This window comes from Bos javanicus, chromosome 19, assembly GCF_032452875.1.
Source record: "Bos javanicus breed banteng chromosome 19, ARS-OSU_banteng_1.0, whole genome shotgun sequence".
NCBI classification, from domain to species: Eukaryota; Metazoa; Chordata; class Mammalia; order Artiodactyla; family Bovidae; genus Bos; species Bos javanicus.
The window spans coordinates 25,209,473-25,322,917 of record NC_083886.1 but is presented as its reverse complement, the minus strand read 5'-3'; the positions used below and the strand labels follow the sequence as shown (position 1 = coordinate 25,322,917).

Sequence of the window (113,445 nt, the reverse complement as noted above, 5' to 3'; positions counted from 1 at the left end):
TGTAAAGCAAGTCTGAAGAGGATGGAATGTGTCAGCTTCTGTTGGTTAAAAAAGTCTTTCTCTCACATTTGTTTCTGAGGAACAACTTTTCTGAGTAAATTATTCTTGGTTGGCAGTTTTTTTCATTCAGGCCTTGGATATATTATCGTACTTCTGATGATCTGCAAGATCTCTGCTGAGAAATCTTCGATAGCCTTATAGGAGCTCTCTTTTACAAGATTTTTTTCCCCTCTTACTTTTCTTACTAATTTATTTTTCTGATGTTAATTTTGCCTAAAATGTCAGTTAAAATCTCTGTTTTTCGCCTTTTTCATTTCTGTCTGCTATCGGCAGAGCAGTCTCAATGTCTTCTAAATTTTTGTCTGACTTATGCTCTATCTTTTTAAAAATATCTTAAGTTCATGAAAAAATATTGTGAAGTTAAAAAAATAAAATAAAATTTAAAAAAAAAAAGAAAAAAAATATTCTCTTCACTTTCTTAAACTGTTAGCAAGGATAGTTTTTTCTTCCAAGCACTTAAACTGTTACTTCCTTCCTCTTATATATTTCCTTTCTCTTATATATTTCATATATCATTTCTACTTTTAAAGACATCTTTAAAGGAGAAGTGATTTAATCAAGCCTGGAATTTGCCCAACAAACAATTCAGTTTAGCTTCTTTCTCTATTCAGAGATTCATTTCTCTTTGGGAGGAAATGAATGGTCAGATATTCTTGATATGTTAATGAAGCTGTAATCACTGCCCACAGATAATATCTGCAAATGTTTGAGTGTTAAAACGTTATTTCCTTCATAGTTCTCTTATATGTTATTCCATAGTTCCTTGACCCTAATGGGTACCCCAGTAAATAAAGTTTGAAATCACAAGAGATTCTGAGAATGACACCAAGAGAAAAATGTTATTCCTAAGAAGAAAGAATACCACGGGAAGTCATGGTATGGACTAAAATGTGATCTGAACCCCCGGCAAGTAAAAACTGAGCAACAGGAAATACAACCCGAACCTTGTCTACAAGAAAATGTAATTAAACAAAGTTTCCAAGGACTCCCATGTGCAGCCTCTAATGAAAGATTTTGGAGAGTTATACAATTACATGAAGAAGGCAGAAAAACAAACAGTAAAATAACAGTTAATCTTTACTAACTGCTAACTATGTGCTTTCCAGCTGGCTCAACCATAAAGAGTCTACCTGCAATGCAAGTGATGTGGATTTGAACCCTGGGTTGGGAAGGTCCCCTGGAGAAGAAAATGGCAACCTACTCCAGTATTAGAGGAACCTGGCAGGCTACAGTCCATGGGGTAGCAAGTGTCAGACAAGACTTAGTGACTAAACAACAACTCTGTGCTAGGCTTTGCTTTATTAAAGACTTTTCAGATATTAATCCATTTGATCCTTATAACAACTTTATGAGGATGTAGTTGTTGTTGCTGCTGCATTGTTATTCCAGTTATAGAAATGAATCAGTATATTAATCCAAAGTCAGTCACAGCCAGGAAGAGGCATGCATGCATGCTCAGTCACTTCAGTCCTGTCTGACTCTTTGTGAATCTATGGAGTGCAGCCTGCCAGGCTCCTCTGTCCACGAGATTTTTCAGGTAAGAATACTGGAGTGGGTTGCCATTTCCTTCTCCAGGGGATTTTCCCGACCCAGGAATCGAACCTGCATCTCTTATGTCTCCTGCATTGGCAGGTGGGTTCGTTACCACTAGTAGCATCTGGGAAGCTCCAGTAAAAGGCAGAGCCAGGATTGAAACCCAGCCAGAGCTCACTGTCTTCACCACCCTCCCCTACAGAAACTCAGTGACTTCTCTGCCACAGACATTGGACACAGGATAACAACCATTAATCAAGGGTTGTCATAAAGGTAACACATACATAAAATGAATTAGATAACATCAGACCCTGTCCAGCTTTAAGAATCTAAAGAAGTAGGAGACCCACCATCAGCATGCTAGATAAAGTATAATTCCCACCAGGACTAATCAGCAGCCCCCAATCAAATAGTAGAGGAAAGATAAAATAGAATCATTTTTCTTCGCCACACTTCACACCAGAAAGACTTCAGGGTAGACTGGAAGCAAAACCAAGAGCTCAGTTGTATCACAGTCCTTGTTGCTCCCAAGGGGTAGCTCCAAGTTCGTGCTGAATAGGATAGAATAGGTCAGCCCAGTGCTTGGACGCTAGAGACACATTTACTGGGAAGCCATCTCGCTCATCCTTCCTTCAAGGACAACTCTAGAATAATTACTCTTATGGGCCACCCTGTCCCCTCAGGACATAGCTATAGGAGTACATCAACAGATCTCACCAATGGTCTGACTTCATTTGGCCTGAAGAGGACCCACAGGAGTCCTGTTTCAGGACTTTATAACGTGGTGAAAAAGTCACGATTTTCTCTATGCTATAACACACTCTGCTTCCATGAAGCCAGAGTTCTCATCTGGAGGCTCCATTCAGGACAGATTCATCTGTCTTTTCAGCTTTCAGGTTGGGAAACCTGAGGCTCTTCTTTCCAAACCACCATAGTCCTGTCTCCTTTTCATCGGGGACAGGGAGCTAAAAACCTGATCTCTAGGCTTATGACTGACTAGCACTTTCTCCAGCGTGCCTGCCCCCCAGAAGGAATGCTACCAGTGCTAAACCAGCTACTGCAAGCTTCCCATTCATGAGAGAGAAGGGCAGACCACGGGACTAGAACACTTTTTGGCAGCATCTGAGCTGATTGCCCAGTAGAAGCAGCAGATACTGGACAAGAGACTCTATGATAGACACAGCAAGGGATAGATAGCCAGCAACTGCACTGCATGCATGATCTCTTTTGACTCTTGCTAAACTTCCAAGAGGTAAGTGAAGGGAATATGCTATGCACAGGCCTGTACTATAATTATCAGGGCTTCTTTGAAAAAATAAGAATGATTTTCTCATTACCCCCAGGCGAAGGCCTGGGAGCAGTAAAAAGGACATCGTGGAAAGACATCTTGCAAACAAGATGTTGAAGTACTGATGTGACTGATGGAAAACCATCAGTGACTGTTCTCGTGACCAGAGCCTTGAGGGAGTTGCCGAGAAAGGTCTTCACTAGCTGAAGGGCTAAACAGAGTCATGAAAGGCCTGAAGGTTTGACATGGAGGGCTGTGCATTGTCTATCTTTATCCCCGATCTGAGATTGTAAAGAACAGGTATCTCTAGAGCACGAATAAGGAAGTAGAAGTTAACAATAAAAGGCATGCGAGAATCAGGATCTGAGTTTTTGCCTGTGAATGGCATCAGCCCCCTGATCCCCACTTTATTTCTGAGTCTTCTTTTTCTTTCTTCTTCTGCAGCACTGCTGCCTTGGGTCAGTTCGTTGTTGGGCTGGTCCCAACAAGTAGAATTATTGTCATTTTATCACATGGAAAAATGGTGAACTGAATTGCCTGGAATCCTGATGGCTTAGACAATAAAGAATCTAAACTTCCTTTCAGACTGATTTTCCCACTATTTCCTTTTGTGCCCCTATTAAAGATACATAATCTAGAACTTCCCTGGTGGTCCAGAGGTTAAGAATCCACCTTCCAATGCAGGGGTTCAATGTCTGGTTGGAGATCTAAGATACCACATGCCATGGGGCGACCCAGTCTGTGCACTCTAGAACCCAGGCACTGCAACAATCACCCAGAACAGTCAAAAAAGAGATACGTAATCCATTTCTGCCTAATGTATTTTTCCATTGTATGAATTCTTTGTCCTTGAGTTTTCTCCATGAAATTAAACTTGGACTTCATCTGTTAGGTGATAAGGAGACAGTGAGTGATTTAAAGAGACAGACACAATCACAAGCTGGCTAAAATATACTTTTGGATCCAGTAGGCTGATATCTCTATAAAGAAGCCTGCCTGAAAAAAGAAGAAGATAGGTTTCAAATGGGATAGTAGATAGAAAGAGTTGTAGGATCGAGGAACATTTGTTGAATGACGAAAGAGGATATGATATTTACCAGTCAATGGGAAAGAGCGGGTATAAAGGTAGAAACTGGAGAAAGAAAATACCACAGCTGAAAGAATGGTGGAGTTATATAGCTAAAGAAGCCAAAGAGAATAAAGGTGTGAATATATGGATGCATTTACACTTTTCTTCTAAGTTTTTGAAGAGAAAGAACAGAATGGAAGTATGTGTATGGAAATGATGTTCTGGGGCAAATACTGAGGGAATATTTCCTTAAGGGTTTAAGTTTCTCAGTGAAGAGGGATGTGACACCTATGTTTTATTGTTTTTGTTTAGCTACTCAGTCATGTCCGACACCTCTGTGACTCTATGGACTATAGCCCAGAAGCCTCCTCTGTCCATGGGATTCCCCAGGCAAGAATATTGGAGTGGGTTGCCATTTACTACTCCAGGGGATCTTCCTGACCCAGAGATGGAACCCACCTCTCCTGCATCTCCTGCATTGTCAGGCAGATTCTTTACCACTGAGCCACCTGGGAAGCTTGACACCTGTGTTGCTGGGAAGTAATGATGTAGGGAGCACGGTGGGCTTGAGGAGAATGGCAAAAGTTTGGGTAGACTGTCATTATTGATTTTATAATATTGATATGTCACACACATAGGCTGAAACCTGTTACTTCATCTAGAAACTCTTGGATTTTCTTGGGAAGCAATCACATTTTCAATGAATTCTATCCATTTTGTTTTTTCCTTTCCAGGTCTTATATGGCGATTTTTTTCCCCTAGTGCTCTTTTCATCAACAGGACAATGCTTAAGTGTTTTACACAGAGACTCAAATCAAATTTCCTGCTTCATGCAGGTCTGTGACCACATCTTGTATAAGGATCATTAACACCCCAGATCCCAGCCTTCAGACCTAACTCCTGGTTGAAACCTCAAGGGTCCATCACAGCATCAGCTTTGCTTACAACTCTTGTTCTGTTTCTCATGGCTACATGTTCCCATGTCTTTCTTTTAGCTTTGGGTATGCATTCTTAATTACTTATTGTGCATGTGTGCTCTGTCATTTTGCAACTCTCTGTAGCCCACCAGGCTATTCTGTCCATGAGATTTTCCAGGCAAGAATACTGGAGTGGGTTGCCCTCTTCCTGGGGATCTTCCTGACCAGGGATCGAAACTGAATCTCCTTCATCTCCTGCATTGCAGGTAGATACTTTACCACTTAGCCATCGAGGAAGCCCATGGCCCACCTCAAACACCACTAATTACTTATTAAACTTATTTATAATTTCTATGTGTTTTCATTGCAATGGTACTGGCTGACATTGGCTAAGTCTGCCATGTTGCCAAGATCCTCAACTCTAAGCACTACCCTTCTTTGCCAAATAAGCTAACTGTAGTCTCTGAACCTTCCAGTTTTACTAACCCTCTCAACTGTGAGATATTACGATTCCATGTGAATATAGGGAAAGGCATTCAAGAGAGAAAATCAAATTCACTTAGGTGCAGAGATGAAAGAGCACATCCTATTCGGGGGAAAGATAACTTTATCTGCATTCCCTGTGCCTATGTGTGTACTATAAACCTGATGTGTACCATAAGAGACATTCAGAATAGGAGCAAAAATTTATTACAGACTGAAGCAGTCATTGATTAGAAGTCCTTTTGTAAAAATTAGTGAATTACTTGGGATATTCCAGACTATGGTAACTACCGAGGTCCAGCCCCAGCAGGATCCAGGGATTCCCTCAGGAGAACGGTGTCGGTGTTTAGGGATAGATAAAAAAGAAGAGAAAGAGGCTTGATCTTCCTTGGTTTACACAGAAAGCCAATAAAGCCCCTGTGTTCCATGGAGTCATCCTGAAAGAACAGAGAGAGAAAAGGAAAAAAGAATGACACAGGGAGACCAAGCTCTGAGGAAGCCAGGTCTGCAGCTTTATTTTCAAAGGGAGCTTTTATACCCTGAGTTACATATTTCCAGAAGTGAAAGATACAGAGTTATGCAGAGTCAGCTCAACATTACATCAGTTGCACCTTCATCAAAACCAGGACATTTTCTGCATAGCTTTTCATAAACAAGGGTCTTACATTGTGCACATCATCTTCCGGCCCTGTGACCTGCTAACATTTTTTAACTCTTTCTTGATAAAGGTTGGTCACCCAGAAAACCTGCTTTCCCTTTATCTTTCCAGTCCTCAGTCCCCCTCAGGAAACAGAGCTACATTCTTATGGAGCAAAGGCGTAGTGGGTTACAATAAAAAAAGAACTTACTACCTCAAGGGTTTTATGTTGCTCATGCCAAGGCTATTGCTTGTTTTCCTTGCATACCAACTATTTTTGCTAATGTACTCCCAGGCGCACATTGGGCAAAGGACAAGGAAACTCGGTAGCAAACATTGGCTCAACAATGCAGTATTATTCTAATAAATCTTTTTTATCGCTCGAAGGTTATGCTTGGGGTGTTGTGAACAATCATGTGCGTTAGTTGCAAGAGTGTGGATAAACCTGCCAAGTAAGCTAAAATAGTAACAGAGGGGTTAAAGTAAAAATGCTCCTTTCAAGCCCAGGAGACTTAGTAACTAGAGCCCTAAGTTGATTTTCTTCAGAGAAAGGTGGTCGGGGATAGCCCCCTGTAAATGTCAGAAGAGTTGGTGAAAGGCATAATATAATAAACAGTAGACAGACAGATTTTAGTATCAGGGTAGATGCTCGAGCAGATCCAGGGAATCCCTCTGAGTCCTGTTCCGCCTTTGCCTGTCAGGTCCTCTCCGCATGACTTTTGTCATGGGTGGGATCTCCCGTGGTGGCTCCCAGCATCTCCCCCTTTTTTATTTTTTAAGACAGCCAGATGTAATTCAATCGTGAGCTTCTGAGTGCTCTGTCGAAGAGTTCTGACAATACAAGGAAGAGTAATTATGAGAAGCAGAATTAGAGCAGCCAGAGCGACATAACTAAAAATAGCAGACAGAATGCTTTTTCCAGTGCACCAGGCCCAGAGGGATGGTATGGGGAGGGAGGAGGGAGGAGGGTTCGGGATGGGGAACACATGTATACCTGTGGCGGATTCATTTTGATATTTGGCAAAACTAATACAATTATGTAAAGTTTAAAAATAAAATAAAATTGGAAGAATAAAAAAATAAATAAATAAATTAAAAAAAAAAAAAAAGAATGCTTTTTCCAGAAATAAAGTTTGAAAATGTGTGAAAAAGGTCATTTGCTGTTCTTGTGGCAGTAAAATCCAATCGGAAATGTTCCAAGGTCTTTATCTGATTGTGAAGTTTTCCTAAATCTAAAGTAATGCTGGAGCTATTCCATACCCCCAAAATGTGGTTTTTAATTCTCTCCCAGTTATAATCTGTCTCGTTTACTTTCAGAGGTGTTACACAAATCCACCGGTGGTCGGCATGACAAGACAGTGCCAACCTTACTTTTAATGTCTGTAATTCAGTTCCAATATGCATTACCACTTCTTCTGGTGCATCTACCTCCATTTCTAGTTTCCTATCTATAACTTCCTGCATTGCCAGAGCTAAAGAGACATTTTTAGACACAGTATAACATATTGAGCAGTATGCACTTGTTGAGTCAATGATAGTGCCATCACAGTGACAGAGATAATTGCAATTATTAAAGCTGATATTACCAAGACAAGCAAGCCCACAAACCGTTGCGATCGCATCAAATCTTGTTTTTGTTGCAACACAGCAAGACCATAGTTATCATACCAAAAAGTGGTTACAGTCACAGGCATCATAAGATAAGGTGTACGTTACAACACTACAAAGGAGCAAACGTTATATTGAGGGGTCAAACAAGATGCGAGTATACATTGTTCACAAGATATTATGTTAGGTCCACCTAAATAATTCATTTGTATATTACATCATCTGGAGTCTTTAATGAAAAGAAAAACATAGGGAAAGGGTTCAGTTCAGTTCAGTTCAATCACTCAGTCATGTCCAACTGTTTGCGACCCCATGAATCACAGCACGCCAGGCCTCCCTGTCCATCACCAACTCCCGGAGTTCACTCAGATTCATGTCCATCGAGTCAGTGATGCCATCCAGCCATCTCATCCTCTGACATCCCCTTCTCCTCCTGCCATCAATGCCTCCCAGCATCAGAGTCTTTTCCAATGAGTCAACTCTTCGCATGAGGTGGCCAAAGTACTGGAGTTTCAGCATCAGCATCATTCCCTTCAAAGAAATCCCAGGGCTGATCTCCTTCAGAATGGACTGGTTGGATCTCCTTGCAGTCCAAGGGACTCTCAAGAGTCTTCTCCAACACCACAGTTCAAAAGCATCAATTCTTCAGCGCTCAGCCTTCTTCACAGTCCAACTCTCACATCCATACATGACCACAGGAAAAACCATAGCCTTGACTAGATGGACCTTTGTTGACAAAGTAATGTCTCTGCTTTTGAATATGCTGTCTAGGTTGGTCATAACTTTCCTTCCAAGGAGTAAGCATCTTTTAATTTCATGGCTGCAGTCACCATCTGCAGTGATTTTGGAGCCCCCAAAAATAAAGTCTGACACTGTTTCCACTGTTTCCCCATCTATTTCCCATGAAGTGGTGGGACCGGATGCCATGATCTTCATTTTCTGAATGTTTAGCTTTAAGCCAACTTTTTCACTCTCCTCTTTCACTTTCATCAAGAGGCTTTTGAGTTCCTCTTCACTTTCTGCCATAAGGGTGGTGTCATCTGCATATCTGAGGTTATTGATATTTCTCCCGGCAATCTTGATTCCAGTTTGTGCTTCTTCCAGTCCAGCGTTTCTCATGATGTACTCTGCATATAAGTTAAATAAACAGGGTGACAGTATACAGCCTTGACATACTCCTTTTCCTATTTGGAACCAGTCTGTTGTTCCATGTCCAGTTCTGACTATTGCTTCCTTACCTGCGTACAAATTTCTCAAGAGGCAGATCAGGTGGTCTGGTATTCCCATCTCTTGAAGAATTTTCCACAGTTTATTGTGATCCACACAGTCAAAGGCTTTGGCATAGTCAATAAAGAAGAAATAGATGTTTTTCTGGAACTCTCTTGCTTTTTCCATCATTCAGCCGATGTTGGCAATTTGATCTCTGGTTCCTCTGCCTTTTCTAAAACAAGCTTGAACATCTTGAAGTTCACAGTTCACATATTGCTGAAGCCTGGTTTGGAGAATTTTGAGCATTACTTTACTAGCATGTGAGATGAGTGCAATTGTGCGGTAGTTTGAGCATTCTTTGGCATTGCCTTTCTTTGGGATTGGAATGAAAACTGACCTTTTCCAGTCCTGTGGCCACTGCTGACTTTTCCAAATTTGCTGGCATATTGAGTGCAGCACTTTCACAGCATCATCTTTCAGGATTCGAAAGAGGTCCACTGGAATTCCATCACCTCCACTAGTTTTGTTCATAGTGATGCTTTCTAAGGCCCACTTGACTTCACATTCCAGGATGTCTGGCTCTAGGTCAGTGATCACACCATCGTGATTATCTGGGTCATGAAGATCTTTTTTGTACAGTTCTTCTGTGTATTCTTGCCATCTCTTCTTAATATCTTCCACTTCTGTTAGATCCATACCATTTCTGTCCTTTATCGAGCCCATCTTGGCATGAAATGTCCCCTTGGCATCTCTAAATTTCTTGAAGAGATCTCTAGTCTTTCCTATTCTGTTGTTTTCCTCTATTTCTTTGCATTGATCGCTGAGGAAGGCTTTCTTTTATCTTCTTGCTAATCTTTGGAACTCTGCATTCAGATGCTTATATCTTTCCTTTTCTTCTTTGCTTTTCACTTCTCACAAATTGATTATGATGCCATCTATTGGTGGCCATGGAACAGAATTATCCTTCCAGTTGTCAAATTTAGTGATATAACCGGGAACGGATATCGGGTCCTGACCTGGATCTGGGTTGTTCCAGTCCTGAACTGTATAGTTTCCTCCTCCCGGTATTCTATCATCAGTTTTTGAATGGTAAGTACAAGATTTCCATACCGGTATCCGAGGCGGTTATCAATAGTTTTCCATATGACATCTGAGGGAGCAACATCATTACAATTTGGATATTTTGGTGGAGCGTTGAGAAACAAAGACTTATAGGGGTCAAGGACCCCACACATAAGAGCTCGTAATATCCAAACTGACCGGTCTCCTCCTTTTTTATATGTAAATTTTGATGTTGGGGAATCTGTCAGGATTGCCTTTTAGGAGGCTCCAAGAGTCCCTTGGACTGCAAGGAGATCCAACCAGTCCATTCTGAAGGAGATCAGCCCTGGGATTTCTTTGGAAGGAATGATGCTAAAGCTGAAACTCCAGTACTTTGGCCACCTCATGCGAAGAGTTGACTCATTGGAAAAGACTCTGATGCTGGGAGGCATTGATGGCAGGAGGAGAAGGGGATGTCAGAGGATGAGATGGCTGGATGGCATCACTGACTCGATGGACATGAGTCTGAGTGAACTCCGGGAGTTGGTGATGGACAGGGAGGCCTGGCGTGCTATGATTCATGGGGTCACAAAGAGCTGGACACGACTGAGTGACTGATCTGATCTGATCTGATCTGAATACATCCTTCCTTAGTGGGAGTGATAAAGTCTCCTGTACGGTTGGTTGGGAAGTTAAAGCAAACAGGAAGATCATCAGTTAACCCCTTAAAGGTACAATTAAAATTAATAGGGTAATGATCTCTATCATAGGAAGTGTAGGATCCTCCCAAGAGACGAGGCTGGTCTGTGTGGACCTGTATAGGGTCACTACTCCAAGTGACTGCCTGGAAAGTTGGAGGATCAGGGAAATATGCCCAATAATTTTCTGGAGTGGGAGAAGGGGCACTTACCTGGCAGGATAGCAATGCAAGCATAGCAATAAACACTCTCTCAGGGGAGGTTGAAGATCCCCGTGGAGAAGCTATCCCCTGCGCCTAGTGACAGAACATCTTAATTTGTCCCCAGGTAGGTATGGAGGCTTATTGAGTCGCCCACGTAGGACATCCTGGTGATTTCCTGCGACGCAAAAGAGCAGGGGGATCATGGTCTTTTATATGGAGCTGCGACATCTGTCTGGTGGGTGGATCCACTCGCTCTTCATCTGGGATCTCCGATGTCAGTTGTCTCCGGCTCTGCTGGATTTTCCATGCCAGCAGGGGAGGGTGGAGGTAGAGGCGTTCCCTTCCTTTTTTGTGGTCGAGGCAATGGGGGAACCGGGTGCCTGGGGGACTGAGACACGATGAATCAGTCTGTCCGGGATCCAAATCGGAGAATCTGCGTCCTGTGGAAAAATACAAGCATACCCTCGGCTGCTAGTTAACAAGGGATCAGGACCCTCCATTTTCTGCAAAAGAGGTCCTTCCATTTTACCAACAGCTTTGCATTTTGTTGTTCCATACTCCAATGGCGAAGCATTGCAGTAGTCCCTGATGAATCAGCATTCAAGTTATTTATTACAAAGAGAGCATGCTGTAAAATCTGATGGGGGGAACTATATTTAAATTCTCTTTTTTGCAATTTTTGGATTTGTATTTTTAATGTTTGATGTGTTCTTTCTACTATAGCTTGTCCCTGTGGATTATAAGGGATGCCAGTGTTATGTTTTATGTGAAATTTTAGACAGAATTCTTGAAAAAATTTAGAAGTGTAGGCGGGGGTGTGGTCAGTTTTTAAAGCTTTTGGCAGACCTAAATATGAGAAACAAGTAAAGAGATGTTGTACCACATCTTTATATGCCTCCCCCATGCGGGTGCTTGAAATGATAACATGAGAAAAGGTATCTAGGGTAACATGAACAAAAGACAATTTTCCAAATGAGGAAACATGAGTTACATCCTTCTGCCAGAGTATATTAGGTTTAAGACTGCGAGGGTTAACTCCCATAGGTAAGCTGTTTGCAGCAGTAGGACAAAGCGCACAAGTATGAACAATTTCTCGGGCAGACTCTCAAGGAATCTGAAGCTGATATCTTGATGCAGTAGCATTTTGGTGATGAAGTGAATGAGAGGCTCGGGCTTTCTCAAAGGCAGATGCTATAGTGATCTTGGTTAATGAATCTGCCAAATCATTTAGGGCATTTAAAGGTCCAGGCAATTTGGACATAACTTAACTATTTGTCTAGCTGTTTTCCTAGGGATATGAAATTCATACCTTAAACCAGCTGCATTTTGATGGGGAATTTTGTGAGAATTTTTGGCCTTATCAATCTTTTTATGTAAGTTTAAAGCAATTACTTTAGTCAATGCATCTGTCAAAGCATTTCCTTCATGTAAAGGGCCAGACAAGCCAGAATGGGCTCTATGTCCCACAAAATATTTTTTATCTGTGTTTAATCTCTTTTTGTAAATCAGATAACAAGGAGAAGATAGTAGTTTTATTTTTCAGAATATTAGCAGTCTCAATATGAGGAAACAACCCTACAATATATCGGGAGTCAGTCAAAAGATTGAAGGTGTGGTTTCTTAAATGTTGAAAAGCCTAAATAACTGTTCATAACTCAGCCCTGACATTTTATTTCCTTGAATTAAAAGATCTTTTAAAGGCCTTGGAGCTGTAATTTTCTGTACCCAAAAGGCTAGCTCACTAGATTTAAATGCTCTGTGGCCCCTCACTTGAGAAGTCAAGTTTTTTCCTGTCTGATAATAAGGTAAAAGCAAAAGCTGTGTTACTCTTTGACCTTTATTAATTTGCACAATTTTGGTAGGCGGCGAGATCAAAACTTTAATTTCTCCAATATAATCAGAATCTACTACACCAGGCACTACCGAAATTCCTTGAAAAGAAAGCGAGCTACACCCCAGCACAAATCTTACAATGCCTTCAGATAGGGGGCCGGCCACTCCCGTTAGAATTGGAGTAACCGGCAGGTCAGGGGTTAATATTGTGGCTAAATCCCTTTCTCGTTCTGCCTCTCTCCCAGCCTGGGTGAGGCCCCCCTGAGGGGGTTTTCTCCTAGGAGCACGCTCTGCATATTGTGCATGCGTCTGCTTTAAAAGCTCCTTTGTTCAAAAAACTTTTTATCTTTTTCAGGCTTAGGCAACGCTTTGGGAGGCTTTGGGGGCAAAGTGGGGAACTCCTGGGCCCTGGGAGGCGCAAAGGAGGCGGCGGCGATCGCCTTAAATCGGAAAGTGGTGGGTAAGTTTTTAAAGGTTTGCGTAGAGGGGAGGGGGCTCACCAGGGGGCTCACCAGGGCGCCCGGCCGCAGCGTCCTGCAAGCCCTTTCCTTCCTCTGGAGGTAGAGCACAGTCTCCCTCCTTTTTTTTCGTCAATGGCAGAAAATACGATCTGCGCAGAAAGTGGAGACCCACCAACATCTACCGCTATAGCCTCCCCCACAGGCTATCTAACAGCCTCATGACGAGGGTCCAGGACATTTCTAATCATATTTTACAGAGCAAAAGCATCTACGGGAACCCTTTTTGGCCCATGTTTCTCTTCCCCTGTTCCAGAGATTTTTTAACTGTTTGGTAACTGAATCTTAGGGATGGTCTGATTGGGGATGTTTCTCTTAAGCTCTTAGGAGCATCTTTAGCTAAAAAAGACCAATCTTCATTAGAATGGTATCGGGCTGCTGCCTCTTTTAAATCTCCGTCATCTTGAGGTGAAGTATATTACTTATAAAAAATTAACAAATTGTTTTTATTAATAATTTATACTTATTTATGAATTGTCATAAATACATATATTTATATAATTGTACATTTTAATTAGTTAAAGTAATATATTGTAAATATAAGCTAAGCTAAGCTAAGTCACTTTAGTCGTGTCCAACTCTGTATGACCCCATAGATGGAAGCCCACCAGGCTCCCCCGTCCCTGGGATTCTCCAGGCAAGAACACTGGAGTGGGTTGCCATTTTCTTCTCCAATGCATGAAAGTGAAAAGTCAAAGTGAAGTCGCTCAGTCGTGTCCAATTCCTAGCGACCCCATGGACTGCTGCCTACCAGGCTCCTCCGCCCATGGGATTTTCCAGGCAAGAGTACTGGAGTGGGGTGCCATTGCCTTCTCCTATTGTAAATATAAGTATTTACAATAAATTTTTGTAATATTATTTACATAATGTAAATAATTATAATGTAATTCATATCTAATATTAAATATTAATCATATATAATGTGTATGTATATACACAAGTATAATTAATATATATAATATTATGTTATAATAATGTAATAGCATTATTTAATAAATGCAATACATTTATATATTATTAGATTACATAAATATTTATTAATATTAAAATTTTTATTATTTAATTACAAAATAATATTAATGTATTTTAATAAATTAATATAAATTATTTACATATTTTACTACTAAGTCACGTTGGCAATTAATGTAGTGGATTAACCAGATTCATGAGCAGAATCTAAAGCATCTCTAATCATATTCCACAGAGAAAAGGTGTCAGTGGGGACTTTCTCTGGGCCATGCAAAGTGTAATAAGCTTTTAGCTGCTTCCCTACCTTTTCCCAGGTATCTAAGTTAACAGTGTCCTCTTTTGGAAACCAAGGACATTGTTCTTGTACAAATGTAAAAAACAGATTGAACATTAGCTTTCTTAACCTTAATTCCTCTTTTGTTTAACAGTTGCAAGATTACTCCTATTTGTTGTTCTTTTGACTCATTGTTACCCGTGTCAGAAAATTTCTATCTTTTCTACCTCTTCGTCAAAAAGATTCCTACTTCCCACTCCTTCTCACCCTACCTATCTTATGCAGGGGGGTCCGCGACACCCTGAGTGGGGTCCTAGCCATCCAAAAAACTGCACAATGGGGGAGACTTACCTTCAGATGTCCCTGTTCCGGGCGCCACTTACCAGGGTCCAGCCCCAGCAGGTTCCAGGGATTCCCTCAGGAGAACAGCGTCGGAGATTAGGGATAGATAAAAAAGAAGAGAAAGAGGCTTGATCTTCCTTGGTTTACACAGAAAGCCAATAAAGCCCCTGTGTTCCAAGGAGTCATCCTGAAAGAAGAACAGAGAGAGAAAAGGAGAGAAAAGGAAAAAAAGAATGACACGGGGAGACCAAGCTCTGAGGAAGCCAGGTCTGCAGCTTTATTTTCAAAGGGAGCTTTTATACTCTGAGTTATGCATTTCCAGAAGTGAAAGATACAGAGTTATGCAGAGTCAGCTCAACATTACATCAGTTGCACCTTCATCAAAACCAGGACATTTTCTGCATAGCTTTTCATAAACAAGGGTCTTACATTGTGCACATCATCTTCCGGCCCTGTGACCTGCTAACATTTTTTAACTCTTTCTTGATAAAGGTTGGTCACCCAGAAAACCTGCTTTCCCTTTATCTTTCCAGTCCTCAGTCCCCCTCAGGAAACAGAGCTACATTCTTATGGAGCAAAGGCGTAGTGGGTTACAATAAAAAAAGAACTTACTACCTCAAGGGTTTTATGTTGCTCATGCCAAGGCTATTGCTTGTTTTCCTTGCATACCAACTATTTTTGCTAATGTACTCCCAGGCGCACATTGGGCAAAGGACAAGGAAACTCGGTAGCAAACATTGGCTCAACAATGCAGTATTATTCTAATAAATCTTTTTTATCGCTCGAAGGTTATGCTTGGGGTGTTGTGAACAATCATGTGCGTTAGTTGCAAGAGTGTGGATAAACCTGCCAAGTAAGCTAAAATAGTAACAGAGGGGTTAAAGTAAAAATGCTCCTTTCAAGCCCAGGAGACTTAGTAACTAGAGCCCTAAGTTGATTTTCTTCAGAAAAGGTGGTCGGAGATAGCCCCCTGTAAATGTCAGAAGAGTTGGTGAAAGGTATAATATAATAAACAGTAGACAGACAGATTTTAGTATCAGGGTAGATGCTCGAGCACATCCAGGGAATCCCTCTGAGTCCTGTTCCGCCTTTGCCTGTCAGGTCCTCTCTGCATGACCTTTGTCATGGGTGGGATCTCCCGTGGTGGCTCCCGGCAGGTAACAAATACATGACAAATGCAATGGTTTAAACAGTATAAAGTTTTTTTCCTTATGTAACAGTCTCAGTGGGTGTCCTTGGTGGATGATGGTTCTCCTAGGGACACAGGCTCACTCCACCATGTCCCATGTCCCATTGATTCCATCATCCCATCCACCTCTTGGACATTTCCATCCAGCCAGCACAAGGAGAAATAGTGTGGAGGAAGCCTGATTTCATAAACATAATCTCTCTCTAAATTTTCTGAACTTTGCTTTCTTGAACTAATCCTTTACAAATTATTTTTCTGTATTTTCTTTTTTCAGGAAACAACTTTTTTATGTTGTAGTATACTTGATTCTGGGCTTCTTTGGTGGCTCAGCTGGTAAAGAATTCTGCAAAAGCAGGAGACCTGGGTTCAATCCCTGGGTTGGGAAGACCCCCTGGAGAAGCGAATAGGTACCCACTCCAGTATTCTGGCCTGGAGAACTCCATGGACTATTCCATGGGGTCACAAAGAGTTGGACACGACTGAGTGACTTTCACAGGTGACTGACAATGTTGTGTTAGTTTCAGATGTACAGCAAAGTGATTCAGTTATACATAGACATATTTATCTATTCTTTTTCAAATGCTTTTCCCATTTAGGTTGTTACATAACATTGCAGAGTTCCCTGTGCTATACAGTAAGTCCTTGTTGGTTATCCATTTTAAATACAGCAGTGCATACATGTCTTATAGATATCCAACTGTCCCAGCACTCTTTACCAAATGTTCGTTCTATCCTTTCCCTGCCTAGTACTAAACCAACTATGTTTAGTATCAACTTCTAATAAGTGTTGGATCTGTTTCTAACTCTCTAATATATTACATAGATCTGTTTGTCTATTTCTACGCCAGTTCCACTCCACTGTCTGAATTACCAGAGTAAATCATTTTGATAACTGACAGGTCAGTTTCTTTCTCCTTATTCTCATGCCTCAAACTCTCTTAGTTCTCTTGGCTCTTTATTCTCAGACTACATGAATTTTTGGATCAGTTTAGTAAATATCATCCTTTAAAGATACCTATGGTATTTTGATTGGGATTGTGATGAACTCATAAACTAATTAGAGGTAAACTGACATTTCAATTATACAACATTGAAACTTCTGTTAATAATATTATCTCCCTATTTTTTTTTTTTATTATTTGTTTCTTGTTGTTTGGTAAAGTTTTGTAGCTTTTCTCAGCCAGTCTGGACCTCCTCTTTTTTAAAGAATTATTTCTCTATTTCTTAAAATTTCTCTTGCTATCATGAATGGGAATAATTTTTAAAAATTATAACTCTGAATACATAAGACAAGTGTCCGGGTAAGTGCTGCTAAGGGGAATAGACTAGCGGTCCCTGGGTCAGGAAGGTCCCCTGGAGAAGGAAATGGCAACCCATTCCAATATTCTTGCCTGGAGAATTCCATGGATGGAGGAGCCTGGCAGGCTACAGTCCACAGGATCGCAAAGAATGGGACATGACTGGATAACAACAGAAACAGAAGACAATATCAGTATTTTAATATTGATTATTATGCAACTACCTTGCCTAAATCTTTTAGTATATCTAGAGTTTCTCTTGAATTTTCCTTGAAAACAACTCTGAATTCTATCTACTTTGTTCTTTCTATCCATTTCTACTAAGTAGTAGTTGAAAGTCACCATGAAATTGGATGAGTCACCAAAGGAGATAATAATAATAATAATAATAATAATAATAAAAAGGATAAGGAAGGTCAAAGAGAAAAACAAGATGATCACATATATTTGAGAGTTTGGAATATAGAATAAACATATAAAATGTGAATGTTTACTTTAAAAATGAGATGCCCAAGAAGTAAATTCGCTGATTTCACTTTGCTATGACCTAACCTAGATGGTCTTTATGCTCTGCAATTTTCTGATGCCAGTGTAGGCAGTTGTGATGTTCTAGACTCTGAGGCTCATTCTCAGTTTAGTCAGTGGACCACTTTCCAATTGTTCAGGGTTCTTCTTGTACTAGCCATCCTTGCACTGGAATGCTTTCTCAAAGACTCCAAAATATTATCCTTTGCTTTTCATCTGTGATAAGATTAGTGTAGGGTTCTGGCTTCTCCATTAAGTTCTAAAGTCCTTGAAGCAGACTTTGCCATATATGAATAAAAGTGGATAAGTTGTGCTTTTCCCATATTTATGCTTTTGCCTCAAGAACTAACAGTTTCTAGCACATCAAATATGAACTTAATTGCCTGTTAAATAATTAAACCCTAGGTGTTTGGGTATGGTGCTGGGACTGAGGAGGATAAGCACTTCATAGATGACTTACTTCTTAGAATGAGTGTCCAGGGCTAATTGTCAGCTAGCCCCATGGACCAACAGGAATGTTTTCCCTGCAATGCACTGCATATCTCTGGATTTGGTGAACCCAGGTATTGACACAGCAACTACAGGAGTCAAAAGTAGTGGTTTAAAAAGAACATTATACATAGCATTTCACCATTAATTCTGGATTCCTCTCCCCTTTCCTGCTGAAGGATCCATGAGAGAAGACAACCAGTCCTCTACCCTCGATTTCATCCTCCTGGGAGTTAGCGGTCAGCAGGAAGAGGAAGATGTCTTCTTCATCCTCTTTCTGTTCATTTACCCCATCACACTGATTGGAAACCTGCTCATCATCTTGGCCATTCGCTTCGATGTTCGCCTCCACAACCCCATGTATTTTCTCCTTGCCAACCTCTCCTTTGTTGACATCTTCTTCTCCTCTGTGACTATCCCTAAGGCATTGGCCAACCATCTCCTGGGCACCAAAGCCATCTCCTTTGGAGGATGCCTAACACAGATGTGTTTCATGTTAGCTCTGGGTAACACAGATAGTTATATCCTGGCTGCTATGGCCTTTGATCGAGCTGTGGCCATCACCCGCCCACTTCATTACACAACAATTATGAGCCCACGGACTTGTGTCCTGCTAGTCACTGGGTCTTGGGTGATTGGAAATGCTGATGCCTTCCCCCACACTCTGCTTACAGCTAGCCTGTCCTTCTGTGGAAACCAGGAAGTGGCCAACTTCTACTGTGACATTGCCTCTTTGCTCAAGCTGTCCTGTTCTGACATCCACTTTAATGTGAAGATGATGTACCTGGGGGCTGCTGTTTTCTCCGTGCCATTACTATGCATCATCATCTCTTATGTTCGAGTCTTTTCCACAGTCTTATGGGTTCCATCCACCAAAGGTGTGCTCAAAGCCTTCTCCACCTGTGGCTCCCACCTCACCGTTGTTTCTCTGTATTATGGGACAGTCATGGGCATGTACTTCCGCCCTCTGACTAGTTACAGCCTAAAGGATGCTGTGATAACTGTGATGTACATCGCAGTGACTCCAATGCTAAATCCTTTCATCTACAGTCTGAGGAATCGGGACATGAAGGCTGCCCTGGGGAAACTCTTCAGCAGGAGAATCTTTTCATAACCAATGTGAGATAATGTTAGAGACTGCATTAAACCAATTAAAATATACTTGAAAAGTCAGCTCCCCCTCCAAGAAGCCACCTTAATCTGTACAGACATTAAATTTCTTTTCTCAGAAATCTGGTAACAGTTTGATGAGACATCCTATTATCCATTTATACATATTATTGCTCCTTTGGCAGAGTGGCAGGAAGGTTATTAGATCCTGTTCCAATGAGGCTACTGACTGGCAGAGTAAAGTTGAGAATGTCTGTTGTTGTTGTTTTAATTGCTAAGTCCTGTCTAACTCTTTTGGGACCCCATGGACCACAGCCCTCCAGGCTCCTCTGTCCATGGGATTTCCCAGGCAAGCATACGGGAGTGAGTTGCCATTTCCTTCTCTAGGGGATCTTCCTGACCCAGAGATTGAACCTGCATCTCTTGCATGGCAGGTGGATTCTTTACCACTGAGCCACCTAGGAAGCCTTGAGAATGTCTCAATCATGGCTTAAGGTGTACATAATATAAATAGAAAAGGTCTGCCTTGTCTCTGTCTTAGAAGGTAAGTATCACAGTATTTCATGCTTTGGAGTCTACAAGTTATTATTTAAACATCAATTTGGAGAATTATTAGGCTATATCACCCCTACTTTGCTTGAAAACCTTGAGGACAAGAGTTGTCTCAACACTTTGCTCTATTTCTACAAATGTTGGTCATTGCAATCAATAATTGTTTGTGAAGGTAGAATGGATGAATGTAAGTGAATAAATTTACTCTGATAATGATTAGACATGAATAGATTTGACATTATATACCATCTATTCTATACTGGGTACATTATAAAGTAATTTTAGAACCATTCAGGAAGCAAAAATTATATAGACTTAACACAAGGAATTAGCTATATAGATGAATTCTGAACATGACTAAAACAAGATAAAAGATGAATACTGATATAATCCAAAAGTTCAGTTCAGTTCAGTTCTGTCGCTCAGTCGTGTCCAATTCTTTGCGACCCCATGAATGGCAGCACACCAGGCCTCCCTGTCCATCATCAACTCCCGGAGTACACTCAGACTCACGTCCATCAAGTCAGTGATGCCATCCAGCCATCTCATCCTTATCGTCCCCTTCTCCTCCTGCCCCCAATCCCTCCCAGCATCAGAGTAATCCAAAAGTTACTAAGTGCAAAAAGAAGCTGTTTTCATTAGAACTGGGGGAAAGGAATGGGATAGGTGGTGTTACCAGAACCTAGGAGTTCAGTAGAGGGATGACCACATGCCTGAAGCTCACATCTCTGAGAGGAGCTGCCAAGCTGCTTTTACTTGGTCCTCACCTGCGGACATGACGCAAATTTCATTCCTGGGGCTCTGAATCCTCATGAGTGTGTGCTAAGTTGTTTCAGTCATTCCAACTCTTTGCGATCCCATGGATTGTAGACACCAGGCTCCTCTTTCCATGGGGTTCTCCAGGCAAGAATACTGGAGTGAGTTGCCATGTCCTCCTCCAGGGGATCTTCCTGACCCAATGTGTCTCCTCAATTGCAGGCAGATTCTTTACCACTGAGTCACCTGGGAAGCCCCTAGAAAATGATGCTTTTATTGAAAATAATGAATAAGAGAATAATTTTAAGAAAACCAGGTTTATTTTGGGCAGACTTTTAAGATTCCTGAGGAACACACTAAGGGAAATGTTCAATAAATCATACAATGAAGATACGAAGCTTTGCAGCAAAATTAACAGAGCATGAATCAGAGTGGCACTGATAAGTAAAGTTTGGGAACAGATAAAATTATCTAAGAGCCTCTGTAGAATGACTAAATTTCGAGAAAAGGGGGGGTATAATGGAGAATGAGGATTCTGGTTGGAGGAAAAAGAAACTTGTACAAGTTTGACTTGATGTTCCTATGAGTCAAGCTATGTGTCTCTCAATTTTCTATTCATCAAACCACACGGCACAGTGTATTTTTATTGTGTTGTCATAATAACATTGAGTGGGCCTACAAATGCTTGTTTTAGAAAAAAGATGAAACAATAGCCAACACAAGGAAAACAGTGATGAGTGCTACAAAAGAAGCTCCAAATGCGCCATATAGTTTCAGAAAAAGTAGATCTTTCTTTTTTTTTAAATTTTATTTTATTTTTAAACTTTACAATATTGTATTAGCTCCGCCAAACATTGAAATGAGTCCGCCACAGGTACACCCATGCTCCCTATCCTGAACCCCCCTCCCTCCCTGCTCCCCACACCCTCCCCCTGGGTCATCCCAGTGCAGCAGCCCCAAGCATCCAATATTGTGCATCGAACCTGGACTGGTGACTCGTTTCATACATGATATACATATTTCAATGCCATTCTCCCAAATCTCCCCACCCTCTCCCTCTCCCGCAGAGTCCATAAGACTGTTCTATACATCAGTGTCTCTTTTGCTGTCTCATACACAGGGTTATTGTTACCATCTTTCTAAATTCCATATATATGTTAGTATACTGTATTGGTGTTTTTCTTTCTGGCTTACTTCACTCTGTATAATAGGCTCCAGTTTCATCCACCTCATTAGAACTGATTCAAATGTATTCTTTTTAATGGCTGAGTAATACTCCATTGTGTATATGTACCATAGCTTTCTTATCCATTCATCTGCTGATGGGCATCTAGGTTGCTTCCATGTCCTGGCTATTATAAACAGTGCTGCGATGAACATTGGGGTACATGTGTCTCTTTCCCTTCTGGTTTCCTCAGTGTGTATGCCCAGCAGTGGGATTGCTGGATCATAAGGCAGTTCTATTTCCAGTTTTTTAAGGACTCTCCAGACTGTTCTCCATAGTGGCTGTACTAGTTTGCATTCCCACCAACAGTGTAAGAGGGTTCCCTTTTCTCCACACCCTCTCCAGCATTTATTGCTTGTAGACTTTTGGATCGCAACCAATCTGACTGGCGTGAAATGGTACCTCATAGTGGTTTTGATTTGCATTTCTCTGATAATGAGTGATGTTGAGCATCTTTTCATGTGTTTGATAGCCATCTGTATGTCTTCTTTGGAGAAATGTCTATTTAGTTCTTTGGCCCATTTTTTGATTTGGTCATTTATTTTTCTGGAGTTGAGCTGTAGGATTTGCTTGTATATTTTTGAGATTAGTTGTTTGTCTGTTGCTTCATTTGCTATTATTTTCTCCCATTCTGAAGGCTGCCTTTTCACCTTGCTAATAGTTTCCTTTGATGTGCAGAAGCTTTTTAAGTTTAATTAGGTCCCATTTGTTTATTTTTGCTCTTATTTCCAATATTCTGGGAGGTGGGTCATAGAGGATCCTGCTGTGATGTATGTTGGAGAGTGTTTTGCCTATGTTCTCCTCTAAGAGTTTTATAGTTTCTGGTCTTACGTTTAGATCTTTAATCCATTTTGAGTTTATTTTTGTGTATGGTGTTAGAAAGTGTTCTAGTTTCATTCTTTTACAAGTGGTTGACCAGATTTCCCAGCACCACTTGTTAAAGAGATTGTCTTTAATCCATTGTATATTCTTGCCTCCTTTGTCAAAGATAAGCTGTCCATATGTGCGTGGATTTATCTCTGGGCTTTCTATTTTGTTCATTGATCTATATTTCTGTCTTTGTGCCAGTACCATACTGTCTTGATAACTGTGGCTTTGTAATAGAGCCTGAAGTCAGGTAGGTTGATTCCTCCAGTTCCATTCTTCTTTCGCAAGATAGCTTTGGCTATTCGAGGTTTTTTGTATTTCCATACAAATTGTGAAATTATTTGTTCTAGCTCTGTGAAGAATACCGTTGGTAGCTTGATAGGGATTGCATTGAATCTATAAATTGCTTTGGGTAGTGTACTCATTTTCACTATATTGATTCTTCCAATCCATGAACATGGTATATTTCTCCATCTATTTGTGTCCTCTTTGATTTCTTTCACCAGTGTTTTATAGTTTTCTATATATAGGTCTTTAGTTTCTTTAGGTAGATTTATTCCTAAGTATTTTATTCTTTCCTTTGCAATGGTGAATGGAATTGTTTCCTTAATTTCTCTTTCTGTTTTCTCATTATTAGTGTATAGGAATGCAAGGGATTTCTGTGTGTTGATTTTATATCCTGCAACTTTACTATATTCATTGATTAGTTCTAGTAATTTTCTGGTGGAGTCTTTAGGGTTTTCTATGTAGAGGATCATGTCATCCGCAAACAGTGAGAGTTTTACTTCTTCTTTTCCAATTTGGATTCCTTTTAATCTTTTTCTGCTCTCATTGCTGTAGCCAAAACTTCCAAAACTATGTTGAATAGTAGTGGTGAGAGTGGGCACCCTTGTCTTTTTCCTGACTTTAGAGGAAATGCTTTAAATTTTTCCCCATTGAGGATAATGTTTGCTGTGGGTTTGTCATATATAGCTTTTATTATGTTGAGGTATGTTCCTTCTATTCCTGCTTTCTGGAGAGTTTTTATCAAAAATGGATGTTGAATTTTGTCAAAGGCTTTCTCTGCATCTATTGAGATAATCATACGGTTTTTATTTTTCAATTTGTTAATGTGGTGTATTACGTTGATTGAATTGTGGATATTGGAGAATCCTTGCATCCCTGGGATAAAGCCCACTTGGTCCTGGTGTATGATCTTTTTAATGTGTTGTTGGATTCTGATTGCTAGAATTTTGTTAAGGATTTTAGCATCTTTGTTCATCAGTGATATTGGCCTGTAGTTTTCTTTTTTTGTGGGATCTTTGTCAGGTTTTGGTATTAGGGTGATGGTGGCCTCATAAAATGAGTTTGGAAGTTTACCTTCCTCTGCAATTTTCTGGAAGAGTTTGAACAGGATAAGTGTTAGCTCTTCTCTAAATTTTTGGTAGAATTCAGCTGTGAAGCCGTCTGGACCTGGGCTTTTGTTTGCTGGAAGATTTCTGATTACAGTTTCAATTTCCGTGCTTGTGATGGGTCTGTTAAGATTTTCTATTTCTTCCTGGTCCAGTTTTGGAAAGTTATACTTTTCTAAGAATTTGTCCATTTCTTCCACGTTGTCCATTTTATTGGCATATAATTGTTGATAGTAGTCTCTTATGATCCTTTGTATTTCTGTGTTGTCTGTTGTGATCTCTCCACTTTCATTTCTAATTTTATTGATTTGATTTTTCTCCCTTTGTTTCTTGATGAGTCTGGCTAATGGTTTGTCAATTTTATTTATCCTTTCAAAGAACCAGCTTTTGGCTTTGTTGATTTTTGCTATGGTCTCTTTTGTATCTTTTGCTTTTATTTCTGCCCTAATTTTTAAGATTTCTTTCCTTCTACTAACCCTGGGGTTCTTCATTCCTTCCTTTTCTAGTTGCTTTAGGTGTAGGGTTAGGTTATTTATTTGACTTTTTTCTTGTTTCTTGAGGTATGCCTGTATTGCTATGAACTTTCCCCTTAGGACTGCTTTTAAAGTGTCCTATAGGTTTTGGGTTGTTGTGTTTTCATTTTCGTTCGTTTCTATGCAAGTTTTGATTTCTTTTTTGATTTCTTCTGTGATTTGTTGGTTATTCAGCAGCGTGTTGTTCAGCCTCCATATGTTGGAATTTTTAATAGTTTTTCTCCTGTAATTGAGATCTAATCTTACTGCATTGTGGTCAGAAAAGATGCTTGGGATGATTTCTATTTTTTTGAATTTACCAAGGCTAGATTTATGGCCCAGGATGTGATCTATCCTGGAGAAGATTCCATGTGCGCTTGAGAAAAAGGTGAAATTCATTGTATTGGGATGAAATGTCCTATAGATATCAATTAGGTCTAACTGGTCTATTGTATCGTTTAAAGTTTGTGTTTCCTTGTTAATTTTCTGTTTAGTTGATCTATCCATAGGTGTGAGTGGGGTATTAAAGTCTCCCACTATTATTGTGTTATTGTTAATTTCTCCTTTCATACTTGTTAGCGTTTGTCTTATATATTGTGGCGCTCCCATGTTGGGTGCATATATATTTATAATTGTTATATCTTCTTCTTGGATTGATCCTTTGATCATTATGTAGTGATCATCTTTGTCTCTTTTCACAGCCTTTGTTTTAAAGTCTATTTTATCTGATATAAGTATTGCTACTCTTGCTTTCTTTTGGTCCCTATTTGCATGGAAAATCTTTTTCCAGCCCTTCACTTTCAGTCTGTATGTGTCCCCTGTTTTGAGGTGGGTCTCTTGTAGACAACATATGTAGGGGTCTTGTTTTTGTATCCATTCAGCCAGTCTTTGTCTTTGGGTTGGGGCATTCAACCCATTTACGTTTAAGGTAATTACTGATAAGTATGATCCCGTTGCCATTTACTTAATTCTTTTGGGTTCGATTTATGCACCGTTTTTGTGTTTCCTGTCTAGAGAATATCCTGTAGTATTTGTTGGAGAGCTGGTTTGGTGGTGCTGAATTCTCTCAGCTTTTGCTTGTCTGTAAAGCTTTTGATTTCTCCTTCATATTTGAATGAGATCCTTGCTGGGTACAATAATCTGGGCTGTAGGTTATTTTCTTTCATCACTTTAAGTATGTCTTGCCATTCCCTCCTGGCTTGAAGAGTTTCTATTGAAAGACCAGCTGTTATCCTTATGGGAATTCCCTTGTGTGTTATTTGTTGTTTTTCCCTTGCTGCTTTTAATATTTGTTCTTTGTGTTTGATCTTTGTTAATTTGATTAATATGTGTCTTGGGGTGTTTCGCCTTGGGTTTATCCTGTTTGGGACTCTCTGGGTTTCTTGGACTTGGGTGATTATTTCCTTCCCCATTTTAGGGAAGTTTTCAACTATTATCTCCTCAAGTATTTTCTCATGGTCTTTCTTTTTGTCTTCTTCTTCTGGGAGCCCTATGATTCGAATGTCACAGCGTTTAATATTGTCCTGGAGGTCTCTGAGATTGTCCTCATTTCTTTTAATTCATTTTTCTTTTATCCTCTCTGATTCATTTATTTCTACCATTCTATCTTCTAATTCACTAATCCTATCTTCTGCCTCTGTTATTCTACTATTTGTTGCCTCCAGAGTGTTTTTAATTTCATTTATTGCATTATTCATTATATATTGACTCTCTTTTATTTCTTCTAGGTCCTTGTTAAACCTTTCTTGCATCTTCTCAATCTTTGTCTCCAGGCTATTTATCTGTGATTCCATTTTGATTTCAAGATTTTGGATCAATTTCGCTATCATTATTCAGAATTCTTTATCAGGTAGATTCCCTATCTCTTCCTCTTTTGTTTGGTTTGGTGGGCATTTATCCTATTCCTTTATCTGCTGGGTATTCCTCTGTCTCTTCATCTTGTTTAAATTGCTGTTTGGGGTGTCCTTTCTGTATTCTGGCAGTTTGTGGAGTTCTCTTTATTGTGGCGTTTCCTCGCTCTGTGTGGGTTTGTACAGGTGGCTTATCAAGGTTTCTTGGTTAGGGAAGCTTGTGTCGGTGTTCTGGTGGGTGGAGCTGTATTTCTTCTCTCTGGAGTGCAATGAAATGTCCAGTAATGTCCAGTAATGAATGTAGACATCCAGAAGGGATGTTTACAGTTTTGGGGTGACTTTGGGCTGCCTGTATCTTGGAGCTCAAGGCTGTGTTCCTTGTTGCTGGAGAATTTGCTTGGTATGTCTTGCCCTGAAACTTGTTGGCCCTTGTGTGGTGCTTGGTTTCAGTGCAGGTATGGAGGCATTTGATGAGCTCCTGTCAATTAATGTTCCTTGGAGTCAGGAGCTCCCTGGAGTCAGGGTTTGGACTTAAGCCTCCTGCTTCCAGTTATTGGTCTTATTTTTACAGTAGTTTCAAAGCTTCTCCTTCTATACAGCACCATTAATAAAACACCTACGTTAAAGATGAAAAGTTTTTCTACTGTGAGGGTCACCCAGAGAGGTTCACAGCGTTACATGGAGAAGAGAAGAGGGAGGAGAGAGTTAGAGGTGACCCGAATGAGATGAGGTGGAATCAGTAGAGGAGAGAGTGGGCTAGCCAGTAATCTCTTCCTTATGTGCATTCCACAACTGGACCGCTCAGAGTTGTTCACGGAGTTATACAGAGAAGAGAAGAAGGAGGAAGGTGACAGAGGTGGCCAGGAGGATAAAAGGGGGAATGAAAAGGAGGGAGACAGATCCAGCCAGTAATCAGTTCCCTAAGTGTTCTCCACCGTCTGGAACATACAGAAATTCACCGAGTTGGGTAGAGTAGAGAGGAGTTAGGGAGGCGACACAGGCGACTTGGTGGAGAAAAAGGAGAGTCCAAAGGGAGAGAGAGCAGTCAAGCCAGTAATCTCGCTCCCTAGTGAAAAATGGGTCCTGAAGATTGGGTTCTTAAAGGTACAAAATTGGTAACAAATACATAAGAGCAAAAATTAAAAATCTAGAGTAGAGTTTGGAATTTCAAAAATATGATGTTAAAGAAAAGACGAAGGAAAAGAAAGAGAGAAAAAACGAACAAACAAAAACAAACAAGGTCGTGAAAATTATAAAGAAAATATAGGTACAAAATTGATAACTAATACCAAAAAGCAAAAGTTAAAAATCTAGAGTAGAGTTTGGAATTTCAAAAATACAATGTTAAAAAAAGAAGAAGAAAAAGAAAGAGAGGGAAAAAAAAAAAACAAGAACAAAGTCGCATAAATTATAAAGAAAATACAGGTACAAAATTGATAACAAATACCAAAAAGCATAAATTAAAAATCTAGAGTAGAGTTTGGAATTTCAGATATACAATGTTATTTAAAAGAAGAAGAGAAAGAAACAGAGAAAAAGAGAAAGAAAAATTTAAAAAGGGTCACAGAAATTATTAAAAAAAAAAAACTATAGGTACAAAATTGATAACAAATACCAAAAAGCTAAAATTAAAAATCTAGAGTAGAGTTTGGAATTTCAAAAATACAATGTTAAAGAAAAGAAGGGAAAAAAAGAAAAAAAAAACAAGGTCAAAAAATATATATATATATATGAAGTTTGCTTTTAAAAAAAAGAATAGGGTCTTCTTCTCTCTCTCTCTTTTTTTTTGCAAAGTAATCGGTTATAAAAGTGAAAATTAAAGGAATAATAGAGGACTTAAAATTTTTTTTAATTAAAAAATAAAAATAAAAAAAGAAAGAAAGAAAGAATGATCGTAAAAATAGTAAAAATATATCTAGGACTTTCTCCGGTTTTGTTGTGAGTATTGTGGGTTCAGTTCATTTTTGGCTAGTTCCTTGGTCCGACTTATATTTCTCAAGATCTATAGGCCCCTTCCTATGTAGTTGGTAGTAACCACAGGGTTTTAATCTATTGCCTGTAGCTTCCAAGGCGATTCCCTCTGTTATAGCTTCTTCTGTTTGCTGGTCTCTTCAGTGTCTGGTTTCCACCCTGACACAAAGTGGGCGGTGGAGGACACTTTTTTTTTTTTTTTTAGGCTCACTTGTTCGGTCGCACTGTGGGGAGGTAGGAAGGGATGCTGCAAACAAATAACACTGGCGTGTGCTCGCAGTGCCTCAGCCACACTGGGTCTGCCCCCCATTCATGGCGCGTGTAGCCTCTCTGCCCACGCTGCTCAGGCTCTAGGTTGCTCCCCTGGGAACCATCCAAGGCCGGCCCTGGGCTTCCTGCACTTCCCAGGTCCAGGCCGCTCAGGTTCAGGAACTCAGGTAGTCCTCAGAGGCGCAGACTCTCAGTTGGGCCTGCGTTTTGTGCCCTTCCCAGATCTGAGCAGCTCAGGTGATGAGGTGTTTGGCGCGCGCGATTGCTGCGACTTATCGCCTCCCCACCACTCAATTATCTAGGTATGCACCGGCGCACCTTCTCAGGCAGATGTTGACCGTCCAGACCCCCAAGAAGTTTTAGTTAGCTAAGAAGCCTGCTTACAGTTTTATAGATAATGTCTCTCTGGGGCTGCGATTGTCCCCTTCCGGCTCTGGCTGCCTGTCACCAGAGGGGGATGGTCTGCTGCTGGCTATCTCTGTTCAGTCCTTTGTTCCATGCGCGGGCCTGGCGATGTCTTAGGTTAGGGCTGGCTTTTCACGTGGTAGATATTCCACAGTCTGGTTTGCTAGCCCAAATTATTTCGCTCAGATAGCGCTCGGGGTATTCAGGCCAGATCCTTGCGATGCAGCCCGCGCCGCTCCTCCGTGCCCAGCCCCCGCTTGCTAATGGCAGATGCAGGCGTCTGTGCTGCTTCTCCGCTGGGTAAGTTACCATAGGGCTCGCAGTGTGCGGGTTTTAATTGTTTATTTATTTTTCCTCCCTGTTATGTTGCCCTCTGTGCTTCCAAGACTCGGCACAGATTTGGCAGTGAGAAGGTTTCCTGGTGTTGGGAAACTTCTCTCTTTTTAAGACTCCCTTCCTGGGATGGAACTCCATCCCTCCCTCTTTTGTCTCTTTTTTTGTCTTTTATATATTTTTTTCCTACCTCCTTTCGAAGACTTGGGTTGCTTTTCTGGGTGCCTGATGTCCTCTGCTGGCATTCAGAAATTGTTTTGTGGAATTTACTCGGCGTTTAAATGTTCTTTTGATGAATTTGTGGGGGAGAAAGTGTTCTCCCCGTCCTACTCCTCCGCCACCTTAGCTCCTCCCCAGAAAAAGTAGATCTTTCTTTAAAGATCAAATATATTGGGTTGGCAAAAAAATCAGCTGACACACATACATTATTGATACTAACATAGGTAACTAATGAGAACATAGTGTATAGCGCAGGGAACTCTGCTTAACTCACGGTGGTGACCTGAATGGGAAGAAAGCCCAAAAGGAAGGGCATGTATGTATATGTATGGCTGATTCACTTTGCTATACCATGGAAACTAACACAACATTGTGAACAACCCTACTCCTATAAAAATTACTTTTTAAGAGTTCTTGATTAAGATCTTATAGAAAAACCTGAATGAAATTTTTGGCCAACCCAATACATGTGTGTGTATGTTCTCTTACTATATCACATACATTATTGTCTCTTTACATTTTCAAAAAGCCCTGCAGCACAAAATTGTAGCCCTCTTATACAGACAGGAACACCAAACCTCCAAAAGGTGAAATGACTTCATTAATGTGTTTCAAGAGGAGGGTGGCTCAATGGTAAAGAATCTGCCTGCAATGCAGGAGACCTAGGTTCCATACGTGGGTCAGGAAGATTCCTCAGGGGAGAAAATGACAACCCACTCCAGTATTCTTGCCTGAGAAATCCCATGGACAGAAGAGTCTTGGGGGGCTACAGCCTACAGTCTTGCAAAGAGTCACGACTTAGCAACCAAACAACAAACAACAGGCAGATGAGGATTCAAATTCAGTTTTCCTCATGACCAGCACATTCCCCTGGCTAAGCTGACCCACAGAGGAGACATAAAATAATAAGGATAGATATATAAGCAAGTCAGAATGCATGCACTGGCAGAAGACTTGGCTAGAATTTTTACAATTAGAGAGGGCACTGCAGACACAGCGCTAGTGGAACAATAGGACAGAACTGGGAAATATGGGCGCTCATAGAAGTTACCAGCTTTAAAGCAGTGAAGTGATTCTTCTAGTCTCAGTGTCTATCCTTACACCATCGCTCAGTCCATCTAAATATATCTGGTGTCACAAAGAGGATGCCAAGGAAATCCACAAGGAGAGAATGCTAGCAACATGAACCACAGCTGTCACACTCATTTATATCTCTGGTTTCCCAGGAAGTCGTGTAAATTGTTCAGGGATGTGACACTGGGCCATGGGCTGGGGTAAGAAAGTAAAAGCAGAGGAATTATTTCTTCTCTAAAATCACGCTTTTTTAAAGAGAAGGGGACCAAGATAGCATCACACACAGACACACCAAATCTATACCTATTAACACAAACACAGCAATTCCTTCCAAAGAGCTGAGGGTTGACTGAGTGGCTTTTACACACAGACGGACCACCCAGCAATGGGTAGGAAAGGGGCTTCCCTGGCAGTCCAGTAGTTAGGAGTTCGCCTTCCAATGCAGGGAGTTTGGGTTCCACCCCTGCTCAGGGAGCTAAATCCCACATGGCTCACAACCAAAAACAGAAAAGAAAGCCTAGAACAGAAGCAATACTATAGAAAATTCAACAGAGACTTTTTAAACGGTCCATTTCAAAAACAATCTTAAAAAATAAAGAAATGGGGAGCTTCCCTGGTGGTCCAGTGGTTAAGAATCTGCCTGCCAATGCAGGGGACAAGGGTTCTATCTCTGGCCTGGGAAGATTCCACATGCCATGGGACAACTGAGCCCATGTGTCACAGCCACTGAGCACGCACTCTAGAGCCTGAGAGCCACAACTACTGAGCCCACGTGTCACAACTACTGAAGCCCATGCACCCTAGAGCCTGTGCTCTGCAACAAGAAAAGCCACCACTATGAGAAGCCTGCACACTGCAACAAAGAGTAACCCCTGCACGCCACAACTAGTGAACACCCGTGAGCAGCAATGAAGATGCAGCACAGCCAAAAAATGAATAAAGAAATCTTTTAAAAAGAAAGAAATGGGTAAGAAAGATGGAGACGTGGTACCCACAGGAACCCCAACCCCTATGCAACAACCTACAGGAGGGAGGGATGTTACTGAGGAGCCTGAGCACAGACTCACCTGTCCCAGGACACAGTGAAAAAGCAGCCGTTTAAAGCGTGTCTAGACTACCTTGGGGGCTTCCTTGATGGCTCAGTTGGTAAAGAATCCACCTGCAATGCAGGAGACCCAGGTTTGATCCCTGGGTGGGAAAGATCCCCTGGAGAAGGAAATGGCACCCCATTCCAGTATGCTTGCCTGGAAAATCCCATGGACAGAGGACCCTGGCATGCTGCAGTCCATGGGGTAGCAAAGAGTCAGACATAACTGCACAAATGAACAACAACAAAAGCAACAACAATGGCCCCCAATAGCTTGCTCAGTAAGTAAATCTAGGATTTGGGAGTTTCTTTAACAGTGTCTGAGAAGGTGCCATTGGAGCTCCTCAGAGCATCATACCTTTGGATAAATCTGACATACACAGATCCTGAAACATACTTTCTGACCACCAGGACTTTAAAAGTCTCTTGAGGCTAGACAGAGAAACAAGAGTCACCTTACCAAACTCTATGAACATTAATTTTTCAAGTGCATTTGCAGAATATGCCACATGCTTCTCTGAGCAATTTAAAAAAATATTAAGGAGAATCTCAAGGTCCTTGCTGTCAATCACTGTTAATCACTGTTAGTTCATAGACATTTATTGATACCTAATGGGTGTTCGCCCCTGCCCTGGTAGCTGAGGGCACAGAGCTGTATCGGACATTGTAGAAGTTCAGTATCTAACTTTCCTGGGATCAAAACATGAACTTATGAAAAGGGGAAATAGCAAGACCTCTCAGCCTGGATTCTCTTAGAGCCCAGAGACAGGACCTGGCTCCATGAAGCCCCCCAGGGAATGAGAAATTAGGCTGAGACATTGCATCATGTGCATCCCAGCAGTATCAGTTATGAGACTGCCTTGATACTCCCAACTCTTTCCTAACTAATGTGGCTCCAGGGGGCTTCTGCTTCCTCTAGCCTTCAGTTTCCCTAGCTTAGATGCTGAATTAATTACTAGGGAAGGTCTCTGCAGTTGTGTTCATCCCACTTAGTGAGTAAAAGTTTGGATTATTTCAAAGGTCTCTCGGAGAACCTGGTCCCAGAAGCCCTCAGAGCAGCAAGTCATCGTTACCCTCTGAAGCAAAGTGGGGCCCCATCTCCACTCTTTCCCCTTCCAGACATGGGTCACCAAGAGGAGAGTGGGTAGGGAAGTGGGTGGCTGCTGTTGTTTTGATTTTTGTTTTTGTGGGTGCACAGTTGAGTAAATCATATACCTCAGGTCATGAATATTATCCCCACCGGTCCTTGGAAAGCATCTCTCTGGCTTTATTGTTTTTCATTACCTCCAATTTCTACTCCCTTACTTTTCCCCCACATATGTATCCTCATTCAAGAATGCATATATCCTCAAAGAATACATTTTATTCGTCTGTATGTTGCATGTCTGTATATTTATATACAGGGTTTTCCTGGTGGCTCAGTGGTAAAGAATCAGCTTGACAACACAGGAGACATGGGTTTCATCCCTGGGTCGGGAAGATCCCCTGGAGAAGGAAATGGCAAGCCACTCCAGTATTCTTGCCTGGAGAATCCCATGGGCAGTAGAGCCTGGTGGGCTACAATCCATGAGGTCTCAAAAGAATCGGACACAACTTAGTGCCTAAAGAACAACAACAAATGTTTATATATATAAATAATACTATGCAGTAGATCTCATTGTCTCTCTCTCTTTTTCTAAAGCTTTATTTATTTATTTTTGGCTGCGCTGGGTCTTCATTGCTGTGCACAGGCCTTCTCTAGTTGCAGCGAGGGGTGGCTCCTCTTGTTGTGGAGCACAGGCCTAGAGCACAGGCCCAGTAGTTGTGGCCTGTGGGCTGAGTTGCCTGGAATCCTCCAGGACCAGAGATTGAACCCAGGTCCCCTGCATTGCCAGGTGGATTCTCAACCACTGGACCACCAGGAAAGCCCATTAGGTTCCTTAACTTTTGCATTAACAGTACTTTTATGATTCATTATCCTTGCTCTATGCACACTCCCTACTTCTCTTATCTCTTTCCAATCCATTTCTTACACTCACCAGAGTATTTCTCTTAATGTTTAAATTAAACCTGATCACTTTCCAGCTTAAATAATTTCAAAAATGTTCTATTAAAATTAGAAAAATGAAAAACAGCCTAGATGCTTATCTGGCCTTGCTCCTAGATGTAATCTGCAACCTCAACCAGTGTCATTTGCTTTCTTTGGCTGCCAAAACATCTGCCACCTTGGCTTTCTTTCAGGTCTCAAATTCACAAAATTCTGTCATCTCAGAGCTTTTTTCTTTGCTTTCCTCCTGCCTGGAAGCTCTTCCCTCAACTTTTTGAAAGGCTTTGTCCTAAGCCAAACTAGTCTGAGTTCAGCCAAACTATTTAAGACCAACTTACAGACTTGGATGAAATGTCAAGACTCAGACATAGAATCCAACTTCAAGTGCTGAGGGGCCAAATGACATGCTCTATAGTTAGAGGAAGAGAGCATCATGTGGGTGAAATTTCAATGGAAAACAGAAGCTAGGAGGGCTGTGGACAGAAAAATTCCCGCTCCTTTCTCCCTTCTGTGGATTACTCTGAGGTGCAGTCTCCCTTTGCAAATCCTCTAAATAAATTCTCTGTGCCAAACTCACTTATAAGTTGAATGACTTGCTATTCCTCTTTGCAGCTTGTTGTGAAGCAACAATCGATACATCAATGGATCACACGCTACAGTTCTTCACATTTTTCCTTGCCTTTCTTCCCTTCTTTCCTCACCATCCTGAGTAAGGTTTATACCTACTGAACAAAGTGTCAGCATTTTAATAACTGTCAAGATCTGCTGTTTACAGTTTCCTTGGGATTTTCTATATGGACAATCATATTATCTGCCAATAGAGACAGTTTTACTTTTCCTTTCCAACTGTATAACTTCTTTTTTCTTGCCTTATTGCACTGCCTAGGATTTCCAGTATGTTGGAAAGAAACTATGATTGATGACATTGTTGTCTGTTTCCAGTCTTAGAGATAAAGCATTTGGTCTTTCACTATAAAATATATTACTTTAGATTTTAAAAGATGCCATTTTTAAGATGCTCTTCATCAGGTTCAAGAAATCCCCTCCTGAATGCAAACTAGTACAGCCACTATGGAGAACAGTCTGGAGAGTCCTTAAAAAACTGGAAATAGAACTGCCTTATGATCCAGCAATCCCACTGCTGGGCATACACACTGAGGAAACCAGAAGGGAAAGAGACACGTGTACCCCAATGTTCATCGCAGCACTGTTTATAATAGCCAGGACATGGAAGCAACCTAGATGCCCATCAGCAGATGAATGGATAAGAAAGCTATGGTACATATACACAATGGAGTATTACTCAGCCATTAAAAAGAATACATTTGAATCAGTTCTAATGAGGTGGATGAAACTGGAGCCTATTATACAGAGTGAAGTAAGCCAGAAGGAAAAACATCAATACAGTATACTAACGCATATATATGGAATTTAGAAAGATGGTAACAATAACCCGGTGTACGAGACAGCAAAAGAGACACTGATGTATAGAACAGTCTTATGGACTCTGTGGGAGAGGGAGAGGGTGGGAAGATTTGGGAGAATAACATTGAAACATGTAAAATATCATGTAAGAAACGAGTTGCCAGTCCAGGTTCGATGCACGATACTGGATGCTTGGGGCTAGTGCACTGGGACGACCCAGAGGGATGGTATGGGGAGGGAGGAGGGAGGAGGGTTCAGGATGGGGAACACATGTATACTTGTGGCGGATTCATTTTGATATTTGGCAAAACTAATACAATTATGTAAAGTTTAAAAATAAAATAAAATTTAAAAAATTAAAAAAAAGAACTGCCTTATGATCCAGAAATCCCACTGCTGGGCATACACACTGAGGAAACCAGAATTGAAAGAGACACGTGTACCCCAATGTTCATCGCAGCACTGTTTATAATAGCCAGGACATGGAAGCAACCTAGATGTCCATCAGCAGATGAATGGATAAGAAAGCTGTGGTACATATACACAATGGAGTATTACTAGCCATTAAGAAGAATACATTTGAATCAGTTCTAATGAGGTGGATGAAACTGGAGCCTATTGTACAGAGTGAAGTGAGCCAGAAAGGAAAACACCAATACAGTATACTAACGCATATATATGGAATTTAGAAAGATGGTAAAAATAATCCTGTATACGAGACAGCAAAAGAGACATTGATATATAGAACAGTCTTTTGGACTCTGTAGGAAAGGGAGAGGGTGGGATGATTTGGGAGAATGGCATTGAAATATGTATAATATCCTCATTTCATACGAGTCGCTAGTCCAGGTTCAATGCGCGATACTGGATGCTTGGGGCTGGTGCAATGGGACGACTCAGAGGGATGGTATGGGGAGGGAGGAGGGTTCAGGATGGGGAACACATGTACACCTGTGGTGGATTCATTTTGATATATGGCAAAACCAATACAAAAAAAAAAAAAAAGAGAGAGAAATCCCGTCCTATTTCTAGAATTATTATCATGAATGAATGATAAATTTTGTCAAAGACTTTTTCTGCCTCTTGAGATAATTCTATGGGATTTTCTCTTCTTAAAGCTTACAATATGGCAAATTAAATTACTGAATTTTTAATTTTCAATGCGCCTTACATTCTGAGGATAAACTCTACTTGGTCAGCATAGATTAACTTTGTAAGTAAAATTGTAAATTTGCTAAGTTCTACTTTATAATATTTTGCTTAGGACTTTTGTGTCTGTGATCATGAGGGATATTCATTTCCAGTATTCTTTTAAAAAAAGTAAGAGCTTTGTCTGGTTTTGGTTCCAATGTAATGTTTGCCTCATAAATTTAGCTGTAAAATGGCCTCTCCTTTTCTGTTTCTAGAAGACGGAACAGAATTTGTGTTATTTATTCTTTAAACATTTTAATTCTCCAACAAAAGCACCTGAGCCTGGATGTTCTTCATTAGAATGTTTTAACTACAAACACAATTTCTTTTTTTTTTAATTTAAATTTACACAATTTCTTTAATGGCACTGAAGTTCAGGCCATACCTTTCTTCTGAGTAAGTTTTTGTAGTTTGTTTTTTTCAGGGAATTGACCTATTTTATGTAACTTATTGGAATATTGTGCACAGTATTATCCTATTTTTTCTTGGTCAGTCTTGCTAAAAATCCATTTATCAATCTTTCCAGTGACAGCTTTTTAGTTTGTTGAATATAGTTTTGCGATTCTTTATTGGTTTCTTTCACTATCTTTTTTTCTCTTCCTTGTTTCTTTAGGATTACTCTTCTTGCTTTGCCTCCAATTTATTATTCTGGATACTTAGGTCATTTGTTTTCAACTGTAGTTCTGTCTTGATAAGAGAAGGATGTCTCAGACACCACATAATTATCAGCCATTCTCATTTCTGCCACTCCATGGGAAAACTTCTACGATCATAGGAAGAAAGTATCTTAGTCTGTATTTCAAAAGTCTTAAAAGATTTAGAGAGTAACCAAATGAGTGCTCACCTGTTTTCTTCAGCTCTTCATGCTAGCAGGGTTTTGTTTTTTTTGTAATTAATTAATTTATTTTAATTGGAGGCTAATTACTTTACAATATTGTAGTGGTTTTTGCCATACATTGACATGAATCAGCCACTGGTGTACATGTGTTCCCTATCCTGCACCCCCCTCCCACATCCTTCCCCATCCCATCCCTCAGCATCATCCCAGTGCACCAGCCCTGAGCACCCTGTCTCATGCATCAAATCTGAGCTGGCAGTCTGTTTCACATATAATAATATACATGTTTCAATGCTATTCTCTCCAATCATCCCACCCTTGCCTTCTCCCACAGAACTAGCAGGGTTTTTAACTGCCATCATGGCACCCCATTGTAGCAGAGGTAGCTGATTTTCCCCTGATACAGGTTTTTGCTTCTTCCATACTAATATAATGTTAGCAGGGCATACGGACACCAAGTATAATGAATACATTTCCCAGGCTCAACTGCAGCCAATTGAGGCCAAGTGATCAAGTTCTGGCCAATAAGATATAAAGAGAAGAGGTGCATGTGTTCTCCAGATGACCTTTCCTCTTTTCTATTGGTTGAAATAAAGACTTATTGGCAGAAGTTTAACAGTCACCTTGGACCATAATATGGAATCATTCTTAAAAAAAATTTTTTTTTTATTTATTAGGCTGCACTGGGTCTCAGTTCTGGCATGTGGAACCTTGTAAATGTGGCATGTGGGACCTAGTTCCCTGACCAGGGATCCAACCTAGGCTCCCTGCATTGGGAGTGCAGAGTCTTAGCCACTGGACCACAGTGGAAATCCCTGGAACCATTTTTTAAGGTTGGCAGAGAACCAAGAGACAGGTAGCCTGGATCTTTGATGATTATGTAGTCAACATATCATGAGACTGTTTATTTGTACACGAGAGAAAAATAAATGCTCAATTTTACTTTTTTTTCTTTTAAATATTTTTAAAATTTATTTATTTTAATTAGAGGCTAATTACTTTACAATATTGTATTGGTTTTGCCATACATCAACATGATTCTGCCATGGGTGTACACGTGTTCCCAATCCTGAACCCTCCTCCCACCTCCCTCCCCATACCATCCCTCTGGGTCATCCCAGTGCACCAGCCCCAAGCATCCTGTACCCTGCATTGAACCTGGACTGGCGATTCATTTCATATATGATATTATACGTGTTTCAATGCCATTCTCCCAAATCATCCCACCCTCTCCCTTCAATTTTCTTAAAGCTACAATTATTTAGAGCTTCTTTCTTATAATGGCTAAACCACTATCATTTTCCCTACAAAATCCTGGTTAAGTAGGCAGGAAAATATCAATAATTTCATTCCACAGACGAGAAGACTAGACTTATACAAAGTGAAAGGAGGTACTTATGTTAGGATCCAGGTCTCCTGGGAACCACTCAGGACTCACTTTCCTTAGGAAACTGTGATGAATTTGTTCCATGGTCTTGACTTTAGACAATGTCTCTGCATTCACTCTTGGTCTTCATCCGGACTTGTGAATTTTATGCTGTAGAAATTAAAGTCATAAGTTCCAACTATCTTTGATTCAGTCTTGGCTGAGACTAGAGGGCACACATTTCAACACAAAGAACTTTGAGAGGACACAAGATTCCTTTATCTTCTCATTATAAACTGTTCATGAGCCTATTTACTGAAAATAACATAGATCATTCCTGCACTGCTGAGAGCTTTGTTCTAATGGTTGCAAGGATTTTTGATTCATAACCTTCATGTAATATTTATGTAATTTCCTCTTCTTATAGGAAAAAATACATTTGTTCACTGAAAGTTGTAACCTCTTTGCCACCCAATATTGACTTGCTACTATTTTGATCATGAACTACTTTCCATGACTTCACTGACCAACCTTTTTTTAAAGAGTATAGCTGCTTTACAATGTTGTGTTAGTTTCTTCTGTACAGCAAAGTGAATGGTCAACTTTTGATAAATTAGTATAAGAGGTTATGCAAACTTTTAGAATTATGAACATTGCAAAAGACATTCACTCCTGTGAAAAGTCATTTTATAAGCAAAATTAGTGGGAAAAAAGCAACTCTTAACAGATTAAAGAAAGATGAAAAGTCTTGATTTTCTTCAGTAATATCAAACGCAGGGTGGAGAGGCAAGGGAAGCAAGTGGCAATAAGATATGTATGTGGGATTTAGAAATGAGACACTTGAGGTAGAAATTTCTGTGATGTTCCTCGTTGAGGGGACAAAGGACACCTGCAGTTTCTCTGTAAAGTCACTGACCACAGGAGAAGGAGACTTTGCCCCTGAGAAGTCTCTCCAGGGCTCCCTGCATGTCCTTGTTCCGCAGGCTGTAAATGAAGGGGTTTAGCAGAGGAGTCACCACTGTGTACATGACGGCAGCTGCTGTATCCTCTTCTATTGAACTGGAGGAAGAGGATGAGGGCCACAGATAAGCCCTGATCACAGTCCCAAAGAACAAGGCAACAACAGCAAGGTGGGCTCCACAGGTAGAGAAGGCCTTGTACCTTCCTTGGGCAGAGGGGACCCTGAGGATGGCTGAAACAATGCGGATATAAGAGACCAGAATGAGCCCGAAGGGGATTAAAATGACTGCTCCCCCCAAGAAGAGGAGGACACGCTCATTGACCTGAGTGTCAGAGCAAGACACCTTCATCAGGGGTCCCAGATCACAGAAGAAGTCGGGAATGATCTTCTTAGAGCAGAAGGAAAGTCGGAATATGAGGAAGGTGTGCGTCATGGCAACAAGACTCGTAAGGGTCCAGCAGGCAGTAACCAGGATGATGCAACACCGGCGGCTCATGACCATGGTGTAGTGGAGAGGGTGGCAGATGGCCACATAGCGGTCATAGGCCATTGTAGTTAGGATAAATATGTCCATGTCCCCAAATGTCAAGAAAAAGTAGAGCTGCGTCAGGCATTCTACATAAGAAATGGACCTGTTCTGGGTCTGGATGTTCACCAGGGCCTTGGGGACAGTGGTGGAGATGAAAAGGATGTCTGCACAAGACAGGCTGGTGAGGAAGAAGTACATGGGTGTGTGAAGACGCGTGTCAGTGCCAATGGCCAGGATGATGAGTAGGTTCCCAGCCACCGTGACCAAGTACATCCACAAGAAGAGCAGGAAGAGCCTGTGCTGCTGCTCTGGCTGCTCAGAGAGTCCCCAGAGGAGGAACTCAAAGACGCTGCTCTGGTTCCCTCCTGCCATGAGCCCAGAAGTCAGAGAAACGAACTTTGGATGAGACTCACTAACCTTCTCTAAGCATATTTCACTCTACACCATCCCTAAGGGTGCCAGTCTCTTAGTTCTAGAGAAGAAAAACAAGAATGATCTTAATTTACTTGTATTGATCACATACTATGTACACTAAACATTTTTACTGAAATCTACTAGATACAATATTCTAGGAAGTGTAGGAAACAGTTTAAGGAAGTTAAACTAGATTTCTTGGTTTATTTCTCTATATTCTGTTCTGTCCCAAATTTCTTTAGTTGTAGTTTCTTCTTGAGCTGTATTCACAGGAAAGTCTAGAACCCTTCATTCATTCATTCCACAGATATTAGGTACTAACTCTGGACCTGGTAGAGTGCTAGATAAATAAGACAACGATAATCCTTAAATTCAGAAAAATTTCAATTTAATGGGATAGACACAACTACCTCTTTTAAAATTCTATACAATTTTGATTCAGAGTTCCTCCACGCCTCCCGTTCAGCTGCCTTCAAATCACTCTCAGACACCAGACTTCATCCGGTCTGGTCTATCATGTCCAAAAGTCAACATTCTGAAGGCACAATCTATTATCTATTCTAGTGTGTCCATGTCCAGTCGCTCGGTTGTGTCCAACTCTTTGTGATGCTGTGGATTGTATCCTGCAAAGCTCTTCTGTCCGTAGAATTTTCCACACAAGAATACTAGAGTGGGTTGCTATTTCTTCCTCCAGGAGATCTTCCCAACCCAGGGATCAAACCCACATCTCTTGCATTGGCAGGCAAGTTCTTTACTACTCGAGTCACCAGGAAAGCCCTATTACCTGTTCCACCAGAAACCAATTTAATAATCAAATAGCTATTTAGTAAATATGTGTAGTGGAGAAGGCAATGGCACCCCACTCCAGTACTCTTGCCTGGAAAATCCAATGGACGGAGGAGCCTGGTAGGCTGCAGTCCATGGCGTCACTAAGAGTCAGACATGGCTGAGCGACTTCCCTTTCACTTTTCACTTTCATGCATTGGAGAAGGAAATGGCAACCCACTCCAGTGTTCTTGCCTGGAGAATCCCAGGGACGGGGGAGCCTGGTGGGCTTCTGTCTATGGGGTCACACAGAGTCGGACACGACTGAAGCGACTTAGCAGCAGCAGCAGCAGCAGCAGCAAATATGTGAAAGATAACTCAAGTTATTATAACAACAAAGAAGAAATCATAATCCCTATTTTCTAAAACCTCAAAATCTGGTTCGATGTACACACACACACACACACACACATACACACACACCCCTCTACTACAAAGCAGACTGAGGCAGAAAAGGAAGGTTTTCTAGGCTATAAATGTACTTGCGGATCTTGTCAGTGGGCTAGAGAGCTGGAGATTTGAGCATAAGGTGGAGGTGGGATTCCAGGCTGAGGTAAAAGCTGGAAAGGGAACTAAGACCCAAATTTCGAAATATCTGGAATGGAAAGTAAAGGATCTAGAACTTAATTCTGTATGTTCAGAAGGCTCAGCCAGTAAAGAATCTGCTTGCAATGCAGGAGACCTGGGTTCAATTCCTGGGTCAGGAAAATTTCCTGGAGGAGGGCATGACAACCCACTCCAGCATTCTTGCCTGGAGAATCCCATGGACAGAGAAGCCTGGTGGGCTACAGTCCATAGGGTCATAAAGAGTCAGACATGACTGAGCGACTAGGCACGCACACCAAGCTACTTGAGTAGGAAGTGATGTCAGTACCTGAGGAGGTCCAGTACATGAAAACCCTGTTCCTGTCCCATGTGTGAAACCAACTGAGGGTCAGACAAGGAGTCAGTCAGTCAGAAGGAGGGAAAAACATCACCTTTGTTGTTGAAAAAGACAAGGTTGCAGATTTTATCTTACCTGTGTTCACTAAGTGACCTTTTTAATATACTTCCAAAATTAAATCTATTTCCCCTTTCATAGGCTCAGCTGGACAATCATGGGACTCCTCCATATGATCAGTTCAGTTCAGTTCAGTGGCTCAGTTGGGTCCAACTGTTTGCAACCCCATGGACTGCAGCACGCCAAGCCTCCCTGTCCATCACCAATTCCCGGAGTTTACTCAAACTCATGTCCATTGAGTCGGTGATGCCATCCAACTATCTCATCCTCTGTCGTCCCCTTCTCCTCCCACCTTCAATTTTTCCCAGCATCAGGGTCTTTTCAAATGAGTCAGTTCTTCGAATCAGGTGGCCAAAATCCTGGAGTTTCAGTTTCAGCATCAGTCCTTCCAATGAATATTCAGGACTGATTGCCTTTAGGATATTTCCTTCCATATGTAAATATAGATCAATTTTTTAAGCATCTGTACATCATTAAGAATGTAAGAAGACAATCCACAGAATGGAAGAAAATTCTTACCAATCATATATCTGATCAGAGATTTTTGTGTGGGGGCTTAATAAACATTTATTGGATTAATGAATAAATAGCAGGTGCTTAATATATCATCCAGGAATTAAAGAATATGTGAATAAATAGAATAGCTTATAATATTTCATTTTCCAAAGATATACAATGCCATTTTTCAATTTATTTTGCCATACTGGATAGATATCTTTTTAAAAATATGAAACATTTCACAAATTTGTGTGTCATCCTCGCACAGGGGTCATGATAATCTTCTCTGTATGATCCCAATTTTACTATATGTGCTGCCAAAGTGAGCACTGACCAGAGATTTTTTTTTTATCTAGAATATAAAAAGAACAATTACAGTTCTTTTAATAATAGAAAGAAAATTAGCCCAAATTTAAAACGAGTAAAGGATCTTAATAGACATTTCTCCAAAGAAGGTATACAAATGAGCAATAAGCATACAAAAACTGTTCAATACCATTGGGCTTCAAGGTAATACACATCAAAACCACAAGACAGCACGTCACATCCTCTAGGATGACTAGAACCAATAAATAGGACAACAAGTGTTGTCAAAGATATGGAGAACTTGGGGTCCTTAAAAACTATTCATGGAATGTAAAATAGTTCTTTCCCTTTGCAAAACAGTCTGGAAGTTTCTCAAAAGGCTAAACGAAGAATTTTCATATGCCAGCAATATCACTCTCAGGTATATACCCAAGAGAAATGAAAACATATGTCCACACAAAAACGTGTGCACAAATGTTCATCGCAGCATCATTCATAATAGACCAAATCTGAAAAGGATCTTTGGGATTGGAATGAATTGTCAAATTTGCTGGCATATGGAGTGCATGCTAGTAAAGTAATGCTCAAAATTCTCCAAACCAGGCTTCAGCAATACGTGAACCATGAACTTCCAGATGTTCAAGCTGGTTTTCAAAAAGGTAGAGGAACCAGAGATCAAATTGCCAACATCTGCTGGATCATGGAAAAAGGAAGAGAGTTTCAGAAAAATATCTATTTCTGCTTTATTGACTATGCCAAAGCTTTTGACTGTGTGGATCACAATAAACTGTGGAAAATTCTGAAAGAGATGGGAATACCAGACCACCTGACCTGCCTCTTGAGAAATCTGTATGCAGGTCAGGAAGCAACAGTTAGAACTGGACATGGAACAACAGATTGGTTCCAAATAGGAAAAGCAGTATGTCAAGACTGTATATTGTCACCCTGCTTATTTAACTTATATGCAGAGTACATCATGAGAAATGCTGGGCTGGAAGAAGCACAAGCTGGAATCAAGATTGCCGGGAGAAATATCAATAACCTCAGTTATGCAGATGACACCACCCTTATGGCAGAAAGTGAAGAGGAACTAAAAAGCCTCTTGATGAAAGTGAAAGAGGAGAGTGAAAAAGTTGGCTTAAAGCTCAACATTCAGAAAACAAAGATCATGGTATCTGGTCCCATCACTTCATGGGAAATAGATGGGGAAACAGTGGAAACAGTGTCAGACTTTGTTGTGGGGGGCTCCAGAATCACTGCAGATGGTGACCGCAGCCATGAAATTAAAAGACACTTACTCCTTGGAAGGAAAGTTATGACCAACCTAGATCAGATGAGATCAGTCGCTCAGTCGTGTCCAACTCTTTTCAACCCCATGAATCACAGCACTCCAGGCCTCCCTGTCCATCACCAACTCCTGGAGTTCACTCAGACTCACGTCCATAGGGTCAGTGATGCCATCCAGCCATCTCATCCTCTGTCGTCCCCTTCTCCTCTTGCCCCCAGTCCCTCCCAGCATCAGAGACTTTTCCAATGAGTCAACTCTTCGCATGAGGTGGCCAAAGTACTGGAGTTTCAGCTTTAGCATCATTCCTTCCAAAGAAATCCCAGGGCTGATCTCCTTCAGAATGGACTGGTTGGATCTCCTTGCAGTCCAAGGGACTCTCAAGAGTCTTCTCCAACACCACAGTTCCAAAGCATCAATTCTTTGGTGCTCAGCCTTCTTCACAGTTCAACTCTCACATCCATACATGACCACAGGAAAAACCATAGCCTTGACTAGACGGACCTTTGTTGACAAAGTAATGTCTCTGCTTTTGAATATGCTATCTAGGTTGGTCATTACTTTCCTTCCAAGGAGTAAGTGTCTTTTAATTTCATGGCTGCAGTCACCATCTGTAGTGATTTTGGAGCCCCCCAAAATAAAGTCTGACACTGTTTCCACTGTTTCCCCATCTATTTCCCCAAAGCAGAGACATTACTTTGCCAACAAAGGTTTGTCTAGTCAAGGCTATGGTTTTTCCAGTGATCATGTATGGATGTGAGAGTTGGACTGTGAAGAAAGCTGAGCACTGTAGAATTGATGATTTTGAACTGTAGTGTTGGAGAAGACTCTTGAGAGTCTCTTGGACTGCAAGGAGATCCAACCAGTCCATTCTAAAGGAGATCAGTCCTGGGTGTTCTTTGGAAGTAATGATGCTAAATCTGAAACTCCAGTACTTTGGCCACCTCATGCGAAGAGTTGACTCATTGGAAAAGACTCTGATGTTGGGAGGGATTGGGGGCAGGAGAAAAAGGGGACAACAGAGGATGAGATGGTTGGATGACATCACCGGCTCGACGGACGTGAATTTGAGGGAACTCCGGGAGTTGGTGATGGACAGGGAGGCCTGGTGTGCTGCAATTCATGGGGTCGCAAAGAGTCGGACATGACTGAGCGACTGAACTGAAATGAACTGAACTGAAGGCTGGGAGGGATGGGTGAGTTGGTGCAGGGTGCTAAGGAATGTATGGTTTCATTTCAGGGGTGATGAAATGTAAAATTGGTTGTGGTGATAACTGCACTGTTCAGTGGATATTGAACATAAAAAGTCATTGAACTGTATAATTCGAACGGGTGAATTGCATTATATATACTATATGCTATTTATTGAATTGCATATCAATAAAGCTCTTAAACTTTTTAACTTCTTTGAAAAAACTTAAAAGAGGGATAAGCCACTTTCTAAGTTACTCAAGAAAAAATGAGAGGGCAGGGAGAAAAAACACAACTAGAGAGAACAAGTAATGACAAGGGGAATATAAACGGAGAAAGCAAATTATTTGAAGTCACTGTACTATTTAGCAAGAGGCCATGCAAACAAATGTGTAATTCTAAATGAAATGATTCCTCCATTGTAAACTCACATTTTCCTCTGGAGAATGAAATGCACCAAAAATTACCCTGGTAGAGATGGAAAGTCTAAGCCAGCAACATTCCAGAAAGAAGAAAAAATGCTATGGTAATCATTTTTTCTTGTGGTAATACCACGATAGGAACTTCCCTCAAATCTCAGTGGCTTAAAAAACAAGATTTATTTCCTCACTTATGATGGATGTTGGGGTTTCCCACATGGCTCAGTGGTAAAGAATCCACCTGCCAATGCAGGAGACACAGGAGACACAGGTTCTATCCCTGGGTTGGGAAGATCTCCTGGAGTAGGAAATGGCAACCCACTCCAGTATTCTTGCCTGGGAAATTCCACTGACAGAGGAGCCTGGTGGGCTACAGTCCATGGGATCTCAAAAGAGTCAGATACTACTGAGCTTGCACACACGTTACAAGTCAGCTGGAAGTGCGGGTGGCTCTGACTAGCATTGCTTCATGTATCTTCTTCATGTACAGATCCAGGCCGAAGAAGCAGCCCATCTTTGGGACATGCCATTCATAAAGACAAAAAGGAAAGAGCAAGGGAGCTTATGGAAATGCAGTGATTTTTTTTTTTTTTTAATATGTAGTTACTTGGCAGCACTGGGTCTTTGTTGTGGCATAGGATCTTCAGCTGTGGCGTGTAGAATCTAGTTCCCTGAGCAGGGATCAGACCCAGGCCCCCTGAATTGTGAGCATGGATTCTTAGCCACTGAACCCCCAGGGAAGTCCCAGCACAGCAATTCTTAAAGTTTTTGCTTGGAACTGGAACACATCACAGTCATTCAACTTCAAAGCACAGCAGAGGGATGCAGAACCACAACTTCCCACAGGGAGGCAGTGCAAGTAACACAAAGAACAAGGGGAGCTTTTTTCCTACCTTCCCTCAAAAAGGAAGAAAGGAGAAGTAAACTGACATCGAAAGTACAATCTAGCATGTCCGTCAGCAATGTGTTCCGAAGAGCGACACACAGAAGCAGGGAGAGGGGAGGAGGGTAAGTGATGCCTAGAGAGGCCAGAAAGAGGACGGGCTGACACACCAGGGAGGAGCGAACGTTCACCTGGACGGAGCAGGACGCAGCGCACCAGGCTACATGTCTAACTCCACAGGCTCCGAGCAAGACCCTCCCAAGAAAAGAGCATCTCCCATAAAGTCAAACAGCAAGATAGCTGATTCATGTTGTTGTACAGCAGAAACTAACACAACATTGCAAAGCAATTATACTGCAATTAAAAAAGTCAAACAGCAGAGCAGGTTCCTGCCAGAGCCTCCCTGCAGAGGAAGGGAAGGATACCAGGGAAGGGGGGCAGAGGGAGGACAGTGTTAAAGGAACAGAACTTCCATCAGTGCATCCTACCATAAGCCCAATGCTTTGGGAACCTGATGTGAAGAACTGACTCATTGGAAGAGACCCTGATGCTGGGAAAGACTGAAGTGGGGAGGAGAAGGGGACCACAGAGGATGAGATGGTTGGATGGCATTGCTGACTCGATGGACATGAGTTTGAGCAAGCTCCAGGAGTTCGTGATGGACAGGGAAGCCTGGTGTGCTGCAGTCCATGGGGTCACAAAGAAATCGACATGACTAAGCAACTGAACTCACCAGAAGCCCTGACCTGAGAACATCCTAAATTCCAGGGCCACTGGAGGCAGACACTGCTGTCATCCTTTGCTAAGAGGAAACTGAGGTTCAGAGATGCTGAGTGAGGTGCCCCAAGGTCATACTCTGATCACTAGCAGAATCTGGATCTGCTCTTCACCCTTGTGACTTCTACTGCTACTGGTATATTGTCCTTTAGAAGGGAGAAAGGCCAGGAAGAGCTGACAGTTGGGCTTGAATAGCATCCTACTGGCCACCTAGCTGTTCATCCCCATGCTCTTCCACTTATGGCCAACAAACGCCATCCTGGGTCCCCCGAGTTCCCTCCATCGGTGCCCAGTTGATCCTGACTATCTCCCCGTGACCTGTCCATTCAACACTACCATCTGACACTGCCTGCTCTGTTAGCACCAAATATGATATTTATCAGCTTCCTAAACACACAAGATCCCCTTAAAATCACCCTCCTCCCAGTCCTCACCACTGGATGTTCTCAGTTCCTCTGCCTGGAACACTCTTCAGCACCACTTCCCACCCACCTGTTCCTGCATCAGGTCCTGCTCATCCCTGGGATTCCAGCACAAACATCCCTAGGAGGACTTGAGCTTCCTGCATCTTGCTGGGTGTTCTGGTGTCAACCTTCACACCCCTCTTCCAACACCACCATAATTTACAATACCTACTTCACTAAGTCCAGGCTTCAACACCGGAATAAAATCTTTGGGGATTGAGGGTCCCTGTGTGTTCTGTTCACCACGTGCTTCCTCGGTGTCTAAGATAATGCCTGGCACCAAAGAAATGTTCAAGAAATCGACCATGTCTGAGTGTATGAAGGCATGAACACTGGAGGAGGAAGAATTCAATGCCTCCATTTTAATTTCAGAAAACTGAGTTCCACAAACACAAGAGAAGCAAAGAGGCAGCTTCCCTGAATTCCTGTGTAGATGGAAGGAGGAGTACTATACCCATGGGCCCTACAATCAAGGAGTCCAAAACCTTGTACTGACAGCGGACCAGCTTCAGCCTTGCCTTGACCGAGGGTGCACATTCCCAAATCCATCCAAGCTTGGGCCATCCAATAACAAGAATCAGTCTCATGGGAAGGAATTTCTCAGTCAAAACACAGACTCCCCTTTTCAGAGTGCAGGGGTTATTAATAAAATATGAAATCCTCAACCATCCTAGAAGATTCACCTTGGACTTCTCTGTGTGTAAAAGAAACTGTCCTTCACGCTGTCCACGGGGCAGAGATGGGGAGGCTGGTTCTGAATTCCCCTGCTAGGATTCCCTGGCTTCCCTGTTGTGGCTCAGTGGCTAAGAATCTGCCTGCCAATGTAGGAGGCACGGGTTCTATCCCTGATCTGGGAAGATCCCACACATGGCAGAGCCACTAAGCCTGTGCACCACAACTACTGAGCTTGTGCTCTAGAACTCAGGAGCTGCAACTACAAGAACACGTGCAGCGACTACTGAAGCCTGCACATCCCAGAGCCTGCGCTCTGCAACCAGAGAAGCCACTGCAGTGAGAAGCCTGAGCACCGCAACTAGTGGGTAGCCCCTGCTTACCGCAACTAGAGAAAACAAAGACCCAGGACAGCCATAAAAAAATCAATAAATAATAAACCCCCCTGTTGTCTCTGTGGAGCCCTTCTGGGCATACCAGCCTGCAGGGAAACTACTTTGCCTGGTGTTCCCCATCACCTCTTTACTGCCCCTCATTTTAGGCAGCTCCCACAATCTGCCTTGGGAATCTCTCGTCTTCTGGGGGAAAAGACTTTTAGGTTGACATCATCCTTCCTCCCAAACTATGCAAGTGTCAAGATTTCATTATGTTTTTATGAACAAATACTTAGGTCTATTCCTCCCTTCTTGACCTGACATTTCAGAGATGGAGAGAATGCTTTATCTACCTTCACAGTCCTCACTGCACCAGGACAGCTTGGGCAGTGTCTGCTATTGTGCATGGGGGCTGTACTGGGGCTTGTGTTCCACCCCAGCTGTGGAGCTTACCTTCCTGCCCATGTTCATCAAGGGTGACCTACTGCTTCTTCTTCAATGGTCTACATCATTGGAAATTAACATGAAAAATCTGCTTGAGTACTCAGAGGCTGTTCCTGTGTGGAGCAACGAACGCAATAACAGGCTCATGTCCAGGTTGCCTGTTTCTGGAGCAGGGTGCAGATGGGGGTGTTTCTGTTCACTAACACCAGGACCTCCAGAGGAACCCTAGGGTTCCCAGCTCTGGGCTATAAGGGCAATTGTGCTATTTATGTATTTCCCAGGTAGCCTCAGGGAGAGCCCTCTCAGGGGTCCTGTGGGAGTTTGAAGCTTAGTAATTGTCCCATGCCCTTTGCATCCCCTCAGGAGCATTGCTGAAAAGGGGGAAGGATGTGGTCCAGCAGCACTGGGATTTCCTTTCTGAAAAGTTACTAACTGCCTGTCTCTTGGGCTGACTAAAACCTTCCCTAGGAACTTTTCTGGTGGTCCAGTGGATATGAATCTGCCTGCCAATGCAGGGAACACAGGTTCAATCCCTGGTCTGGAAAGATTCCACATGCTGTGGGGCAACTAAGCCCCCGTGCCACAACTACTGAATCCTGCAAGCTCTAGAGCCCCACACCACCACAAGAGAAGCCACCGAATGAGAAGCCCTCGCGTTGCAGCTGGAGAGGAGCTCCTGCTCACCACAACGAGAGAAAGCCTGCATGCAGCAACAAAGACCGAGCACAGCCAAAAATGAATTTAAAACTTCCCTCACCTGGTGAAGGAAATTGACATCCAAGAAACACAGAATGTCCCAAACAGGATGATCAAAGAGACCCACATGATGGCACATTATAACTGAAATGCCAGAAGTGAAAGATATAGAGAGAGTCTTAAAAGCAGTAAGAAACAACTAGTTATGTACAAGGGAACCCCCATAAGACTATCAGCTGATTTTTCATCAGAAACTTTATAGGCCAGAAAGGGTTAGCATGATACGGTACGTCCCCTACATACAAACCTTTAAGTTTAGAACTTTCGAAGATGTGAATGTGCGTTTTCATGTCCAATCACATAAGTTAGTAGATAAAATTGAATCCAGCAAGGAACCAGAAGCTGTGTCATCAACATCGGGCATGAGTGAAAGTGCAGCTTGCCTCCATCTGCTCTTGCTGACGAGCCTTTAGCTCTTCCATCTCCCACCCCTTCTCCCACCTCCAGTCACTAACTCGTCCTGCCTGTTCACTTGATGCCAGCCCCTGTATGCCAGCTGTTATACTGTACTACTGTACTTTTCAAGGTATGGCACTGTAAGATTAAAAATGTTTTATTTTTGTGTGTTTGTTTTTTAATGTATTATTTGTGTGGAAGGTATTAGAAACCTTTTACAGTACAGTACTATATGGGCTTCCCAGGTGGCACTAGTGATAAAGAACTCATCTGCCAATGAAGGAGTTGTAAGAGATGTGGGTTTGATCCCTGGGTTGAGAAGAGCACCCCTGGAGGAGAGCACGGCAGCCCACTCCAGCATTCTTGCCTGGATAATCCCATGGACAGAGGAGCCTGGCAGGCTACAGTTGATGGGCTCATGAAGAGTCAGATATGACTGAAGTGACTTAGCAACATGCAGCATGCTCCAACTATATATCAGATTGTGTTAATTGGGTACCTAGGCTAACTTCCCACAGTTTATTGTGATCCACACAGTCAAAAGCTTTGGCAGAATCAATAAAGCAGATGTTTTTCTGGAACTCTCTTGCTTTTTCCATCATCCAGCGGATGTTGGCAATTTGATCTCTGGTTTCTCTGCCTTTTTTAAACCAGCTTGAACATCAAGAAGTTCACGGTTCACGTATTGCTGAAGCCTGGCTTGGAGAATCTTGAGCATTACTTTACTAGCGTGTGAGATAACTGCAATTGTGCAGTAGTTTGAGCATTCTTTGGCATTGCCTTTCTTTGGGATTGGAACAAAAACTGACCTTTTCCAGTCCTGTGGCCACTGCTGACTTTTCCAAGTTTGCTGGCATATTGAGTGCAGCACTTTCACAGCATCATCTTTCAGGATTTGAAATAGCTCCACTGGAATTCCATCACCTCCACTAGCTTTGTTCGTAGTGATGCTTTCTAAGGCCCACTTGGCTTCACATTCCAGGATGTCTGGCTCTAGGTCAATGATCACACCATCGTGATTATCTGGGTCGTGAAGATCTTTTTTGTACAGTTCTTCTGTGTATTCTTGCCACCTCTTCTTAATATATTCTGCTTCTGTTAGATCCATACCATTTCTGTCCTTTATTGAGCCCATCTTTGCATGAAACGTTCCTTTGGTATCTCTAATATTCTTGAAGAGATCTCTAGTCTTTCCCATTCTGTTGTTTTCCTCTATTTCTTTGCATTGATCACTGAGGAAGGCTTTCTTGTCTCTTCTTGCTATTCTTTGGAACTCTGCGTTCAGATGCTTATATCTTTCCTTTTCTCCTTTGCTTTTCACTTCTCTTCTTTTCACAGCTATTTGTAAGGCCTCCCCAGACAGCCATTTTGCTTTTTTGCATTTTCTTTCCATGGAGATGGTCTTGATCCCTGTCTCCTGTACAATGTCACGAACCTCAGTCCATAGTTCATCAGGCACTCTATCTATCAGATCTAGGCCCTTAAATCTATTTCTCACTTCCACTGTATAATCATAAGGGATTTGATTTAGGTCATACCTGAACGGTCTAGTTGTTTTCCCTACTTTCTTCAATTTAAATCTGAATTTGGTAATAAGGAGTTCATGATCTGAGCCACAGTCAGCTTCTGGTCTTGTTTTTGTTGACTGTATAGAGCTTCTCTATCTTTGGCTGCAAAGAATATAATCAATATGATTTCGGTGTTGACCGTCTGGTGATGTCCATGTGTAGAGTCTTCTCTTGTGTTGTTGGAAGAGGGTGTTTGCTATGACCAGTGCATTTTCTTGACAAAACTCTATTAGTCTTTGTCCTGCTTCATTCCGTATTCCAAGGCCAAATTTGCCTGTTACTCCAGGTGTTTCTTGACTTCCTACTTTTGCATTCCAATCCCCTATGATGAAAAGGACATCTTTTTGGGGTGTTAGTTCTAAAAGGTCTTGTAGGTCTTCATAGAACCGTTCAACTTCAGCTTCTTCAGCGTTACTGGTTGGGGCGTAGACTTTGATTACTGTGATGTTGAATGGTCTGCCTTGGAAACGAACAGAAATCATTCTGTCATTTTTGAGATTGCATCCAAGTACTGCATTTCAGACTCTTTTGTTGGCCATGATGGCTACTCCATTTCTTCTAAGGGATTCCTGCCCACAATAGTCGATATAATGGTCATATGAGTTAAATTCACCCATTCCAGTCCATTAATTCTGAAAGAGATGGGAATACCAGACCACCTGACCTGCCTCTTGAGAAATATGTATGCAGGTCGGGAAGCAACAGTTAGAACTAGACATGGAACAACAGACTGGTTCCAAATAGGAAAAGGAGTATGTCAAGGCTGTATATTGTCACCCTGCTTATTTAATTTATATGCAGAGTACAGCATGAGAAACACCAGACTGGAAGAAGCACAAGCTGAACTCAAGATTGCCGGGAGAAATATCAATAACCTCAGATATGCAGATGACACCACCCTTATGGCAGAAAGTGAAGAGGAACTCAAAAGCCTCTTGATGAAAGTGAAAGAGGAGAGTGAAAAAGTTGGCTTAAAGCTCAACATTCAGAAAACGAAGATCATGGCATCTGGTCCCATCACTTCATAGTGATGGGAAATAGATGGGGAAACAGTGGAAACAGTGTCAGACTTTATTTTGGGGGGCTCCAAAATCACTGCAGATGGTAATTGCAGCCAAGAAATTAAAAGACGCTTACTCCTTGGAAGGAAAGTTATGACCAACCTAGATAGCATATTCAAAAGCAGAGACATTACTTTGCCAACAAAGGTCCGTCTAGTCAAGGGTACGGTTTTTCCTGTGGTCATGTATGGATGTGAGAGTTGGACTTTGAAGAAGGCTGAGTGCTGAAGAATTAATGCTTTTGAACTGTGGTGTTGGAGAAGACTCTTGAGAGCCCCTTGGACTGCAAGGAGATCCAACCAGTCCATTCTGAAGGAGATCAGCCCTGGGTGTTCTTTGGAAGGAATGATGCTGAAGCTGAAACTCCAATACTTTGGCCACCTCATGCGAAGAGTTGACTCATTGGAAAAGAGTCTGATGCTGGGAGGGATTGGGGGCAGGACATGAAGGGGATGACAGAGGATGCAATGGCTGGATGGCATCACTGACTCCATGGACGTGAGTCTGAGTGAACTCCAGGAGTTGGTGATAGACAGGGAGGCCTGGCGTGTTGCAATTCATGGGGTCACAAAGAGTCGGACACGACTGAGTGACTGAACTGAACTGAGGCTAACTTTGCTAGACTTAAGAACAAATTGTACATATAAAAGCAGTCTTGGAATGGAACTGGTTCATATCTAGGGGACTTACTATAGTACTGAAAGGAAAAAGCTTACAGTGTAGAATACTCTACCTGGCAAGGTTATAATTCAAAGTTGATAAAGACTTCCCAGAGAAAAAATCTAAAGGAGCTCATTTATGGACCATTAAACCAGCCCTACATGAAATGTTAAAAGAGCTGCTTTAAATAGCAAAGAAAAGGCTGTAACTAGAAACAAGAAAATTATGAAAGAAAGAATCTCACCAGTAAAGGCAAACACACAATAAAGCTAGCGGGTCAATCACCTATAAAGTTAGTATGAAGGTTAAAAGACAAAAGTAGTAAAAATCATCTGAATCTAAAATCACTAAAGTGATACATAAAATATTGAAATGTAAAATATGACTTCAAAAGCATAAAGCATGGTAAAGGAAGTAAGTGCTTTGAGTTTTTTTTTTTTAATTTTTTTATTATTATTTTTTTTTTACTTTACAATATTGTATTGGAATCCACCACGGGTGTACACGTGCTCCCAATCCCGTACCCCCTTCCCACCTCCCTCCCCATACCATCCCTCTGGGTCATCCCAGTGCACCAGCCCCAAGCTTCTTGTATCATGCATCGAACCTGGACTGGCGATTTGTTTCTTATATGATATTATACATGGTAATGCCATTCTCCCAAATCATCCCCCTCCTCCCTCTCCCACAGAGTCCAAAAGACTGTTCTATACATCTGTGTCTCTTTTGCTGTCTCGCATATAGGGTTATCGTTACCATTTTTCTAAATGCCATATATGTGCATTAGTGTACTGTATTGGTATTTTTCTTTCTGGCTTACTTCACTCTGTATAATCGGCTCCAGTTTCATCCACCTCATTAGAACTGATTCAAATGTACTCTTTTTAATAGCTGAGTAATACTCCATTGTGTATATGTACTACAGCTTTCTTATCCATTCATCTGCTGATGGACATCTAGGTTGCTTCCATGTCCTGGCTATTATAAACAGTGCTGCGATGAACATTGGGGTACACGTGTCTCTTTCAATTCTGGTTTCCTCAGTGTGTATGCCCAGCAGTGGGATTGCTGGGTCGTATGATAGTTCTCTTTCCAGTTTTTTAAGGAATCTCCACACTGTTCTCCATAGTGGCTGTACTAGTTTGCATTTCCACCAACAGTGTAAGAGGGTTCCCTTTTCTCCACACCCTCTCCAGCATTTATTGCTTGTAGACTTTTAGATAGCAGCCATTCTGACTGGCCTGAAATGGTGCCTCATTGTGATTTTGATTTGCATTTCTCTGATAATGAGTGATGTTGAGCATCTTTTCATGTGTTTGTTAGCCATCTGTATGTCTTCTTTGAAGAAATATCTATTTAGTTCTTGGCCCATTTTTTGATTGGGTCATTTATTTTTCTGGAATTGAGCTGCAGGAGTTGCTTGTCTATTTTTGAGATTAGTTGTTTGTCAGTTGCTTCATTTGCTATTATTTTCTCCCATTCTGAAGGCTGTCTTTTCACCTTGCTTATAGTTTCTTTTGTTGTGCAGAAGCTTTTACTTTAATTTGATCCAAATGTTTACTTTTGTTTTTATTTCCATTATTCTTGGAGGTGGGTCATAGAGGATCCTACTGTGATGTATGTTGGAGAGTGTTTTGCCTATGTTCTCCTCTAAGAGTTTTATAGTTTCTGGTCTTATATTTAGATCTTTAATCCATTTTGAGTTTATTTTTGTGTATGGTGTTAGAAAGTGTTCTAGTTTCATTCTTTTACAAATGGTTGACCAGTTTTCCCAGAACCACTTGTTAAGAGATTGTCTTTTCTGCATTGTATATTCTTGCCTCCTTTGTCAAAGATAAGGTGTCCATAGGTACGTGGGTTTATCTCTGGGCTTTCTATTTTGTTCCATTGATCTATATTTCTGTCTTTGTGCCAGTACCACACTGTCTTGATGACTGTGGCTTTGTAGTAGAGCCTGAAGTCAGGCAGGTTGATTCCACCAGTTCCATTCTTCTTTCTCAAGATTGCTTCGGCTATTCGAGGTTTTTTGTATTTCCATACAAACTGTGAAATTATTTGTTCTAGCTCTGTGGAAAAAAACCGTTGGTAGCTTGATAGGGATTACATTGAATCTATAGATTGCTTTGGGTTAGTGTACTCATTTTCACTATATTGATTCTTCCGATCCATGAACACAGTATATATCTCCATCTATTAGTATCCTCTTTGATTTCTTTCATCAGTGTTTTATAGTTTTCTATATATAGGTCTTTAGTTTCTTTAGGTAGATTTATTCCTAAGTATTTTATTCTTTTTGTTGCAATGGTGAATGGAATTGTTTCCTTAATTTCTCTTTCTATTTTCTCATTAGTAGTGTATAGGAATGCAAGGGATTTCTGTGTGTTGATTTTATATCCTGCAACTTTACTATATTCATTGATTAGCTCTAGTAATTTTCTGGTGAAGTCTTTAGGGTTTTCTATGTAGAGGATCATGTCATCTGCAAACAGTGAGAGTTTTACTTCTTCTTTTCCAATTTGGATTCCTTTTATTTCTTTTTCTGCTCTGATCGCTGTGGCCAAAACTTCCAAAACTATGTTGAATAGTAGTGGTGAGAGTGGGCACCCCTGTCTTGTTCCTGACTTCAGGGGAAATGCTTTCAATTTTTCACCATTGAGGATAATGCTTACTGTGGGTTGGTTGTATATAGCTTTTATTATGTTGAGGTATGTTCCTTCTATTCCTGCTTTCTGGAGAGTTTTTATCAAAAATGGATGTTGAATTTTGTCAAAGGCTTTCTCTGCATCTATGAGATAATCATATGGCTTTTATTTTTCAATTTGTTAATGTGGTGTATTACACTGATTGATTTGCGAATATTGAAGAATACTTGCATCTCTGGGATAAAGCCCACTTGGTCATGGTGTATGATCTTTTTAATGTGTTGTTGGATTCTGATTGCTAGAATTTTATTAAGGATTTTTGCATCTATGTTCATCAGTGATATTGGTCTGTAGTTTTCTTTTTTTGTGGGATCTCTGTCAGGTTTTGGTATTAGGGTGATGGTGGCCTCATAGAACGAGTTTGGAAGTTTACCTTCCTCTGCAATTTTCTGGAAGAGTTTGAGTAGGATAGGTGTCAGCTCTTCAGAATGAGCCTGAACTTAAGCAACCAGATTGAAGGATACAGTGATAACCATGATGTACATGGCTGTGACCCCAATGTTAAATCCTCTCATTATAGTCTGAGAAACCAAGCTATGAAAGCTGCCCCAGGGAAACTCTTCAACAAGAGCATTTCCTCATAACCAATGTGAGGACATATCGGAGGCTGCAGTCATTTTGAACTCCATTTGCCAATGTCCTCCCCCTTCCCAGAAGCCATATATGACCTCTCAGGGCAAGGTCATTCAGGTCTGCTAGGTTCCATTAGATTCTGTCATGTCCAAAAGCAGGCACGGTGTCAGTAGCACATGGCTTCACATTTTCACACATCTGGTATATCTGTGCTAAGACACAATATCTTTGGCTCTGAATCTCTGTAACTGAGCAGAACCCTGTGGGGTCCCCCCAGAGGGAGATCCCATGTGTCCCCTAACTGCCTCTTGTTGTAGAAGAAGCTTGACATTGTGTATCCATCTCTTCTGTTGCTTTAGGTTCTGGGTCATAAGCTTCCCAGGTGATGCCGTGATCAAAAAATCTGCCTGCCAATGCAAGAGATGCAAGAGACAAGGGTTTGATCCCTGGGTTGAGAAGATCCCCTGGTCCAGTATCCTTGCCTGGGAAATCCCATGGACAGAGGAGCCTGGTGGGCTACAGTCCATGAAGTCACAAAAGAGTCAGACACGGCTCAGCAGCTAAACAACAACAACAAGGCCTTACTAGTGCCATCTTACTGATTGTTTTTTGGTTGTTTTGTAGTTCTCTTGTTCCTTTCTTTCACTCTTGCTGCTTTCCTTTGTCAATTGATGCTTTTCCGCAGTAATATGCTTTTATTCCTTCCTCTCTTATCTTTTGTGAATCTACTGTAGATTTTTACCATGTGATTACCATGAGGCCTACATGAAACATCACACAGATGTAAATGTCTATCTTACACTGACAACAATTTAAATCACAAACAAAAATCTTGCTGTTTTACTCTCTGTCTTTACATATTTGATATTATAATTTACTTCTTTTTAAATTGTGTATTTTGCCTATAGCTATTGTAATACTTTTGTCGTTTAACTAGCGTTAAATGGTTACCACACCACTCCATTATAGAACCTGAATCTGACTCGGTGTTTATCTTTACCAGGGTGTTGGATATTTTCATATGTTTTTATGTTACTAATTAGTGACCTTTCATTTCAGGTTGTGGAGAAGGCAACGGCACCCCACTCCAGTACTCTTGCCTGGAAAATCCCATGGACAGAGGAGCCTGGTAGGCTGCAATCCATGGGGTCGTGAAGAGTCGGACATGACTGAGGGACTTCCCTTTCACTTTTTACTTTCATGCATTGGAGAAGGAAATGGCAACCCTCTCCAGTGTTCTTGCCTGGAGAATCCCAGGGACGGGGGAGCCTGGTGGGCTGCCGTCTATGGGGTAGCACAGAGTCAGACACGACTGACGTGACCTAGCAGCAGCAGCAGCAGCAGCATTTCAGGTTGAAGAACTCCTTTCAGCATTTCTTGTAAAGCAAGTCTGAAGAGGATGGAATGTGTCAGCTTCTGTTGGTTAGAAAAAGTCTTTCTCTCACATTTGTTTCTGAAGAACAACTTTCCTGAGTAAATAATTCTTGGCAGTTCTTTTCATTCAAGCCTTGGATATATCATCCTACTTCTGCTGATCTGCAAGATCTCTGCTGAGAAATATTCTGATAGCCTTGTAGGAACTCTCTTTTACAAGATTTTTTTCCCCTCTTACTTTTCTTACAAATTTATTTTTCTGATGTTAATTTTGCCTAAAATGTCAGTTACAATCTCTGTTTGGGGCCTTTTCATTTCTGTCTGCTATCGGCAGAGCAGTCTCATTGTCTTCTAAATTTTTGTCTGACTTATGCTCTATCTTTTTAAAAATATCATAAGTTTATGAAAAAATATTGTAAAGTTAAAAGAATAAAATAAAATAAAATTAAGAAAAAAAGAAAAAAAATATTCTCTTCACTTTCTTAAACTGTTAGCAAGGATAGTTTTTTCTTCCAAGCACTTAAGGTGTTACTTCCTTCCTCTTATATATTTCCTTTCTCTTATATATTTCATATATCATTTCTACTTTTAAAAGACATCTTTAAAGGAGAAGTGATTTAATCAAGCCTGGAATTTGCCCAACAAACAATTCAGTTTAGCCTCTTTCTCTATTCAGAGATTCATTTCTTTTTGGGAGGAAAGGAATGGTCAGATATTCTTGATATGTTAATGAAGCTGTAATCACTGCCCACAGATAATATCTGCAAATGTTTGAGTGTTAAAGCATTATTTCCTTCATGCTGCTGCTGCTGCTGCTAAGTCGCTTCAGTCGTGTCCGACTCTGTGCGACCCCATAGACGGCAGCCCACCAGGCTCCCCGGTCCCTGGGATTCTCCAGGCAAGAACACTGGAGTGGGTTGCCATTTCCTTCTCCAATGCATGAAAGTGAAAAATGAAAATGAAGTTGTGTCTGACTCTTAGCGACCCCATGGACTGCAGCCCACCAGGCTCCTCCATCCATGGGATTTTCCAGGCAAGAGTACTGGAGTGGGCTGCCACTGCCTTCTCAGATTTCCTTCATAGTTCGCTTATATATTATTCCATAGTTCCTTGACCCTAATGGGTACCCCAGTAAATACAGTTTGAAATCACAAGAGATTCTGAGAATGACACCAAGAGAAAAATGTTATTCCTAAGAAGAAAGAATACCATGGGAAGTCATGGTATGGACTTTGAAATGTGATCTGAACCCACGGCAAGTAACAACAGAGTGACAGGAAATACAGCCTGAACCTTGTCTACAAGAAAATGTAATTAAACAAAGTTTCCAATGACTCCCATGTGCAGCCTCTAATGAAAGATTTTGGAGAGTTATACAATTACAGGAAGAAAGCAGAAAAACAAACAGTAAAATAACAGTTAATCTTTACTAACTGCTAACTATGTGCTTTCCAGCTGGCTCAACCATAAAAAATCCACCTGCATTGCAAGTGATGTGGGTTTGAACCCTGGGTTGGAAAGATCCCCTGGAGAAGGAAATGGCAACCTACTCCAGTATTAGAGGAACCTGGCAGGCTACAGTCCATGGGGTAGCAAGTGTCAGACAAGACTTAGTGACTAAACAACAACTCTGTGCTAGGCTTTGCTTTATTAAAGACTTTTCAGATATTAATCCATTTGATCCTTATAACAACTTTATGAGGATGTAGTTGTTGTTGCTGCTGCATTGTTATTCCAGTTATAGAAATGAGTCAGTACATTAAACTATCCAAAGTCAGTCACAGCCAGGAAGAGGCATGCATGCATGCTCAGTCACTTCAGTCCTGTCTGACTCTTTGTGAATCTATGGAGTGCAGCCTGCCAGGCTCCTCTGTCCACGAGATTTTTCAGGTAAGAATACTGGAGTGGGTTGCCATTTCCTTCTCCAGGGGATTTTCCCGACCCAGGAATCAAACCTTCATCTCTTATGTCTCCTGCATTGGCAGGTAGGTTCTTTACCACTAGTAGCATCTGGGAAGCTCCAGTAAAAGGCAGAGCCAGGATTGAAACCCAGCCAGAGCTCACTGTCTTCACCACCCTCCCCTACAGAAACTCAGTGACCTCTCTGCCACAGACATTGGACACAGGATAACAACCATTAATCAAGGGTTGTCATAAAGGTAACACATACATAAAATGAATTAGATAACATCAGACCCTGTCCAGCTTTAAGAATCTAAAGAAGTAGGAGACCCACCATCAGCATGCTAGATAAAGTATAATTCCCACCAGGACTAACCAGCAGCCCCCAATCAAATAGTAGAGGAAAGATAAAATAGAATCATTTTTCTTCGCCACACTTCACACCAGAAAGACTTCAGGGTAGACTGGAAGCAAAACCAAGAGCTCAGTTGTATCACAGTCCTTGTTGCTCCCAAGGGGTAGCTCCAAGTTCGTGCTGAATAGGATAGAATAGGTCAGCCCAGTGCTTGGACGCTAGAGACACATTCACTGGGAAGCCATCTCGCTCATCCTTCCTTCAAGGAGAACTCTAGAATAATTACTCTTATGGGCCACCCTGTCCCCTCAGGACATAGCTATAGGAGTACATCAACAGATCTCACCAATGGTCTGACTTCATCTGGCCTGAAGAGGACCCACAGGAGTCCTGTTTCAGGACTTTATAACGTGGTGAATAAGTCACGATTTTCTCTATGCTATAACACACTCTGCTTCCATGAAGCCAGAGTTCTCATCTGGAGGCTCCATTCAGGACAGATTCATCTGTCTTTTCAGCTTTAAGGTTGAGAAACCTGAGTCTCTTCTTTTCAAACCACCATAGTCCTGTCTCCTTTTCATCGGGGACAGGGAGCTAAAAACCTGATCTCTAGGCTTATGACTGACTAGCACTTTCTCCAGCGTGCCTGCCCCCCAGAAGGAATGCTACCAGTGCTAAACCAGCTACTGCAAGCTTCCCATTCATGAGAGAGAAGGGCAGACCACGGGACTAGAACACTTTTTGGCAGCATCTGAGCTGATTGCCCAGTAGGAGCAGCAGATACTGGACAAGAGACTCTATGATAGACACAGCAAGGGATAGATAGCCAGCAACTGCACTGCATGCATGATCTCTTTTGACTCTTGCTAAACTTCCAAGAGGTAAGTGAAGGGAATATGCTATGCACAGGCCTGTACTATAATTATTGGGGCTTCTTTGAAAAAATAAGAATGACTTTCTCATTACCCCCAGGCGAAGGGCTGGGAGCAGTAAAAAGGACATCGTGGAAAGACATCTTGAAAACAAGATGTTGAAGTACTGATGTGACTGATGGAAAACCATCAGTGACTGTTCTCGTGACCGGAGCCTTGAGGGAGTTGCCGAGAAAGGTCTTCACTAGCTGAAGGGCTAAACAGAGTCATGAAAGGCCTGAAGGTTTGACATGGAGGGCTGTGCATTGTCTATCTTTATCCCCGATCTGAGATTGTAAAGAACAGGTATCTCTAGAGCACGAATAAGGAAGTAGAAGTTAACAATAAAAGGCATGCGAGAATCAGGATCTGGGCTTTTGCCTGTGAATGGCATCAGCCCCCTGATCCCCACTTTATTTCTGAGTCTTCTTTTTCTTTCTTCTTCTGCAGCACTGCTGCCTTGGGTCAGTTCGTTGTTGGGCTGGTCCCAACAAGTAGATTATTGTCATTTTATCACATGGAAAAATGGTGAACTGAATTGCCTGGAATCCTGATGGCTTAGACAATAAAGAATCTAAACTTCCTTTCAGACTGATTTTCCCACTATTTCCTTTTGTGCCCCTATTAAAGATACATAATCTAGAACTTCCCTGGTGGTCCAGAGGTTAAGAATCCACCTTCCAATGCAGGGGTTCAATGTCTGGTTGGGGATCAAAGATACCACATGCCATGGGGCGACTAAGTCTGTGCACTCTAGGGCCCAGGCACTGCAACGATCACCCACAACAGTCAAAAAAGAGATACATAATCCATTTCTGCCTAATGTATTTTTCCATTGTATGAATTCTTTGTCCTTGAGTTTTCTCCATGAAATTAAACTTGGACTTCATCTGTTAGGTGATAAGGAGACAGTGAGTGATTTAAAGAGACAGACACAATCACAAGCCGGTTAAAATATACTTTTGAATCCAGTAGGCAGATATCTCTATAAAGAAGCCTGCCTGAAAAAAGAAGAACATAGGTTTCAAATGGGATAGTAGGTAGAAAGAGTTGTAGGATCGAGGAACATTTGTTGAATGACGAAAGAGGATATGACATTTACCAGTCAATGGGAAAAAGCTGGTATAAAGGTAGAAACTGGAGAAAGAAAATACCACAGCTAAAAGAATGGTGGAGTTATATAGCTAAAGAAGCCAAAGGGAATAAAGGTGTGAATATACAGATGCATTTTACACTTTTCTTCTAAGTTTTTGAAGAGAAAGAACAGAATGGAAGTATGTGTATGGAAATGATGTTCTGGGGCAAATACTGAGGGAATATTTCCTTAAGGGCTTAAGTTTCTCAGTGAAGAGGGATGTGACACCTATGTTTTATTGTTTTTGTTTAGCCACTCAGTCATGTCCGACACCTCTGTGACTCTATGGACTATAGCCCAGAAGCCTCCTCTGTCCATGGGATTTCCCAGGCAAGAATATTGGAGTGGGTTGCCATTTCCTACTCCAGGGGATCTTCCTGACCCAGAGATGGAACCCACATCTCCTGCATCTCCTGCACTGGCAGGCAGATTCTCTACCACTGAGCCACCTGGGAAGCCTGGCACCTGTGTTGCTGGGAAAGTAATGATGTAGGGAGCATGGTGGGCTTGGGGAGAACGGCAAAAGTCTGGGTAGACTGTCATTATTGATTTTATAATATTGATACGTCACACACATAGGCTGAAACCTGTTACTTTATCTAGAAACTCTTGGATTTTCTTGGGAAGCAATCACATTTTCAATGAATTCTATCCATTTTGTTTTTTCCTTTGCAAGTCTTATATGGCAATTTATTTTCCCCAGCCCTCTTTTCATCAACAGGACAATGCTTAAATGTTTTACACAGAGACTCAAATCAAATTTCCTGCTTCATGCAGGTCTGTGACCACATCTTGTATAAGGATCATTAACACCCCAGATCCCAGCCTTCAGACCTAACTCCTGGTTGAAACCTCAAGGGTCCATCACAGCATCAGCTTTGCTTACAACTCTTGTTCTGTTTCTTATGGCTACATGTTCCCATGTCTTTCTTTTAGCTTTGGGTATGCATTCTTAATTACTTATTGTGCATGTGTGCTCTGTCGTTTTGCAACTCTATATAGCCCAACAGGCTGTTCTGTCCATGAGATTTTCCAGGCAAGAATACTGGAGTGGGTTGCCCTCTTCCTGGGGATCTTCCTGACCAGGGATCGAAACTGAATCTCCTTCATCTCCTGCATTGCAGGTAGATACTTTACCACTTAGCCATCGAGGAAGCCCATGGCCCACCTCAAACACCACTAATTACTTATTAAACTTATTTATAATTTCTATGTGTTTTCATTGGAATGGGACCTGCTGACATTGGCTAAGTCTGCCATGTTGCCAAGAGCCTCAACTCTAAGCACTACCCTTCTTTGCCATATAAGCTAACTGTAGTCTCTGAACCTTCCAGTTTTACTAACCCTCTCAACTGTGAGATATTACAATTCCATGTGAATATAGGGAAAGGCATTCAAGAGAGAAAATCAAATTCACTTAGGTGCAGAGATGAAAAAGCAAATCCTATTCGGGGGAAAGATAATTTTATCTGCATTCCCTGTGCCTATGGGTGTACTATAAACTTGATGTGTACTATAAGAGACATTCAGAATAGGAGCAAAAATTTATTACAGATTGAAGCAGTCATTGATTAGAAGTCCTTTTGTAAAAATTAGTGAATTACTTGGGATATTCCGGACTACGGTAACAAATACATGACAAATGCAATGGTTTAAACAGTATAAAGTTTTTTTCCTTATGTAACAGTCTCAGTGGGTGTCCTTGGTGGATGATGGTTCTCCTAGGGACACAGGCTCACTCCACCATGTCCCATGTCCCATTGATTCCATCGTCCCATCCACCTCTTGGACATTTCCATCCAGCCAGCACAAGGAGAAATAGTGTGGAGGAAGCCTGATTTCATAAACATAATCTCTCTCTAAATTTTCTGAACTTTGCTTTCTTGAACTAATCCTTTACAAATTATTTTTCTGTATTTTCTTTTTTCAGGAAACAACTTTTTTATGTTGTAGTATACTTGATTCTGGGCTTCTTTGGTGGCTCAGCTGGTAAAGAATTCTGCAAAAGCAGGAGACCTGGGTTCAATCCCTGGGTTGGGAAGATCCCCTGGAGAAACGAATAGGTACCCACTCCAGTATTCTGGCCTGGGGAACTCCATGGACTATTCCATGGGGTCACAAAGAGTTGGACACGACTGAGTGACTTTCACTTTCATAGGTGACTGACAATATTGTGTTAGTTTCAGATGTACAGCAAAGTGATTCAGTTATACATAGACATATTTATCTATTCTTTTCAAATTCTTTTCCCATTTAGGTTGTTACATAACATTGCAGAGTTCCCTGTGCTATACAGTAAGTCCTTGTTGGTTATCCATTTTAAATACAGCAGTGCATACATGTCTTATAGATGTCCAGCTGTCCCAGCACTCTTTACCAAATGTACAGTCTATCCTTTCCCTGCCTAGTACTAAACCAACTATGTTTAGTATCGATTTCTAATAAGTGTTGGATCTGTTTCTAACTCTCTAACATATTACATAGACCTGTTTGTCTATTCCTACGCCAGTTCCACTCCACTGTCTGAATTACCAGAGTAAATCATTTTGATAACTGACAGGTCAGTTTCTTTCTTATTCTCATGCCTCAAACTCTCTTAGTTCCCTTGGCTCTTTATTCTCAGACTACATGAATTTTTGGATCAGTTTAGTAAATATCATCTTTTAAAGAAACCTATGGTATTTTGATTGGGACTGTGACGAACTCATAAATTAATTAGAGGTAAACTGACATTTCAATAATACAACACTGACACTTCTGTTAATATTTATCTCCCTATTTTTTTTATTATTTGTTTCTTCTTGTTTGGAAAAGTTTTGTAGCTTTTCACAGCCAGTCTGGACCTCCTCTTTTTTAAAGAATTATTTCTCTATTTCTTAAAATTTCTCTTGTACCATGAATGGGAATAATTTTTAAAAATTATAATTTTGAATGTATAAGACAAATGGCTTGGGAAGTGCTGCTTAGGGGAATAGACTTAGCAGTCCCTGGGTCTGGAAGGTCCCCTGGAGAAGGAAATGGCAACCCACTCCAGTATTCTTGCCTGGAGAATTCCATGGATGAAGGAGCCTGGCAGGCTACAGTCCACAGGATCGCAAAGGATGGGACATGACTGAATAACAACAGAAACATAAGACAATATCAGTATTTTAATATTGATTATTATTAACTACCTTGCCTAAATCTTTTAGTATATCTAGAGTTTCTCTTGAATTTTCCTTGAAAACAACTCTGAATTCTATCTACTTTGTTCTTTCTATCCATTTCTACTAAGTAGTAGTTGAAAGTCACCATGAAATTGGATGAGTCACCAAAGGAGATAATAATAAAAAAAAAGATAAGGAAGGTCAAAGAGAAAAACATGATGATCACATATATTTAAGAGTTTGGAATATAGAAGAAATATATCAAATGTGAATGTTTACTTTAAAAATGAGATGCCCAAGAAGTAAATTCGCTGATTTCACTTTGCTGTGACCTAACCCAGATGGTCTTTATGCTCTGCAATGTTCTGCTGCCCGTGTAGGCAGCTGTGATGTTCTAGACTCTGGGGCTCATTCTCAGTTTAGTCAGTGGACCACTTTCCAATTGTTCAGGGTTCTTCTTGTACTAGCCATCCTTGCACTGGAATGCTTTCTCAAAGACTCCAAAATATTATCCTTTGCTTTTCATCTGTGATAAGATTAGCGTAGGGTTCCGGCTTCTCCATTAAGTTCTAAAGTCCTTGAAGCAGACTTTGCCATATATGAATAAAAGTGGATAAGTTGTGCTTTTCCCATATTTATGCTTTTGCCTCAAGAACTAACAAAGTTTCTAGCACATCAAATATGAACTTAATTGCCTGTTAAATAATTAAACCCTAGGTGTTTGGATATGGTGCTGGGACTGGGGAGGATGGGCACTTCATAGATGACTTACTTCTTAGAATGAGTGTCCAGGGCTAATTGTCAGCTAGCCCCACAGACCAACAGGGATGTTTTCCCTGCAATGCACTACCTATCTCTGGATTTGGTAAACCCAGGTATTGACACAGCAACTACAGGAGTCAAAAGTAGTGGTTTAAAAAGAACATTATACACAGAATTTCACTATTAATTCTGGATTCCTCTCCCCTCTCCTGTTGAAGGATCCATGAGAGAAGACAACCAGTCCTCTACCCTCGATTTCATCCTCCTGGGAGTTAGCGGTCAGCAGGAAGAGGAAGATGTCTTCTTCATCCTCTTTCTGTTCATTTACCCCATCACACTGATTGGAAACCTGCTCATCATCTTGGCCATTCGCTTCGATGTTCGCCTCCACAACCCCATGTATTTTCTCCTTGCCAGCCTCTCCTTCGTTGACATCTTCTTCTCCTCTGTGACTATCCCTAAGGCATTGGCCAACCATCTCCTGGGCACCAAAGCCATCTCCTTTGGAGGATGCCTAACACAGATGTGTTTCATGTTAGCTCTGGGTAACACAGATAGTTATATCCTGGCTGCTATGGCCTATGATCGAGCTGTGGCCATCACTCGCCCACTTCACTACACAACAATCATGAGCCCACAGACTTGTGTCCTGCTAGTCATTGGGTCTTGGGTGATTGGAAATGTCAATGCCTTCCCACACACTCTGCTCACAGCTAGCCTGTCCTTCTGTGGAAATCAGGAAGTGGCCAACTTCTACTGTGACATTGCCTCTTTGCTCAAGCTGTCCTGTTCTGACATCCACTTTAATGTGAAGATGATGTACCTGGGGGTTGGTGTTTTCTCCGTGCCATTACTATGCATCATCATCTCTTATGTTCGGGTCTTTTCCACAGTCTTACGGGTTCCATCCACCAAAGGTGTGCTCAAAGCCTTCTCCACCTGTGGCTCCCACCTCACCGTTGTTTCTCTGTATTATGGGACAGTCATGGGCATGTACTTCCGCCCTCTGACTAGTTACAGCCTAAAGGACGCTGTGATAACTGTGATGTACATCGCAGTGACTCCAATGCTAAATCCTTTCATCTACAGTCTGAGGAATCGGGACATGAAGGCTGCCCTGAGGAAACTCTTCAGCAGGAGAATCTTCTCATAACCAATGTGAGATAATGTTAGAGACTGCACTAAACCAATTAAAATTATACTTGAAAAGTCAGACTTAAGAGTCTCCGCCTCCAAGAAGCCACCTTATTCTGTACAGACCTTAAATTTCTTTTCTCAGAAATCTGGTAACGGTCTGATGAGACATCCTGTTATCCATTTATACATGTTATTGCTCCTTTTGGCAGAGTGGCAGGAAGGTTATTAGATCCTGTTCCAATGAGGCTACTGACTGGCAGAGTAAAGTTGAGAATGTCTGTTGTTGTTGTTTTAATTGCTAAGTCCTATCTAACTCTTTTGGGAACCCATGGACCACAGCCCTCCAGGCTCCTCTGTCCATGAGATTTCCCAGGCAAGCATATGGGAGTGAGTTGCCATTTCCTTCTCTAGGGGATCTTCCTGACCCAGAGATTGAACCTGCATCTCTTGCGTGGCAGGTGGATTCCTTACCACTGAGCCACCTAGGAAGCCTTGAGAATGTCTCAATCATGGCTTAAGGTGTACATAATATAAATAGAAAAAGTCTGCCTTGTCTCTGTCTTAGGAGGTAAGTATCGCAGTATTTCGGAGAAGGCAATGGCACCCCACTCCAGTACTCTTGCCTGGAAAATCCCATGGATGGAGGAGCCTGGTGGGCTGCAGTCTGCGGGATCGATAAGAGTCGGACACGACTGAGCGACTTCACTTTCACTTTTCACTTTCCTGCACTGGAGAAGGAAATGGCAACCCACTCCAGTGTTCTTTCCTGGAGAATCCCAGGGACGAGGGAGCCTGGTGGGCTGCTGTCTACGGGGTCGCACAGAGTCGGACATGACTGAAGCGACTTAGCAGCAGCAGCAGCATCGCAGTATTTCATGCTTTGGAGTCTACAAGTTATTATTTAAACATCAGTTTGGAGAATTATTAGGTTATATCACCCCTACTTTGCTTGAAAACCTTGAGGACAAGAGTTGTCTCAACACTTTGCTCTATTTCTACAAATGTTGGTCATTGCAATCAATAATTATTTGTGAAGGTAGAATGGATGAATGTAAGTGAATAAATGTAATCTGATAATGATTAGACATGAACAGATTTGACATTATTTACCATCTATCCTATACTGGGCATGTTATAAATTAATTTTGGAACCATTCAGGAAGCAGAAATTATAAAGACTTAACACAAGGAATTAGATACATAGATGCATTCTGAAAGTGACTAAAACAAGATAAAAGATGAATACTGATATAATCCAAAAGTTACTAACTGCAAAAAGAAGCTGTTTTCACTAGAACTGTGGGAAAGGAAAGGGATAGGTGGTGTTACCAGAATCTAGGAGTTCAGTAGAGGGATGACCACATGCCTGAAGCTCACATCTCTGAAAGGAGCTGCCAAGCTGCTTTTTCTTGGTCCTCACCTGCGGAGGTGACGCAAATGTTCATTCCTGGGGCTCTGAATCCTCATGAGTGTGTGCTAAGTCGTTTCAGTCGTGTCCAACTCTTTGGGATCCCATGGATTGTAGACACCAGGCTCCTCTGTCCGTGGGGCTCTCCAGGCAAGAATACTGGAGTGAGTTGCCATGTCCTCCTCCAGGGGATCTTCCTGACCCAATGTGTCTCCTCAATTGCAGGCAGATTCTTTACCACTGAGTCACCTGGGAAGCCCCTAGAAAATGATGCTTTTATTGAAAATAATGAATAAGAGAATAATTTTAAGAAAACCAGGTTTATTTTGGGCAGACTTTAAAGGTTCCTGAGGAACACACTCAGGGAAATGTTCAATAAATCATACAATGAAGATACGAAGCTTTGCAGCAAAATTAACAGAGCATGAATCAGAGTGGCACTGATAAGTAAAGTTTGGGAACAGATAAAATTATCTAAGAGCCTCTGTAGAATGACTAAATTTCAAGAAAAGGGGGGCATAATGGAGAATGAGGATTCTGGTTGGAGGAAAAAGAAATTTGTACAAGTTTGACTTGATGTTCCTATGAGTCAAGCTATGTGTCTCTCAATTTTCTATTCATCAAACCACACCTCACAGTGTATTTTTATTGTGTTGTCATAATAACATTGAGTGGGCCTGCAAATGCTTGTTTTAGAAAAAAGATGAAACAATAGCCAACACAAGGAAAACAGTGATGAGTGCAACAAAAGAAGCTCCAAATGCGCCATATAGTTTCAGAAAAAGTAGATCTTTCTTTAAAGATCAAATATATTGGGTTGGCAAAAAAATCAGCTGACACACATACATTATTGATACCAACATAGGTAACTAATGAGAACATAGTGTATAGCGCAGGGAACTCTGCTTAACTCACTGTGGTGACCTGAAAGGGAAGAAAGCCCAAAAGGAAGGGCATGTATGTATATGTATGGCTGATTCACTTTGCTTTACCATGGAAACTCACACAACATTGTGGACAACTCTACTCCTATAAAAATTACTTTTTAAAAGTTCTTGATTAAGATCTTATAGAAAAACCTGAATGAAATTTTTGGCCAACCCAATACATGTGTGTGTAAGTTCTCTTACTATATCACATACATTATTGTCTCTTTACATTTTCAAATAGCCCTGCAGCACAAAATTGTAGCCCTCTTATACAGACAGGAACACCAAACCTCCAAAAGGTGAAATGACTTCATTAATGTGTTTCAAGAGGAGGGTGGCTCAATGGTAAAGAATCTGCCTGCAATGCAGGAGACCTAGGTTCCATACGTGGGTCAGGAAGATTCCTCAGGGGAGAAAATGACAACCCACTCCAGTATTCTTGCCTGAGAAATCCCCTGGACAGAGGAGCCTGGCGGGCTACAGTCTACAGACTCGCAAAGAGTCACGACTTAGCAACCAAACAACAAACAACAGGCAGATGAGGATTCAAATTCAGTTTTCCTCATGACCAGCACATTCCCCTGGCTAAGCTGACCCACAGAGGAGACATAAAATAATAAGGATAGATATATAAGCAAGTCAGAATGTGTGCACTGGCAGAAGACGGCTAGAATTTTTACAATTAGAGAGGGCACTGCGGACACAGCGCTAATGGAACGATAGGACAGAACTGGGAAATATGGGCGCTCATAGAAGTTACCAGCTTTAAAGCAGTGAAGTGATTCTTCTAGTCTCAGTGTCTATCCTTACAACATCGTTCAGTCCATCTAAATATATCTGGTGTCACAAAGAGGATGCCAAGGAAATCCACAAGGAGAGAATGCTAGTAACGTGAACCACAGCTGTCACATTCATTTACATCTCTGGTTTCCCAGGAAGTCGTGTAAATTGTTCAGGAGTGTGACACTGGGCCATGGGCTGGGGTAAAAAAATAAAAGCAGAGGAATTATTTTTTCTCTAAAATCACGGGTTTTTGTTTTTAATTTTTTTAAATTTAATTTTATTTTTTAACTTTACAATATTGTATTGGTTTTGCCATATATCGAAATGCATCCACCACAAGTATACATGTGTTCCCCATCCTGAACCCTCCTCCCTCCTCCCTCCCCATACCTTCCCTCTGGGTCATCCCATTGCACCAGCCCCAAGCATCCAGTATCGTGCATCGAACGTGGACTGGCAACTCGTTTCATATATGATATTATACATATTTCAATGCCATTCTCCCAAATCATCCCACCCTCTCCCTCTCCCAGAGTCCAAAAGACTGTTCTATACATCAGTGTCTCTTTTGCTGTCTCGTATACAGGGTTATTGTTACCATCTTTCTAAATTCCATATATATGCGTTAGTATAAGAGAAGGGGACCAAGATGGCATCACGCACAGACACACCAAATCTATACCTATTAACACAAACACAGCAATTCCTTCCAAAGAGCTGAGGGTTGACTGAGTGGCTTTTACACACAGACGGACCACCCAGCAATGGGTAGGAAAGGGGCTTCCCTGGCAGTCCAGTAGTTAGGAGTTCACCTTCCAATGCAGGGAGTTTGGGTTCCATCCCTGCTCAGGGAGCTAAATCCCACATGGCTCACAACCAAAAAAAAAAAAAAAAGGCATAGAACAGAAGAAATACTATAGGAAATTCAACAGAGACTTTTTAAATGGTCCATTTCAAAAAACAATCTTAAAAAATAAAGAAATGGGGAGCTTCCCTGGTGGTCCAGTGGTTAAGAATCTGCCTGCCAATGCAGGGGACAAGGGTTCCATCTCTGGCCCAGGAAGATTCCACATGCCATGGGACAACTGAACCCATGTGTCACAGCCACTGAGCACACACTCTAGAGCCTGAGAGCCACAACTACTGAGCCCACGTGTCACAACTACTGAAGCCCATGCACCCTAGAGCCTGTGCTCTGCAACAAGAGAAGCCACTGCAATGAGAAGCCTGTGCACTGCAACAAAGAGTAACCCCTGCACGCCACAACTAGTGAACACCCGTGAGCAGCAATGAAGATGCAGCACAGCCAAAAAATGAATAAAGAAATCTTTTAAAAAGAAAGAAATGGGTAGGAAAGATGGAGACGTGGTACCCACAGGAACCCCAACCCCTATGCAACAACCTACAGGAGGGAGGGATGTTACTGAGGAGCCTGAGCACAGACTCACCTGTCCCAGGACACAGTGAAAAAGCAGCCATTTAAAGCGTGTCTAGACTACCTTGGGGGCTTCCTTGATGGCTCAGTTGGTAAAGAATCCATCTGCAATGCAGGAGACCCAGGTTTGATCCCTGGGTGGGGAAGATCCCCTGGAGAAGGAAATGGCAACCCATTCCAGTACGCTTGCCTGGAAAATCCCATGGACAGAGGAGCCTGGTGGGCTATAGTCCATGGGGTCACAAAGAGTCAGACACGACTTAGTGACTAAACCACCACCACCAGTCTACATGGGAAGAAGGTTTTTTGAAAATATAAATTTCTACTCTTTTCTCAGATAGAGTTCTAGATAAAGATGAAATAGAACTATATTATGTTTCACACTTAACACCAGAAAGATTTCTGTGTAGGCTGGAAGTAAGACAGGAGCTTAATTGTACCATAATCTTTACAGCTCCCAAGGGCTGGTTCCATTTTGTGCTGAAGCAGAGAATAGGGGCCCACTTTCCAACAAAGAGGCCAGAATAGGTCAACCCAGGGCTTTGACCCTGGAGACATACTCTGGGAAGATGTTGCCCATCCTTTTTTTCTAGGGAAGAACTCTGAGATCAATTACTCCTGAGAACCACTGTGTCCCATTAGGGCACAGCTGTAGGAGCACGCAAGGAGTCTCCACAATTACTCTGACTGGTTGGAATGAAGGTCTGAGTGAATCATGTTTCAGGAGACTTTAAAACCTGATGCATAATTCCAAATGTTCTCCTTGCTGTGAACACCTTGGTTCCTTACAGAGGAAGCTAGAATCTTCATCTCCAGTCTCCATCCAGGACATCTCTTCCCACCCCTTCTGCTCCACAATTAGGAAACTTGGGGTCCTTCTCTCCAAACCACCCTGGGCCTATCTCCTTTCCCACAGGAAGAGATGACCATCTCTGCCAAGCTACTATCAGTACTTTCTCCAGCACACTTACTCCCCAGGAGGAATCTGCTAGAACAGGTGGCTGTAAAATTCCCTTCTGTGGAAGAGGCCAGAAGGCCACAAGAACAGGACCTTTTTTGAACATTATCTGAGCTGACTTCCCAGGTAGGGGCTTTGGATATTGGAGAAATGACTATCACAGTGACAGCATGAGATAGATAACCGGCAACTGCACTACATGTATTATCTCCTTTGAGTCTCATAAAACCCTCAAGAGGTAAGTAGAATTATTATATGCTTTTATCAGATGAAAAAATAATTAACTGAATCACCTAAAGTCAAATAGAGATGGTAGAAAAACTAGGACTCAAGAACCAAAGTTCTCACGATTTGATGGGTGTGTGTGTGAGAAAGAGACACACACACACACAGACAGGGAGAACATGCTTCTCTTCTGATAAAACTTCTCCTTGGGCTTTCTCTAAAAAAAAACAGGATGAGATGGAGTAGCTCTGACCTGGTTGTCTCAGTCTTGAACTGTCCACTTTCTAAAGTAATACTGTTTGTGAGTGCACATACCAGCCATCACACAAGTGCATTATTTTAGAAAAGAGCTAAGGACGGCAGTCCTTTCACCACAACATTCAATGGTGCATGCTAAGAAGCTCCTCCAGGAAATTATGTTATTTCATTGTCAAAGCATTGATGCACTGGCCTATCGGGGAGTCTCAGAGCACTCGGAGGATGCCTTTTGGTATGTTTCCTGCGTCATACAACAAGGGGAAGCATTTGGCTTCTTCTGTCCTCAGCATCACCACACTCATGCCACAGATATCACAGAGTCTAAACATCTTCCATGAAACCGGATTTTAGCAGGCAGCATTTCCTGGGACTCTGGCTTAATTCCAGGGAACTCGAGGCTCTTACTCTGCCTGTAGCTTCACGCTGATCCCTGCCTGCCCCCTTTTTCCCATCCCTGGCTCCTCTCCATACCTCTTTCTCTAGGGTTTCTGCAGAAATCATTTCTCCCCATGATGACACTGACATCCACCACTAAGGATCTCTATCATCAGTCCCTGTGCTCAGGAATCTCTCTGCTCTCGTTCCCTGTTTCTTTGGTTCCTGTGTTGATTATACCAACCGCTTCTTTTCTGGTGCAGTCTTATATTCTTTCATTATTTATCTTTTTATTTCCTTGTGGTTGTTCTTGCACAAGATACGCATTCAAAATATTGCCTTATGAATCAGTCATTTAATATATATGTCCAAATTTCTATTTACGTTAAATAAAAGGTTGCATATCTGTATTATCAGAAAAGGTTAATTGTACTCACATCCACTATATTATCTTTGTACCTAATGAATAAAGTACAAACTACCTGTGTTGGTCAAAACTCCTCACAATATAACCCCAAATTTCTTTTCCTAATTGAATTCTTCTTATTCCCGTACCTGAAGCCTCAGCTTCTGATAAAGATATACATGTGGTTCTGCCTGAAGGTACCCTTCACTGTCTAAACAATTGGTCCTTGAGATTTTTTCCATAAGAAACTTGGACTTCATCTCTTAGGTGATATGTAGAAAATGAGTGGTTTTAAAGAGATAAACAGAATCCCATTTGTATTTTATAATATAATTGTGAGTTCAATAAGCAGCCATCTCTATAAGTAAGCCTAGATGAGCATTGTATTTGGCCCCTGGGTCCCCATTCCCAGTCTAAATAACTTCCATTTATTTTTAACCTCTTCACAAGGAACATTTTGTCTCCTACATTGACTGAAAAATAGAATAGAACCATCCAGCTTCATGACTACACTCTAGACCCAGTTATCATCCAACCTGTGAAATGTATATTTTAAGTTAAATTTACTTATTATAAAATTATTAAAACATCATAATGACAAAGAGTATAACATTTAAAAAACTTATTACCTAGATTTAACAAATATAAGATTTGGTCAAATTTACTCCAGTTTTTTTTTTTTGGAATATGGTTGATTTACAATGTTGAGTTAGTTTCAGGTATTCAGCAAAGTGATTCAGTTTGCTCCAAATTTTTTAAAGAAATAAATATTAGATACATTCAAAACTCCATTTATTCCCATCCCAAATCTCAATTTTTTCTTTTCATTCCAGCAATAACTGTAATTCTAGAGTTGATAATATACTCCCATTCAGAATCTAGACTTATAAATTATAATGTATCAGATAGAAAATTATGGTTGTCAAAACTAAAGCACTGAGTCTCTACTTCTGCTTTGTCAATAAGTTCATCTGTACCATTTTTCTAGATTTCACATATAAGCGATACTACACTATATAAAAACAAACTATGGATACCAATGGGGGCAGGGGAGATGGGATAAACTGGGAGACTAGGATTGACATCCACACACTACTATGTATAAAATAGATAATTAATGAGAACCTACTATATAGCACAGGGAAATCTACTCAATGTTCCTTGGCAACCTAAATGGGAAGGAAATCTGAAAAAAGAGGGGATATATGTATGTATAACTGATTGAGTTTGATATACAGAAGAACCTAACACCACACTGCAAAGCAATTATACCCCAATTAAAAATTAATTTTAAAGTACAGAGACAATAAATAGAAAGGTTGGGTTATAGACCAATTATTTGAAATTAAATCAACAAGATCAGATGAAGAGGTGAGGGAAAACTGGATGAGTGTGCCCAGGAGTACACCACATGTGGGGAGCCCATATAATAAACCTGGGTATAATTCAAGAAATATTGAGTGTAAACTTATTGGTACACAAAATGAACACTATTTCACAAGAATCTCTCTGGAAGAGATAAAAATAAAGAAGGTTTTCCTTTTCAAAAAACCTTGCCAACTATTTAGGTTGCATATGCAGTGTATAGGGATTCGTAGACATGTTACAGGACAACAAATGTGGCAATAAAGTAAAGAGAGATCAAGTGTACAGATGTAGATCAGACAGTCTACTAAGCAGTGGCTGAAGCCACAATGGGGTTGAATGAGTCACCAAAAGAAATAACATAGCAAAGCGAGGGAAAACAGAAAGCGTTGAGCTTATATATAATTAAGGGTGTGGAAAAGAGGTAAAACCTACCAAGAGCTAGTAGAAAATAAATACTTTGAAAATGGGACATCTGAGGAGGAATTTTACTAGGCTTGCTTTGCTAGGACCTATTCCCAGTTGTCTTTCTGATCCGCGTACACGTGTGCTCAGTCACTCAGTCGTGTCTGACTGTTTGCCACCCCATGGACTGTAGTCCACCAGGATCCTCTGTCCATGGAATTTTCCAGGCAAGAATATTGGAGTGGGTTGCCATTTCATACTCCAAGAGATCTTCCCCACCCAGGGACTGAAACTTCATCTCCTGCATCTCCTGCATCAGCAGGTGAATTCTTTACCACTGAGTCACCTGGGAAGCCCGTCTTTTGATTTACAATCTTCTAACACCAGAGAGTTCCAGAAAAAAACATCTATTTCTGCTTTATTGACTACGCCAAAGCCTTTGGCTGTGTGGATCACAATAAACTGTGGACAATTCTGAAAGAGATGGAAATACCACACCACCTGACCTGCCTCTTGAGAAACCTATATGCAGGTCAGGAAGCAACAGTTAGAACTGGACATGGAACAACAGACTGGTTCTAAATAGGAAAAGGAATGCGTCAAGGCTGTATATTGTCACCCTGCTTATTTAATTTATATGCAGAGTATGTCATGAGAAACGCTGGGCTGGAGGAAGCACAAGCTGGAATCAAGATTGCCGGGAGAAATATCAATAACCTCAGAAATGCAGATGACACCACCTTTATGGCAGAAAGTGAAGAAGAACTAAAAAGCCTCTGATGAAAGTGAAAGAGGAGAGTGAAAAAGTTGGCTTTAAAACTCAACATTCAGAAAAGATTATGGCATCTGGTCCCATCACTTCATGGCAAATAGATGGGGCAACAGTGGCTGATTTTATTTTGGGGGCTCCAAAATCACTGCAGATGGTGATCGCAGCCATGAAATTAAAAGACACTTACTCCTTGGAAGGAAAGTTATGACAAACCTAGACAGCACATTAAAAAGCAGAGACATTACTTTGTCAACAAAGGTCCATCTCGTAAAGGTTATGGTTTTTCCAGTAGTCATGTATGGATGTGAGAGTTGGACTATAAAGAAAGCTGAGTGCAGAAGAATTGATGCTTTTGAACTGTGGTGTTGGAGAAGACTCTTGAGCGTTCCTTGGACTGTAAGGAGATCCAACCAGTCCATCCTAAAGGAGATCAGTCCTGGGTGTTCTTTGGAAAGACTGATGTTGAAGCTGAAACTCCAGTACTCTGGCCACCTGATGCAAAGAGCTGACTCATCTGAAAAGACCCTGATGCTGGCAAAGATTGAGAGCAGGAGGAGAAGGGGATGACAGAGGATGAGATAGTTGGATGGCATCACCAACTGAATGGATATGAGTTTGGGTAAACTCCGCGAGTTGGTGCTGGACAGGGAGGCCTGGCGTGCTGCTGTTCATGGGGTTGCAAAGAGTTGGATACAACTGAGCAACTGAACTGAACTGACTGAACACCAGTGCAGACACCTGATACCACCTGGGCTCTGGGATCAGTCAATAGAACGGTTTCTAATTATCCAGGATGCTGCATGTACGACACATTCTTTGTACTGAAGTTTTTTCTTCAAATACTCTAGAATGCTGTCCTTTTCCTATCATGTACAATAAAATTCCTGTGACAAATAGGATTCCCCATGAAGTTATAAGGTCCCTAAAAGCAGAGACTATGTCATATATGTCAAATAAATAGACAACCATATTTTCAACATGCTCATGGTTTTTCCACAAGGCCTTACAAAGTATCTAGCACACACTAATTGACATTTAATTGCTGAATGATTAAATCAAAGGTTTTTATTCAGGAGAATGGGCATCACTGATCTTCTTAGAATTTGTCAAAGGCTCTCTGATTGATGAAAAGGGATCATTTTCCCAAAATATTAATCATCTCTGAATTTAGCATACCCAAGTATAAACACAGGTAATCCAATGTGGTGAATAAAGAATATATTAGACATGGTACTTCACTAAAAATTCTGGTTTCTTTTCTTCCCTTGCTAACAAAGGAGCTATGAGAGATGAAAACCAATCCTCTGTCCTGGATTTCTTCCTCCTAGGAGTTAGTAGTCATCAGGAACAAGAAGACTTCTTCTTCGTCCTTTTCTTGTTCATTTACCCCATCACATTGATTGGAAACCTGCTCATCATCTTGGCCATTCACTCTGACATTCGCCTCCACAACCGCATGTATTTTCTTCTTGCCAACCTCTCCTTCGTTGACATCTTCTTCTCCTCTGTAACCATCCCTAAGGCGCTGGCCAACCACCTCCTGGGCAGCAAAGCCATCTCCTTTGGAGGATGCCTAACACAGATGTATTTCATGATTACCTTGGCTAACACAGATAGTTACATCCTGGCTGCTATGGCCTATGATCGAGCTGTGGCCATCACCCGCCCACTTCATTACACAATAATTATGAGCCCACGGACTTGTGTCCTGCTAGTCATTGGGTCTTGGGTGGTTGGAAATGGCAATGCCCTCCCCCACACTCTGCTCACAGCTAGCCTGTCCTTCTGTGGAAACCAGGAAGTGGCCAACTTCTACTGTGACATTGCCTCTTTGCTCAAGCTGTCCTGTTCTGACATCCACTTTAATGTGAAGATGATGTACCTGGGGGTTGGTGTTTTCTCCATGCCATTACTATGCATCATCATCTCTTATGTTCGGGTCTTTTCCACAGTCTTAAGGGTTCCATCCACCAAAGGTGTGCTCAAAGCCTTCTCCACCTGTGGCTCCCACCTCACAGTTGTTTCTCTGTATTATGGGACAGTCATGGGCATGTACTTCCGCCCTCTGACTAGTTACAGCCTAAAGGATGCAGTGATAACCGTGATGTACATCGCAGTAACTCCAGTGTTAAATCCTTTCATCTATACTCTGAGAAATAGGGTCATGAAAGATGCCCTGGAAAAACTCTTCAGCAAGAGAACGTCCTCACATCCAACATGAGCTCATACACTGAAGACTGCAGTCACCAATTAGGGTATACCCGCAGACCCATCCCCAACGTCATCCCCTCCAAAAAGCTGCCTAGATCTTTCCTTCTGGAAATTCCTCCTCTCAGAAATCTTATAACAGTTATGAACCACATTACTCAAATCACCACTTTGTATGTTTTGTTTTGCTTTGGCAGGAATATTGGGTTCATGTCCCAGTTAAACAACTGACTGTGAGAGGACAAGTGAGAAAGACTGAGGTTCAGCCTCTACATCCACATGTAAAGAATAATAATACCTGCCCAGCCACTGTCATAAGGTACAAGGATCACTATGGCTCAGACTACGAAGGCTGTAAATCACTATTCAAGTGTCATTAGATTTTTTAATGATTATGCTAATTATTAGATTACTACATTTAATCACCTCTACTGTTTGCAAGCCTCTTAAGGCAGAAGCTGTCTTAACATATCACCATACCTTTCACAGTCTTGGTCATATAAAGTGCATCCAATGAATGCTGGAGGAAAGCAAAATATATGACGCTGTTAGTCTCTAAACTGTAATATAATCATGATTATATGTAATCATAGTGGATATTGCATCCATTATGTACCTCAAATGTCAAAAAGGATTCACTCTGGGAACAGAAATCATAACAGGTATGTTTAAATAAGAAGATTTACCTCCCACAAAATGGTTGATATCACTTCGATGTGGAATCTAAAAAAAAATCGTCCAAATGAACTTATTTACAAAACAGAACTAGAGTCACGGATGTAGAAAACAAACATGGTTAACAGAGGATAAGGAACGAGGGATAAACTGGGAGATTGGGACTGGCATATACATACTACTGCATATACAATAGATAGCCAGGGGCTTCCCTCGTGGTTCAGTGGTAAAGAATCCACTTGCCAATGCAGGAGATATGGGTTCAATCCCTGATCCAGGAAGATCTCACATGCTGCAGAACAGCTAAACCAGTGTGCTCTAACTATTGAGCCTGTGCTCTAGAGCCCAGAAGCCACCACTATTGAGCCCACATACCACAACTCCTGAAGACTGAGTGCTCTAAGCTCTGCAACAAGAGAAGCCCCTGCAATGAGAAGCCCACACACCGAAACTGGAGCGTGACATGCGCTGCAACCAGAACAAAGCCCGCACAGAAACAAAAGACCCAGCACGATCAAAGAAATCATTTTTTTAAAAAACAGCTAACTATTAAGAACCTATTGTATAGCACAGTGAACTCTAGTCAGTTCTCTATAATGGCCTATATGGAAAAAGAATCTTAAAAAAAAAAAAAAGAGTATGTATATGTAAAACTGATTCGTTTTGCTGAAACTAATACAACATTGTAAATCAACTATACTCCAATAAAAAGTTAAATAAAAAATGAATAGCAAGTTAAAAAAAGAAGATTTAATACAGGGAATTAGATTGTTGTTGTTCAGTTGCTAAATCGTGTCTGACTCTTTGCAGCCCCATGAACTGCAGCACACCAGTCCTGCCTGTCCCTCATTATCTCCTGGAGTTTGCCCAAGTTCATTTTCATTTAGTCCATGATCCTATCCAACCATCTCATCCTCTGCTGCCCTCTTCTCCTTTTGCCCTCAATCTTTCCCAGCATTAAAGTCTTTTCCCATGAGTCAGCTGTTTGCATCAGGTGACCAAAATATTGGAGCTTCTGCTTCAGCATTAGTCCTTCCAAAGTGTATTCAGGGTTGATTTCCTTTAGGATTGACTGGTTCATCTCCTTGCAGTCCAAGGGACTCTCAAGAGTCTTCTCCAAGGCCACAGTTCAAAAGCATCAATTCTTTGGCACTCAGCCTTCTTTATGGTCCAATTATCACATCCGTACATGACTACTACAATTAGATATATAGTATTAATATACTAATATATCCTAAAAGAGACTAAAGATAAAAAAAGAAAATGCTGAGCTAACCAGAGTAAAAAATGCTGAGTAACCCAGAGTAAAAACTGCAAGAAGTTACAATATCTCAAGGGAGCAAAAGGCAAAAGGTGGTGTTACCAGAACACTGGCGCTCAGAAGAAGGAAGACCACATATCTAATGCTCATATCTCCAAGGAGAGCTGTCAAATAATCCTCCTGGACAGATGAAGACAATTTCTGGATTGTCCTGAATACTGCTCATTTATTTTCTGAAATGTTGTCAATTCTGCCTAAAATGCCAAGTACAATCATGTAGTGTTCCTCATTCACTTCTGTTTGCTGTTTCTATGTCATTTTCATTTTCATCTAAATTTATTTGTCTCATACTCTCTTATTTTAAAAGTCTTAAAATATTTTAAAATTAAAAAAAAATTTTTTTGTTCCCTTCTTTAGAGAACTTTCTAATACAATTTTTCATCCAAGTACTTAAGGTGTTTTTCCTCTTCTGTTATTCTGCAAATATATTGCATAGGTCATTTTTTAGTATCTTTAGAAGAGATTTAACAAAGTTTGGGATTTTATAACAGACAGTAAATTTTAGCCTCTGTGACAATCCACAGGATTTTCTCTTTAGCACATGGGAGGTAAGAGATTCCTTTTATAAGCTAAGGAAAGTTGTAGACACTTTACATAGAAACAGTTGTAATGTTTGAGGTTAAAACATGGTTTTCTTCATAGTTCTCTCTGATGCCATTACACAATTCCTTGCCCCTAGTTGAGCCCTCAGAAAATAAAAAGTGAATTAGTAAGATATTTTTAAAAGGACATAAAGAGAAAAAAATTACTAGGATAAAAATATTTATCATGAGATGTTATGTTATCCACGTCTGTGAAGCCCAAGTCCTAGACAGTGGGCTGTGATCTGAGTAACAGTAATAACAGAGCAAATACAATGGCGTAACCTGAAACAACTCAAGGGAAAATGTGATTCAGCAAATGTTTCAAGATCGGTAGAATCTGAAGATTTTGGAGAGTCATCCAACAGCTACGTGGCTAGTAGTAAAAGAGGTTGTTGATAGGAAGTATTATAGGAGGAAAAAAGTAGCACAGAAATAATAAAATAACAGCTAAAATTTGCTAAGTGCTAACCATATAGCAGGCTCTGGTTTAAGGCCTTTTAAGATATCAGTTCATGTGATCCTCATAACAAATTTCTGAGAATGTTGCTGCTGCTGCTACTTTGTTATTTCAATTATACAGATGAGTGCATGCATGCTAAGTCGCTTCAATTGCGTCCAACTCTTTGCGACCCCATGGACTGTAGCCCTCCAGGTTCCTCTGTCCATGGGATTCTCTAGGCAAGAATACTGGAGTGGGGTGCCATGCCCTTCTCCAGATCTTCCCAACCCAGGGATTGAACCCATGTCTCTTATGTCTCCTGTATTGTCAGTCAGATTCTTAACCACAGCACCACCTGGGAAGCCCCACAGAAATGAGCAAGTACATTTAATAACTATGCAAAGTTACTTACAGCTCGAAAGAGGCAGAGCCTGGACTGAAACCCAGTCAGAGCTCAGAGCCTTCACCATGGTCCTCTACAGACTGCTACTACAGAAGGGGCTAAGATACAGCATCAGATCAGATCAGATCAGATCAGTCGCTCAGTCATGTCCAACTCTTTGCGACCCCATGAATCGCAGCACGCCAGGCCTCCCTGTCCATCACAACTCCCAGAGTTCACTCAGACTCACGTCCATCGAGTCAGTGATGCCATCCAGCCATCTCATCTTCTGTCGTTCCCTTCTCCTCCTGCCCCCAATCCCTCCCAGCATCAGAGTCTTTTCCAATGAGTCAACTCTTCACATGACCACTAATCAGGGCTGTTACAAAGGTGATACATACATGAGGTGGACTAGATAACATCTAGAACCTTTTCTTCTCTAAGAATCGAAAAAATTCAGAGACTTACTATCAAAGCACAAGAAAAAGGAAAGTTTAATTTCCCTCATAGCCTCCCCTAAGACAAATCACAGATAAAAGATGAAATATAATTACTCTTCTTTGCACATTTAACATCAGAAAGGCTTCAGTGTAGCCTAGAATAAAGCCCAGGAGTTCAATTTTACCACACTCCTTGTATCCCAAGGGATGGTTCCAGTTTGTGCTAAAGCAGAGGACAAGGGTCCACATTTCAACAGAGAGGCCAGAATAGGTGAGGCCAAAGCCTGGACCCTGGAGACACTCTGGGAGACTGTTGCCCATCATTGCTTCTAGAAAAGAACTCTGACAAAATTACTCATGAGAATGACTGAATCCCCTCAAGGCACAGCATGTAATGAGTCTCAACAATTACTCTGACTTTGGCCCGAATTAAGACATGGGAGAGTCATGTTTCAAGAGACTTTATAACCTAGTGAACCACTCACCGTTTTCTCTATCATATGACCCATCATGTTTCCTTGAGGAGGAAACTAGAGTCCTCATCTTTAGCCCCCATCCAGGCCAACTCCTTCTGGCTCTTCTGCTCCACAGTGGGAAAACTCGGGGCTCCTCTTTTCAAATCATTCCAGTCCTGTGTCTTCTGCCTCAGAAACACAGGACCAGAGACCCTCCTCTAGGACTACTACTAACACATTCTCCAGCATGCCTGCCTCCAGAAAGGAAAGCTAACGGGTACTAACTGGACCCGCTGCCTGTAGACTCTCCATTCATGGAAGAGGAGTGAAGGCCACAGGACCAAGTCCCTTTTGGAAGCGTCTGAGCTGACTCCCCAGGTAGAAGCTGTGGATGTTGGAGAAGAAACTTTTTACAACAGTAATACCAGGGGATTAAATAGCCAGTAACTACACTACACACATAATCTCCTTTGACCCTCACAATCCCAGGAGAGGTAAGCAGAAGTATTGCTATTTTACCAGATGAAAAAAATGGTGAATTGAATTGTCTTCACAGATGTAGAGGCAGAACACGGACCCAAACCTTGGCCTGAATTCAGAACCCAAGGTCTCCTGATTGGATGAAGAGAAAAAGGGGAAGGGAGGAGAGAGGGGAGACAGAGAGGAGAGAGGGAGAGAGACATTCCCCTTCTGACAATGGTTATTCCTGGGCCCTTATCCATGAAAACAGGGTGAGGAAGGGGTAGTTTTGATTTGGTTATGCCATTCCTCAGCTACTTCCTGAGATAATACTCTGTGTGTGTACATATGCATGCATGCAGACGAACCCACAAAAGCCTGTTGCCTCCGGGAATAGCTACAAACCTTGCACTCCCATATTCAACAGTGCATGTTAACAGACCCCTTAAGAAAAATAAGTTATTTCTCTGACAAAGCAACAATAGGTCAAAGCACTTAAGAGGGCATTTCTTTCACCTGAACCCCTAATACCACAGGGAAGAATTTGGCTTCTTCTGAAAAACTGTCTTCAGCATCTTCACACTCATGGGACAAGTATCTTAGAACACAAACACTCTCCAGGAAAATGGATTTCAGCAGCCCAGCATTTCCTGGAACTCTGACTCATGGTCTCTGTTCATAGCATTCATGCTGATGAACCTCCTGGCTCCTCTCCCGGGGACATATGGTTCTTTTACTTCTCCCTTCAAGATTTCAGCAGAAATCATCTCTCTCTGTGATCTGCGATGGCACCTTAGCATCTAACTCTGTCTTCTGTATTGAATACATGAATGAAATTCTTATACTTTTCACATTTTGTACTTTTTCAAGGTCTAACAAAGTGGCACATGCAATATAAAAATTAGTATTTGTTAACTGATTAAATCCTAGAGATGTGATGGTTCTGGGGTGGAGGAGGATGAGCACCTCTGATTCACAGATTGCTCAGTTTTTATTCATGAGTGTCCAGGGGTAATTCTTGATTAGTCCTACCAATCAATAAAGATATTTCCCCCCAAATATAGGTTATCTCCAGATTTAGTTAGCTCAGTTATAGAGACGGTTGGTCATGTGAGTCAAAAACGGTGGGTAAGAAAGATCAATACACACAATAACCACACTAATAATTCTGGATTCCTCCCTCCTTTCCTGCTAAAGGATCCATGAGAGAAGACAACCAATCTTCTACCTTCAATTTCATCCTCCTGGGAGTTACTGGCCAGCAAAAACAGGAAGACTTCTTCTTCTTACTTTTCCTGTTCATTTACCCCAGCACATTGATTGGAAACCTGCTCATCATCTTGGCCATTCGCTCTGACATTCGCCTCCACAACCCCATGTATTTTCTCCTTGCCAACCTCTCCTTCGTTGACATCTTCTTCTCCTCTGTAACTATCCCTAAGACGCTGGCCAACCACCTCCTGGGAAGCAAAGCCATCTCCTTTGGAGGATGCCTAACACAAATGTATTTTATGATTGCCTTGGGTAACACAGATAGTTACATCCTGGCTGCTATGGCCTATGATCGAGCTGTGGCCATCACCCGCCCACTTCACTACACAACAATCATGAGCCCACAGACTTGTGTCCTGCTAGTCATTGGGTCTTGGGTGGTTGGAAATGGCAATGCCCTCCCCCACACTCTGCTCACAGCTAGCCTGTCCTTCTGTGGAAACCAGGAAGTGGCCAACTTCTACTGTGACATTACCCCTTTGCTTAAGCTGTCCTGTTCTGACATCCACTTTAATGTGAAGATGATGTACCTGGGGGTTGGTGTTTTCTCCGTGCCATTACTATGCATCATCATCTCTTATGTTCGGGTCTTTTCCACAGTCTTACGGGTTCCATCCACCAAAGGTGTGCTCAAAGCCTTCTCCACCTGTGGCTCCCACCTCACCATTGTTTCTCTGTATTATGGGACAGTCATGGGCATGTACTTCCGCCCTCTGACTAGTTACAGCCTAAAGGATGCAGTGATAACTGTGATGTACATAGCGGTGACCCCAATGTTAAATCCTTTCATCTACAGTCTGAGGAATCGGGACATGAAGGCTGCCCTGGGGAAACTCTTCAGCAGGAGAATTTTTTCACAACCAATGTGAGGTCATCCTGCATTGGAGACTGCCCTCAGAATTTAGGATGCACTTGGAAATCCATCCCCAATGTCATTCCTCTCCAAGAAGCTGTCTTTGATCTTTCCAGCTAGAAAGTCCTCTTTCAGAAATCTTATAACAATTTATGATAGATCACTTTGTACTCATCATTGTCCATTTAGCAGAGTGGAAGCCCAGGAATATTTGATTCTTATCCTAGCAAAGATACTGATTATCACAGTAAATCTGAGAAGGTTTGAAGCTCAGCTTCTACATCTACATATTAAGAATAATAGAATCTGCCCCACCACTGTCACAGGTGTGAGGATCACAGAAGTCCATGGTTTGAAGGATATAAATCAGTATCTGAATGTCAGTTTTAATTGCACTAGGATGTTAATCAGCCCTACTATGCTTTCAAATCTCTGAGGCAGGAGCTGATATATCACTGTACCTTTTACAACCTCGGTTATATAAAGTGTATCCAATAATTCTTGGTAAAAAGTAGGATGAACAAATGAAAATATCAGTCTCAGAATCATAATCTAATAATGATAGACATGGGGCTTCCCAGATGGCACTTGTGGTAAAGAACCTGCCTGCCAATGCAAGAGACATAAGAAATGCCAGTTCAGTCCTTGGGTTGGGAAGACCCTCTGGAGGAGGGAATGACAATGCTCTCCAGTATTCTTGCCTGGAGGATCCCACAGACAGAGAAGCCTGGTGAACTACAGTCTATAGGGTAGGGTCACAAAGAGTCAGACATGACTGAAGAGACTTAGCACGTATGCACACAATGATAGACATAATCAGACTAGATACTATTTGTTGATGTTTAGTTGCTCAGTCGTGTCTGAACCTTTTGCAGCCCAGGGACTGTAGCCTGCCAGGCTCCTCTGTCTGTGGGATTTTCCAGGCAAGAATACTGGAGAGGGTTGCCATTTCCCTCTCCAGGGGATCTTCCCAACCTAGGGATTGAACCCACATCTCCTGCACTGGCAGCAGATTCTTTACCACTGAGCCACCAGAGACACTATTTATCCAACCTTTGAAATCTTTAAAGGAAATTACTTGAGTGGATATTTTTGTTCTTTCTGTATTGTCAATTAAACTAGACTGTTTCAAAAGAGTATAAGATTCTCTCTAAAATCTTACTAAAATGACACTCATCAATAGAGTCATTGCATCCAAAGGTAATAAATATTCTGGTTTAATTAATATAATAAAGTGCTGACTTAATTATAGCATGAAATAAAGTTACAGTGGCAAGAAAATTGAGTGCCAAATAATAAATGGAAAAAAAAAAAAGAGAGCAGTATTGAAAATGATGTGACCATGTCTTTCCAGCATGACTTGGGAAGGATGAGGCTTTCATTCTGGATGACCAGCTCTCATCATGTAAGTAATATTCCTCAAAAACAGACAGTTAATTCAGATTTTCCATGCAAATTGGGACCAAAAGAAAGCAGGAATCACAATACTCGTATCAGATAAATTAGACTTTAAAACAAAGGCTGTGAAAAGAGACAAAGAAGGTCACTACAGAATGATCAAAGGATCAATCCAAGAAGAAGATATAACAATTATAAATATATATCCACCCAACATGGGAGCACCGCAGTATGTAAGACAAATCCTAACAAGTATGAAAGGAGAAATTAACAATAACACAATAATAGTGGGAGACTTTAATACCCCACTCACACTTATGGATAGATCAACTAAACAGAAAATTAACAAGGAAAAAAAAACAAAAACATGTATCTATAAAGCTCACTAAAGCAAAGCACAGTAAAATGAGGTATGGCAATAAAAGGCGTTAAATTTATCAAATAAAAAAAAATAATAAAGTGCTGAAAAATTAAAAAAAAAAAACAAAAAAACAGACAGTTAATTCAGCAGGTCAGCAAGTACCACTAAGGAACTCTACTCTCTGTGATTTGATTCTGTTCATGATATAATTATAAAACTTTAAAAAATATTAATAACATACAAATGATTGTCCTCAAATATAGTATGTCCACACAGGATAATGTTTTAAATAGTTAGATTGAGTATCTCTTGGAACAATGTGCAAGTTGTTTTGTATCTACTATATTAACTGCCAGTAAACATATAAAATTATCATCTTCTGTAGATCATTCAGATCACCAAGAATTTGACCATGGGCATTGGATAATGACGTTATTCACCTTTCAATGCTTTCTGGGTCTCTAAAACACCAAGGATGAGATTTACCCCAATTATCTTCTTTTTAATCAAAAAAGATTTGATTACAAATACATATGAATCTGTGTGAATGAATGACTAAATCATGGAAGGAATGAAGGTATTTAATGTAGAGAATTTTCAATATTGGTCAGTAAAAATATTACATAATCTTTTTACCTGTTAATCCCACACTAATGCAAAGATTTGTATCTTCAACACTTAGGGCAGACATCCAGTAACTGCTTCATAAATTTATATTAAATGAATAAATGATTACTGCAATATTATGTTTAAATAAAGAATGCAACAATTTTGATGACTGCATAATTTTGCTGTTATGGGTAAGTGGATGTAGACTCTTAGGAGAATCCCATACCACTTAATTGCCTCATCCTTCTCATGTTATTCTTCTGTTTGAATTTAGATAAGGCAAGTTGATCTCCTCTACTAAATTCTGTACAACAATCATAAGAATCTATATGTATGTTTATAACTTTAAATGCAAATAAAAAACATTGCATCAACATGTCTAGTCACTGTCCTACCCAACTCCCTTTGATTCTGTTCAACATGCTTTGCTGGGGTAATGTTAACATTGCTATTTAAACTACTTCAAGTTCCAATGTCTTGAGATTGACTGTCCGGAAAAGACTGCATAGTAGATATGGCAATTCAGGCAAATTAGGGTCCATTCAGAAAACAAAAGTCACACTAGGTATTTTTGAACCAAGAAGATTTAAAATAAGGAATTAAATACACAGGTATATCTTGAAAGAGACTAAAGGAGAAAAAAGATGGATGCCAAGGTAACCCAAAAATTATTAACTCAGGAATTTAACTCTTGTATGGCTAGGGGAACAGAGGGGAAGGTAATGCTCTCAGAACCTAGGAGCACACAAGATGGAATGACCACATATCTGATGCTCAGATATCTGAGCAGAGGTACTGAACAGCTGCCACTTGGTCCTCCCCTGATGAGGTGACCAGAACTTTGGTTCCTAAGGGGTCTGAGTCCTCAATAGAACTGCTCTTTGTTTTTTTGGTTGACACAGCTGCTAGTAGTCTCTGCTACCGGCTATGTAAATACAAAAGGCATTCCAGACAGAGTTCTAGACAAATTGTGGCAGCAACACAATGTCCTTGGTAATTGGATTAGTCACTCCAACCGGTAGAGAAATCTCTTATTTTCTAGATGACCCACACAGACATGCTACAATTTGGCTAGATCTTAGTAATATTTGCACCACACTGGTGGCTTAGACGGTAAAGCGTCTGCCCACAATTCGGAAGACCCGGGGTCGATTTCTGGGTCGGGAAGATCCCCTGGAGAAGGAAGTGGCAATCCACTCCAGCACTCTTGCCTGAAAAATCCCACGGACAGAGGAGCCTGATGGGCTACAGTCTATGCTGTCGCAGAGTCAGACACGACTGAGTGACTTCACTTTCACTTTAATAATATTTAAAAAGATATATCCGCAAAGATTACTATCAATATCCTTCTATAAGATTATAAACAGTTAAAGAAATCAAATAATAAACTTTCTGGGAATAGACATATATGCGATAAAAGTGTATTAAAAACAAAAGCAAGGCAAAGATAAGCATAGGATTCAAGATGGGAGGAAATTCAAGAGGGGAGAGTCAGGAGAATGCAACTGGGGGTACCACATAGTTAGATGGAAAGTAAAGTCGCTCAGTCGTGTCCGACTCTTTGTGACCCCATGGTCTGTAGCCCGCCAGTCTCCTCAGTCCATGGGATTTTCCAGGCAAGAGTAGTGGAGTGGGTTGCCATTTCCTTCTCCAGGGGATCTTCCCAACCCAGAGATCGAACCCGGGTCTCCCGCATTGCAGGCAGACACTTTACCGTCTGAGCCACCAGAGAAGCCCTGGTTAGATGGAAGTTACTACTAAAATCCAAACTCTTCAGTTGCCAGGTGGTCCTAGGAAGATTTACAATGCTAGATAGATGGATAACACAATCTGCATGAAGCAATGGTGAATGTTTTATTTAATTAAGATTGAATGGATAACAGTAAGAAAGCAGGGAGGAGTGGTGAGACTGAAGTTTAATTAGGCAGCTCCTAGAGCAACCTCGGAGAAGGCGATGGCACCCCACTCCAGTATTCTTGCCTGGAAAATCCCATGGACAGAGGTGGGCTGCGGTCCATGGGGTTGCTACAAGTCGGGCATGACTGAGCGATTTCACTTTCACTTTTCACTTTCCTGCATTGGAGAAGGAAATGGCAACCCACTCCAGTGTTCTTGCCTGGAGAATCCCAGGGACGGGGGAGCCTGGTGGGCTGCTGTCTACGGGGTCGCACAGAGTCGGACACGACTGAAGCGACTTAGCAGCAGCAGCAGAGCAACCTAAGGGCTTCTCTGGTGGCTCAGCGGGAGAGGGAGAGGGTGGGATGATTTGGGAGAATGGCATTGAAATATGTATAATATCATATATGAAATGAGTCGCCAGTCCAGGTTCGATGCACAATACTGGATGCTTGGAGCTGGTGCACTGGGACGACCCAGAGGGATGGTATGGGGAGGGAGGAAGGAGGAGGGTTCAGGATGGGGAACACATGTATAACTGTGGCACATTCATTTCGATATATGGCAAAACCAATACGATATTGTAAAGTTAAAAAATAAAATAAAATTTAAAATTTTTTAAAAATGTAAAAAAAAAAAAAAAAGAATATGCCTGCAGTGCAGGAGCCACAGGAGATATAGATTCGACACCTGAGTTAGAAAGATCCCCTGGAGGAGGGCATGGCAACCTACTCCAGTACTCTTGCCTGGAGAATCTTGTGGACAGAGGAGCCTGAGGCGGGCTAGAGTCCACCAGGTCACAAAGAGTCAGACACAACTAAAGCGACTTAGCATGCACACAGAGTAATCTAGAGGAGAGACAGTAAAGCCAAAGATAAAAGGTCTAGATGTAAAGGGCATGTGGAAATAAAGACAAAATGCGTACTTTTATGAAACTAGTAAGTAAGCAGATGTCTTCAAGACTTTGAGGTTGAGCCACTAAAAGGAAAATGATGCCTTTAATGAAAATAATTAACAAGGGAGCAATTTAAGAAAAATTAGTTCCATTTTGGGTGTATTTTCAAGGGTTCCTGTGGGACTTAAAAAAAACCATGGTAAGATCTACAAAGGAAATGCAAAACGTGCCACGCATGTTTAGAGAAAGTAGATATTTTATTAAATATTGAATATGCATATGTATATGGTCATGTGTATTTACTACATTACATATAGTATTGTCTCTTAATTTTCAAAATAGCCCTGGGACATAGATGGAAATAGTCCCCCTTTACAGATAGAAAAGTTGTATGTCTGAAAGTTGAAGTGACCTATTTACTAAGTGTTATTTATTTTTGGCTGTGCTGGGTCTTTGCAGGCTGTGCAGCCTTTTCTCCAGTTGCCCGAAGTGGGGCTACTCGCTGGTTGTGGTGCATGGCCTTCTCATCGTGGTGGCTTCTCCTGTTGTGGAGCAAGGGCTCTAGGTCACCCAGGCTTCAGTCGTTGCAGCTGTCAGACTCCAAAGCACAGGCTCAGGAGTTGTGGCACACACGCTTAGTGGCTCTGCAGCAAGTGGGATCTCCCCAGGCAAGGGATGGAACTTGTGTCTCCTGTATTGGCAGGTGAATTCTTATCCACTGGACCACCAGGAAGCCCTAAATACCTTTTAATTAGTATGATGTTGCTCTAGAATCTGACTCCAGTTTCCTCATGCCTAATGCTCTTCTTTCCGAGAAGGCAATGGCACCCCACTCCAGTACTCTTGCCTGGAAAATCCCACGGATGGAGGAGCCTGGTAGGCTGCAGTCCATGGGGTCACTAGAGTCGGACACGACTGAGCGACTTCACTTTCACTTTTCACTTTCTTGCATTGGAGAAGGAAATGGCAACCCACTCCAGTGTTCTTGCCTGGAGAATCCCAGGGACGGGGGAGCCTGGTGGGCTGCCGTCTATGGGGTCGCACAGAGTCGGACACGACTGAAGCGACTTAGCAGCAGCAGCAGCAATACTCTTCTTTAGACTCTACAGCTAACCCACAGAGGAGATATAAAATACTCCTCTTAGACAGAGTAACTGATGGTTGTGATTTTTAATATCTAGAATCTTTCTAATATCAAAGGTATTACATTGATCCTGTGTAGCTCCAGAGGACAGGTTTATGATTAATTCCACTTAACTAATATATATGTTGCAGTCTATTAGGTCCTATGCTGTGCCACGGGGTTTTCATCCAGGATGTCACCAAGCCGTGTAAATTAAAACAGCAACGTGTGTTTTTATTTCAAATAACTGCAATTTTCAGCTCTAGAGTTTCTTTTTTTTAATTTATTTTTAATTGGAGGCAAATCGCTTTATAATTTTCTGTTGGTTTCTGCCACACAACAACGTGAATCAGCCATCAGCAGTTGGAGAATGTCTATTTCTTTTTTGTTTTGTTTTAGTTTTTCTGCTGAGATTATAATCGCATTTATTGGCTGCCTATTTTCCTTCACTTCATGGAACATAGTTATAATAACTGGTTTAAAATCTTTATGTGCTGAGGTGGAATCAAAACAGTAAAGTAAGAAGACTCTGAGCATACCTCCCGCCAAAAAAACACATCAAAACTACAAATACATATAGAATAACTCTTACCGATAATGACCTGAAGACTAGCAGAATGGCTCTTCTACAACCAAGGCTGTACAGAAACCCACACGGAGTCTGGCAGGAGGAGAAGGGAAGCAATCTAGTCAAGACCCACACCCATAACAAGTGAACCAGAGAAGCGGGGGACATGGGCTCAGTGATCCTCTGTGGGGATGGAGGGGTTCAAGCCACATATTAAGCAACCCAGACCTAGGATCCAACACCCAGAAGACAAGCCCACATATATGGCTTGAAAAACAAGAGGGGCTTATCAGAGGGCTATGAGAAACTGACACTGCTCTTAAAGAGCTTGTGCACAAATTTGGATATTCTCAATCCCAGTGAGGAGGCAGCACATAGGAAACCTCTTGGTGCTCTGGCCAACCTGCCAGGAAGACTCCAGCACATCCCTCAGCCCACACCAGACTCCTGCTCCAGCACCGCTCCCGACTAAAGAGGAGGCTACCATTGCCCATGCACGTGAGCATTCACCAGGGAAGGAGCAGAGCCAGGTCAGGACCCAGCCCTGCCTCTAGCCAGACAGAGACTGCAACTGCCAGTGCATGCTGCACCGTGGAAAAAGTGGAGATGGTTCAGCAAGGCCCTGCCGCCAGCCAGCGTGGAGACCGCAGTTGTTAGCAGGCACATGCGCATGTGCAAGAAGCAGACCCAGCCCAGGTCCTGGCTGATCCTTGAGCAAGGGTGAAAACCGCCATAACAATAACGCACATGCATGCATGCACCAGGGATGGAGCAGAGACACCTCAGTGGTGCTGCTCCAACCCCTCCGCTCAACCCCACTATATCCGAAGTACCCACACCAGGGAAGAAAGCAGAAACCAGCACAGAACCACCCACATCTCTGTCTTCCCAGCTCTGTCCACTCAGCTGTGCTATTGCCATTCCTGCGTGGTCAAATGGAGTCTGAGGGTCAAAGACCACATGTTCCAAATCATATTACATCCCTTATTAAAGGATCAGTTTACTAATTAACTTTTGCCCATGGTAGAAAAAAAAATTAAAGCAGATTTTTCAGCATAGAATTATGTGGTTATTTTATTCAATACAATGGAATAATGTGTTTAAGCCATTAAATTACTGATTTAAGGGTGTATTATGCCAGCACTTCCAGCACACACATGAACTGGTTGTCCACTTTTCTAAAGAGACTCCAGTTAAGTTAGTCGCTTGTTCATGTCTGACTTTTTGCAACCCATGGACTGTAGCCCACTAGGCTCCTCTGTCCATGGGATTCTCCAGGCAAGAATACTGGAGTGGACTGACATTCCCTTCTCCAGGGGATCTTCCACACTCAGGGATCAAACCCGAGTTTCCTGCATTGCAGGCAGATCCTTTTACCATCTGAACCACGAGGGAAGCTCCACTTTCTAAAGAGACTCCCAGAATAACCCATATTCCCAGGTCACCCATGTTGGTGTTGCTTTATTATCTGTATCCTTAATTAGGTGAACTTGGAGAAGATGGACTAGTAAGTGACCATTTCTAAAAGAAAGGAGAGATGTCACTTGCTGGGTGTCATTTCAGCTTCCATGTGCCCCATAGATCTGCTTATGCAACTTACGCATGAACAGGCTGCTGGTTACCTGCCATGATAAGGCATCCCAGCTTCTCACCCCTGGTCTCTCCAAAACAAAAGAGGGATAAATAGGACAAGTGGGTCGACACCAACTTAGCCTCACCTGGACTAGGATGATCAAGTCTAGAAAACAAGATAGTAAGGTACTCTCTGAGTCGAGAGTGGTTTAACTCATCTGGCCTTTTTCACAGTGCAGGAGGCCTCTGTCAGCACCTCCAGGAAAGGTTACAGAAAAAAATCACAACAGTAAACATACTTGGTTTCTTTGCCAGCGAAAGGAATGTTAGGATCCTTTTGGGCCCACAGAGGTGTCACAGACAGGTCCCTCATGCTTTAGCACCCCCCCTCTTTTTTATTCTGCCTGTACCACACAGCACATGGGGTCCCAGTTCCCCAACCAGGGATGAGATGGAACCCTTGGCCCCTGCGTTAGAAGCTTGGCGTTTTAACTACTGGACCACCAGGGAAGTCCTGCCTTAGCCTCTCTTGAACCAGTATACAGCAGGGACACATCAGTGGGTTCTCAGTTCTCGTGGCTTCTCAGAACCACACAGAATTAATTAACTTCAGTTTAACAGATCTTGAGATCAATCCAACCTACAGCTAAGAATGTGAAAGTCGCTCAGTTGTGTCCAACTCTTTGCAACCACATGGACTATACAGTCCACGGAATTCTCCAGGCCAGAATACTGGAGTGAGTAGCCTTTCCCTTCTCCAGGGGATCTTCCCAACCCAGGAATCGAACCCAGGTCTCTTGCATTTCAGGCAGATTCTTTACCAGCTGAGCCACAAGGGAAGCCCACAGACCATAATATGTTCCTGCAATTTCATCATCGTCCCTGGAGTATGAAATTGCAAGAACACATTTCTCGTGGGGCAAACATGAGCAGAAAATTCTGAAATAAATAGAAAAGGGATGCTCTGATGCTATGTGCTTGTTAGGCTCTATGTGGTATTCTGTGAATGCAGCTTTCTGGGATGTCATATACTGGTATGATTATAACCTCAACCCGGAGCTATTGTCTTTCATTCTCAGAACGGACAAAAATTAAAAGTTCTCTAATACTGTGAGACCAAAGAGAAAATTTGAGCAGATGAAGCAATAGCAACAATCATTATTTAACACACCCAGAGCATGAAGCAAATTTCCTATTCTGCCTTTAAAAGCAGTTTTTGTCATCTTCTGATGGTCCACTGTAGGAGAGATGCGTGTGAAGCAAATAGAAGCCTGCCAGTAACACCCTCAGTGATTGGCAACAACAGCCAGGTAAGGATTAGAAAAGGAAGATACACGACTCCATGTTGCTCCTTTTTTCTCCCCCTTTCTCCTCTGTCTGTCCTACCCTATGGTCATTTGGGAACTTATCTCTCACAAACAGTCCTGAAACAACAATGATACGCTGCTTTAGTGGACAAAAAGGGCAGACACCTGGGTCCTTAATCTTACAAGCTGAAAGTCATCATGCTATAAGAACAAAGCACGGGAATCAATGGCAACTTCTCTCCACAAATAATTCAAGATGATCCTGTTAACCTCCAGCCTCTGCAGGAAACATACATGTACCCACCCACACATATGCACAAACACACAAACATACACACTCATGCTCACACACCACATTAAGGCATTAAAAGGACATGGCTCCAGTAAGACAAGTTTCTCTGCTATTCATGGAATCTCCATCAAAGAGTGGCTGCATATATACTGCATTGTCTCCATTTTATAGATTTTTATGGTTTGCTTTAGGGGAAATTAATTTATTAATTGATTTATTTTTCACTTAATTAATTTTAATTAATTAATTAAATTTTCAGTAAGTGGTATGGTCACTGAGTGGTTCAAACCTCAAAATATGCTAAAATATACACATGAAAGGGTTTCCCTGGTGGCTCAGATGGTAAAGACTCCACCTGCAATGCAGGAGACCCAGGTTCAATTCCTGAGTCGGGAAGATCCCTGGAGAATGGAATGGCAACCCACTCTAGTATTCTTGCCTGGAGAACCCATTGGACAGAGGAACCTGGAGGGCTATAATCCATGGGGTCGCAAAGAGTCGGACACGACTGAGTGACTAACACACACACATGAACAGTCCCTCCCTCCCCTGTGTCTTATTCATGCAATTCCCAGACCTCCAGCAAGTAGTTACTCTTATTGGTGTCTTGTTTATTCTTCTAGAGACTTTTAACAAACATACTAGTCAACCATTTACTACTGCTTATTTATTATCTATGTACATATTATTTCTAGAAGTGGGATGAAACTGTTTATATTTGGAACCACAATGAGAATGAGTTTGAGGTGTGTCCTAGTCACTCTAATCCCCCCACCACCACCACCACCCAATTCTCTCAGTTTTTAACCTTGTATCTTTTACTCCGTTCCTCCCTGGATGCTTCTCTTTTTTTATATACTTTAAAAATTTTTTATGATTTATTTTCGACTGCTCTGAGTCTTCGTTGCTGCACATGGGCTTTCTCTAGTTGCGGTGCGTGGACTTCTCATTACGGTGGCTTCTCTTGCTGGGGAGCATGGGCTCCAGGGTGTTCAGGCTCAGTAACTGTGGCATGTGGGCTTAGCTGCTTCCCACATTAAGGTTGGAACCCACGTCCCCTGTACCAGCAAGTGATTTCTAACCACTGGACCACCAAGGAAGTCCTCCCCGGATGTTTCTTTCCTAATCAATGGGGAACCTGGACTCTTTAAATTTCATTTTCATTCTCAAACTTGAACCTGAGTCCAGAAGGCATTCAAGTTAAATTCACCAAGAGTGCCTTTGCTTTGTTTGATATCTTTATATCTCTGTAACCATAATGTTTCCTACATATTCCTATGGCCAGTACTTTATTTAGTCAAAGCTAAGGATGAAACCAGTAACAGAAAGGTTCAGGCTGCTCCCTATGACTGATATTACCTCTCTACAATCTCCCTTTCCATTCTTTCTACTCTTTGGTGTTTATTTATTCACATGATGGGTACTTACTAAGTACCTATGTTGTACTAGGCTCAGGACTAATGTTAGAGTCCAAAGAGGAACAAGAAAGACATCTCTGCCTACTCTCAGTGGTGCTCACAGTAGAATGAAAGACAGAGAGAGGTAAATAGATGGTCACAATCCAGAGCAACACATGCTGTGATGGGGGAGGCGCCGGGCCAGGAGGGACTCAGTGAGCCTGAGTTTTTTGTGTGAGGGTAAGGAGGGAAGATTTCCTGGTGGCTGAATTGGTAAAGAATCTGCCTGCAATGCAGGAGATGCAAGCCTGATCCCTGGGTTGGGAAGAGCCCCTGGAGAAGGAAATGGCAACCCACTCCAGTATTCTTGCCTGGAAAATTCCATGGACAGAGGAGTCTGGTGGGTTACAGTCCATGGGGTCGCAAGAATCAGACACAACTTAACAACTAAACCACCCACCCAAGGAGGGAAAGCTTCCTAGTAGAACTAACATTTAAGCCAAGATCTGAAGTTTGGCATGTCTGATGAATGATAGCAAGAAGACTATTCCAGCCCAAGAAAATAAGATGGGCAAAAATCCAAAGTGAGACTGCATCTGGGTCTTTTAAAAAATTCAAAGTATAATTGGTACATAAGACGTGGAGTGCAGGAGGGAGGTTCATGATAACTGGAAACATCTATAATAAATACCAGTAGAGTCAAGGGTCTTCAGGCCATGTTAAGAAGTTTAGAGTCTATCCTGAGAGTAAAGAGGAGCCCCTGAAGGATTTCTCAGCTGGAGCAATAAAATCAGCTATGATGTGTTGAAAGCTCATTCTCTCTGTTGTGAGAACAGATGGCTGGTGGGTTTGCCTGGAGGCAAGGAGAACAACTGCCAAAATCTAAATAACAAATGTTACTGTCCTCGATGATGGTAGTGGCAGCTGGGCCTGAGGGAAGTGCGTAAATAGAGATAAATAGGTAAATTTCAGCTATACTGAGAAAATAAAATTACCACGATTTGATGGTACCTGAATGCAGACAGGGAGGAAGGAAAATGGGTCAGTAATGATACCCAGGTTTCTGGCCAAATGAGCTGTGTGGATAGTGGTGATAATGATTTCAGTATTGTTGTTTAGTCGCTTTCAGTATTAGATGTGCTTTTTTACCAATTCCCAAGCCCCTTCTCCAGCAGCTATTCTTTTTGAAGCACTGGGAAAATATGTTAAATACTTTTCTGACTCGTGAAATCCCAGGATGGATTATCATAATGTCCACACGAATACCACAAGAGTTAAGCAAACTAACATGTCCAGCCTACTCCCCCAGATATATGTACTGGATTGAAAAGTGAAAGTGTTAGTCATTCAGTCATGTCCATCTTTGCAAACCCATGGACTGTAGCCAGCCAGGCTCCTCTGTCCATGGAATTCTCCAGGCAAGAATACAGGATTGGATTGCCATGCCCTTCTCCAAGGGTCGATCTCGACCCACGGATCGAACCAGGGTCTCTTTCTGCATTGCGGGCAGATTCATTACCATCTGAGCCACCAGGAAAGCCCATATTGGATTAACACTTATATAATAAAGTTTTTTCAAAAACCTCTTCTCCCACTGCAGACACATCTTCAGTTTTCCATGGCACCAAGCACAAGCATTTGCAAATGGTCAGCTGAACTAGATGAAACTGGTATTTCTGCAGGTGGCATCACCAATTCAATGGACATGAACTTGGACAAACTCCGGGAGACAGTGAGGGACAGGGAGGCCCGGCAGGCTACGGTCCATGGGGTAGCACAGAGTCAGACACAACTTGGTGATTGAACAACAAGCAGTTAAATATTGGAGATTTTATATGATTCAACCCCACCCTAGAATATCAACGCTGGAATATCTCATAATTTTCAGAGCTCACAATCCAGGGCTTACCAATCTCATTCAATTAACTCTATTTTCTGCTTACAGACAAATGGAATGGGAAAACCTGACCAGTGTCTCAGAATTTTTCCTTCTGGGACTCTCCCAACAGCCAGAGCAGCAGTGGCCCCTCTTTGGTCTGTTCCTGTCCATGTACCTGGTCACAGTGACGGGGAACCTCCTCATCATTCTGGCCATCACTGCCCATGCTCAACTCCACACTCCTATGTTCTTCTTCCTGGCCAACCTCTCCCTCACTGATACCTGCTTTGTTTCTACCACAGTCCCCAAGACGCTGGCAAATATATGGGCCCAGAATCAGGTCATCTCCTACACAGGGTGTCTATCACAACTGTATTTTTTTTTGATGTTTGGGATGCTGGAGGCATCCCTCTTGGCTGTCATGGCCTATGACCGCTACCTGGCCATATGCTACCCACTCCATTACATCATGGTCATGAGCCATGGCCTCTGTGTCTTCCTAGTGTCTGCATCCTGGGTCACGAACGCCCTCCACTCCCTCCTACACACACTCTTGATGAGCAGCCTGTCCTTCTGTGCAGACCAAGAGATTGCACACTTCTTCTGTGACATCAACCCCCTTCTGAGTCTGTCCTGCACAGACCCCTTCATCAATGAACTGGTGATCTTCACTGTAGGGGGTCTTATGGGTCTGGTTTGTGTACTTTGCCTGGTTATCTCTTATGCGTACATTTTCTCGACAATCCTGAAGATCCCCTCAGCTCAGGGGAAGCGGAAAGCCTTTTCCACCTGCAGCTCTCACCTCTCTGTGGTCTCTCTATACTTTGGGAGTTCCTTTTGTGTTTACTTCAGCCCCCTCTCCAGCCACTCGGCACAGAAGGGTGCAGTTGCATCAGTGATGTACACGGTGGTAACCCCGATGCTAAATCCCTTTATCTATAGTTTGAGGAACAGAGACATCAAGTCTTCCCTGAAAAAGCTAATGTGGGCTAGGAAAATTCAGTCCTTTTAGTAGGAATGACTTCACATCTAATATGGGGGTTCCTACCCAATTACATTCACCACAATTAAGCAGGGAAGAATGAGAAAGGGAGAAAAAGTGGGGAATCTCACTTCTAAGACCTGTGATCTGAAATTGAAATATTCATGCCTAAGCTACAGGAAACATTAGAACAAACCCATTATCAGGGCAATATCATCAGCTTAAGTTCTTACAATCATAATGTTCTAGAATTATAGCCATCCAGTTGTATAATATCATAAAGGATGTGCTTGAATCTTTTGAAACCACATGAGATAGTGCACGGCCAAAATAAGGGAATATTTGGTTGTACTAGTGTATGTAGCCAAGAATAAACTCCAGGAAAAGATAACTTTTTCCTGCCATCACTGGGACCTTGGTGACTTGGACCCCTACCAATAGCATTTTAACTCTGAGACTCCCCGTGTCTGTGACACCCCTAGGCTGAAAGAACAGACACTGGGACTGGGAAGGGTCTGATGGGATGGAATCTTTAGCTAGACCTACTACAACATTTTACCAGGCATCCAAATCCCCATCCCTCCTAACACCTTAAATTTCACTTGAAAACTTCATTTTTATCTTTGGGGAAAATTTTGCAAGTCAATTTCACCCTGCATCACTTGGCATAATGCCTGGCACCATTAAGATGTGTTAAATCCCACTGGTATAGTTGCAATCATAACGTTAGGGATCAGGAAAGAAGGATTTTATGACTATTTCAAATCTCTCACCTGAATGATTGAAACCCCTCCTAGATATTCTCCAGTCCCCAGTTTCTCCTCACTCCATCCATTCTGTACACCACAGTCAGATGAATCTTCATAGAATATGATTATATCATCACAACCCTATTAGAAAATTCAAATGGTTTTATGCTGCCTACAGAATAAAGTTCAAATGATTTACCCAAGCATTAGGTCTACCATCACCAGTTCATAACTTATATGACCCACAGAGAGCCCACATTGTTCTGTATTCAACTCAAGCCAATATCTGCATTATGCTGATTGTTATTGATGGTTACCAAAAAGCTAAGTCAGTAAACATTGGAGCAAATATACATGCAGTAGGTGCCCCAAGACCAGTTAGATTCTATAAGAAAATGAAAAGTTACTACAGGGTGATATTTTTCATTCTCTTTAGGTACCTGGCTGTAAGCGTCTATAACATAGATTGTGATTTCTGTTGATAATATCTTTTCCAGTGGAAGTCAGTTGTTGATAGCTTGTGCGTGCATGCTAAGTCACTTCAGTCATGTCCGACTCCTTGTGACCCTATGGACTGTAGCCCACCTGGCTCCTCTGTCCATGGGATTCTCCAGGCAAGAATACTGAAATGGGTAGCCATTCCCTTCTCCAGGGGATCTTCCTGACCCAAGGATCGAACCCGTGTCCCTTACATCTCCTGCACTGGCAGGCGGGTTCTTTACCACTAGCACTGCCTGGGAAGCCCCTGTTGATAGCTCACCTACTCCCTATTCACCTGAGAGTAAGTTCCCACACTATCTTCTGTCAATAAAATATAGTATAGCAAAGTGGTAGACAGCACTAGCTCCAGAGTTAGACAAGCAAGTTCAAAGCTTAGTTTTGCCACTTGTAAGCTGTGTGACTCTAGGAAATTCCTTAACCTTTCAGAGCAAGTATAACTTACCTCATTGTGTTGTCAGGAAGTTTGAATGTGGTACTGTCTGTAAAGCATGGTTTGTAATGAATTAGATATGAATGCAACCATGTACTTCCTAGAATATAGTTATATTTTCAATAAATGTTAGCTATTGTAGTAGTAGTTCTTGTTAAAATGAAAGGTGAGCAAGCATCAGATTATGTGAATTCACTCTCAAGCACTGCTGCTAAGGACTGCCTATGGCCTGCACTGTGAAACCAGAAGGCATCCTATAATTCTTGCAGAGAACATCATGGGATTTAATGCAGGATTTCTCACTTACTGGGATTCACATGCAGGGAAGATTTCTGTCTACCTTTGAAATCATGCTTGTCCTGGTAGTTCAGACGGTTAAGAATTTGCCTGCAATGCAGGAGACCTAGGTTCAGTTCCTGAGTCAGGAAGAGCCCCTGGAGAAGGGAATGGCTACCCACTTGGGGTGCTTAAATTTAAGGTGAAATTTTACCTACTTAAATACACAGGTTTGCACCATCCCATATTCCCACCTAATTCATTGACAGTTGTGTGTCTTTCACTGTTTAAATTAACATTCACTAGTATTTTTAGTTCTACCTTTTAACTTAAATTATATGCTACTCTTTCACACTGACATTTTTTATGTGAATTTTCATGTAACAAGTTTTCATGTTTGTCATAATTATATCTTTTGAGGTGTGTCAACACACTCTTACACCATAGTTTTGTCAAAGATTGTTTTACTGTGCTATTTGAAGATTAACTCACATCTTTGAATATGAAAAAAAGATCATTTCAACAAACATTACTTTATTGTGCGGTTTATTCTCCTAGCCTAGAGTCCTAAAAATAAATACATCCACATATACTTATCACTTGTTTTAAAGCTCATATTCTACACTGCCAAATTGCTACCAAATAAAACTGTTTCTGCAAGATCTCACCAATACTGCTTCACTATTGTTATTCATTTTACTAGCTTAATAAATATTGTTGTTCAGTCGCTAAGTCATAGCAGATTCTTTGCGACCCCATGCACTGCAGCGCCCCAGGCTTCCCTGTCCGTCACCATGTCCCTGAGTTTGCTTAAACTCACACCCATTGAGTTGGTGATGCTATCCAACCATCTCATCCTCTGTTATCCCTTTCTCTTACAGCAAAATAAAATTATTGGTAGAGTTACTGAAAATGGAAAATTATTTCTGTCATCTATGATTATAGCAAATCTTCTGCATTGTCACTTTTTACCCACAAAAATATTTAATAAGTAGACATTTGTAAATGAAGCATATGGTTCCTTTTGACGTCACAAAAGTTCAGGGCCATTTTCAGAATTTATGTCCCATGGCGAAGCATGTAGCCTAGTCATGTTTGCACAGAACAATGATTACCTTACTTTTTTCTCTTCTTCTATTACCTTTTCCCACTCTCTCCATGCCTCAGCTTTATCATTTAACTATCCCAAGCCTTTAGCCTTTAGGGGATACAGATTTGAGATTTGTTCTTCTCACTTGGCTGCCTCGTGGATAAACCGTTTCTCTGCTGCAAATCAAGGAATCACAGGATTTGGCTTGCTGTAAATCAGGCAAACGAATCTGGTTCAGTAAGACGTGAAAACAACCTGTGTCTGTTAATGCATGAATGGATTAAGATATTGTGGTATAAACACACAACGGAATATTAGTTGGCTTTAAAAAAGGAGCTCCTGCCATTGTGACAAAACATGGATCAACCTGAAGGATATCATGCTAGATGAAATAAGCCAGACACAGAAATAAAAATACTGCATGATCTCACTTACATACAGACTCTAAAAAAGTTAAATTCATAGAAGTAGAAAGCAGAATCATCACTACCAGGGTTGGGAGATGAGGGTAAGAGGACATGTTTTCTTTTTTTTTTTTAATTTTATTTTTAAACTTTACAATATTGTGTTAGTTTTGCCAAATATCGAAATGAATCTGCCACAGGTATACCTGTGTTCCCCATCCTGAACCCTCCTCCCTCCTCCCTCCCCATACCCTCCCTCTGGGTCGTCCCAGTGCACCAGCCCTAAGCATCCAGTATCGTGCATCGAACCTGGACTGGCAATTCGTTTCATACATGATATTATACATGTTTCAATGCCATTCTCCCAAATCTCCCCACCCTCTCCCTCTCCCACAGAGTCCATAAGACTGATCTATACATCAGTGTCTCTTTTGCTGTCTCATACACAGGGTTATTGTTACCATCTTTCTAAATTCCATATATATGCGTTAGTATACTGTATTGGTGTTTTTCTTTCTGGCTTACTTCACTCTGTATAATAGGTTCCAGTTTCATCCATCTCATTAGAACTGATTCAAATGTATTCTTTTTAATGGCTGAGTAATACTCCATTGTGTATATGTACCACAGCTTTCTTATCCATTCATCTGCTGATGGTCATCTAGGTTGCCTCCATGTCCTGGCTATTATAAACAGTGCTGTGATTTATCAGAGAAATGCAAATCAAAACCACTATCAGGTACCATTTCACACCAGTCAGAATGGCTGCGATCCAAAAGTCTACAAGCAATAAATGCTGGAGAGGGTGTGGAGAAAAGGGAACTCTCTTACACTGTTGGTGGGAATGCAAATTAGTACAGCCACTATGGAGAACAGTGTGGAGATTCCTTAAAAAACTGGAAATACAACTGCCTTATGATCCAGGACATGTTTTCAAAGAGCCCAAAGTTGTAGTTAGGTAGGATTAGTAAACTCTAGAGATTTAATTACAGCATAGTTAATAATACTGTATTATATACTGGAACTTTGCTAAGAGAGTAGACCTCAAGTGCTCTCATCATGAAAGAAAATGCTGGAGATGGAGATGTTAATTAGCTTGACTGTAGTAATCATTTCAGTATGTACATGTATATCAAAACATCATGTTGTACACCTTAAATACATACAATTTAAATTTAATAAAAGGCAATGAATACACAAAAATAAATCTAGCAAAAGATTTGGGAGATGTTTACTCAAAAGAATGCAAAGTGTTATTGAAATAAATAACAAAGAAGTGGAGAAATACACCATGTCTAAGACTTAGAGGACTCAATATTGCAAAGAAACCCATTCTCTTCCTAATTAATCTAGTTTCAATGCAATACAATTCAAAATCCTAGCCAGTCTTTTTTTAGAGAAATTAACCAGCCAAAATGGAAATGGAAATTGACAGTCAAAAATAGGCAAAGAAATACTAAAGAAAACTAAAGAATTTAAACCATGTAACAATGCCATTAAAAGATACAGTAATTAATGAGTGGAGTATTGACGCAAGGATCAACAACTGAGAAATGGAACAGAATAGAGTCCAGAAACAGATTCACAGAGGTGCAGTCATCTGACTAATGGGAAATACAGCAGGAAAAAGATGGTCATTTCAACAAATGGGACTGGATTAGTTAGATATCAATATTTGTGGGGAGAACATATCTTCTTGACCTCTACCTCACCCGATATCATAACCAACACTAGATTAATAGCAGATCTAAAGGTTAAAGGGAAAGCAATAAATAGTTCAGGAGTAAAATATAGGAGACCATTATGAAAGATTTAGCGAAGATTTCTTAGAAAAGATACAAAAAGGAATAAAGATAAAATGATAAATTAACCTATACTGACATTAAAATCTTCTCTCTCCATCATTAATTGAGTAAAAACCAGTTGTATTCTTACTACAACGTCTCATGAATTCATAGCTGCAACATATAATTACAAATCAACCTAAAAATATCCATAGAAAAATGGGCTAAAGGCCTGAAAAGAGAATTTACACCACAAAATATACATATTAAAATAGTAACCATATGAAAAGACACTTGACTTCAGTAGTCATCAAGGAAATGCAAATTTAAAACATACATACTAACACTACACACAGACTAAAACAGCTTAAATAAAAGGATGGGAAAATGTCAGATAATTAGGAACAACTGGAACTCTCATATGCTGTGAAAGGGGAGGAAAACTGGCACAAGAACTTGGGGAAACTGTCTAGAACTATCTACTAAAATTAGATATATGACAGACAAGAGTATAAACAACATACATTCATTGATATAAAGTATAAAATGGGTAAAACTAAATTATACTGCTAGGAGTGATTACTCATGCAGGAATAATGACAAGATAATATGAGGGGTATTACAGAGTGTGGAAAATGTGTTTGTTATGTGAGGACTGGTTACTCATATTTTTCAGTTTGTAAAAATTCCTGCCGAAATTTTCAGATTTGGTTTCATTTCATAAGCTTTGCAAACGTCAATGTTCACTGTGTCTGATTATCATACCACCTGGAGTCCTTTTCTGTCTTTCATCTGCTGGTTCTTATCTTTGATACCTCATTTCCTTGTGTATCTGCTTCTCTTTGGTCTTGTGCTTGATATTCTGTTTGAAAAAATTCTTCAGAGAAATAATTTGAAGGCTACAGTGACTTTATTTTCCTCTAAACATGGGTTTTTTTCCATTACTTTTACTTAGTATTTGGAGTCACTAGCAATGTGGGCTTATGAGTGTGTGCTCAGTCACGTCTGACTGTTTGTGATGCTATGGACTGAAGCCCGCCAGGCTCCTCTGTCCATGGGATTTCCCAAGCAAGAATACTGGAATGGGTTGCCATGCCAGATCCAAGGGATCTTCCCAACCCAGGGATCGAATCCGGGCTTCCTGCATTGCAGGCGAATTCTTTACTATCTGAGCCACCAGGAAATATCTCATTCCGATTCAAATTTCATACTTAAGACTTTCCATTCCCCTGGTGACTCAAAGCCAGGAAGGAGCACATGCTGGATGTCTTCTTTAACTCTGGTGTATTCTTAAACTTCTAGGAACCCTTTTAAGAAGGCTTCCTAAAAGGAAGACTTCCCCATATGGAACTTGTTTATTCCTTGTAAATAAAATTCATTTCCCAAGACCTTTTATTATAGATATTAACACTGGAGCAATTATCCAGGTTCATCTCAACAAACTGTCGTGGGACTGCTTCCCCAAGGCCTCATCAAAACTGATAGTAGCGTGCTCCTAGTACACTCCTTTTTCTTTGAGTGTGAGACTGAAGCATCATTTCTCAGATCATCATCCTCATCAGGGCATCCACAGCCTTCCATTCTGTCTCCTCTCTCATAGGGACAGAAGATCCAGGCACTAATACCTTCTTCCCATCTTTAGCCAGTAGGACAAGTCACTAAGCCCTATTGACAAAGCAGTGTCTTAGGGTCCTCTGTGTCCTGACTGAATTTTCATCCTATATAGGAAGAAACTGGAGGCAGCAGAACCAAGAGATTCTGAGAGCCACACGAACAGAGAGTAAGGTATGGACATCACAAGCTCATGTTGTCTCTTTTCTACTTTCCCTATCTTCTCGTTTCTCTGTCTCAAAAACACAGTCACAAAATTGCAAAAGCATTCATACAATCCAATTCCTTAGTATTTAAAGATAATATAAAATGTCATCTAATTCTTATAGCATGCTATAAAATGCTGTCACATGCCTTGCTGCACCTGCTTCTCAAACTTGCAAGAAAGTCCTCATGGACGAGATGAAGTGGCTCTGGGAAGATGTAGAACTGCCTATCTGCGTGATTAACTGGGTCTTCCCAGGTGGCACTAGTGGGTAAAGAACCTGCCTGCCAACGTAGGAGACATAAGAGACACAGGTTCCATCCCTGGGTTTGGAAGATTCCCTGGAGGACAGCATGGCAACCCACTCCAGTATTCTTGCCTGGAGAATCCCCATGGACAGAGGGGCCTGGCTGGCTACCGGCCATGGGGTCGCAAAGAGTCAGACACAACTGAGCGACTAAGCACAGCACAGCACAACAGTAATACGAGAATTTTGTAGCATAAGATTCTTCAACTTAGGCTTTCCAATGGCTAAGCAGGTGAAGAATCCACCTGCAATGCAGGAAACACAGGAGACACGGGTTCAATCCCGGGTCAGGAAGATTCCCTGGAAGAAGAAATGGCAACCCACTCTAGTATTCTTACCTGAAAAATCCCATGGACAGAGAGGCCTGGAAGGCTATAGTCCAAAGGGTCACAAAGAGTCGGACATGACTGAGCTACTAAGCACACAGCATGCATCCTTCAATTTACCTGACCACAGTACTACAATGCCAAGAATATTTCTTTCTGGAAAAATACAGTATTCCAACATGTTTAGTAAATAAGCAAAATGAAACTGTGTCAAAACTATTTTACTTTAAGCAAATCTTACAATGACCACTGTACAGAAAATTATGACATGAAAAATTTAACAAGCAGAAACTAAAACTAAATGTTTAAATGGTTTATTTTTCCATATAATTATAAAATGAACAATGATATTGTGAAATTCTGTTGTATTAAGTGAAATAATTGGGCATCAAATCTTTTAGAGATTTTTGAGGATCTTTAGGATTTAGCAAAAATTCTGTGCTTCAAACAGAGACAAGCATTCATATGTCTGTTACCACATGAGAATACAGGCAAATAATACCACTCAATTCACCATATTTGTTTGTGTTGTTGATGAAAAGTTTGATCATTCCTCAGAAATTTTGGCTAAGACTCTCCTAACAGGTTCAATATCAAGATATTAGTTGAAAATACGTTGGGGGAAAGAAAAGCTTCATATTTTTAATGTGAGATGGTTGAAATTACTGGCTACAAATTGTATTCTGGCCATATTGGTAATAATATCAAACATTTTAAAAAATAAAATCCAAAATGGCAATATTTTGCATGACACTGAATATGAGTTTACTTTTTGAAGTGATTTTTCAATGCTAAAAAGTAAAAAATGAAGCCCATCACAGAACAGTGATTAATATCATAAGTTGAATGTGTTCCCCAAAATTGAACTGGTCATCCAACACTCTACTTAATAACTTGGATACACAAGATGGTGGCCTTGGGTACTGCATGGAGGTTAGGCATCATGGGGCCAAAAAGTCTTTGGAAATGTTTAAAGAAAATGAGTTACTCATGTGAGGCAAAAGAAAATATTTTAACTTTAATATTTGCAAAGCTTTGATTAAATACACGGCCTTGGTTTGATACTGAAAATCATGTAACCACTCTGAATATTTCTCTGCAAAGGCATCCACAAATAATTAAACAAATAAATAATTCAATTGACTGATTCCTTTTTTTAAAACTGTGTCTTTGCAAACTTAATTTGGCAAAGAATAATGCAAGCTAATTGCTAAAATGCATTTACAGAAATGAAAGTAATAACCTGTCTAGATATCTAAAATTATAGAGTTGAAGAATGAATTATTTTAAAAGATTTCTTTATTACCAATTATATGACAATAAAATAATATTATGTGTTATATGAACATTTTAGCTCACCTCTCTCAATAGGATGGTGTAAATAAAGAGCAAAAAAAAAACATTAATGATATAGTGCAATGTAATATTGAAAAATATATAGCAACCTCAGATTATCAAAATTCTATTTATATCATCAGAAAAACAACTCTAAATATAAAAATGCTTGTGCAAAAATTTGACCTATATTCAAAGTGCATGCATTTGCAAACAGCTCTTATCTATTATTAAACAGGAAAAAAACCCTCTAAATATCACTCCTGGTTATTAGACCCAAGTCTGAATTTTCTACTAGGTAATTCAAGAGAAAACAAACGATGTCACACTAGTCAGAAAGAAAACTGCCAGATTTTGTTTCTAAATCAAAGGAGTAATAAGATACAATAATATATTTCATGATTAAATATTTCTATTTTCAATTAGAATTTATTCAATATGAAAGTTATATCATCTCTAGTAGCATAGATTTTTGAGTTATGGTAGAGGTATATATACTCCATGTATTCATAAAATAAAATATCTTTGACCATATCCCTGCAGTTGAGTTTTCTTAAATCTGATACACTTTACACTCATCATATTTCTTGCTTGGCTCCCAGGAATACAATTTACAACTTCTGTTCTATAATTTCTGGTTTTGTATGAAGAAAACAGCAATTCAATGCCTCAATAAGAAATATGAAGAGGACATGAAAAATCAGCTTGATTGATTGACAAGTGATTGGAACTGGACAGAATCCACCGTTACAATGGAAGGGAGTAAGATTCTATAGTCTGAAGATGCAGTATTGTATGGTCATGGAGATCTAGAGCTGTGAAGCCAAACCACCTGTGTTCAGATCTTAACTACACCACTTACTTCTTATGTGATGTTGGACAGTAAATTAATGTTTCTATCACTTTGTCTGTAAAGAGGAAAATAGGAGCAACATCATAGAGGTGGTAGATTAATAGATGGGAAAAGTGCCTGACACATACAAAAACACTCAGTAAGTGTTTTCTATGTATTATCTCTCTTAAAGGAAGGTTGCTCTGATCTGGTCCCAAAAAGTAATATTAAGAATAAAATGCTGTAAGTATATGCATGGAGATAAGGTAGTAAGAAATGCTTTTAATCATGGTGATAAAAGTGAAGGTGTATCAGAAATAGAGAACTCCAGGAGTCTCTGTGCTTCTGTGAGCCAGAAAGCGTACATTTCATTCTTTCTTCATTTGTGAACATCATTAAGGATTTTTGAGCAGGAAGAAAGCAATGATTTCAGTGATGCTTGAAAAGCTAATTCCTGAATTGACATGGGTAGTAGACATTCTGCACAAAAAATATATAAATCTTGTTTTCAAACATGAATCCCACCTGGGAAGAGGAAAATAAAGATGCAGAGCAGATGGTTTCCTGACCTCAATTCCACTTCAAACAAAGCTTCCTGGTCATCATATTTTCATATTAGCCTTTATTGTGGGGTTTTGCTTGAATAAAAAGGTTAATGGCTTTAAAACTGAAAAAAGAAAGCCACTGATTTAGAGTAATACTCCACTGGCAACATTATCATAACCACTGAATTAAATAGTGTAAAAATCCCAATTGTTACCATTTTAGAGAGAAAGATATTTTCTTTTTCCAAAAGACTCTTCCAAGGGCTGTTTTCATGTCTCTGTTCTTTAGGCTGTATACGAAGGGGTTCAGTATGGGCGTCACCACAGTGTACATCACGGCCATCACAGTCTCCTTAACAGTAGAATTATTAGTTGATGGGCACAAGTAGAGGCCAATAATTGTCCCATAGAAGAGAGACACCACGGAGAGGTGGGAGCCACAGGTGGAGAAGGCCTTGTGGATACCGCTGGCAGAAGGAACTTTGAGGATGGAGGAGACAATTCGTGCATAGGACATGATGATGAATAGAAATGGGATCACAAGAATGAGTCCTCCCATGAAAAGTATCACCAACCCATTGACTCGAGTATCAGAGCAGGACACCTTCAACAAAGTAGATGTGTCACTGGAAAAGTGAGGAATCACATTGTCAGCGCAGAAGGACAGCCTAGCCATGAGCACGGTGTGCAACATGGCATGGGCAGTGGTCAGCACCCAGGACAGCGCCAGCAGGGCGAGACACAGCCTGGGGCTCATGACGGCGGTGTTGTGCAGGGGAAAGCAGATGGCCACGTAGTGGTCATAGGCCATGGCCACAAGCAGGAAGCTCTCAAGAACTCCAAAAAACAGTAAAAATACATCTGGGCCAGACAGCCTGCGTAGGGGATGGACAGGACTTGGCTCTTCACATTCTGCAACAGCTTAGGCATTGTGACAGAGGAGAAGCAGAGGTCAGAGAAAGACAGGTTACTGAGAAACAAATACATGGGTGTGTGGAGGTGGGGGTCCAGTCAAATCAGGAGCATTATGAGGAGGTTCCCCAGGACGGTGGCAACATACATGGCCAGGAACAGAGCATAGAACAGGTTTTGATGCTCTGGCTGGATAGGCAGGCCCAGAAGGAGGAACTCTGAGATGATGGTTTGGTTCCTCTTTGTCATTTGATAACTCGATTATTTATAAAAAGTCACAGACCTTAAATCCAAATATAAAAAATAAATAATGCGTATAGCATGTGGCTTATTGTCAAATGGTGGATGACTGAGAATTTAGGCACAGGCGGCAGGTGACGCTACTGAAACTCCCCCTTCAAAGTCTGCAATAACATTCATGTCTCTAAATTCAATAACATATCCCATTCAGTACAAATGATCACTTTTCCCTTTGTAGGACTCTCTCATCTCTTGGCCATGGTGATACCTCATGCTCCTGTTTTATTCTGGCTTCCATAACAACGCCTTCTTCACACAGTCATTAGAGAAGTCTTTGTGCCAAGTCATCCTTTGAATATTGGGGATCCTCAGCGTATTGTCCTTCTACTCTTATTCAGCCCACACCATTCTTCCGAGCTACAGACCTGGGTGCTCAACTCCCTGATGACCATCTTATTTGCATGTTTCACCTTCACTCCAAGACAAATCTTCCCGAGATTAGGCTTGTTGTTTCTTCAGTCCCATATGTGCTTCACTCCCAATGTTCTCTACCTCAGTGATTGACAGTACCACCTACAAGATATACAAGCCAGACCTGAGAGCCATCCTTGACTCCTCCCTCTCCTCATGTCTCCTTGTTCATTTACTATGTTTCCAGTCCCGCTTTCTGAACATTTCTCATGTATGCCCTTCTTGACATCCTACAGCCACCATTTAGCTCAGTTACTATTCTCACCTAAACAATGTCAACAAATTTGGACTCTCTCTACTTTCACTTCCCTATAATGCATTGACATTATCCAGAATCATTCTTTTTATAACTCAAACATTTCCATGTCACTGTTCTCACTGAAGAGTTTCCCCTTTCCACTAACACAAAGACCTTATTTTATCAGGGTTGACACGGTCCACAAGACCTTTATTTCATCAGAGCAATGAGCTCATGGCCAACCCTCTCTCTACTCCAAGTAGGCCAGGTATCTCTCATTTTCTCAAAGGCAGACTACTTTCGCCCATCATAGCACATCATGCTTTCATTACCTGAATGCGTGCTATCCCCATCCCACTCCATTCCTTCTCC

General features: G+C 41.3%; 6 protein-coding genes, 1 non-coding gene and 1 pseudogene across 7 annotated transcripts; 5 read left to right on the top strand and 3 right to left on the bottom strand.

The window, feature by feature from the left end:
• The first annotated feature begins 18,347 nt into the window (after positions 1–18,347).
• LOC133231581 (olfactory receptor 1A1-like) lies at positions 18,348–19,297 on the top strand. Its single transcript, XM_061389945.1, has one exon. It carries the CDS (start codon positions 18,368–18,370, stop codon positions 19,295–19,297), a length of 930 nt encoding a protein of 309 aa, XP_061245929.1. The 5' UTR covers positions 18,348–18,367.
• A 20,262-nt stretch (positions 19,298–39,559) lies between these two features.
• LOC133231580 (olfactory receptor 1P1-like) lies at positions 39,560–40,519 on the bottom strand. Its single transcript, XM_061389943.1, has one exon. The coding sequence runs from the start codon at positions 40,511–40,513 to the stop codon at positions 39,560–39,562; it is 954 nt and encodes a 317-aa protein (XP_061245927.1). The 5' UTR covers positions 40,514–40,519.
• Positions 40,520–43,101: 2,582 nt separating this feature from the next.
• LOC133233085 (U6 spliceosomal RNA) lies at positions 43,102–43,208 on the bottom strand. The gene has a single exon (XR_009731568.1). It is a non-coding gene; the product is annotated as a U6 spliceosomal RNA (small nuclear RNA).
• Positions 43,209–67,108: 23,900 nt separating this feature from the next.
• LOC133231579 (olfactory receptor 1A1-like) lies at positions 67,109–68,225 on the top strand. The gene has a single exon (XM_061389942.1). The coding sequence runs from the start codon at positions 67,218–67,220 to the stop codon at positions 68,145–68,147; it is 930 nt and encodes a 309-aa protein (XP_061245926.1). The 5' UTR covers positions 67,109–67,217; the 3' UTR covers positions 68,148–68,225.
• Positions 68,226–78,732: 10,507 nt separating this feature from the next.
• LOC133233008 (olfactory receptor 1A1-like) lies at positions 78,733–79,671 on the top strand. Its single transcript, XM_061393084.1, has one exon. It carries the CDS (start codon positions 78,733–78,735, stop codon positions 79,669–79,671), a length of 939 nt encoding a protein of 312 aa, XP_061249068.1.
• Positions 79,672–85,497: 5,826 nt separating this feature from the next.
• Positions 85,498–86,554, top strand: LOC133233007 (olfactory receptor 1A1). Its single transcript, XM_061393083.1, has one exon. It carries the CDS (start codon positions 85,616–85,618, stop codon positions 86,552–86,554), a length of 939 nt encoding a protein of 312 aa, XP_061249067.1. The 5' UTR covers positions 85,498–85,615.
• Positions 86,555–99,698: 13,144 nt separating this feature from the next.
• LOC133233004 (olfactory receptor 1G1-like) lies at positions 99,699–100,847 on the top strand. Its single transcript, XM_061393082.1, has one exon. The coding sequence runs from the start codon at positions 99,792–99,794 to the stop codon at positions 100,845–100,847; it is 1,056 nt and encodes a 351-aa protein (XP_061249066.1). The 5' UTR covers positions 99,699–99,791.
• A 9,459-nt stretch (positions 100,848–110,306) lies between these two features.
• LOC133231932 (olfactory receptor 1468-like) lies at positions 110,307–113,060 on the bottom strand (annotated as a pseudogene).
• Positions 113,061–113,445: the final 385 nt, after the last annotated feature.

Bases quoted from the DNA above. Each gene is read 5' to 3' on its own strand.
- LOC133231581 (XM_061389945.1), top strand. From the start codon at position 18,368: ATGAGAGAAGACAACCAGTCCTCTACCCTCGATTTCATCCTCCTGGGA.
- LOC133231580 (XM_061389943.1), bottom strand. From the start codon at position 40,513: ATGGCAGGAGGGAACCAGAGCAGCGTCTTTGAGTTCCTCCTCTGGGGA.
- LOC133231579 (XM_061389942.1), top strand. From the start codon at position 67,218: ATGAGAGAAGACAACCAGTCCTCTACCCTCGATTTCATCCTCCTGGGA.
- LOC133233008 (XM_061393084.1), top strand. From the start codon at position 78,733: ATGAGAGATGAAAACCAATCCTCTGTCCTGGATTTCTTCCTCCTAGGA.
- LOC133233007 (XM_061393083.1), top strand. From the start codon at position 85,616: ATGAGAGAAGACAACCAATCTTCTACCTTCAATTTCATCCTCCTGGGA.
- LOC133233004 (XM_061393082.1), top strand. From the start codon at position 99,792: ATGATTCAACCCCACCCTAGAATATCAACGCTGGAATATCTCATAATT.